This window comes from Stomoxys calcitrans, chromosome 4, assembly GCF_963082655.1.
Source record: "Stomoxys calcitrans chromosome 4, idStoCalc2.1, whole genome shotgun sequence".
Classification (NCBI taxonomy): Eukaryota; Metazoa; Arthropoda; class Insecta; order Diptera; family Muscidae; genus Stomoxys; species Stomoxys calcitrans.
The window spans coordinates 28,153,723-28,279,945 of NC_081555.1; the positions used below are offsets into that span (position 1 = coordinate 28,153,723).

The 126,223-nt window shown below is 37.6% G+C and overlaps 1 protein-coding gene across 4 annotated transcripts; it reads right to left on the minus strand.

The window, feature by feature from the left end:
• Window positions 1-6,510: 6,510 nt before the first annotated feature.
• LOC106082109 (zinc finger protein 154) lies at window positions 6,511-121,550 on the minus strand. Of its 4 annotated transcripts, none has more exons than XM_013244443.2 (9): window positions 120,986-121,550; window positions 58,823-59,188; window positions 57,902-58,024; window positions 48,409-48,510; window positions 33,462-33,594; window positions 33,262-33,356; window positions 32,724-33,193; window positions 24,733-24,929; window positions 6,511-7,409 (listed from the first exon to the last, which is right to left on the minus strand). In XM_013244443.2, the coding sequence occupies exons 1-9, from the start codon at window positions 121,022-121,024 to the stop codon at window positions 7,054-7,056; spliced, it is 1,881 nt and encodes a 626-aa protein (XP_013099897.1). In that variant the 5' UTR covers window positions 121,025-121,550; the 3' UTR covers window positions 6,511-7,053. The 4 variants fall into 4 exon arrangements, with proteins under 4 accessions (XP_013099897.1, XP_013099896.1, XP_059222598.1 ...); XM_013244442.2 differs by having other exon boundaries at window positions 57,902-58,027; XM_059366615.1 differs by lacking the exon at window positions 48,409-48,510 and having other exon boundaries at window positions 6,512-7,409; window positions 57,902-58,027.
• Window positions 121,551-126,223: the final 4,673 nt, after the last annotated feature.

Genomic DNA, 126,223 nt, shown 5'->3' on the forward strand with positions numbered 1-126,223 from the left:
CAAATCGGATAAAAATTGCGCCCTCTAGAGGCCTAAGAAGTCAAGATCCCAGATCGGATCGGTTTATATGGCAGTTATATCAGGTTATAGACCGATTTAAACCATACTTAACACACTTATAAGAAGTCATAATAGAATACTATATGAAAAAATTCAGCCAAATAGGATAAGTATTACGCCCTCTAGTGGCTCAAGAAGTCAAGATCCCAGATCGGTTTATATGGCAACTATATCAGATTATTTACCGATTCGAACCATATTTAGCATAGTTGGAAGTCATAACAAAACACCTCATGCAAAATTTCAGCCAAATCGGATGAAAATTGGGAACTTTTGTGGCTCAAGAAGTCAAGATCCCAGATCGGTTTATGTGGCAACTATATCAGGTTATAGACCGAATTAAACCATACTTAGCGCACTTTTAAGAAATCATAATAGAACACTATATGAAAAAATTCAGCCAAATAGGATAAGTATTACGCCCTCTAGTGGCTCAAGAAGTCAAGATCGGTTTATATGGCAACTACTTCAGGTTATTTACTATTTAAACCATATTTAGGCATAGTAGTTGGAAGTCATAACAAAACACCTCATGCAAAATTTCAGTCACATCGGATGGGTATTGGGAACTTTTGTGGCTCAAGAAGTCAAGAGCCAAGACCGGTATATATGGCAAAACGTGAACCGATATGGCCAATTTACAATTCCAACCGACCTACACCAATAATACTCCTTAGAAAGTTACTTGGCCAGCAACTGTACCAAGTACCGACGAAATCGGTCAAGAACCAGACATAGCTCCTATATAACCCGATTTCCCGATTTGACTTCTTGAGCCCCTGGAAGCCGCACTTGTTATCCGATTTGGCTGAGATTATGCGCATAGTGTTCTGATATGATTTTCAACAACTGTGCTAAGTACGGTCCAAATCGGTCTATAATCTGATATAGCTCCCATATAAACCGAATTTCTGATTTGACTTATTGATCCACTGGAAGCCTCAATTTTCATCCAATTAGGCTGAAATTCGCATGTGGTGTTCTTTTATGATTTTCAGCAACTGTGCGAAGTACCGTCGAAAAAGGTCAAGAACCTGATATAGCTCCCATATAAACCGATCTCCCGATTTGACTTCTTGAGCCCTAGAAGTCTCAATTTTCATCCGATTTAGCTGAAATTTTGCACATCGTGTTCTGTTATGGCTTCCTACAACTGTGCTAAGTACGGTCCATATCGGTCAAGAACCTGATATAGCTCCCATATAAACCGATCTCCCGATTTGACATCTTGAGCCCCTAGAAGTCTCAATTTTCATTTGATTCGGCTAAAAATTTGCACATAATGTTCTGTTTTGACTTCAGACAACTGAGTTAAGTACGGTTTGAATCGGTCTATAACCTGATATAGCTCCCATGTAAACCGATCTCCCGATTTAACTTCCTGAGCTTCGGGAGCCGCAATTTTTATCCGATTTGGCTGAAATTGAGCATGTAGTGTTGTGTTATGGTTCCTTACAACTGTGCTAAGTACGGTCCAAATCCGTCAAGACATGATATAGCTCCCATATAAACCGGTCGCCCGATTTGATGTCTTGAGCCCTTACAAGCCGCGACTTTTATCCGATTTGGCTGAAATTTTATGTTATGACTCTCTACAACTGTGCCAAGTTCGGTCCAAATCGGTCTGACGGACATTCTTTCTGTGGCAAATTACACTTTTTGCCACATAGAGAATGTCTGTCATTACACAAAAATACATGCATTGGGAAAAAGTATAGCTAATAGACAGGGTTGTCGAGCGTGGTTAATGTGGTAATTGTATCATAGATGCGTTTTCGCTATACGATTCAAATACAAGCCATCACACTTAATATGGTTGAAGAGTCTTCTAACCAAAGACGAAACGCGCCCCATAGTGGTTGGTGTGTGTTGCTATCTTTGGCTTTCCTTTTCCATTTGCATCTCCGTTCGTTGAGCTCCTCTCGAAAGAGAAACAAACAAAAATTAAAAATTTCCAACATTAAATTCTAAATTTCTTATTTGCCTTAATGGAATCTTAAAACATAATCGCATTATTAACCCTTTAACAGCGTGACAACAAATTAATCCCTCCCTTGTAACAACAAAAACTACATTACAGTGGAAAAGAAGCACACTTTATTAAGCCTTTCCTTTATTCCGGTTCTACTCATGGGGATTTAATATACAATTGAAGAACAGAACAAATTTCCCCTCCTACATTAACACAAAGACATTTTACAACTTCCGTCAGGAGATGACAAAAGAAAACGGACAAAATTTCGAAACACACACACATAAAACCTGAAAGAGAATGCAAGAGGTGGAAAGAAGATGTCTTTAAAAAAACTGAAGAAGAACAAATCATTTCCTATGCCGACAAACGACAATGTCCGGAAAGGCTAGCTGCCAGAAAGAAGAAAACCACTTTTTTATATGCTCAGAAAAACTTCACAGAGAATTGGAACACAAAAGATTGATTTTCCGACAAAATACATATAAAAATCAATAAGGGAAGCTAAAAAAAACTGACATGAAGACGAAGAAGACAGACAACCTCCCAACCAGCTACAATTGATTTTAAGACATAATGCTGACTTGCAGATCATTTTAAGATTTATGAGTAAAGAGTCGAACACTATGAAGGACATATTAGGTATTTGGGTGTAGAGTATGAATCTAATATGAAAAATATGTGGGGCCTACCACCCGTAAAAGCCATCGAGCAAACAGGTCTTCCTATCAGAGATTATAGTACGTTGCAGTAGAGTAGGAATTTCATAACATCAAGTTGGTCCAACTGTCCGAGGTCATATCCCAACCCATTAAATATCTTCAAACGAAAATGTAGATGGCTCAAGACACTATGGGATCCAAATAAAAGTTGTGTGGAAGTGAAATATGAATATAACATCCAAAATTGAGCGGAAGTGTCTAGAGAGCTATTCACCTTAAAAAAAAACCCTTGAGCTGTCTGAAAGCCAAATACCGAACTTTAGTAAAAGAAAAGTTAGGAAGCAAAGTATGTCAGAGCAGGATCACCTTAAAAATCATCCGAGATAAATATTGTACAATTTTGATTGATTTTTCGAAAGATTTTGATTGAAGAGGTTGCGAACGATGCTGTAATAGGGAACAAGGGGCCTAATCACTCCAGGACATTAAAAATGTTTTTTAATGTTATTAAAAACAAGTGTTTTCTGGTAAGCTGCCCCGCGCAGGCAGCAGAGATACATTTCAGACTAAAACAAGTAAAAAGACGTTAAGTTCGGCCGGCCCGAACTTTGGTTACCCACCACCTCGAGAATATATGTAAACCACCTTTCATTATAATCCGATGAAAAATGCAGAATTTATCGAAATATGGTTCGATTTGGACCCAATTCGACACAGATATTGAGAGATCTAATTAGTAAAAGTCGTTGTTAAATTTTGGACAATATAGGTTTTTTGGTAGCCCTATCGAAATATAGACCGATCTGAACCATATACGACACGAATGTCGAAAAGCGAAATCGGATTATGAATGTGCTTTTTATGGGGCCAAGACTTCAAATCGTGAGATCGGTCTATATGGCAGCTATTTCCAAATCTGGACTGATCTAAGCCAAATGGAAGGGGGATGTCAAAGAGCCTAACACAACTCACTGTCCCAAATTTCGGCGACAACGGACAATAAATGCGCATTTTACGGGCCTAAGACCTTAAATCGAGAGTTCGGTCTATATGACAGCTACATCCAAATCTGGACCGATCTGTGCCATATTGCAGAAGTGTGTCGAGGGACTTATCTTAACATCGGACAATAAATGCGCCTTATGGGGGGCCAAGACCATAAATCGAGAGATCGGTCTATATGGCAGCTATATCTGGACCGATCTGTGCCATATTGCAGAAAGATGTTGAGGGGCCCAACACAACTCACTGTCCCAAATTTCGGCGACATCGTATAATAAATGCGCCTTTTATGGGCCTAAGACCTTAAATCGAGGGATCGGTCTATATGGAAGCTATATCCAAAGCTGGACAGATCTGTGCCATATTGCAGAAAGATGTTGAGGGGCCCAACACAACTCACTGTCCTAAATTTTCTGCAAAATCGGATAATAAATGTGGCTTTTATGGACCCAAAACCTTAAATCGAGGGATCGGTCTATATGGCAGCTATATCCAAATCTGGACCGAACTGATCCACATTGAAGAGATGTCGACTGGCCTAACACAACTCTCTGTCCCGAATTTCAGTAAAATCATATAATAAATGTGGCTTTTATAGGTCTAAGACCCTAAATCTTCGGATCGGTCTATATGGGGGCTATTTGTTGTGGACACCATGATTAACAGTAGCACATCCAGCCAACTCCTCAAATACAAACAGCATACCTATGTCAAGGGAAGGTCGGTGGAGACTGCCCTGCACGAGGTTGTGCATTAAATAGAAGAATCCTTCGATGCCAAAACGTACACACTGACGGCATGTATTGACATCGAGGGGCCTTTTAACAATGTGCGGACCGACACATTGATCCAATCCTTAGACGAGTACCGGGTGGACTCGGTCCTTAGAGACTGGATAACCCATATGCTAAGGAGCAGGTGGATAAATTTATGGGACACACAAACATAAATATAGGGGAGAAAGTGGCACAAGGCACGACATTTTATCGCCTCTCCTATGGGGACCACCATAAAAGACCTAAAAGTGTCCTATAGGGTGGTGTTTTTTGGGGTGGGGACACTCCAAAAAATGTAATACCCTATTTTCACCAAACTCTACCATCTATGAAAATTGCATGAAAATCGTTTTAGCGGTTTTTATACCCACCACCATAGGATGGAGGTATACTAACCTAGTCATTCCGTTCGGAACACCTCGAAATATTTGTCTAAGACCCCATAAAGTATTTAATTTTCTTGATCGTCTCACCGTTTGAGTCGATCTAGCCATGTCCGTCTGTCGAAACTACTATAGCGGGCGAACGCGTAAAGCTAGCCGCTTAAAATTTTGCACAGATACTTAATATTAGTGGAGATCGTTGGGGAGGCCACCGTAGCGCAGAGAGACCATCAGAAAAAGCAACATTTGTTAGGTACTATGCCATGAAAACTTCTCTCCAAAGAGGTGTCGCACTGCGGCACGCCGTTCGGACTCGGCTATAAAAAGGTGGCCCCTTATCATTGAGCTTAAACTTAAATCGGACTGCACTCATTGATATGTGAGAAGTTTGCCCCTGTTCCTTAGTGGAATGTTCATGGGCAAATTTTGATTTGATTTGATCGTTGGGAATTGCAAATAGGTCATATCGGTTCAGATTTAGATATAGCTCCCATATAAACCGATCTCCGGATTAGATTTCTTGAGCCCTTACAAGCCGCAATTCCTGTCCGATTTGGCTGAAATTTCCCATGTAGTGTTCTGTTATGATATCCAACAACTGTGCCAAGTACGATCCAAATCGGTCAAGACCATGATATAGCTCCCATATAATCAAAGACCATGATATAGCTCCCATATAAACCGATCTCCCGATTTTACTTCTTGAGTCCTTACAAGCCGCAATTTTTTCCGATTTGGCTGAAATTTTGCATGTAGTGTTTTGTTATGACTTCCAACAACAGTGCCAAGGACGGTCCAAATCGGTCTATAACCTGATTTTTAAGCAATTTTAAGCAGAATCCATGGCGGTGGGTTCCCAAGATTCGGCCCGACCGAACTTGGCACGCTTTTACTTGTTTTATATAAAATTCGTACTCTGCTCCTGAATGCCTTTCATTTCAGTTCAATATTGCAACGATAGGTCCACACTAGGTCGTATTTTTGGGGTAAGGGGGAGGGTCCGCTCCCCCTTCCGATATCATCAAATTGTATAGGCTATACCTCCTTCCTGACCATATTCGTAATCTACTTCAGAATACCTTTTATTCGAGTCCCATATGGTCATTATCGTCCAATAAACCTATTTTGGGAGGCTTTTTGGGGTCGGGCTGCCCTCCAGTTTCTTAGATACAACCTTTGATATCAAATTGGTCAAACTTTTTTTTTGGTGGCACTTTTGGGGTAAGTGCCAGCGAGTGTAATCCTCTGCGTCTCATAGGGACGCCGAAAGTCGCATTTGTCCCCTTGCTATTTCCTCTCCGAATTCGCCTTGTTTTTTCTCATTCGGCATCTTAATATAGGATCTTTTAATGAAGGATGAAACCAAAATCAAAAAATATTTTTTTTATATTATTTCTTTAATTATAAATTTATTTAAAAAAATTTCGAAGATATGTTATACATCTAAAAAATTTTTGTTTATATTATAAACTATTTAAACTTACATTTTTAATTTAATTATACTTTTGTCACTAATTTTTTCAGATTTTTCTTATAGTTTTTCACTATTGTTTTTTTTTTTTTGTGTTGTTTCGCTTTTGCTTTTGCTTAAGAACAACAAAATAATTAAAACAATAAAAAATTCTTTTTTTGTTTTACAAAGACAAAGAAATTAAAAATTGTTAAAAAAAAAACGTTAGTACAATACATTATACAATCTTACAAATTTAAATTAATTATTACATTGCATATATTCAATCATTCATTCATATATATATATTCAAGGAAGAACAGAATTCCATAAAAATGTAAAGTTTTACATCTAAAAACCTATGCAGGGTTTTCTTTTTGTAAAGGGAGCACTCACATTCGTCGTTCTGGGGTGAGGGATTTAAAAGAAAACAAAAAAAAATAAAAAAAAAAACATTCTATGCTAATCTTTTTTTAAAATTCTTCTTCTTCTTGTTTTTCAGCTGCTTCTTGCTTTTCTTATTCTTCTTCTTCTTTTTTTCAGCTGATTTTCTTCTTCTTCTTCTTAATAATAATAATTAGAGAATAGTTAAAAACGTTTGCTTTAACTGAGAAGACGACAACAACGACGACGACGTTGCTCATTATGATGTTGGTGATGACTACGACGACGCCACTCCGTATCACCGTTCCAAGTGGGGAAAGGGCAATGCTGTTAATGCTGGCACAGGAAACGGCAGAAAGGGATTTTATTTGATCTGCGTATTGGGTATGTAGCGCACCTTCACCTGATTGCCCTGCAACAACTGCTGCTGGGCACTCAGTTGCTGTTGTTCCTGCTGCTGGGCCTGTTGTTGCTGCTGTAGGGCGTGTTGCTGCGCCTGCTGTTGGACGTGTTGCAACAACTGTTGCTGGGCCTGCTGTTGGGCCTGCTGTTGTTGCTGCTGCTGTTGCAGATGCTGATTGATTTGCTGGGGTATCGATAGGCCGCTGACATTGCTCAAAACGCTCTGATTATAAGGCAGAACATCGTTGATGTCGACTTTGATCAATGAGGGTATGTTCAAAGCGTTAACCTTGGATTTATTTTTGGGAGGACGACCACCTATGAAAAAGGATGCATTTGAACAAGGGGAGAGAGAGAGAGAGCGTGAATCAAGTGAGAAGTGGGGGGCCAAGGGTACAGAAAAAAAAAAACAATTTTTTGTTTTAAGATTTCGAAGGGATATGTTTTGCAGTTTGTTTGACGGGGTAAGGTTTCAAAAGCATTGATGTTAAGGAGGAGGGGGTAATTAAAAAAGACACACAGCACAAAAAAGGGTTACAAAAACATTTAAATCGAAGGGGTCACGGAGGAAACTTAAAGAGGAACAAAGGGGGTTTATTCAGAAAATCATGAAGAAAGGAAAATAGTAAAAAAAAATAAAAACATAAATTAAAATTTTGAAAAAAAAACTAAATAAAAAATTCGGCGCTTTAAAATTCTTAAATAACTTTAAGGCATTAAAATTAATTTTAAAAAATAAAAAAAATTAAATAATAGAAAAAAATTAATAGAAACAAAAATTGAATAATTAAAATAAAATTATACAAAAATTAAAAAACAAAAAAAAACAACAAAAATAAATTTGAAATAAAATAAAAAATAATATAAAATAAATTATAAAAATAAATTATAAAAAAAATTATAAAAAAATATAACAACAAAAACAAAAATAAATTATACAAAAACAAAAAATAAAATATAAGTTAAAAATTAACCTCGTCTCGAAGGAGAAACAAACGAAAAAAATGTGAAATTAAATGATCTTTGTCCTAACAGACAAAAAAAGACTTGAAAATAAAAATTCGGCAGAGCCCGGCCCAAATTCGAACCTAGACACAGGGAGCAACAGCGAAAGCCGTTGCCGTTGTCTAGCGTTCGAAGCCATCCATACAACTTCCGAAAGATACACAAATGACAAATGTTTGCCATGGAAGCTATGTAGTCGTGTAGAAAATAAGTCCATAACTACAAAGAAAAAACAAGTAAAAAGGCGTTAATTTCGGCCGGGCCGAACTTTGGATACCCATCACCTCGGTTATATATGTAAACCACCTTTCGTCAAAATCCGGTTAAAATGCATACCTTATGCCCCATTGCAACTATATCGAATTTTGTTCCGATTTGGACCAAATACTAATACGAAGAGCCTAACACAACTCACTGTCCCAAATTTTGGCGACATCGGACAATAAATGCCTCTTTTATGGGCCCAAAACCTTAAATCGAGAGATCGGTCTATATGGCAGCTATATGCAAATCTTGATCGATCTATGCCAAAATGCAGAAATATGTTGAGGGGCTTAACTTAACTCACTGTCCCAAATTTCAGCAAAATCGGATAATAAATGTGGCTTTAATGGGCCCAAGACCCTTAATCGGAGGGTCAGTCTATATGGCTGCTATATCCAAATCTGGACCGACCAGGGCCAAATTGAAGAAAAATGTCGAGTGGCCTAACACAACTCACTGTCCAAATTTCAGCAAAATCGCATAATAAATGTGGCTTTTATAGGCAAAAGACCCTTAATCGCCGGATCGGTCTATATGGCAGCTATATCCAAATCTAGACCGACTTGGGCAAAGCTCCAGAAAAATGTCGAAGAGCCTAACACAACTCACTGTCCCAAATTTCGTCGAAATCGGACTATAAATGGGCCTTTTATGGGCCCAAAACCTTAAATCGAAAAATCGGTCTATATGGCAGCTGTATCCAAATCTTGATCGATCTAGGCCAAATTGCAAATATATGTCGAGGGGCTTAACTTAACTCACTATCCCAAATTTCTGCAAAATCGGATAATAAATGTGGCTTTTATGGGCCCAAGGCCCTTAATCGGAGGATCGGTCTATATGGCAGCTATATCCAAATCTGGACCGATCTGGCCCAAATTGAAGAAAGACGTCGAGGGGTCTAACACAACTCACTGTCCCAAATGTCAGCAAAATCGGATAATAAATATGGCTTTTATTGGCCTAAGACCCCAAATCGAGAAATCGGTCTGTGGTATGTGGCAGCTATATCCAAATCTCAACCGACCAGGGCCAAACTGAAGAAGAGTGTCGAAGGGCCTAACACAACTCACTGTATCAAATTTCAGCAAAAGCGGACAATAGATGTGGCTTTTATGGACCTAAGACCCTAAATCGGGGGATCAGTCTATATGGGGGCTATATCAAGATATAGTCCAATATAGCCCAATTTCGAACTTAACCTGCTTATGGACAAAAAAGAATCTGTGCAAAGTTTCAGCTCAATATTTCTATTTTTAAAGACTGATTTCAACAGACAGACGGACGGACATGGCTACATCGACTTAGAATGTCATGACGATCAAGAATATATATACTTTATGGAGTCTTGGACGAATATTTCGAGGAGTTACCAACAGAATGACAAAATTAGTATACCCCCATACTATGGTGGCGTATACTGAAAGCGTTAAATACCTGAGTTTTTTGCTGATTAAAAAATTTAACTTCAATTCCAACATTTTGTCAAGAGCAAGAAAGGCAACTCTTGCCCTGTAAAGGTGCAAGTTGGGTGCTTAAACCACGTCTCATGCACTGGGTGTATACAGCAGTTGTCAGACCTATAATGCTATATGGTGTTGTGGTCTGGTGGACTGCGGTCAAAAATGCAACTTCTGCTCAATACTCAGCCGCATACAAAGGATGACTAGTTTGTGCATTAGAGATGTGCGCGTGAGTGATTTTTTGCAAAATTTTACTCACGCGCGACTTGAGTATCTCCTGAGTCATGAGTGTCTCGTTAGCGTCGTTAGCATGATTTCGCTCACTCACGCTCGCGCACGAAGAATTTTAATTCAATGACGGTCACGCACGATCACGTGAGCCTCTACGAGGGCGCAATTCTTATCCGATCGGGTTGAAATTTGGAATGACGTGTTCCGATAAAGGGTATTGAGGGTATAAAGGAGCATTTTTCATCCGATTTCGATGAAATTTGACACAGTGAGCTTCGGTGAGCTTCTTATTCCTGATGTAAGGATGTATATCAGGGATACTAGACATTCCAGGAATTCACACCCGTTTGTAATTTATTGGCCAGCGGACCACACAATGCATTTTACAGAGAATTCTTATTTCGCCCGAACCGTTCATATGTGGAATCGACCTTCGGCTAGTGTTTTTCCCACCCACTTTGACATACAGAGATTTAAGACAAATTTTAACAAACACTACAGCCTCTTCCCTCCCTCCAATTCCTAATTTCCTTACGCCAACGCAATGCGCTGCATTCATAGGGGACATCCCCTGCGTGTTGGTTGATAGAAAAAAAAATTTGGAGATCGGTCTAAATAGCAGCTATATATAGAATTATATTCCGATTTTATGAGATCAGAAAGTCAGTTTTAGATACAAAGAATAAGAAATTATGAAAACAATTTTGCAAAATGATTTCGATTACCAAAATATCTGAAAATGTATGAATACCAAATGATCACCCAATCATTTGATATTTACCCAGTAGAAACCCATCTCTAGCAATGCTGAATATATTGCCGCCCATATTCCAAAAAGTCATGGTGGAGATATTCGGCCCCGCCGAAATGAACGCGCTTTCATTTGTTACATCTTAAATCCGCCTAAAAACTCATACAATAACTGTATCTAAAATGTCAAAGAATCATCCTATAAGTATGCTACACTCTTCACATGAATAACAGGCTTCTTAAAGGTATGCAGTTATTTTACAATTAGACTTCCATGACTCCCGACTACTGTGCTAACTATGATTGAAATCGATCCATAACCTGATATAGCTATCATATAAACCGATCTTGAATCTTGACTTCTTGAGCCACTAGAGGGCAGAATTCTTATCCGATTTAGCTGACATTCTGCAGCTGACACGTGTTAAGTTATGATTTCCAACAAATGAGCTGCAAATGGTTGAAATGGGTCCATAACCTGATATAGCTATCATATGAATCGATCTGGGGTCTTGATTTCTTCAGCCTCTGAAGGGCGCAATTCCTATCCGATTTGGCTGAAATTTTGACGTGTTCCGTTATGACTTTCAACTACTGTGCTATCTATGGTTGAAATCGATCCATAACCTGATATAGCTATCATATAAACCGATCGTGGATCTTGACTTTCTTGAGGCACTAGAGGGCGCAATTCTTATCCGATTTAGCTGACATTTTGCATGACGTGTTTGGTTATGTCTTCCAACAACTTTCCCAAACATGGTTCAAATCGTACCATAACCTGATATATATCATATGAATCGATCTGGGGTCTTGATTTTTTAGCCTCTAGAGGCTGCAATTCCTATCCGATTTGGCTGAAATTTTAAATGACGTGTTCTGTTATGAACTCCAACTACTATGTTAACTATGGTTGAAATCGGTCCATGTTTTGATATAGCTATCATACAAGCCGATCAGGGGTTTTGACTTCTTGAGTCACTAGAGGGCGCAATTCTTATCCGATTTAGCTGACATTTTGCATGCCGTGTTCGGTTATGTCTTCCAACAACTTTGCCAAATATGGTTCAAATCGATCCATAACCTGATATAGCTATCATATGAACCTATCTGGGGTCTTGACTTTTTTAGCCTCTAGAGGGCGCAATTCCTATCCGATTTGGCTGGAATTTTAAATGACGTGTTCCGTTATGACCTCCACCTACTGTGCTAACTATGGTTGAAATTGGTCCATCTTTTGATATAGCTATCATATAAACCGATCTGGGGTCTTGACTTCTTGAGCCTCTAGAGGGCGCAATTCCTATCCGATTTAGCTGAAATTTTGCATGAAGTGTTTCGTTATGACTTTCAACTACTGTGCTAACTATGGTTGCAATCGGTCCTTGTTTTGATATAGCTATCATATAAACCGATCAGGGGTCTTGACTTCTTGAGCCGCTAGAGGGCGCAATTCCTATCCGATTTGGCTGAAATTTTAAATGACGTGTTCCTTTATGACCTCCAACTACTATGTTAACTATGATTGTAATCGGTCCATGTTTTGATATAGCTATCATGTAAACCGATTTGGGATCTTGACTTCTTGAGCCACTAGAAGGCGCAATTCTTATCCGATTTTGCTGAAATTTTGCATGAGGTGTTTTGTTATGATTTCCAACAAATGTGATGAGTATGATTGAAATCGATCCATAACCTGATATAGCTATCATATTAACCAATCTGTGGTCTTGACTTCTTGAGCCTCTAGAGGGCGCAATTCCTATCCTCTAGAGGGCGCAATTCCTATTAGCTAATAGGAATAGTCACTCTATACTCCTAGAGTCTAAACCATGTACTCGCTGGGGTTTTATGCAATACTATACCCTTTACTCATGGTCCTTAGTTAGGGCATTGGAACGATTTTTCTTTCTTTCCACACACAGTGTAATAATAAAAATAAAAATTTTAGGCATTAAATAGAAATAAAATAAAAAGACCTTAACATATTAATTTTTAATATTTTTTACAACTATTTTTTTTTTAAATTTGTATCATATTTAAAAACAAATTATGAATAAAACTGTGATACCAATAAAATGTTTCAATACCGCCCTATTGAATATTAATTTGTTATCAAAGGTTAAGGTTAAGAAAGAATTAAAAAAAAATACTAAAATTAATCAAAAATAAAATATTTTGTTTTTATTGATTTTTAAAAAAATATTTTTAAAATTAAATATAAATAGAGTTTTTTCGTATACACTCGAAACTTTGTATAAATGTACAACACTCAAATGTCCATTTGTAGTCTTGCACTTAATGTTGTGGGACTAATGTAAGCATTTCGTTAGTAAATAATGAAGAGAGAAAAATAATTCACATTCTTCAATTTAAGAGATTATGTTTCAAACTAAAGGCCACATAACTTAATATATAATTTAAATAATCAAAAAAAATTGAAAGGATGTATTGCATAGAAAAGTCCTTAAAGCTTATGAAATTCGAATAGAGATTTTTGAAATGACATTTCAATCGAAATCTTCTTTGTTTTCTTTTGGAGAATATCGAGTATCACTTATACTAATACTGAGGAAAATTTAAAAAATAAAACTAAGAAATCTATTAAAGTTGGAGGAAACAAGTTTAAGTCCAATAGTATATGAGTACGCAATGAAATATGGATCAAACTATCACCCATGGATACGCCAACAAGCAGCAAGAGTTGCCCCAGATCAAAGATGATATGCACAAAAAATTTTAGTTCGGTTTGCTTTATGAACGGATCCTATTTTTTGTAAATGAAAAAGGGTCAACGGGGGGTGCTTTTATGGGGAGTGTAATTGTATGAGAAAACAAAGAATACAGACAAATTCCACCTACACCTGTACTCAGCTCAACGTCATAATCCTTGAATTGCAATGACCAGTCAGAACTTATCATCATTCCAAGACCATGCTTTCTTAACCCCATGTTAGGTAAAACCAGTAGGGAAGAGCAAAAGTCGGGCGGTGCCAACTGTATAATACCCTACACCTACCCTATAAGTTCAATGTGGGAGCTATATCCAATTCTGAACCATTTTTGATGGACCTCGACGAAATTACCCAAAATCTGATGAACATATATGTGGGAGCTATAACTAATAATGAACCGATTTCCACGAAATTCACTAGTAATGTCGAGTCATAAGAAAATCCTTTCTGCCAAATTTCGAGAAAATCAGTTAACAAATGACCATTTTATTGCAGTATTACTGCAAATCGGACGAATATATATATGGGAGCTATATCCAAATCTGAACCGATTTCTATGAAAATCACCAATAATGTCGAGAATCATTAGAAAATCCCTCCTGCCAAATTTAGAGAGAATCGGATAACAAGTGACCATTTTATTGCGTTATTACTGCGAATCAGACGAACATATAAATGGAAGCTATATCCAAATCTGAACCGATTTCTATGAAATTCACCTGTAATGTCAAGAGTCATTAGAAAATCCTTCCTGCCAAATTTCGAGAAAATCGGTTAACAAATGACCGTTTTATTTCGTTATTACTGCAAATCGGACGAACATATATACGGAAGCTATATCCAAATCTGAACCGATTTCTATGAAATTCACCTGTAATGTCGGGAGTCATAAGTAAATCCTTCCTGCTAAATTTCGAGAAGATCGGATAACAAATGACAATTTTATTGCATTATTACTGCAAATCAGACGAATATATATGGGAGCTATATGCAAATCTGAACCGATTTCTATGAAATTCACCTGTAATGTCGGGAGTCATAAGAAAATCCTCCCTGCCAAATTTCGAGAAAATTGGTTAACAAATTACCATTTTATTGCGTTATTACTGCAAATCAGACGAACATATATATGGGAGCTATATCCAAATCTGAACCGATTTCTATGAAATTAACCTGTAATATCGGGAGTCATAAGAAAATCTTTCCTGCCAAATTTCGAGAAAATTGGTTAACAAATGACCATTTTATTGCAATATTACTGCAAATCGGGCAAACATATATATGGGAGCTATATCCAAATCTGAACCGATTTCTATGAAATTCACCTGTAATGTCGGGAGTCATTAGAAAATCTTTCCTGCCAAATTTCAAGAAAATCGGTTAACAAATGACCATTTTATTGCCTTATTACTGCAAATCAGACGAACATATATATGGAAGCTATATCCAAATCTGAACCGATTTCTATGAAATTCACCTGTAATGTCGGGAGTCATAAGAAAATCCTCCCTGCCAAATTTCGAGAAAATTAGTTAACAAATGACCATTTTATTGCGTTATTACTGCAAATCAGACGAACATATATATGGAAGCTATATCCAAATCTGAACCGATTTCTATGAAATTCACCTGTAATGTCGGGAGTCATAAGAAAATCCTCCCTGCCAAATTTCGAGAGAATCAGATAACAAATGACCATTTTATTGCGTTATTACTGCAAATCAGACGAACATATATATGGAAGCTATATTCAAATCTGTACCGATTTCTATGAAATTCACCTATAGTGTCGGGAGTCATAAGAAAATCTTTCCTGCCAAATTTCGAGAAAATCGGTTAACAAATGACCATTTTATTGCAGTATTACTGCAAATCGGGCGAATATATATATGGGAGCTATATCCAAATCTGAACCGATTTCTATAAAATTCACCTGTAATGTCAGGAGTCATAAGAAAATCCTTCCTGCCAAATTTCGAGAAAATCGGTAAACAAATGACCATTTTATTGCGTTATTACTGCAAATCGGGCGAATATATATATGGGAGCTATATCCAAATCTGAACCGATTTCTATGAAATTCACCTGTAATGTCAGGAGTCATAAGAAAATCCTTCCTGCCAAATTTCGAGAAAATCGGTAAACAAATGACCATTTTATTGCAGTATTACTGCAAATCGGGCGAATATATATATGGGAGCTATATCCAAATCTGAACCGATTCCATGAAATTCACAGTATTACGGTAAATCGGAAGAACATATATATGGGAGCTATATCCAAATCTGAACCGATTTTTTTCAATTTCAACAGGCCTCGTCTCTAGGCCGAAAAACACGCCCATACCAAATTTGAAGACGATCGGATGAAAATTACGACCTGTAGTTTGTACACAAATTAACTTACACAGACGGACAGACGGACGGACAGACAGACAGATGGACATGGCTAAATCGAATCAGAAAGTTATTCTTAGTCGATCGGTATAGTTATCAATAGGTCTATCTCTTTTCCTTTTGGGTGTTACAAACTAATTCATTAAGTTATAATACCCTGTACCACAGTAGTGGTGGAGGGTATACAAACTGAATATCGGACCTCCAATGAAGATTTGGCAGCCCGAACAATTTTTCGAAATACCGAGGGGACCAACTTTAGGGCCTCCCAAAAGGGGCCCTGACAACCAAGGGCCTTGAAATTTTGCACACTCGCTAACATCTCAGCTCTAACCATTCCAAATTTCAATTTTACATTTCTCACACAGCATATTTTTTACTAATTTTTTTTTATTTTCTCCCACTGTGTGACTCATGTACAAGACTTTGGGTGGCCAACCTGCAACCTACTTCCCATCACGCGGTCAATGTAGAAAGCGTCTGTTTTTGTTGTAGTTGTTGCTGGAACAGTGTGTTGTACATTGAGGCGGCAGCCGCCACTCCTAGTAGCAGTCTAAGGTCATGCTTTCTCAACCCCAGGATAGGTGAAGTCATGTTTCGTGAACAGGACTTTGGCCATCCCCCAACCAACTCCCCCCATCATGTGGTTAATGTAGAAAGGGTTTGTCCTAACAAGTAGCTCGCACAGTCGAGGATTCACTGATTCAATAACATGATCAGCGATCCATTACCAGCTCGTCAGATGCCATATTCGCTGTCACTTCTTGATAGCCAGGGACCTATCTAAGCCTTAAACCAAACAAGCTCTTAGCATCTCTTACCAGTCTCGACCTCACATGGCCCGACCCCAGAGCCTTCAGCAATGACTATTCAAAATTTCTATCAGCAATCCAAGACCAAGCTTTCTCAACCCAAGGGTAGGTGACGTTATGTTTCATGAAATACTCAACTATCACGTGGTTAATGTCGAAAGAGTCTGTTCTAACAACGATCGTCGATTCCTGACTAGCTCGTCATAAGCCCCATTCGTCGCCACTTCTTGATAGCCCGAGACCCAACTGAACCTGAAAGCCTTTCTTTTAGTTCAGGGAAGTACTTTGCATCTCCTAACCAAATGTTGTTGCAGCTACATTTTCATGTGGAGGTGGCGTTCCTTGTCAAGCTCCTATAGGTGAGCAAGCTCGTTTCGATCCAAAGGACTGATCGCCGCGGGAACAAGGTGGCCATTGGTTTTTTAAAGGCGAGCATCATATGCACTCAGTATTTGTGCAAGAGCCGGTGCCGCCCGGCCTCTCACTGAGACTCTCCGAGTCGATACCGCTGGTTGTCCGCGACTGCCGTTACAGCTACTCTGTATGAAGCATTCCACTATCCGCAATCTGTGGACGCGCCCGGTAGCTCGCAGCTAAGCCTCTCGTGACAGCAATGAACACCACACAAATTGGACCTCCATGTTCTAGCCTGTGTGGTGCTCACAGCTATCCCGTGGAGTCGGAGTGCGGTACGGGGTCGATGCAAGCTGGATTATCTCCGAACCGTACTCCGGCTCAATATTTAGACTCCGACTTCCAATCCGGCCTCAAAACCTCGACCTCGGTCGATTCCGCATCCCTGACTCCTTTGACCAGTATCGAGTGGATCGGGTCCTTGGAGCTGGATCAACCATATACTGAATAATTGTGGCTTCCATAACTTTAAGTTAAGCAGACGTTAATACAAGGCACGACACAAGGGGAACTCGTCACTCCTATGGGTGATCATTATCCCCCCGGCACGGTGTATCTAAGAATCCAAGAAATGATTCCCACACGTTGCGGATAAAGGAATGCTCCATACGCAGCACTGAGGCTCTCCACTCGATGCCGCTGATTGTCCGCGCCTGCAAATGCAGCTACTCCGTACGGAGCATTCCAATATCTCACGGAGACTCTTCACTCAATAACGCGAGTGAAGAGTCTCCGTGAGATATTGGAATGCTCCGTACGGAGTAGCTGCATTTGCAGGCGCGGACAATCAGCGGCATCGAGTGGAGAGCCTCAGTGAGCAGCCGGGCGGACCGGCTCTTGCACAAATACTGAGTGCCTATGATGCTCGATATGACAAGACGGGCTATTGGCGCCGTTAAATAACCAATGGCCACCGTGTTCCTGTGGCGATCGGCCAGAACGAGCTTACTGACCTACTGGAGATTAACGAGGATCGCCACCTCCACATGAAAATGTGGCTACAACAACAACAACTATATAGCAACCAGGACGGTAAGGCCACAAACAGTCTTAGATTGCACGATCCACATCGTTTGGGTGTCAGGCCATAACGGAGTAAGGCCAGAGAACTATCATCAGTAAACTTGGTGAATCCGAAACCTTTCGGGGTGACGCAGTCCGAGTTAAAGACGTGTGCAACGGAAGCGCTGGGAGCACTGTGAACTTGTAAAACAGTCTATTGGACGACAAAGCCCCTACAATCCCATGGTAGCCGGTTGTACGCATCCGATTGACCCTATAAAGTCGTTCATCGGCAAAAGCTGCCGTCTCAGTGAACAGCTCACTGTTACAACAACAACAAACCCCTATGGAGGAATTCGGATTCGAAGAAGAGGCCATTTTTGAGAGGAAATAGGAATAAGGTCAGTATGGCTTTCGCTCTCAATACGGGCCACATTGGGTTATGGGAGCATTAATGCAGAATAGGTGCGACAAGTGAGGAGATAATGAGCAGATGGTCTGGCTTTCGCGGCTTACAGACCCCGGCACTTGAGTGCAGATACGTTACCGAACTTGCATCAGCTTAGGGACATGGAATGGAAAGCGATTAAGGATTTTTTGAGAAGCACACATTGCCTGAGGCCACCGTAGTGCAGAAGTTAGCATGTCCGCCTATGACGCTGAGCACCCGGGTGCGAATCCTGGCGAGAACATCAGAAAAAATTTTCAGCGGTGGTTATTCCCTCCGATGCTGGCGACATTTATGAGGTACTATGCCATGTTTAACTTCTCAGAGAGGTGTCGCACTGCGGCACGCCTTTCGCACTCGTCTTATAAAAGGAGACCACTTATCATTGTGCTTAAAATTGGAATCAGAAAGCTCTCAGTGATATAAGAGAAGTTTGCCCCTGTTCATTAATGGAATATTGATCGGCAAATTTGCATATGACGCCGAATGCCTGGGTTCAAATCCCGGCGTGAACATCAGACAAATTTTCAACGGTGATTATCCCCTTACTAATGCTGGCTACATTTGTGAGGCATCCTGCCATATTAAAACTTTTCAACTAAGTGGTGTCGCTATGCGGCACGCCGTTTGGACCAGGGCTGTGGAGTCTAGCCCACGGGTGGGAGTCGAGGGAGTACTAAGCTGGAGTCGGAGATCGTTCGGAGTCGGGGCAAGCGTGCTCAACTCCGAACCAAAGTCCGACTCCAGCTAAATAATCCGACTCCGACTTCGACTCCGGCCTCAAAAACTCGACTCCGGTCGACTCCGCAGCCCTGGATCGAACACGGCATAAAAAGAGAGGCCCCTTGTCGTTGGGCTTAAACTTTAATCGGACTGCATTCATTGATATGAGAGAGTTGCCTCCTGTTCCTTAAAAGAACGTTCATGGGAAATGTAATAGTTTAGTATATTACCAAATTCTATGGAGTGATGGCATCCCAAACGGAAAGTATTACTGCTTTTGATTGAAGCTTTAATATAAAAGACACGAACATAGATGAACTAAAGACATACTCATTGAAAGTCTTATAGAAAATAATTCAAATGAAAATTTGCCCTTAAACTGAGGCAAACTTCTCACAAATCAATGAGATTCAAGATTTAATTCCAAATTTCAAGAAACTCGAATAGGTTAGGTTTAGGTAAGAATGGCTGTCCTTTACAAACTCACTTAGACAATTTTAAGTCCAATGTGATACCACAGTAGCGACAGACCAATGTATGCTGGTGGGAATCGAACCCACTAGTAATCCAAGCACGCTACCAACTCGGCTACCTGGGCGCCCTTAGAAACTCCGGTAACAAATACGCCATTTAATGGCGAAAGACCTTCAATCGGGATATCAGTCTATATGAGAGCTTAATCTAAATATGATTAAATCTGTTGGGGCTGTCTCCTCAGTTCTCATGTGGACCACCTCCATCAGGAGACAAAGATCCTACCAGTGCGAAGACATAACTACATGCTGTCTAAGCAATACCTTTTGGGCTGTTATCGCAGAAATCATCCAAATCATCATCTTGTGGATAGATACCCACCGCCCAGAAGCCTTAAGGTAGATCTACACAATCTAGAGCGTGAGGTCCAGCGCTACAAGAGAGAACCTCTAGATCAAACGGCATATCAAGCGGGTCTGAACAACATTCATGCAGACACGGTAGCAGACGCGTTAATTGGCTACCGGGTGAATGTAGTCCTTGGAGAACGACCGCCACCCATTGCACCCGAAGAAATCGACTTCCCTCGGAAAAAAAAGTGATTCTTGTTCAATTAAGTTCCGACAGATGTAGCCGCCTCAATTCCCACAGAGCTAGGATTGATGCCGACGTGCAAGATGTATGTCCCGATTGTAACCAGGGACCGCACGATACACGTCACCTGTTTAAATGCCCGGCCAGACCCACTCGACTCAGACCCAGATCCCTGTGGACGCACCCCATCTTAGTCGCGGAGTTCCTGGGTCTTGACACTCAACAGAATCAAGCAGACGAAAGTTAGTACACAATAAACTGCTACAACAACAACAACAACATGGTTATATCTGAACCTACTCGATATAGATGTCGAAGGTAGTAACACTGCTCAAAAAATGCAAATTTGACCATTAACATTCCATTAAGGCACAGGGACTATCTTCTCAAATATCAATGAGTGCTGACCGATTCAAATTTTAAGTTCAATGATAAGGGGCCTCCTTTTTATACCCGAGTCTGAACGGTATGCGGCAATGCGACACCTCTTTGGGAAAAAGTTTTTCGTGGCATAATACCTCACAAATGTAGCCAAGAGGGGATAACCAAGGTTGAAAATTTTTTCTAATGTTCTCTACGAGATTCGAACTCAAGCGTTCTGCGTCATAGGCGAATTTGCTCACCTCTGCATTACGGTTGTTGTTGTTGTAGCAGTGTGTTGTACACTGAGGCAGCTGCCCTTGCCGATGAAAGAATCCATCGGGTCAATCCGGTTCGTACAACCGGCTGCCATGCGATACGATGGCCTCAAACATTGCTAATGCTGTTCACTGTGCCGAATTTCTGCAAAATCGGGCAATAAATGCACCAAAGTGCCCAAGAACTTAAATCGGGGGATCGGTCTATACGAAAGCTATATCCAAGTATAAATCAATCTGTATCATATGCTGGAAGGATCAAAGGGCCTAACATAACTCACTGTGTCGAATTTCAGCTAAATCGTGCAGAATTACGCCTTTTATGGACCCAGGAACGGGAGATCGGTCTATATGAAAGCTATATCCAAATATAAACCCATCTGGACCATGTACTGGAAGGATTTGGAGTGGCATAACATAAATCACTGTGTGGAATTTCTGCGAAATCGTGCAAAAATACGCTTTTTATGGGCCCAAGAACCGGAGATCATCGGTCTATATGGTAGTTATATCCAAATATACACCTATCTGGACCATATACAGGAAGAATGTCGAGAGCCCTGACATAACTCAATGTGCCATACCTTCAGGAAATCGGACAATAAATAAGGCTTTTATGAGCCCAAGAACTTAAATCGCGAGATCGCTCTATATGAAAGCTATATCCAAGTATTGTATAAACCAATCTGGACCATATGCTCAAAAGATTTCGAAGGGCCTAACATAACTCACTGTGTCGAATTTCTGCGAAATCGTACAAAAATACTCCTTTATGGGCCCAAGAACGGGAGATCGGTCTATATGGCAGCTATATCCGATTATGCACCCATGCGGACCATATACAGGAAGAATGTCGAGGGCCCTAACATAACTCACTGTGCCAAACTTCCACACAATCGGACAATAAAAAGGCTTTTACAAGCCCAAAAACTTAAATCGCGCGATCAGACTATATGAGGGCTATGTCAAGCTATAGTCTTATCGAACTTAAACAGCCTATGGTAAAAGTTTTTTTTTTCTTTGCCAAGTTTCAGCTCAATGGCTTCATTTTTTAAAGACAGCGAAGCAATTATCACAGATGGACGGACAGACGGCCGAACATGACAAGATCGTCTTAAAATTTTACGACGATTGAGACTATATAGGCACACTTTGTAGGGTCAGAGATGGATGTTTGGATATGTTACAAACGGAATGACAAAGTGAATATAGCTCATCCTTCGTTGGTGGACATAAAAATCCTTCTGGGGCTATATATAATTGATTTAAAAGTTCCCTGAAACCACTCTTACCCCTGCAGCACCTTTTTATACCGTCCACCATAGGATGGGGGGGGGGGGGTATACTAATTTCGTCATTCTGTTTGTAACTACTCGAAATATTCATGTGAGACCCCATAAAGTATATATATTCTTGATCGTCGCGACATTTTATGTCGATCTAGCCATGTCAGTCCGTCTGTCCGTCCGTCCGTCCGTCTGTCAGTCCGTCTGTCTGTCGAAAGCACGCTAACTTCCGAAGGAGTAAAGCTAGCCGCTTGAAATTTTGCACAAATACTTCTTATTAGTGTAGGTCAGTTGGTATTGTAAATGGGCCATATCGGTCCATGTTTTGATATAGCTGCCATATAAACCGATCTTGGGGTCTTGACTTTATGAGTCTCTAAAGGGCGCAATTCTTATCCGATGTGAAAGAATTTTTGCAAGATGTGTTTTGTTATGATATTCAACAACTGTGCCAAGAATGGTTCAAATCGGTCCATAATCTGATATAGCTGTCATATAAACAGATCTGGGGACTTGATTTCTTGAGCCTCTAGAGTGCGCAATTCTTATCCGATTGGAATGAAATTTCGCACGATGTGTTTTGTTATGATATTCAACAACTGTGTCAAGTATGTTTCAAATCGGTCCATTATCTGATATAGCTGTCATATACATCGATCTTGGGTCTTGACTTCTTGAGTCTCTAAAGGGCGCAATTCTTATCCGATTGGAATGAAATTTCGCACGATGTGTTTTGTTATGATATTCAATAACTGTGCCAAGTATGGTTCAAATCGGTTCATAACCTGATATAGCTGTCATATAAACCGATCTGGGATCTTGACTTTTTGAGCCTCTAGAAGGCGCAATTATTATCCGATTGGAATGAAATTTTGTACGACGAGTTTTGCTATGATATCCAACAACTGTGCCAGGTATGGTTCAAATCGGTTCATAACCTGATATAGCTGCCATATAAACCGATCTTGGGTCTTGACTTCTTGAGCCACTAGAGTGTGCAATTCTTATCCGATTGGAATGAAATTTCGCAGGACGTATTTTGTTATGATATTCAACAATTGTGCTCAGTATGGTTCAAATCGGTCTATGTTTTGATATAGCTGCCATATAAACCGATCTTGGGTCTTGACTTCTTGAGCCTCTAAAGGCCGCAATTCTTATCTGATTAGAATGAATTTTTGCATGAAGTATTTCGTTATGATATCCAACTACATTGCCAAGTATGGTTCAAATCGGTTCATAACCTGATATAGCTGTCATATAAACCGATCTGGGATCTTGACTTTTTGAGCCTCTAGAGGGCGCAATTATTATCCGATTTGCCTGAGATTTTGTACGACGGATCCTCTCTTGACCATCAACATACGTGTTTATTATGGTCTGAATTGGTCTATATCGCGATACAGCTCCCATATAAATCAATCTCTCTATTTTACTTCTTGAGCCCCCAAAGGGCGCAATTCTTTTCGAATTGGCTGACACAGGTCTCCAACATATAATTTAATTGTGGCCCAAACTGGACCATATTTTGATATCACTCTAATAGCAGAGCAAATCTTTTCTTATATCCTTGTTTTGCCTAAGAAGAGATGCCGGGAAAAGAACTCGACAAATGCGATCCATGGTGGAGGGTATATAAGATTCGGCCCGGCCGAACTTAGCACGCGTTTAATACTTGTTCACTGTTAAAGTCTACACATTTCACACATAGTCACATCATCAGACTTGGAAAATGTTCAATTTATTCTATAACTTTATACATGACATTTTGTATAAATTTTGTATATTTATACACTTAGTAATAATTAAATCCATTTAAAACTTTTCGCTCCACACTCCACGGCTGCGTGCTCTTCTTGCTGCATTCAAAATTTAAAAATTTTGTACAATACAAAAACAAAACCAAAGACAATTTAATGCATGAAGAAGCAGGGGTGGTTTTGGAGGCATGGGTTGGTTGGTTTACAATGCTCACACAAGTTTTTTTTTCATTTCGTTTCGTTTCGTTTCTTTTTCCTTTATCAAAATAACAACGTGTGAAGAATTTCAAAAATCTCTATTGCAAGTGGTTGATTGTGTGGGTGTTAATTATACCGTAAGTAGATTATTAATTAGAGAATAACTATCAATTAGTTTTAATGTTTAAATTAAAATGTTAAAGAAATAGTGGGGAGATAGAGTTGGTGTTTTGTGGGATATTTGTTGGGGGTTGGCGGGCGGGCGGGCGGGCCGGCAGGCGAAGGGATGGCTGTTTCTTTCTGGGGGATTTTTGTTTTGGGATGTTTTATGTGTGTGTGTGTGTGTGTGAGTGTTGAAGAGGGGGGGGGGGGATGTTTTAGTTTTTATTCTTTCGTTTTTTTTTTTTGTTTTTTTCTTAATCATCATCTTCGTTTTTGATAAACATACGTTGGGGAGCATGTTGCAGCGACAATGGCTGGCCCACCATAGCCAATGGTTGTTGAGGCGGTTGTAGTGTTATGCATTTCTTGGAGCGTTTCGGAGGCGGTAATTCCGTATGTGAGTGACTATTTAACAAATGTTTCGAGAGATGTTGGCGAACAGCAAAGGCCTCATTACAACTGGCCACAGGGCAAGTGAGGTATCTGTATGTGTAGAAAGATAGAAAACAATTTAGATTAGATTATTCTGGATTGATACGAGGGAGGATATAAAAAAGGGATAACAAGATTCAAAAAAAAAATTATTACTAGATTACTTGATTTTGCCATTGATAAGTACAACGGAGTCTTCACTGAAAAGTGGAAATGAACAAGTAAAAAGGCGTTAAGTTTGGCCGGGCCGAACTTTGGATACCCACCACCTCGGGTATATATGTGAACAACCTTTCGTCAAAATCCAGTGAAAAATGCATACCTAATGCCCCATAGCAGCTATATAGACATATCAAACGATTTAGACCAAATGCTTATAAGTACAAGTCATTGATCAACCGCTATATCGAAATCTGTTTCGATCTGAGCCAAATTGAAGACCAACATCGAAGAGCCCAACACACCTCACTATGCCAAATTTCGGCGACATAGGACAATAAATGCGCTTTTTATGGGCCCCAAACCTTAAATCGAGAGATCGGTCTATATGGCAGCTATATCCAAATCTGAACCAATCAGTGCCAAATTGAAGAAAGATGTCGAAGAGCCTAAGGCAACTCACTGACCCAAATTTCAGCAAAATCGGATAATAAATGCGGCTTTAATGGGCCTAAGACCCTAAATCTGGGGATCGGTCTATATGGCAGCAATATCCAAATCTGAACCGATCTGGGCCAAAATGACGAAAGATGTAGAAGGGCTCAACACAACTCACTGTCCCAAATTTCAGCAAAATCGGATAATAAATATGGCTTTTATGGGCCTAAGACCCTAAATCGGAGGATCGGTCTATATGGCAGCTATATCCACATCTGGACCGATCTGGGCCAAATTGACGAAGGATGTCGAAGGGCCTAACGCAACTCACTGTCCCAAATTTCAGCAAAATCGGATAATAAATGTGGCCTTTATTGGCCTAAGACCCTAAATCGGCGGATCGGTCTATATGGGGGCTATATCAAGATATAGTCCGATATAAACTATCTTCGAATTTAACCTGCTTATGGACAAAAAAAAAGAATCTGTGCAAAATTTCAGCTCAATATCTCTATTTTTAAAGACTGTAGCGTGATTTCAACAGACAGACGGACAGACGGACACGTCTAGATCGTCTTAGATTTTTACGCTGATCAAGAATATATATACTTTATAGGGACGGAAATGGATATTTCGATGTGTTGCAAACGGAATGACAAAATGAATATACCCCCATTCTTGGGTGGTGGGTATAAAAAAAGCAACGACAAAAGAAATCGCAAATGGAGATACAAAACTGTGGAACTTTTTTAAGTATTAGGCGAACGTATTTTCATTTTGTTCCTTAAAGAAAAATATGTGTCTCCTATTACGAAAAATGTTAAAGCCTTCTAGGAGTAGACTAAAAATAGATTCCAAAGACCCAATAGCTGCATCAGACCGTAGCATGTTGTTCACTCCTCCTATAGGCGTGGGTGCATTGGCAACCGTAGTCGAGGGTAATGCCTCAAGCGCACAACCAGTCGTCAGACTAGGTTAGGTTGAAAAGAGGGTACAGATATTAATCCGCCCCATACCACTATGGGCATACACCTAAGCCAGTAATCGGCTTTTTATGCGCTAAAAAAAATTCTAAAGTAACCTCTAAAAAGAACAGTTTTAAGTTAGAAATTCCGTTGGGGTCCCTCCACACCACCCCCCTAAGTTAATCTGTTAGACGCAAAAGCCGGACAATGACAAAGGCAATGTCTCATCATCTTCCCCGCATGTGCTACACATGCTATCACTTGCCGCACCGATTTTACATAAATGAGCTCGCAGTCCTATGTGTCCCGTTGTGATACCAATAGCTATACTGATCTACTTCTTGCTTCCTTTCAGTAATGGACTCGTCTTTTCACGACCTAAATCCCCCCATAGGATTTTCGCCGTCCTACCGAGCGTTTCGCTGTTCCACAATGTTGAATGCGCATTCGTCGTCTACTGCCTTAACTCGGACTGCGTCGACCCGAAAGGCTTCGGGTTAACCAAGTTTATTGACGGCAGTCCTCTGGCCTTCACCGCCAAATCCCTTACTCCGTTTTGGCCCCGCACCCAAACGATTTGTCGCTCTGGTAATCTTCCTTGAGCCGGGTGTAATGCACATCCCATTAAGCTTCCGCTTTTTTACGACGTGCTCTGTCAAAAAGTCTGCGAACCTCTTTCCCAATATTGCGAATCTCCCTGGTCATTCAGGAGTTTTCTTGGGCTGATTTCCTTTACCGAAGAGGACAACTATCTTCGAAGGACCCCACCAGTGCAGTCGTAATCCTGATGACATATTCGTCAATGTCTTCTATGCTTGGACAATCTAAATGACGTCAGACTAACTAATGAGGAAGAGACGGGTAAACCAGAGGGATGCGAAATTCGTCTCCAGCTTTTTAGTAAAGGTGATGTTTCCGATTCAGATGGCAATGAAACAGCCACCGCAGCTGAATCGAAAGATGAAGACAGCAGGTTGACGACAGAAGTGAGGGAGGGTTTTGCTAACTTCACAAGATGACCAAGAAGGCAATCCGAGGCATGACGAAGGAGACAGAGGAGTATGCACCGATAGCGCAATCGGGCGAAAGTCTAGGATGCTGGAAGGGAAAGAACTGCTGGCATTCCAGCCACTTCTACGAAAGCTGGAAAGAGAATCAAATCGAGAGATGAAGACAGCGGGATAACAGCAGAAGTGAGCGAGGGCTTTGCTAACCTCACAAGATGACCAAGAAAGCAATCCGGGGCATGACGAAGGGGACAGAGGAGTATGCACCGATAGTGCAATCGGGCGAAAGTCTAGGATGCTGGAAGGGAAAGAACTGCTGGCATTCCAGGCGCTTCTACGAAAGCTGAAAAGAGAATCAGATCTTCCGATTCTACAACGCTGAAAAAGAGCTCCCCGCTTTCAAGTACTCTGGAAAGACCAATCCAGTCCTCCCGCAACGGAGACTCCAGTTAGTTTCTTGTGGAGGGAGACAAAGTCGGAGCAGGAACGAAGGAAGCATGCACAACCCCCGAATATTCATGGAGGTCTGCGATTTCCAAAAGGACTCCAAAGCCATCACGAAAGGAGAAAATGATCACCAAAAAAGTAAGAAGCCGCCCTCTTACGCTAGATTGACGGAAGCACACCAGAGATGAGCTGACGTATGCAGCCATCGATAACGGCAGTGTATCAGGAAGGATTTCACCACAACACCGATATCAAGTGGAGGATCTGGTTAATGAGCGGATTTTTGAACATGTGTGGAACTCTGAAGAGGGATCCCCATACAAATTATGCTCGTCACGGGAAAGCTGTGAGCACCACACAGGCTGGAAAATTGAGGTCTGATCTGTGGTGTTCATTGCTGTCACGTGAAGATAAGCTGCGAGCTATCGGGCGCGTTCACAGGTTGCGGGTAGTGGAATGCTTCACACGGATTAGCTGCAACGACAGTGACGAACAATCAGCGGTATCTAGTGGAGAGTCTCAGTGAGAGGCCGGGCGGCAGTGGCTCATATACAAATACTGAGTGGCTATGATGCTCGATATGACAAGACGGGTTAATGGGGCCTTTAAATAACCAATGACCAGCCTGTTCCCGTGACGATCGGTCCTTTGGCCGGAGAGAGCTTGCCTCACCTCATGTGGAGGTGGCGATCCTCGTGGCTACAACAACAACATGACTGCGTGTATAGAGAGGACATCTTTACGCTGCATTTTGCGTCAAAAGAATGTATTGATGCCGTCAAAAACCTCGTCGGAAGTATCCACACTCCCTGGGGCGCAAAGCTCGACCTGGCAAGAAAGGTGGACAACCCCCAGCTTACAAAGGCAAGGGTCTTCATCAAGGGATGGGGCAGCAAATTCGCGACGGAACTCATGTTCGGATTCTTGGCCAAGCAAAACCAAGTTTAAGTGAAAAGCCTCACCAGAGAAATGGGAGGTCTTTCACAGGAGGGAACTCTCCTTATCCAGCAAAGATCCTCATATTGGGACATCATACCGTGCAGTGGCAGATGACTTAATACCGCCCAACAGACAGGGAGCCGACAACGAGAATATCACTGACTCTCTCAATATTGGGAATTCAAGGATAAGTAAAGATCCTAATACTAAAATATCAGACAGTCGAGGTGCGAGAGACTCAACACATGCTAACGAACAGGGACCCAACGATGGAACCATCAACGACTTTCTCAAGACTCGAAAGACTAGGATAGGCAAAGATCCTTATATTGGAATATCAGGCAATGCAGGGACAGGAATCTCAATGAAGCCTAACGACCAGGGAGTCGAAGATGAGACAGACCAACTGCTCAAATGCAAACAGCATGCCTATGTCAGGGGAAGGTCGGTGGAGAATGCCCTGCACAAGGTTGTGCATAAAATAGATGGCATCCTTCGATGCCAAAATGTACACACTGGCGGTATGCATTGACATCGATGGGGCTTAGTCCAGTACCGGGTTGACCCGGTCCTTAGAGACTGGATAAACCATATGCTAAGGGACAGGAAGATAAATTGTGTGTCCCATGGCATAAATATCAGGGAGAAAGTGGCGCAAGGCACACCACAGGGTGGCATTCTATTGCCACTGCTATGGGCGACCACCGTAAATAACCCATTACGGATACTGATTGAGAAATGATTTAAACAGACGATGTTCTTACACTTCTACTGTTGGTTAATATCCGAATCAGCTATTCGGAAATGCCGAAAGAGTCTTGCAGATGGCATACTGGGCTGGGCTCAATGCCTCAATGTTAACCCAGAAAAGACTGAAATCTGATTTCTAAGGGGTAAGGAAGAGCCGAAAGGGTCTTGCAGATGGCATACGACTCGGCTAGAGCCAGAGGTCTCAATGTGAAGCCGGAGAAAACTGAAATATGCATGTTCACGAGGAAGACGAAGGTGGGACAATTTAATGCACCACATTTCCTCAATGAAAAACGATTTCCATGTCTGACAAGGTCAAATACTTAGGAGTGATCTTGGACAGGAAACTGAACTGAAAGTATCACATTCAGGAGCGTACTGAGAAAACTTACAGACTTTGGGCACTATGTAGACTGACTCTAAATGGGGTCTGAATCCGAGGATAGTCCACTGGCTCTACAGAAGCGTGATTAGACCTATTCTTACTTACGCCTCAGTAATTTGGTGTACTGCTATGGAGAAAAAGTGCAACATTAGGACCATACAACAAGTTCAGAGAACATGGTATCTTGACATAGGCGGAGCGATGAGCATCACGCCCACTAGGGCACTGGATACTATTCTAGATATCCGACAAATAAAATGTGAGGCAAACACTGCGGCTATGAGACTTAAGGCGATGGGAGAATGGATTGGGGATGGGAGCAGCTCATACCATCGCGGTATAATCGAGGCGACGATAGAGATCCTGGAAGAAGGGGAAACGGTTTCCGATCGGATGCCTGAGACAACACTTGAGGTCGAGTGCGCAGCACAGTCTTGGAATGACGGAATCCTAGTATTGCCATCTGGAAGATCATGTTACACGGATGGATCAAAGCTAGAGGAAAGAGTGGGCCTGGGGATTTACATTGAGAACCCAAGAACTGAGATCTGTTTTGACCATATCTGACCTGTTTTGACCATATCTGATCTGTCTGACCATAATAGGGTCCTGCAGGCCAAAAACCCGGGCGATCACGGAATGTATGAGGTAGTGTGGTGTTATCGCGAGGACGTCGAGTGTGGACATCTTTAGGTACAGTAAACTGGCCATCAGGACGGTAAGGTCTCGAACAGTCTTGGAGTATAAAGAGAACACCCTTTGTTTGGATACTCAGTTCAACCATCGGCCAGCAGTCGCTCTGCAATTCTAATAAGCCAGTGTGCAACGGAAACTCACCATTCGGTATTTGCACTGCTCTCATACTTTGACACGCAGAGCATGGTCAGACCAAATACAGAGTGGGAGAAATTATATCGCGGTGGTGGTTAACTTATACTGTGCTGGTATGGCAAATTAAAGTTATATGACGCCACAAACAGGTTGACAGCTCTTAGAAATTCTCAAGAAATTCCACTGGAATTTCATTTTTGATATGGCCAGCACCGGCCGATATCTCAAACTCTGTCTTATATGACTTTGTCGTTTACTTCTAACATAGAGTTGGGCTTAGGTTAGAAAACATTCTCATAGAGAACGTTCGGACGATGAAATTGGCCTCGCTTTTGTTTGGATACTCAGTTCAACCATCGGCCAGCAGTCGCTCTGCAATTCTAATAAGCCAGTGTGCAACGGAAACTCACCATTCGGTATTTGCACTGCTCTCATACTTTGAAACGCAGAGCATGGGCGGATCAAATACAGAGTGGGAGAAATAATATCACGGTGATGGTTAACTTATACTGTGCTGGTATGGCAAATTAAAGTTATATGACGTAACAAACAGGATGACAGCTCTTAGAAATTCTCAAGAAATTCCACTGGAATTTCAGTTTTGATTTGGCCAGCACCGGCCGATATCTCAAACTCTGTCTTATATGACTTTGTCGTTTACTTCTAACATAGAGTTGGGCTTAGGTTAGGAAACATTCTCATAGAGAACGTTCGGACGACGAAATTGTGCTCGCTTTTGTTGGGATGCTCAGTTCAACCATCGGCCTGCAGTCGCTTTGCAATTCTAATAAGCCAGTGTGAAACTGAAACTAGCCATTCGGTATATGCACTGCTCTCATACTTTGACACGCAGAGCATGGACGGATCAAATACAGAGTGGGAGAAATTATATCGCGGTGGTGGTTGTTGTTGTTGTAGCAGTTTATTGTGTACTATCTTTCGTCTGCTTGATTCTGTTGAGTGTCAAGACCCAGGAACTCCGCGACTAAGATGGGGTGCGTCCACAGGGATCTGGGTCTGAGTCGAGTGAGTCTGGCCGGGCAGTTAAACAGGTGACGTGTATCGTGCGGTCCCTGGTTACAATCGGGTCATACATCTTGCACGTCGGCACCAATCCTAGCTCTGTGGGAATTGAGGCGGCTGCATCTGCCAGAACGTAATTGAGCCAGAACCACTCTGGTTTGCCGGGGGAGGTCGATTTCTTCGGGTGCAATGGGTGGCGGTCGTTCTCCAAGGACTACATTCACCCGGTAGCCAATTAACGCGTCTGCTACCGTGTCTGCATGAATGTTGTTCACACCCGCTTGATATGCCGCTTGATCTAGAGGTTCTCTCTTGTAGCGCTGGACCTCACGCTCTAGATCGTGTAGATCTACCTTAAGGCTTCTGGGCGGTGGGTATCTATCCACAAGCAATACCCAAAAGGTATTGCTTAGACAGCATGTAGTTATGTCTTCGCTCTGGTAGGATCTTTGTCTCCTGATGGAGGTGGTCCACATGAGAACTGGGGAGACAGCCCGTCGCAGTTCGGAGGGCGGCATCGCGGTGTTGGTTTACTTATATTGTGCTGGCAACCTCGAAAAAGAAAATCTAAGTTAGGAGTTCCATGTTACTTACAAAATCCTTAATTGTTTGCCATGCCACCACATAGATGGACTTAGTTGGCAGTAATCTAAGGACATGATAGGAGCTGAAGCTGATTCTAAAGTTACTTAACCAAGTCTTAGATTATGAATAAAAACGGTTCTGTTCCTTAAATCCTGGATATAGGCATTTAAAGCTATGCCTGAAAACACCTTGAAACCATCAACAACAAAATCAAGCAATAAAAAAACCCGATAATAGCTTCCTTTAGCTAGAAGCCACATGGTGTCTACATGAAAATCTAAGCATTTTGAACTTTAAAGGTTCTTTTAGCCAGCACCTGCCCTCTAAATGACGTTGCTCGTGCTTTTTCAGCAGTGACTCCTGATTGAACGAACTCGGACAGATATTGCATTTGTATTTGAATTCTTCGTGCATCTTCAAGTGCGTCTCCAGATGCGTTTGCTGCAAGAATTTCTCATCACATTTCGTACATTCGAAGGGATATTGCAGGCCGTGCGTTTTCATGTGCGTATGCAGTTGCGATTGCTGTTTGAACGTTTTCTCCGGACAACGGGGACAATAGTAGCCGGTGATGCCCGCATGTGCCTGCAGATGCTGATTGAGCGAGGTGACCTGGGTGAATTTCTTCGGACATTGATTGCAACAGTATTGCTGGACTTTGTGGTGGGTTTTCATGTGATTATTGAGATTAGTGACCTGGGCAAAGGAGCGTCCACACTCCGGTTCGATGCACACAAAAGGCCGTTCGCCCGTATGCAGTCGTCGATGATTGTTGAGGTTGGTAATCTGCGAAAAAAAAACAACAGAGGATGTTAGCTATAGCAAACAATTCCAAGCGACTAGGCAACACTCACCTGAGTAAACGTTTTGCCACAATCCACACACACATACGGACGATCGTTGGTATGTATACGTTCATGATTCCGCAAATTGGCTGCTTGAGTAAAACCTAGACAAGGGATTTGTATAAAGCCGGGAAGAGTTTAAAATTTAATATTTTTTTTTTTTTTTTTGCCAGGGTTACCCCTTTTTGTTTGTGTTTCTTGGGATTTACCTTTATTACAATAATTACAAACAAATTTTCTTTCGGCCGCATGATTACGTATGTGTGTTATCAAGGAGGACTTCCTTGAGAATGTCTTATTACACAAAGGACATGAGCCTTCTTCGTTAAATATTAAGTCCACCTAAGGAAAAAATTTTGCGTAAGATTTTCGGAAAAGGAAAAGCGAAATGTAGGATAGATGTGATAGTCAGAGTAGCAGTTGTAGAGAGTTGAAGGGAAAATGTGTTTTCATGTTCTTCTAACTAGTAAGGGGGAGTGTGAATGGGTGTGTGTGTGTGTTGGTGTTGGTGTTGGTGATGATGTCTTTGTTTGCTAAAAGATCACAGCAAGAGATTGAAAGAGAGTATGTGGTTTGATTTTGGTGTAGTATGTTGAGGGAGACTGGGAAGATTTCACCGAGTGGTAGTAGTAGTAGTAGTGGTGTGCGATTGCGAATCTCTCAAAACTTAAGGACACCGAAATATACACGCTCTTTCTTTAAGAGTTATAAAAGGCCAATTGCAAAATTTTGATTTTTCGTTTTTCTTTTTTACAACAAAGTTTTTTTTTTTTTACAAAACTATTATAGAAACATATATTGCCAAACAATTCATATGGTAAGCTTGCGTTTTAAGCTTTTTTGGAGTCTTAATAATAATATTAAAGTTTTTTCGATTTAAATTTAGTATAATAATAAAAATATATGTTTTTTGTTTTATAACATTTAGTAATATTTAAAAAATAGGGATTATTCCCTCACATAGTTTTGATCAAATATTTGGTACACCAATTTTCCATCACCTATCATAAGAAAAACCTGAATCTCTTAACATAAGATAATCCTCTTGGACTCTTTGCCCCTTCTACATTATCTGCATCAGACCAAAATGTGTAACGCATAAAAGGAGGCCTTTCCAAAGTCTTGGAGCATGTACGTACGAGGGTTGCCTTATATATTTTGGGATTATACAACTCTTGTGTTGTAATCTGCCAACTGACAGCTCAATCGTAAAGCTTGAAATTTTTGAGGTTATACGTACTCAGAACGTTTTGACATACGAGCGATATTTGTATTGTTTACAGTAACTTAAAAGATTCGTCTCGCCTAAAAAATAGAATCAAATCGTGAACATTTTCGTGCGATTATTATTTAGTCCTTGAGCATGTATGTACGAGGGTTGCCTTATATATTTTGGGATTATACAACTCTTGTGTTGCAATCTGCCAACTGACAGCTCTATCGTAAAGCTTGAAATTTTTAAGGTTATACGTACTCAGAACGTTTTGACATACGAGCGATATTTATACGTACTCAGAACGTTTTGACATACGAGCGATATTTGTATTGTTTACAGTAACTTAAAAGATTCGTCTCGCCTAAAAAATAGAATCAAATCGTGAACATTTTCGTGCGATTATTATTTAGTCCTGGAGCATGTATGTACGAGGGTTGCCTTATATATTTTGGGATTATACAACTCTTGTGTTGCAATCTGCCAACTGACAGCTCTATCGTAAAGCTTGAAATTTTTAAGGTTATACGTACTCAGAACGTTTTGACATACGAGCGATATTTATACGTACTCAGAACGTTTTGACATACGAGCGATATTTGTATTGTTTACAGTAACTTAAAAGATTCGTCTCGCCTAAAAAATAGAATCAAATCGTGAACATTTTCGTGCGATTATTATTTAGTCCTGGAGCATGTATGTACGAGGGTTGCCTTATATATTTTGGGATTATACAACTCTTGTGTTGCAATCTGCCAACTGACAGCACTATCGTAAAGCTTGAAATTTTTAAGGTTATACGTACTCAGAACGTTTTGACATACGAGCGATATTTGTATTGTTTACAGTAACTTAAAAGATTCGTCTCGCCTAAAAAATAGAATCAAATCGTGAACATTTTCGTGCGATTATTATTTACAACTTTCGACGTGGATTCGACTCGACAACAGTGTATTGATGAACTTAAATTAAATTTTTCGCGATGAAGATCCATCAAGGACCAGTGTTTATCTATGATTTTGTGAATTCAACCAAGGCCGTAGTTCACTTCAAGACCAATTTGGTTCAGCTCGTCTGATATTGCAAGATTGTCATGTGACCTATCGCGAGACTAAGACCACCTTAGGCATTAGTGGGACCAGCATACATTCAATATTGCATGAACTTGACCGTCAAAAAAATTTGTCCGCTTTGGATCCCGCACAATATGTCACTCGCTCAAAAAAAAGGCTCGTGCCGATTGGTCGAAAGGAATGCTCCAAAAATATGATCACGGTGCTTCGAAACGCATCGTGACAGGTGTTAAATCGTGGATTTAAGCGTATGAGCCCGAAAGTAAACAACAGTCGACTGTATGGGTATTTCAAGCTGAGCCAAATCCAACCTCGCGCACGAAACACTTCCTAGCAAATGATCGGCTGTTGTTTGGAAAAACTGAACATCTTGCAATCGTACCACTAGAACAAGGCAGAACAACCAATTCTGAGTGGTACACAACCAATTGTTTGCCAGTTGTCTCTTCTAAGAAATCTGGAAAACCAACTGCCGGAGACGGATAACTCTTCACCACGACAATACGAGCTCTCACACATCGGCTCAAGCAACTGTAGTTTTGAGCACTGAAAACCTCAATTTGATAAATCATATGCCGTATAGTCCTGACTAGGCACCGAATGACTTCTTTTTATTTCCGTATGTAAAAAATAAAATGAGAGGTCAAAGTTTTTCGAAACCAGAAGAAGCGGTTGATGCGTTCAGAATGCATGTTTTGGACATACCTCAATCAGAGTGGCAAAAATGCTTCGACAATTGGTTCAAACGCATGCAAAAGTGTTAACATCTGAATGGGAAATATTTTGAAAAACAATAAAGCGATCATCGATGAGTAAAATTTGTTTTTATTCTCTGATCCCGAAATATAAAAGGCAACCCTCGTATAAATGGGCTACATCAAATTATTGACCGATATGGACCGTAGTTGTCACGCCGTACAAGTCATAGAAAAATATCACCTCGAAAATTTCAGGCAAAAATTTCAAAAGGCTCAGAAAGTCAAATTGGAAGATTCGCTTTATATGGCAGCTATATCAGGTCATGAACCGATTTATATACGATTGGAAGTCATACCAAAATGACATACGCAAAATGTCAGCCAAAGTGAATAAGAATTACTCCGTCAAGGACTCAAGAAGTCAAATCAGGAGAACGGTTTATATGACAGCTATATTAGCATAGGTTAGGTTAGGTTGAATGGGTCGCCCACCAAAGGTGAGTTCACTCGGAGGCCAGCTTGGCCCATTGTGGTACCCTAGAGAGAGAAAGGGAAGAAAATGTGAAACCTCGTACTAGAGGTTATACACGAATAAAAGAAAAAGACAGGAGGAGTGGAGAAACCCAAGCAGGAGGCGAAGAACCGCCCGTCCCTATAGTAGGATATTATATGCGCAAATTTTCAGCCAAATCGGATAAGAATTGCTCCCTCCAGAAGCTCAAGAAGTCTATTCTGGAGATCGGTTTATATGGCAGCTATATCAGGTTATCAACCGATTTAGACCGTATTTGGCACAGTTGTTGGAAGCCAAAACAAACCACTTCATACAAAATTTCAGCCAAATTGGATAATAATTGCGCCCTCTAGCGGCTCAAGAAGTCAAGATCCGAGATCGGTTTATATGGCAGGTGTAACAAGTTTTGAACCGATTTGAACCATACTAAGCTTAGTTTTTGGAAGTCATAACAAAACACCTCATACAAAATTTCAGACCAATTGAATAATAATTGCGCCCTCTAGCGGCTCAAGAAGTCAAGATCCGAGATCGGTTCATATGGCAGCTAAAATTAAAGCTTCTAGGAGTCGAACAACAACGATTATCGAGAGACTGGAATAAACTGGATAAAAATTGCGGATCAATTTGTAAGGGATCAAGAATTCAAATCGGGGTATCGATTTATATGGGAGCTAAATTAGGTTGTAGACCGATTTAGACCGTTCTATGCACAGTTGTTGGAAGTCATAGCAGAACATTACATGAAAAATTTCAGCAAAATCGGACAAAAATTGCGGCTTGTAAGGGCTTAAGAAGTGAAATCGGTTTATATGGGAGGTATATCAGGGTTTCGACCGATTTAGACCGTACTAAGCAGAGTTATTGAAAGTCATAACAAAATACTTTGTGCAAAATTTCAACAAAATCGGACAAATATTGCGGCTTGTAGGGGATCAAGAATTCAAATCGGGGCATCGGTTTATATGGGAGCTATATCAGATTATAGGCCCATGTGGACCGTACTTGGCACAGCTGTTGAAATCATAACAGAATCCTACATGGAAAATTTCAGATAAATCGGACAAAAATTGCGACTTCTAGGGGCTCAAGAAGTCAAATCGGGAGATCAGTTTATATAGGAGCTATATCTAAATCTGAACCGATATGGCCCATTTGCAATCCCCAACGACCTACATCAATATTAAGTATATGCAGCATATTTCATATTTCGTGATTTTGACAGACGGACATGGCTAGATCGACTCAGAACGTCAATAAGATCAAGAATATATATACTCTATGGGGTCTTGGACGAATATTTCGAGGTGTTACAAACGGATTGACTAGATTAGTATACCCCCAACCTATGGTGGTGGGTATAAAAATATCCGCCACCAAATCATTATTCAACCCTTATTCTTCACTACTTGAACCGCGGAGGATATTTCTAGTTAAGGGGGATTTTAAAAGGATCAAGATCCAATTTTGAGTCCCAATGCTCCTGAATGTGGCATTTCCAGTTAATTTTCCTATCCAAGATCTCTCCCGAATTCTTTTCGGTTCTCAAGAAAAGGTATGTCCCAAAGGACAACGAATGATAGATGGTCACAAAGAGGGGGCTGTGAGCATTCCAAAACTATGTGGCCTTATCTAGAATTGAAGAGGTCTACCGCTCTGCTGTCATTGGCTAGAACAAACGTCTCAGTCATTGTGTCCGTCATGATAGGGCACTGTCGAATCGGAATACATGCTGACAGACTGAAGATTGTCAGCAACGACTTTTGCAGAAGGACATTTTGTAAGGACATCGGAGAAGAAGAACACCTTCTGTGTGTGTGTGTGTTCCGCACTAGCAGTAAGAAGGAGTTCCACTTTAGGTTCTCATTTCTTTGAGAACCTGTCTGATTTAGCGGATGTGAACATTCGCAAGTTATTGGGCTTTTTAAAGCGATCTGGATGGTTCCTCCTTCTTCTATTCCTGAGGTATCACAATGGACGAAAACGTCTAAGTGAGTCTGATTGCAGACTGCCACTTAAATCTAACCTAACCTTACATAAGACTTCAACTTTATACTTAGTGAGAACCCTAAGTAGACTGTTGTGAATTGTTGAAGTGTTGTTGAATGATGATAATATGCTAAGTTCCGCCCTTACTCTTATTTCAATGTCTTAAGACCAGCAGTTTATTTATACAATTCTCAGCCTATTCAACCTCTGAGATCCCGGTTCACTTAATATAGGGTTGTGAATAAGATTGTGGTACTTTAAAAATGTTTAAATCAAAAGTTCATCCCAAGTAAGTTGTGAATATTTGACCAAAACTATGGACTTGGATTCCCTCCATTTCAATATATACACATCTTCAAATACATGTGTATATCGGGGACATAATAATATAAGGTTTATAAAAAGTCTATAAGCAAATTATATAACGTTGTTCATATCAGTTGTAATAACGAACTATTATCAGATATTAAGTTACTGTAACTGTTATACAGTTAAAAATTTCTTTTAGTTCAATATGTACGTGAAGTTTTAAATTTGTTCTTATTGTTCATCACGAATATACATAATTTCTATAAGTGTGTTGAATACAATAAAATAAGCTTATATTGAATGCTTCGAAGTCTTTATAAATAATTGATAATATAATATTTTAAAGATCTTTTCTTTTTCCATTATTTCGATTTGTTTTTTAATATGCCAAAAAATTTTTAACAAGAAAAACTATTCCTTGTAGATATTTAGAAAAATTTTACAGCCAATTATTTTGGGTTTCTACGTAATCATGTTTTTTTTAACTTAATCTGTAACTTAGAACTAAAATATGCGATATAATATTAAATAATATATGCAAAAAATTTTGATATTCTTTTTAGATATATTAGTTGTAGATAGATATATTAGTTGAAGTGTTAAGTGTTGTTGTTATACCAGTATACTGTTAAGTGTTATTTTGTGGTCTACAGGTGTTATATGATGTTTTTTCTTTTTCAAGTTTAGTATAATTTTGTTTAGTTGGTTTATAGAAAGTATTTTAAAATCAAAATCATAAAGTTCGATCGATCAAACGTTTAATTCTTCCCTAATATTATTGAAGCCAACACTTCAATAATGTTTATACAATACCATAGTTAGGAAACAACCCTTGAATTTAAATAAGGGAAACCAAAAAAAATTGTATACAGTACTTTTTGATAAGAGAGCTCTAAAAAAGTAGAGAGTTTTTTTTTGGAAAAAATAGTTTTATGAGTTATTTTTTCCCAATCAAGCTTGAATTCATGAAAATGTATGAAGAGCTGGGAACCACATGTCCTGGCCAACTGCTTCAGCGCGCGCCCTTTTACTTCAATGGTCTTTCCGTTGCCTTTAAACTAAAAGAATTTTATAATCAACATTTTAAGTGAGGGGAAACAGAGAAAGAGAGAGAAAAAAAGAGATAATAATACACAATCATTGTATGTAAATTATTACAAAAAAAAATATATTTTTCATATAAAAAAAAACTAAATTGGTGACATTTTCTTTAATTACATTCTGTATCCCCTTATTTAGCAAACTGTTATACACAAACGCTTGAGTTTTGCTTGGTTATAACTCTTGTTAATTGCTTCTCCATTTAAAAAGTGCAACATTTCCATTTGTTTGAGTTAAGTTTATAGTCTGAAATGAGGCAAAAATTTTTGTGGCATCTCTGAAAAGATAGAGCAAAAAAATGGTAATTACTGGATACAAATTCCCCCAACAATGGCAATTACAACGCTACGCACCTGTGACAGCAAACTGACCTCCATCCGATAAGCATTAGGACGATTCAATTGAGGAGAGCAATGTTGTTTTCATAATTTTTTTTTAAGGGGATACATGATCCTGGGCATATGATTCGGGCACTGCTACGATATATGGGAACTCCAATTGACCTTTTTGTCCACATCAAATCAGTGCGTTGTGGGGGCAGGGGTGGTGGGGACGTCCCTAACTCTTTTTTTTTTGTAACTCAACCTTCTTTTATCTCAATAACATTTAATATTCTCTTATATACATATATACTAAGTCTATAGACGAATTCAAAAATTTCGATTTTTGAATTCGTTTCTAGGTTTGACCGGGAGTTTTCTATTTGACATTCTCTTTTTAGGAAAAAAAAAGCATCTCCCTGCATCAAACACTAGAGGTTGTACTATTATCAAGGATTAATAATGAATAGTAAGCATTTAACTTATTACAGAAATATTGCAAAATGAAATGTGTTATATACTACTATACAATTATAAGCTGTTATACGGTTATACTGCTATAAGCTGTTATACTCATAAAAACTGTAACAAAATTAATAACAGTTATAAAGTCAAAAACTGTTATACAATCAAAAACTGTTTTACAGTCAAAAACTGTTATAAAGTAAAAAACTGTTATACAGTTGAAAACTGTTATACAGTTGAAAACTGTTATACAGTTGAAAACTGTTATACAGTTGAAAACTGTTATACAGTTAACAACTTTTATGCAATTAAAACTATTAGGAAGTTAAAAACTGATACGCAATTAAAAACTGTAATGCAGTTAAAACTGTTATACAATTCAAAACTGCTTTACAGCCAAAATTATACAGTTAAAAACTATTACATAGCTAAAAATGTCATACAGTAAAACATTTTAATACAATTCAAAACTGCAATAAAGTTAAAAATTTTTTATACAGCTAAAAACTGTTAAACAGATTAAAAGTGTTATAAAGCTAAAAAATTGTTACACAGTTAAAAATTATTATACGGTTCAAAACCGTTTTATAGTTGAGAACTGTTATACCGTTAAAAAATGCAATAAACTTAAAAAAAACTGTTACACAATTCAACTGTTACACATAAACAGTTAAAAACTGTTATACAGTTAAAACTGTTTTAAAATTCTTAACTGTTATACAGTCAAAAACAGTTATACAGTTTAAAAATATTATACAGTCAGAAACTATTATACAGTTAAAAACTGTTTTACATTTCAAAACAGTTTTACCGTTGAAAACTGTTATACAATTCAAAACTGATTTACAGTTAAAAACAGTTATACAGTTAAAAACTGTTTAAAAGTTAAAAACTGTTATACAGTTATACTATTATACAGATCAAAACTGTTTTATAGTTGAAAATTGTTATACAGTTAAAAACTGCAATAAACTTCAAAAAACTGTAACACAATTCAAAACTGTTAAACAGTTACAAACTTTTATACAGTTAAAACTGCTATACAATTCAGAACTGCTGCACAATCAGAAACAGTTATACACTTAAAAACTATTATACAGTCAGAAAGCAGTTAAAAAATTTTAAACAGCTTAAAACTGTTATACAATTCAAAACTGATATACACGTTAAACCAGTTATACAGTGTAAAACTATTATACAGCTCAAAACTGTTTTACAATTGAAAACTGTTATACAATTTAAAACTGATATACAGTTAAAAACAGTTATACAGTTAAAAACTGTTATACAGTTAAAAACTCCTACTCAGTTAAAAACTGCAATAAATTTAACAACAAAAAGCGTGCTAAGTTCGACCGGGCCAAATCTTATATACCCTCCATCCAGGATAGCATTTGTCGAAGTCTTTGTGCTGTATCTCTTTTTAGGCAAACAAAGAATAATGAATAAAAACTGTTATAGTATTGGAGCTGTAACAAGTCCGATTCGGACCATAAATGAATGCTGAACATTGTAGAAGTCATTGTGTAATACTTCAGTTCAGTCAGATAAAAATTGCGCTTGTAGGATCTCAAGAAGCAAAATCGGGAGATCGGTTTATATGGGAGCTGTATCAAGATATAGATCGATTCAGACCATATTGGACACGTATGTTGAGGGTCGTGGAAGAAGTCGTTGTACAAATTTCTGCCAAATCTGATGAGAATTGCGCCCTCTAGAGGCTCAAAAAGTTAAGATCCAAGATCCGTTTATATGGCAGCTATATTAGGATATGTACCGATTTGCGCCATACTAAGCACAGTTGTTGGAAGTCATAACAACCCACGTCATGTAAAATTTCAACCAAATCGGATGAGAATTGTGCCTTCTAGCGGCTCAGTAAGTCACGATCCCAGATCGGTTTATATGGCAGCTATATCAGGTTATGAACTGATTTGAACAATACTTAGCACAGTTGCTGGAAGTGATCCCAAAACACCAGATACAAAAATTTCAGTCAAATCGGATGAGAATTGCGCGCTCTAAACGCTGAAGAAGTCAAGACCTATGATCGGTTTATATGGCAGCTTTATTAGGTAATGATCCGATTTGAGCCATACTCATCACTGTTACCGGAAGTGATACAAAAACACCACGTGCAGTCAATTCGGACGAGAATTGCGCCCTCTAGAGGATCAAGAAGTCAAGATTCAAGATCGGTTTATATGGCAGCTATATCAAAACATGGACCGATTTGGCCCATTTACAATCCGCACCTGTCTACACTAATAAAAAGTAATTGTGCAAAATTTCAAGCGCCTATCTTTACTCCTTCGATAGTTAGCGTGCTTTCGAAAGACGGACAGACGGACATGGCTAGATCGACTTAAAATTTCATGACGATCAAGAATATATATACTTTATGGGATCTTAGATGCATATTTCGAGGTGTATACCCCCCATCCTATAGTGGAGGGTATAAGAACTGTCTTACAGTTAAAAATTAGTATACAGTTAAAAACTGTTACACAATTCAAAACTGCAATAAAGTTTAAAACTGTTATACAGTTCAAAGCTGTTAAACAGTTAAAAACTGTTATACAGTTAACAACTGTTATACAGTTAACAACTGATATACAGTTAACAACTGTTATACAGTTTAAAACTGTTATACATTTTAAAACTGTTATACACTTTAAAACTGTTATACACTTTAAAACTGTTATACACTTTAAAATTGTTATACAGTTAAAAACGATTATAAATTTAAGTGTTTTACAATATAACAGTTATACTTAAATTAAAATTACAAAAGAAGTTATATTGTACATTTCTTTTGATGAAAATACTTTCTTTGATTATATTCATACGCTTGCCAGTACCAACATACCGGACAACGCAGTTTTATATTCATATTAAAAATTTCTTCAAAACAAATTTTTATTTCGATAAAATTTTTAAATTCTCAAAGAAAATTATTAAAGGAAATTGAAATTTTTAAAAATCAATGTAGTACAGGCAAATTTTCTTTTTAACTTTTTGATTGTATTCATTATTGTCTATACTTTACTTGTATAACAGCTTATGTCTTATCCATAGTTTAATAACTATCAAAGAACCAATGTCCTTCTTTTATAAACTGAACTACAATGTTCTATTGGAGTTTAAATATTTATATTCATTTTATACAAGTTTGTTATTCATTTAACTTTTTTTATAATTCAATTTGAGGTTATTATACCATGCATAATGCTTATATTATGTGTTGAGGTGTTATACTCGTATATGAACTGTATTAATTTTAATGTGAACTTTAGCTATTTAGTGAGGGAATATTTGTCCTATTGATATTCTCACCATGATTCGATACCAGGCGCTCTTAAGTAAAAAATAAAGTTATATAACGAACATAACATTCGTAAAAAATAAATAAATAAAACGAAAAAGAAAAATAAATGAATAATGAACCTTAAATCGGCAGATCGGTCTACATGGGGGCTATATCAAGATATAGTCAAGTATAGCCCATCTTCGAACTTAACCTACCGATATGCAAAAAAGAAGAATCTGTGCAAAGTTTCAGCTCAATATCTGTATTGTTAAAGACTATAGCGTGATTTCAACAGACCGACCGACGGACGGACGGACGGACATGGCTAAATTGTCTTAGATTTTCAAGATGATCGAAATAATAAAAAAATAACAAACAAAAAAAAAATAACAAAAAAAATAAAAAAAAAAACAAAAAAAAATATAAAAAAAAAATTATAAAAAAATTTATAAAGAAAAAAATATAAAAAAACAAAAATATAATAATTAAAAAAATAATAATAAAAAACAATAAAAAGGTAACAATAAAATTATAATAAACAATTAACAAACAAAAATAAAAAATAAAAAAAATAAAAAAAAAATAAAAAAAAAATAAAAGAATATAAAAAAATAAAAAAAAATATAAAAAAAATAAAAAAAAAATATAAAAAAATAAAAAAAAAATATAAAAAAATAAAAAAAAAGAATATAAAAAAATAAAAAAAAGAATATAAAAAATGAAAAAAAAAATAAAAAAAAAATAAAAAAAAATAAAAAAAAAATAAAAAACAAAAAAAAAAGAATAAAATAATAAAAAAAGACAAAAAATTAAAAAAAAAAAAACTTAATTTAAAAATAAATAAACCAATAAAATTTAAATAAAAAACATAAAAAAAGTAAAAGGATTAAAGGAACATAAAAAATAAAAGCAACAAAAAATAAAAAAAAATTGAAAAAATAAAAAAAAGATAAAAAATTATAAATAAAATAAGATAAAAAAATAAAAAACAAATTAAATAAAAAATAATAACTTTAGAAAAAAAAAATAAAAATTATAAAAAAAAATAAAAATTATAAAAAAAAATAAAAATTATAAAAAAAAAATAAAAATTATAAAAAAAAACAAAATATAAAACAGCAAAAAAAAATGAAAAATAAAAATTATAGAAGAACCAAAAAAAAAATAAAATTATGAACAAAAAAAAACAACAAAATTAAAATAGAAAAAAAAAAATAAAATAAACAATAATCAATAAAAAAAAACAAAAAAACAAAAAAAAATATATATAAAAAATTAAAAATTACAATAATAAACAAATTAAAACAATAAAAAAATTAAAACAATAAAAAAAAGAATTAAAATAAAAAAACTAAAATCCATCCACCACCCCGTTTAGTTTGACCCTCCAACATGAATCGCATCTGATACCTTTTTTGAACAACTTTTTCAAATTGCGCCCTCTAGAGGTAGCATTATAAAAACATGCCCTATTTACCATCCGAACCGACCTACACTTGAAAGAAGTATTTTAGCAAAATTTCAAGCACCTAGCTGTACTCTTTCGCATGCCTTCAACAGATATACAGACGAACGGACATGACTAAATCGACTTCGAATGTCAAAACGGTCAAGAATATAAAGGGTGTTTTTTTAAGAGCTATAGGAAAGTTAAAAAAGCACATAAAATTCAGAAAAATGCATGAAATCTTTATTCGAATCTATAGTACGTTCATGCAAATGTTGGCCGTGACTGCGCCTCAAATGGTCCATCCGCTTAGTACAATTTTGACATAGTCTTTCCAACATTTCAGCCGGTATCTCACGAATAAATATTGTCTTCCAATGCGTCAATTGAAGCGAGCTTGTCTGTATAGCGATGAGCTTTAACATAACTCCACAAAAAATAGTCTAAAAACGTTAAATCGCACGATCTAGGCGGCCAATTGACCTGACCGTTTCCGAACAAGAACGTGCTGTATGGCATGTGGCACCGTCTAGTTGAAACTACATGTCATGCGATTTAAGCTCATTTTGGACAAAAAAATGTGGGATATCATCCCACGATAGCGCTCACCATTCACTGTTACATTACGATTCGCATCATCTTTGAAGAAGTACGGTCCAATGATGCCACCAGCCCATAGGCCGCACCAAACTGTGGCTTTTTGAGGATGCATTGTGTGCTCTTGCAATGCTGCTGGCTGATCTTCACTCCAAAATCGACAATTCCGCTTATTTACGTACCCATTGAGCCAATAATGAGCTTTGTCAACGAACGATGAACTTTCTTAACATAGCACGCATTTTGATAATACAATTCAATAATTTGCAAGCGTTGTTCGTTTATAAGACGATTCATGGTTAAATTTTAGACCAAATAGAAGATGTTTGAATGTGAAAAAACACGTGCGTAAGCTGTTTAAACCAGTATTGCCAAATCACCCTTTATATATGTACTTCGTTGGATCGCAGTTCAATACTTCTACGACGAAATTAGTACTTGGCCGGGCCGAACTTTGAATACCCAACACCTCAAAATACGGTGAATATACCGAATATGGTTCGATGTGGACTAAACTCGTTGGGACGGCCAACACAAATCATTCAGTTCAAAATTTCAGCAATATCAGGCCATATATGGATTCAAGACCGTTAGTCTGATCTCCACCATATTAGGAAAGAATGTAGTAGGACCCCATTACAACTCACTGTACAAAATTTCGGCAAAATCGGGGAAAAAAAATCGCCAAGATCGGTATATGTAGGTTAGGTTAGGATAGGTTGAAAAGAGGATGTGGATATTAATCCGCCCCATATCACTATAGATATACACGTCGGCTTGTTGAGCGATATAAATACTAAAAAGGAACCTCGAAAACAGTATATTTCTGGTATTCTGTGCTGCTAACAAAATCCAGTATTGTTTTGCAAACCAAGCTCTTCCCTTGGTTCATGTCTGGTTTTGGGTCCCCACCTTGGTTCATGTCTGATATTGGTTTCCCACTTAGGTGCCGGTGTCTGTTAGCGGTGAAAGCTGGATAATGACATAAGAAATACTCCAACTTCTCATCTTCTTCACATGCCCTATATATGCTATAACTTGCCGCATAAGTGCGCTCATTGTTCTATGTGTCGAAAGCCATACTAAACGGTATATATAACAGCTATATCCCAATAAAGACTTATCTAGACAATACTCGGTACGGATGTCGAGAGGCCTAGCACAATTCACTGTGCCAAATATCACCAAAATCTAGCAACAAATTCGGCTTGTATGGATTCTAGAAATTAAATCGGGAGATCAGTATATATAGTATGGCAGCCATATTCAAATATAATTCCATCGGAATCCTACTCAGTATGAGTCCAACAAACGCACTGTTCCATTATTCTGCGAAATCGAGTAATTTCGAACGGCTGGATTAGCTCGTTCTTAAATTAGCATGTTATCATGGCGGTCATGGATACATATCTAATTTTCAAGATCTTGAAACAATTTTTCAAAGTTTTGTAAGCGTAATGACTAAATTGTTATACACATCCTATGGTGGAAAACCAAACCAAATGAAATAAGGATTCCCTGGCTAAAAACTCCATTATATAGCATCTAAAATTAATACAGTTCAGTTTGAGTGTAAGATTTACAAAACCTTTCTTTACAATACTATATAGAGAATATATTCATAGTGTTTATCATATGGTGACAAGGAAATGTTTTGAGAAAATTCTAAGTAAAATTTGTGTAACTTATCTTCTGATTTATTTCTTTATCAATGTTTTAATTGAAACATGACCTTATACAAGTTCACTAGTATATGTTTAATATCAATTTATTAATTAGAGTTCTTTCCAACAAAAGAACTCTCCACTCATTCTTTCCAACAAAAGAAATGGTGGCTTATATATTGCCAAAAGCAATAATTCAATTAAAGGCTAAACTTTTAAACACACTCCTTACATCTCTGCTGATATGGCTTCTTCTTTGCTAAATGCAAAGCACAAAAAGTGATATTTTCTCAAAGACTACATAGTGTTTGATTTGTGGATTTTGTTTTTGATTTTGTCCTACTAATTAGGGGTAAACTGTTATATGCTTTCTCTCTCTCTTAATATAGTTAGTAGGTGATATGTTTGTTAATTTAGTTAGTATAAGTATAAGTAGGTAAGTTTAGCACATATTACTGTAAATATTAGCACTTCAGCTGCATGATTACGTATATGTGAGATCAAGGATGAGTTCCCTGAAAATGTTTTATTACATAAAGGACAAGATACTAAGTCCACCTAAGGGAAAAATTTTGTGCAAAAAATGTTCGAAATTAAAGAAAAAGAAAAGAAAAGGAATATATATTTTGTTTTACTTAATTCAAATGGATTTTGTAATAGTGTTCTCGAGACTTTTTTTTACAAACATTGTTTCTTTTTTTTTGTTCTCTTTTATTTTATTTAAAAAAATGTTATCTGAATGATTACACTATTTAAAATCAACATTTGATCAAGGTTTGAGATATATATATATATTTATGAAGATGTTGTTGATATATATATAGGTATACAATACAATAATACATATAGAAAATGCAAGCTTAAGTCTTAGATTTGAAAAAATCTCCAATGAGATTTATGTGATCATTGAAACACCAACAGTTTCAATCCCTATACAAAGATAAATAATGAATAAAACAAAATAATAAAAAGAAAACAATCCATCATAAACGAAAAAATAACAATGAAAACAATATACAAAATTATAAAATCAGTATATATAATAGGAAGTTAACGAATAAACAAGTAAAACTTAAAATAAAATAAGAAACAATAGCAAAAACCAAAATTAAAAATGATGTAATAAAAAAATATAAACTTAAGTGCGTATAATGGGAAATTCACAAATAAAAAAATATAATAAGATAATTAAAAAAAAAACAAATTAGAAAGAAATAAAGAAAATAGGAAATAATATAAAATAAGTATGAAGCTAAGTTCGGCCGGGCCGAATCGTATATACCCGCCACCATGAATCGCACTTTTCGAGTTCTTTTCCCGGCATCTCTTATTAGGCAAAACAAAGGATAAAAGAAAAGATTTGCTCTGCTATTAGACTATTAGAGCGATACCAAGATATGGTCCGGTTTGGACCACAATTAAATTATATGTTGGAGACCTGTGTCAGCCAATTCGAATAAGAATTGCGCCCTTTGGGGGCTCAAGAAGTAAAATAGAGAGATCAATTTATATGGAAGCTGTATCAGGCTATAGACCGATTCAGACCATAATAAACACCTATGTTGAAGGTGATGAGAGGATCCGTCGAACAAAATTTCAGACAAATCGGATAATAATTGCGACCTCTAGAGGCTCAAGATGTCAAGATACCAGATCGGTTTATATGGCAGTTATATTAGGTTATGAACCGATTTGAACCTTATTTGGCACAGTTGTTGAAAGTCAAAATGCAAAATTTCAGTCAAATCGGATTGCATCCTCTAGAGGCTCAAGAAGTCAAGACCCAAGATCGGTTTATATGGCAGATATATATCAGATTATGGGCCGATTTGAATCATACTTGGCACAGTTGTTGTATATGATATCAAAACACGTTGGGCAAAATTTCATTCCAATCAGATAAGAATTGCGCCCTCTAGAGGCTCAAGAAGTCAAGATCCCAGATCGGTTTATATGGCAGCTATATCAGGTTATGGACCGATTTGAACCATACTTGGCACAGTTGTTGGATATAATAACGAAACATGTCGTGCAAAATTTCATTCCAATCGAATAAGAATTGCGCCCTCTAGAGACTCAAGAAGTCAAGACCCAAGATCGGTTTATATGGCAGCTATATCAGGTTATGGACCGATTTGAATCATACTTGGCACAGTTGTTGGATATCATAACAAAACATGTGGTGCAAAATTTCATTCCAATCAGATAAGAATTGCGCCCTCTAGAGGCTCAAGAAGTCAAGATTCAAGATCGGTTTATATGGCAGCTATATCAGGTTATTCACTGATTTGAGCCATACTTGGCACAGTTGTTGGATATCATAACAAAACACGTCATGCTAAATTTCATTCCAATCGGATAAGAATTGCGCACTCTAGAGGCTCAAGAAGTCAAGACCCAAGATCGGTTTATATGGCAGCTATATCAAAACATGGACCGATATGGCCCATTTATAATACCAACCGACCTACACTAATAAGAAGCATTTGTGCAAAATTTCAAGCGGCTAGCTTTACTCCTTCGGAAGTTAGCGTGATTTCGACAGACAGATAGACGGACGGGTGGACGGACAGACGGACGGACATGGCTAGATCGACATAAAATGTCACGACGATCAAGACTATATATATACTTTATGGGGTCTCAGACGAATATTTCGAGTAGTTACAAACAGAATGACGTAATTAGTATACCCCCCATCCTATGGTAGAAGGTATAATAAATAAAAAAAAAATAAAAAAAAATAAAAAAAAATAATAAAAAAAAAATATATATACATGTAAATAAAAAAATAAATTAAAAAATAAACAATAAAATTAATAAAAGAAAATGAAAACAAAAACACATAAAAAAAAATAATGAAAAAATCGAAAAAATAACGAAAAAATAACGAAAAAATAACGAAAAAATAATGAAAAAATCGAAAAAATTATGAAAATCAAAAAAATAATGCAAAAAAATCGAAAAAATAATAAAAAAATAAAAAAAGAATAAATAATAAAAAAAGCAAAAATAATGCAAAAAAGAAAATAAAATAAAAAAAAAAGAAAAGAAAAAAATAAAAAAAATAAACATAAAAATAAATAAATATAAAAATAAAAATATAAAAAATAATAAAAAAAAAAAAAATAAAAAAAAATAAAAAAAAATAATAAAAAAATAATAAAAAAATAATAAAAAAATAACAGAAAAAAAACAAAAAATTAATAAAATAGATAAAAAAAAAATTAAGGAAATAACTTTAAAACAATATTTTTAAGAACATATTTTAAAAAAATTAATTTAAAAACATATTTTTAAATGATATATAAAAAATTTAGATATTTAAAAAAAAATGTTTTTTATAAAGGGTGATTTTTTTGAGGTTAGGATTTTCATGCATTAGTATTTGACAGATCACGTGGGATTTCAGACATGGTGTCAAAGAGAAAGATGCTCAGTATGCTTTGACATTTCATCATGAATAGACTTACTAACGAGCATCGCTTACAAATCATTGAATTTTATTACCAAAATCAGTGTTCGGTTCGAAATGTGTTCATTCACCGTTCAGCGATGAGGCTCATTTCTGGTTGAATGGCTACGTAAATAAGCAAAATTGCCGCATTTGGAGTGAAGAGCAACCAGAAGCCGTTCAAGAACTGCCCATGCATCCCGAAAAATGCACTGTTTGGTGTGGTTTGTACGCTGGTGGAATCATTGGACCGTATTTTTTCAAAGATGCTGTTGGACGCAACGTTACGGTGAATGAACACATTTCGAACCGAACACTGATTTTGGTAATAAAATTCAATGATTTGCAAGCGTTGCTCGTTAGTAAGTCTATTCATGATGAAATGTCAAAGCATACTGAGCATCTTTCTCTTTGACACCATGCCTGAAATCCCACGTGATCTGTCAAATACTAATGCATGAAAATCCTAACCTCAAAAAAATCACCCTTTATATTTAAAAAAGCATGTTTTTAAAATATATATTTAAAAAAATATTTTTTAAACTATGTAAAAAAAAATAAAAAACATGTACAAAGAAATAAAAAATAATAAAAAAAAAATAAAAAACAAAAAACAGTAAAAAAAAATAATATCAAAAACAGTAAGTAATAAAAAATATGTAAAAACATATAATTAATAATAGATATATACATATAAATAATAAAAGTATTTAAAAAATATATACACATAAATAAAAAAATAAATAATAAAATTAATTAAAGAAAATGAAAACAAAAACACAATAAAAAAATAAAGAAAAAATTAAAAAAAAATATATAAATAATAAAAACAAGAAAAATAATAATAAAAAAAAGAAAAAATAAACAATGAAAATAGAAAAAAAATAATAAAAAAAATAAAAATAATGAAAAAAATAAAAATAATAGAAAAAATTAAAAAAATAATAAAATATAATAAAAAAAATAATAAGAAATAATAAAAAAAAATAATAAAAAAAATAATCAAAAAACTATACAAAATAATATTAAAAATTTCTTAAAAAAAATCTTTAAAATATTATTAAGGACATCTTTTTAAAAAATAAATTCAAAAATATATTTTTAAAAAATATATATTTAAAAAAAAATATTTTTAAAAATATATTTGAAAACAAAGATATTTTAAAAAAGATATAAAAAAAATCAACAATATTTGTAAAACAGTATTTAATTAAAAAATTTTAAAAAAAATATTTTTAAAAAAATTTCAAGAAAGTATTCTTAAATTGAAATTTTTGATTTTCAATTTTTTCAGGTCTCTTCGCCCGTGTGTTTCAAAATAATATATTTTTTAAATATTTTTAAATAAAATATATTTAATATTAAAAAAAATATAAAATTTTTAAAAAATATATACATAAAATATTAAAAAAAAACATACATATATAAAATTAAACAAAATATGAATTAAAAATTTAACAAAAAAAAATAAAAATATAATTATAGCAAAATAATATTTCCACAGTCCTAAAAAAATCAGATGAATATTCATAAATTTAAACAGTGGGAGAAAATTTACAAACTAATATCGACCAATGTATAGCCAAAGTTCAAAATTGTAAAACTAGAAAAGATATTGATTATTGAAATTAATAAATAAATCACAAAACCAAATAAATATCACAAAAAAACTTGACTTACTTAAGGCAAAATACACACAGCAAATTCCAAATATGGTTAAAATAAAATAGCTGAATCACTTGAACGTATAAAAATTCATTGTAACACTTCAATTTTTTCAATTTTGATGATAATTCATCAAAACGTAAACTTTTGTAATAATCTATTTTGTAGACATCAAAAACCATAATTTGGTCGCAATTGTATTACCACCTTAAAATTTCATGTACACGCAGCACAATGATTGGATTGTTAACAACAACAAAATAAAAACTGGACAGATACAACAAGATCGTATCTATTTAATACTAGAATATCGGTGATTTGCCAATCATGATGGTTAAAATTCTTCAACTCTGCATTTACATACATATTTGAAAAATTTCTCAAATATGAAGAAGAATAAAAGTCAAATTACCCTATTTATTTATAAAAAAATGCACAAATGTAAGGTAATTCGTGAAACAACAACTTTGTTCCGATATTAACTTACTCCTTATATTCAAAGGATTTTAAATCACATATTTAGGATTTTTGTATGTTTACCAAAAAACCAAAAAGCATATTTCAACCAAATGAAATTAAAGGTAATAAACATAAATTTCTGGGTACAACAAAATATTTAAAAACTCAACATTTAATGAAAGAAAACTCTCCTAACAGTTATATTCTTTTACAATAATTAGTTCTCAAAGAATAAAAACCAATGTTCTTATTCATTTACTGTGCGTTTAAAACTCTCTAAAAAATAAACACTGGATTATTAATGAATGTTTTCCTAAAGTGTTATACGGTAATAGTTTTCAATCTTACCAGCCAACACTGATAAGTTTGAAATAAATGCTTGTAGAAACAACAAAATAGTTGCTTGTTTCTTACAGCCAAACTTGCCCAATAGCAAGCCTTTTTGCTTTTATTCCGGACAGCCAGCCAACACTGACTAAGGAATTTTTAAGTTGTTCACTTTCGAACAGAAACCAGCCAACACTGAAATCTTGATGTTTAAAGTTTGATTAGGAAGCCAATAATTGAAAACTTACACATTCATGACGATGTATTTCAGGATTTCCAATATTCAATTTTTGTAAGAACTCTTTAAGGATTGTTTAAATGTGTAAGGGAGGTTTTGTATAGTTAACCTGTTTAATGAAATGTTTGGTTTAGGATATAAGGGAATTAATATCTATTAAAGGTTTCTTACGCCTCTTAAAGGCTCTTCTGTTTTTTGTAGTAGAGTATATATTGTCAACAAAACTGTTATATTGAACTAGAAAATAAACTCTGCACTCCAAAAACTACTTCTAATTTAAGATCATTTCTAGTTTAAAGAAGAATAATTGAGAAAACTTGCGAGATACAAGTTGTGATTATAACAGTTTGCATATATTTACTTCATATTAAGTAAATATATGTAATTATAACAGTTTGCATTTATTGACTTCATATTAATTTAAAAGGTGTTTCTTTGTCCTAATGTTATAACTTCATAAGAAGAACAGCACTATAAAGCTATCCGCAGTTTGCTCATTAAAATGTTATACAAAACTTTTATTAGAGTTAAAATTAGCTACTTTTGAAAGGAAGCTATTATTAATCTAAACTTTTATACTAACCAAAATAGTCCACTAATGAATATGAATATATTTAACTCCAACTTTTTAGCCGCAATAGTTTGTAATTAATTGAAAGGCATTCACCACTGGAGAGTCATACACAATGTGATAAACATTTAAAATCTTTGTCTGTTGGCGCTTTCTTGTTTCGGTCTTAAAATTTTATTGAGATTCCATTGTAGGATATTGTACGGCTTTAGACTATTGTTGGATAAGTTGGATTTGAATAAGGGAGGTAAGATTTGATTTGTTTTCTATTGCGCTTGTGAATTAAGTCATCTTAGAGAGCCCTGTTCAAATTCAGATATGTGCTCTACAACCTACTCTAGTTGGGATGGTTGTAAAGCACCATGATCCATTTGACATCGCCCGCTGATAATATTTCTTGGTCGAAATTGAAATCACGTTACGGGTAACCAGTCAAATGCTTCCAGCAACAAAACACACTCTTGCTGACTTTTGAAAGTTTTTGCTGTACTATTCTTTGAATAAAAAGCATTAGACAATGGTCTAAAGCCGGACAATATCCTGCAATGGAATCTCAATAAAAAAATTTTTTAATGTATTGTGTAAAAATATCAAAATTAAGAACTTTCTTCATATTTGTTATCGATGGATGTAATTTATAACAATGTTAAAACTATTACAGAAACTGTTATACTCGTCAAATCAATCTGACGCTAAAAGAGTCTTCACATCAATTCAAAATATTTACGTTAAACCACTACATTTACCTCGTAAACTCCTTTACAAACTATTATTTTCGTTTAAAAAGATCTGATCTAGCACTGAAACTGTTATACTAACCAATATATGTATTGTTGACGAGTATAGTACATAAAATCGAAGAACTATTATCGATGTGTGTAATTTATAATAAATTTATAAAAGTTATATAAACTGTTATACCCAAAAATATAATCCAACTTATATATATAATCCAGCCCTATATAATGATAGGGCTGCTTAAAAATTCAAAAATGAACCTGGAGTTAGTTTTTATAAATTTGAAACTACTATGCAAACTTTTATACTCGTTTAAAACGCAATAAACAGTCCAGGTATAGTAGTATTTTACATATTTAAAGACAATGCTTTTGTCATTAAGGAACTAAATGAACTTAATATATATGGCTCTTTTACCGGAATCCATTAAACTTCTACCGGAAACTATTATACAAACTGTTATATTCGTTTGAAATTTTGAAAAAGGTCCTGAAGAACCATTGAAACTGTTATACTAACCAAACTTTGAGTTTTTGAACCGTATAATACATAAAATCGAAGAACTGTTATCGATGTGTGTGATTTATAACTGTTATACAAACTGTTATACTCAAAAATATAATCGGACTTTGATGATAGGGCTGCTTAAAAGTCAAAATATGAACCAGGAGTTGGTATTTATAAATTTGAAGCTGTTATGCAAACTGTTATACTCGTTTAAAATTCTTTAAAAAATCCAGGAAGAGTATTACACATATTTAAAGATAATGCTTTTGTCATTAAGGAACTTTATGAAATTAATACACATAAAATTTCTACCGGAACCCTTCCTAGATTATGTAATACAAACTGTTATACTGGTTGTTATAACAACCATTGTTCTATTAAACTGTTTAACTCATCAAAATGTTTGAATTTTAAGTAAGAATTAATATATTATAACTACAGTCGTTATTTAGTACTCGTATGGAAACTGTTATACATGTCTAAATTATTTGAAACCCCGGAGAAGAGTTATAGAAATATTCAAGGATGATCCTTCTTTACATAAAAAAGGACTTTGAAGCGAATGTAAAAACGAAAATTCACTGGAGTCTTAATTTTATCACTGTTATACCAACTGTTATACTCGTCAAATGATCTGCCTTTGGACAGAACTTCGCAAATAGACAAAAAAGTTACAACATTTTAGCTTTAAACAACATTTTTAGCTTTTATACTAATTAAAGTTGTGCAAAGTTGTTCGTTGAAGATTATAGGAGATATGTATATTAAGACTATAGGTTTTAACTTTAAGGAACTTAACGAGTTTAAGTAAATAAAATATACCATTTGACTGAAATCTTCTTTTTAGGGTTTCAAAAATATTTTAAGGTAATTAGAAGAGTGTATAAAGCGAATGTATATAAATCTTTCAATAGAAATCTATTTTTGACTTCAAAAAAAGACAAATATGAACTTTAAAAAAACTATTTTAACCTTTGAAGCTTTTATGCAAACTGTTATACACGTTTAAATTATTTAAAATGTCGTTATAATGTTTCAAAAATATTTTGAAGTAATTAGAGGATTTTATAAAGCGAATGTACATAAAACCTTCTCTAGAAGTATATTTTTGGTTTTGTTATATAAACTGTTACACAAGCTGTTATACTCGCCAAAATTATCCTACATTGCATGGGACTTCAAAAAAAAGACAAAATATGAACCTTGAAAACACTATTTTAAACTTCGAAGCTTTTATGCAAACTGTTATACTCTTTAAGACTACTTGAAAAGTGTTTACTAGTTTTAGATACATTTAAAATGATGATTTTACACATTAAGAGTCTTTATAAAGTTTATAGACATGTGAACTTTAACTGGAAACCAATTTTTATAACTGTTATACAAACTGTTATACTCGCTTAAATGATCTCAATTTGAATGGAACTCTATAAAAAGTCAATATATGAATGCCAAGGTTACAATTATACTATTGGAACTAGTATACAAACTGTTATACACGTTTAAATTGTCAGAAAAGTGTTGAAAGAGTTGCAGATATACTTTCTAGACGAAATCCTTCGACAATAAGAGACTTTTTTTTTAAGGAAACCTCACTTTTCATTTTTATGCTAGACATTTGCATTTGTCATATACCAAACCACTTGTTACTACTAAAAAGTTGGATTTTAATGAGTTGCTTATTTTTTCCCAAAATATGTTTGGCTGGTGTTTAAATTGTGATATGGGATATAATAATTGTTAGTACATTATACCGTTATTTGTTATTTTTAATTTTTAAATCTTTCACGCACATTTCCAAAAACATTCACAACTGTTATATTGTTTTAAATTTTGAGTAGTTACGATGCCGTTACTTTTTTTTTTTTTTTGAACGTAGTACCGTTGGAGCTCTTTTTTTTTTTTGAGAAAAAAGCTTAAGCTTACATTTTTATGATTTGAAAGCAATTAATGTTTCTACAATAGTTTTTATATAAGGAATAATAGGTACATCTAAATGTTGTATGGTCTTCTCCAATTCATAGGAGGACATGGTGATTTGTTGTAATTTATTTTTAACACCGTTTTGACGTGGACGGCGCGTTGGTTGCTGTTGCTGTTGCTGAACTGTAGTCTGCTGCAGCAGATGTTTGAAACAGGCAACAAGCATGAAGAAAACCATGGGAGAGAGAGAGAGTGAATTTTATAAATGGCAAGAGATAATAATAAAAAAAGAGAATGAATTTAGATTTTTTTTATACCAAGATTTGAGAAGATGCAATTTTTTTGTGGAGGTAAATATGGGTGGGTTTGTGGGGTGGCGTTTTTTTTTTATCGTTTTGCAATTATTAGAAGAAAATCGAAATAGTTTGTGTAAAGTTTGTTTTTTGTGTTGTTGTGTTTGTGGGAAGTTGATATGAAGGGTCAAAGGACGAACGAGGGAACGGACGAACGCATTGCAAGTCATGAGTTCAGGAGTAAAATTCCCAAAGTAGATGAAGCAGCAGCAGCAGCAGCATGTGGTAAAGTATAAGAAAAATGAAATAAAAACAAACAAAACAAAACAGAACAGAACAGAAGACATGACCAAAGAGAAAAAGGGGAGAAAAGAGAGAGAAGATAAAAAATTCAATGGTTAAGACAAATATTACATTATAACACACAATCTTTTCAATGGGATGGGGGGCGGGGTGGGGTAGTCAAAGGCCAAGGAAGTGCCAGCAAACACTTGATGGATGCAAAACAGGATAGGGATGGGATAGGAGATGAAGGATATTGGTAAGGCAGGACTAAGTTGTAGGTGTCTGTGGTTAAGGTTTTGTGGCAAGTTCCAATTTTGGGTTTAGGGTTTTTGGTTTTTTTATCGTCTTTTTTTTTTCTTTTGGTTTGCTTGACTTAAAAAGTGGGTGAAGAACTTTGGGCTTGCACTTACATCTTCTGAATCGTCCTGCGACTGTAGACTATTTGTTGAATTTGTGGAATTTTGCAGTTGCTGGTGTTGTTGCTGTTGCTGCTGTTGTTGTTGCTGTTGATTCGTTTGTTGATTCGCCTGCTGTTGTTGTTGATTCGGTTGTTGAAGTTGTTGCTGAGACATTTGCTGTTGATTCAATGCATTCGAAGAATTCGCGGTACTGTTTACCACAGCAGCGACGGCGGCAGCAGCAGCTGTTGCCGACAATGCCGGTTGTCCCGAGGCAGCGGAGGCAGCTACTGATTGATAAAAGCCATTACCACTATTTGTCAAATGTTCTGAGCACTTAACACAGGTGGGTATATTATAGCCGGGAACTTGAAACAACTGCAATGATAAAAGAACACAAAGAAAAATTTTAGTTTTTTTTTATAAAAACAAAAAACATTTTCTCTATAGTAAAAAAAAAAACTCTTGCTAATTTCTTATCTATGCTGGCCTTTTTTTCTCGCAGTTAACTCTCAAGAAATATATGCTTCTATAGCTGTGTGCGGCTTTAAGGCTACTAAGGGAACCCAGGAAAACAACAACTCAACCTATATACCATGGCCAGCAAGCCAAATGGAAAAAAGCGCAAAAATGAAAAAAAAGAAAAAAATCTTGAAAAAAAAAATAAATAAAAACACATATCCAGACCCCATGTAGTATAGACGGTCATCTACTGGGACTGGGGCCAGGGATAAAGGCAGCATAAAACGAAAAAGAAAACAAAACACCACCACATGAAATAAAAAAAAATGAGAAACAGAGAAAAAAACAAAACAGAAAAAATCGAAATAATGAAAAAAAAAAACAACCAACAACAACCTCATAGGGCCATAACGAACTCTGGTTGTAAGTTTGTTTGGTTATCTTTACATCTCCGTGTGTCCGTCCCTCTGTGGCCGTTTGGTCATATGAGACCCCCACTATTTAGAGCTAAGCTCCTCTACTCCCCACTACTCATTTAACACAACACATCACACCTGCCCGCCCCACTAGCCCCACTACTCCTCCTTCTGTATAAATAAGGTTCTTAGCAGCACACCAAAGATAGCCAGGGAAAAAATCCAACAGAATAACAACAACAACAACCATAGAAAGTTAAAATGAGCGGAGAGAAAAAATAATAATGACAACAACAAAAAAAACAGAAGAAGCAAAAAAAAAATAAAAAAAAAATGATTCGAAATTAAAAAATAACAATAATGAAAACAACACAGGCGCAGAAAAAAATAAGTCTTCTTCGTATAACTGAAAAGGGGTATCTTACTGCGGTGTTGAAAAGTAAAATAGAACAAGAAACCCATATAGTGTCACAAAGGTAAATAGACAAACCTCACACAAACTATAAAGGATCAAAACAGAAGTAAACTAGGGTTTGCAGCTATCAGCTGTATAGAACAAACTATGGGAGACTTAAAAGTTTTCATAACTGTTATATGCGTTGCCAAATAAATGTAATGAATAACTATTATACTATAGGTTAGGTTAGGTTAGGTTGAATAGAGGGTGCAGATATTAATCGGCCCCATGCCACCATGGACCTAAGCCAGTAACCGGCTTGTTGTGCGCTCTCAAAACTATTGGGTTGCCCAAAAAGTAATTGCGGATTTTTTAAAAGAAAGTAAATGCATTTTTAATAAAACTTGGCATGAACTTTAATCAAATATACTTTTTTTACACTTTTTTTCTAAAGCAAGCTAAAAGTAACAGCTGATAACTGACAGAAGAAAGAATGCAATTGCAGAGTCACAAGCTGTGAAAAAATTTGTCAACGCCGACTATATGAAAAATACGCAATTACTTTTTGGGCAACCCATTATAAAGTATCCTCTAAAAAGAAAATTTTAAGTTAGGAATTCCGTGCTACTTGCCAAATCCTCAATTGTTTTCAATGCCACTCCCCTAAGTTGGTTCCTGTCTGATATTGTGTCTCCACCTACGTACCGGTATCTGTTGGATGCGAAAGCCGGGCAATGACAAAGCCAAAGCTCCAACGTCTCATCATCTTCCCCGCATGCCCTACACATGCTATCACCTGACGCACCGATTTTACATAAGTGAGCTCGTAGTCCTATGTGTCCCGTTATGATACCAATAGCTATACTGACCTCCTTCTTGCTTCCTTTCAGTAATAGCCTCGTCTCGCACGATCTGGCTTCCCCCATAGGATTTTCGCTGTTCCACAATGTTGCATGCGCATTCGTCGCCCATTCCCTTAACTCGGACTGCGTCGACCCGAAAGGCTTCGGGTTAACCAAGTTTATTTACGGCAGTCCTCTGGCCTTCACCGCCAAATCGTCTGCCTTTTCATTTCCCCTTAATCCGTTATGGCCCGGCATCCAAACGATGCGGATTTTCCCATCCTCAGAGAAGGCGTTAATCTCCTTGTTACACTGCAAGACTGTTCGCGACCTTACCGTCCTGGTTGTTATTGCCCTTATGGCAATTTTACTGTCGGTAAATATGTTCATACTCGAAGTCCTCGTGTTAGCACCACACCACTTCACGCATTCCGTGATCGCCCGGTCTAAACAGATGTGACAGTCTAAAACAGATGTCAGTCCCTGGGTTCTCAATGTAAACCACCAGGCCCACTCTGTCCTCTAGCTTTGATCCATCCGTGTAACATGATCTTCCAGATGGCAATACTAGAGTTCCGTCAATCCAAGACAGTGCCGATGGCAGCAGTGCGTCGCAGTCGACTTCAAGGTTCAACTCAGTTATCCGATCGGAAACCTCTCCACTTCCTTCCAGGTTTCCTATCGTCGCCTCGATTATACCGCGATGGTATGAGCTGCTCCCATCCTCAATCCATTCTCCCATCGCCTTAAGTCTCATAGCCGTAGTGGCTGCCTTACACTTAATCTGTATGTCAATGGGTCGGATATCTAGAGTAGTCTCCAGTGCCCTAGTGGGCGTGGTCCTCATCGCTCCACCTATACCAAGACAACATGTTCTCTGAACCTGTTGTATGGTCCTTAAATTGCACTTTTTCTCCATAGCAGTCCACAAAACTATTGAGGCGTAAGTAAGTATTGGGAGAATGGATTATTACGCTCCTGTAGAGCCAGTGGACTAACCTAGAATTCAGGCCCCATTTCGAGCCTACGGCCCGTCTACATAGTGCCCAACACCTGTGAGCCTTCTCAGTACGCTCCTGAATGTGACACTTCCAATTCAGTTTCCTGTCCAAGATCACACCTGAGTATTTGACCTTGTCAGATATCGGTGGTGCGTTAAATTGGCCCACTTTCGTCTTCCTCGTAAACAGGCATATTTCAGTCTTCTCTGGGTTAACATTGAGACCTCTGGGTCTAGCCCAGTCATATGCCATATGCAAGATCCTTTCGGCCCTTCTGCATAGCTCGTTCGGATCCTTACCTCTTAGAAGTATTGTATATCCAAATCTGAACAGATATGACCCATTTGCAATCCCCAACGACCTACATCGATATTAAGTATCTGTGCAAAATTTCAACCGCCTAGCTTTACGCGTTCGACCGCTATCGTAATTTCGACAGACGGACGGACGGACATGGCTAGATCGACTCAGGATGTCGAGACTTTATATATACTTTATGGGCTCCTAGAGCAATATTTCAATGTGTTACAAACAAAATGTCTAGATAAGTATACCCCCATCCTGTGGTGGCGGGTATAAAAAGTGGTAAATATACCCGCCTTCAGCCGCATCATATATGTACCGAGCCCCAGCAGGGTTAGACGGAAGGAAAGGATATCTGGCAGTATACCGATGATAAACTTACAGAATACATAGCACTTCGTAGTAACCCGGTCAGTTTTCAGAACATCGGCGAGAACATGTTCAAGAGATGCTAAATCGACACGTTTTTGCTTCAAAACTAAAAAAATCGGTAAATCTACCAGTCTTGCACCAAAACCTTTAGGTGCCGAGCCACATGGGGGCTGGTAAGAGGTAATCTACCAAGTATGAACCTGGTAATCTACCAAGTATGAACCGGATCAGGTTTTAGAACATGGGCGAGAAGAAGGTTAAGAGAAGCGCAGCGTGACACGAATTGTGTAGACAAACGCATGCATTGGAAAAAGAACGGCTAATAGACAGGGTTTTCGAGCGTGGAGGCGTTTTCACAATAAATTTGATATAAGTAGAACACCAACGTACGCCCGATGAATTATTTTAACGAAATGCGTTCCATAGTGCTTGGTGCACGTTGCGGTCTCTGGCTTTTCTTTTCCATTGCAAAAATCTCCGATCATTGAGCTCGCCTCTTAAATAATCTTGGCCCCAACAGGCAAAAAGACTTGAAAATTAATGTGATATCACCGGGCAAATGTACGTTATTCCGTTGTTATACCCTACCCCTTATAGGTTTGTGCATTTGTTTGCAACACTAAGGAGGAGCAGAGCTAGACCCAATGATAAGCATACCGATCGGTTTGGAAACACATCCTGATTAGATTTAGCGTCAGTCCGTCTATCTGTCCCTGTTTTCGTATTCTTGCGATCATGGTAAAGGTAGAATTTGTTGTCCGATTTTCATAAAATTTTGCACGAGTTACTTTTTTTAGTCCAAGGACAAACGCCAATTATATTGAACAAACTCGGATCAGATTTAGATGTATAACTCCCATATAAAACTTTCATCTGATAAAGCCTTTTTAGACTGTGGGAGCCACAATTTTGCTCCGATCTTTACAAAATTTTGCATGAGGTGTTTTATTTAACGTTTCAATATGAATGCAAAATTTGATCAAAATCGTTTCAGATTAAGATATAGCTCCCATATATATCTTTAATCCGATATGGCCTTTCAAAGCTGTAGAAGCCACAATGCTTGTACAATCTTAGCAAAATTTTGCATCTGGTGTTTCATTTGACGTCCCAATAAGTAAGCAAAATTTCATCAAAATCGCTTCAGATTTAGATATAGCTCCCATATATATCTTTCATCCGATATGGCTATTTAAGGCTGTAGTAGCCACAATTTTGGTCTGAAAAATGTCGCATGAGACGTTTGATTTGATGCCCCAATATGTGTGCAACATTTCTTCAAAATCGGTTCAGATTTATAAATAGCTCTCATATATATCTTTCATCCGACTTGGCTCTTTAAGGCTGTGAAAGCCACAATAATGGTCCGATCTTGGCAAAATTTTGCTTGAGGTGTTTTATTTGATGTCTCCATATGTATGCCAAAATTTCATCAAAATCGGTTCATATAAGGATATAGCAGCCGTATATATCTTTAATCCGATATGACCTTTCAAGGCTGTAGAGGCCACAATGTGGGTCCGATCTTGGAAAAATCAAGCATGTGGTATTTTATTCTCTCAATATGTGTACAAAATTTCATCAAAATCGTATCAGATTTAGATATAGCTCCCGTATATATCTTTTAGCCGATATGCGGTTTTAAGACAGCAGCAAGATAACAAGATCTTGAGGTTCTATTCGATATTTCAATAGCTATTCAAAATTCTATATATAAAATGTAGTACGTAGACTCGTACTCTCATTTTCAGCTCAATGGATACGTAAATAAGCAGAATTCGGAGTGAAGATCAGCCAGAAGCATTGCAAGAGCTACCAATGCGTCAAAGAAAAAGTCATAGTTTGTGGCGGTTTATGGGCTGGTGTCATCATTGGACCGTACTTCTTCGAAGATGATGCTGCTTTAAGATCTTGAGCACCTGGAAGCCGCAATTGTTGTCCGACAACAACAACAAACGTGTCAAGTGCTGCCCAAATCGGAGTATAAACTTTTATAGCTCCCATAGAAATCGAACTGCCATAGAAACCGAACTTCTGACATCCTGAGCCCCTGGAAACTACAATTGTTGTTCGAATTGGCTGAACGAATTTTGCACGTAGTGTTTTATTAAGACTGCCAACAACCGTACAAAGTATGGTCCAAATCGGTGTATAACCTGATATAGCTCCCATATAAATCGAACTCCCGATTTGACTTCTTTCACCCCTGACAGCCATAATTGTTGTTCGATTTAGTTTAAATTTTGCACCTAGAGTTTTACTAAGACTCCCAACAATCGTACAAAGTATGGTCCAAATCGGTGTATAACCTGATATAGCTCCCATATAAACCGATCCGCTGATTTGATATCTTGAGCCCCTGGAAGCCACAATTGTTATCCGATTTGGCTGAAATTTTGCATTTAAAGTTTCATAAACACTGGCAACAACCGTGCCAATTACTGTTCGAATCGCTCTATAACCTGATATAGATCCCTTATAAATCGACCACCCGATTTGACATCTTTAACCCCTGGAAGCCGCAATTGTTATCCGATTTGGCTGAAATTTTGCACTTAGAGTTTTGTTATGACTTCTTATGACAATTTGATATAGCTTTCATATAACCGATCTCCCGATTAGACTTCTATGGCTTACAGAAGCTCAATTTTTGCCTGATTTAGCAGAAATTTGGCATATTTTTTGTACAGGTTTACTCGTCAATTCAGGTGATTTGAGAGAATTTTTCACAGAATCCATGATGGTGGGTTCCCAGGATGAGCTTCATCCGAATTTTACACATTTTTAATTGATTTGTTTGTAATTTCACTAGAAGAGATATGTTTTGGCAAAAAAAATCAACCACTTTCCAAATATCTCCGGATTTTTTGATCCTTTTTTTGGATTTTTTTAATCATTTTACCTTGAATTTCTATTTTTTTAGTTTCGCCACCAACAATTTTGCAAAATAACCACAAAAATTCAACTTTCATCTAACAAAAAAAAAAAACAAGGACTTTTTCAGATAACAGATTTTGTTTCACTTTCAAAAAAAATATGTATTGCACTTTTGGGAAAAAAAACACTTTCACTTAACAACTTCAAAAGTTAAAAAAAGAATGATAGACAGATTTTTGATTTGTACATCTAAAGGCGTTTCATACCAAAAACACACATCAGCATAGACGCGGAAAAAAAACGCATGCATAACTGCGGCGGCGGTCTTAAATTTTAAGCAGCGGGCGGGCATACATATGTGACACATGGTTCAAAGGGAAGGGGTGAGAATGGCACGCGGCTATCCCATACGTGGATAAATCCCTGCATATGAGGGAAAAAATCCAGAAAAACTTGTTTTAATTTTGATTTTTTCCAAAAGGGTTACTTGGAGGTTTTCATTAAAAGCGGAAAAAATTAAAATTACCAGAAGGCAGAAGGAGATGAAGATGCATGAAAAAATACAAAAAAAAAACGAAACTTATTCTCAAACCGGATGGCAAAAAATAACAAAAACAACAACTACAATATTTAACCCTTATTTATAGAAAATTAAAACTTGGGGAAGACAAACTAGTTATGGCTTTTGTTTAGACTAGGGATTTCTGGTAAGAAAAACTACCCAAAAAAAAAAAATTTTAATGAAAAAAAAAAATTAAAAATTTTCAACCACCTTTGGAAAACAAAAGGCTTACACTTTTGTCTAAGCAATGTATGTAGGTATAGGTGTGTGTGTATGTGTGTGTGTAAAAGGCCTTGTTTTCTTAGGAAAAAGGTTGATGGTTATCCCAACACTCAAAAAAAGAATTGCCTCAAAAACAAAAGAAGGCTACAAAAAGCCAAGGAATGGTAAGGAAACAATCAATTGTCATTGTAGCCGCTTATGTAGGAGGGGAAAGAATAGAAAAAGGACGACGTTCATGATGTCTATGATCATCCCCGTTTGGGACATTTGCATATGTAGATTTGAAAACTTTTAAGTTTTGCCGGTCTGCTACAGCAAGGCTGGCAAACGGAAAAAAAACTTCAATTACTTCTCGAAAAAGAAAGAAAGAGAAAGAAAAAAACAAGCATCCAAACAAAAATACACCCGCCATGTACGCATAATTATATCCCAAAAATAGTTTTGTATTTATATTCCTAGTACTCGGGGAGGTGGTAAGTAGTAGCAAAAAAGGATTCTAATGCTGATGGGCAAAGGCAGGGGGGAATTAGAACTCAAAACTACTCAAAAACTAAACAACAAGGACCAAGGCAGCACACTTTTTCAACCACTTTTGCGGACTTGATGGAGTTTTCTAAGGATGTGTGTGTGTGCAAGAACTCCTTGCTACCTCCCACTCTCTCCCCAAGTTCTTAAGAACTATTAGAAGAAAAAAAGAGCTGTACAGCAAATGAATCAAAAAAGGCTTTAGAGCAAAACAATAAAAACCCTGTTACTATAGAGAAAAAATTTCTTAAAAAGGGGGGGGAAGCGAGTTTTAGAATAGTTTTTTGTATGCCTTTTAGCCTGGTAGGAAGTTTAAGACAGAACTACAACTCCCTACACTTGCCTACAAAAATTTAACATACACACACTTGGCATTCCATATTGAAAACGTTTTGCAATCATCATCATCAAACATACAGTCAGCCAACCATCCATCCATCTATACATCCATCCATTGAGCCATTCATCCGACCCTAGCCACAGTGTTTAGTGTCTTTGAAAAGTTTTTCACAAGGCCTTTATAGTCTCAAAAGTAAAAGGGGCTGAGAAGCTACACACCGCCATAGCCAACGCCACGCCGCGGCAAGTTTTTGCGCTCAATCAAAAATCTAAGCAATTGCTCCTCTCAACTTAGAAGGCAAAGCTTCTTTGCCCCCCACCCCCTGCCACTGCTGCCTTCGCCACCGCCAACGTCACCGCCATTGCCATTGCCATCGCCGTTGCCTTTGTAGATTTCTTTCTAATTTAGAAATGAACTACCTTAGGACACGCCTTAATTTCAATGCGAATGTGTTATGGGGGAGCCTGAAAGTGGAGAGGTGGGGGACAACTCTCTTCGAATTGCTTGAATATGGAAATGTAGCCTTTCTCTAACGTTGTTGTAGTTGTAATGCCGCAAACAACATTATTTTTCAAACTATATATACGTGGGCTGCGAGGAAAGTTCGGAAGACGCTAAAACGGTTAATAAATAAGAGAAGCATCGTCTATCACATACACACGCACACACACTCAGACAAAGGCAGCAGCAGAGCAACCCTTTGGCAAACCAAGCACCCATAACAGACCCCTCAAAGCCAGTAGGCACCAATTTAGGGGCCTCTCTCACACCACAAACCAACAACGTCTTAAAGAAAAATCAACATCATCATCATCATCGTTGTCATCATCAACGTTAGTAGTGTTGTTGTGCAAATCCTCTCTACCTACCTACCTACCGCCCTCCCTCTTTCACCCACAAGCAGCTACAACCACCCACAAACTCTTTGGCCGACCAAAGAGCGAGCCATCCAGCCAGCCAGCCACACTTTAAAAGTGACCAACTATTGATTTTTATCACTCACTCACTCAGTGAGTGAGTGCGTGCATGTGATTCTTAAGATTTGTAGGTGTATGTGTGTGTGTGTAAGCTCGCTACTCTCGAAAAGAATAACAGCACATCGCAACGACGACAACGTTGGTTATAGCGATGGCGATGACGAGGCCGACAATGTGGCGAAAGATGACGAGAACCACGAAGACGATGAGACGACGTTGGCGATGGTCTTGTATGGCAAGCGGCGAAACGTGGGGGAATTCTTAAGACTCGTAGTCGTTTTGACATCCTCGTAGCCAGCATCGTGTAACTCCTTTTCTCGCACCACCCCACAAAAAGCTAAGATTGGCAAAAAGGCGGAGTGTAAGATGCAGTTCGTGGCTTTTGGCTGGTGCACCTCGGCGGTTCGTTGTTGTCGGCGATTTTTTTGTTTTGCTCCCCGCAACTCTTTTTTTTCTGTGTTTCATTGGGCGAAACTCGTATGCGAATGTGGTTGGCAGCCAAATAATAAACAACAATAACAACTACAACATGTATAATAAATGTTACTAGAACCGCCAACACCTAACGACCCAGCAGCAGCATTAACTAACATCAACAGCAATATCGGCAACTGACATCTAAACATTAAATCAACAACAACAACAACTATTCATTTATTGGCAGAGGTTTATCAAAGGGACAGTGGTATTAAAATTTTAAAATAAAACAAAACAAATAACAAAAAAAATATATAAAAAAAATAAAAAAAAAACTAAAAATTAAAAAAAAAATAAAAACAAAAATTAAAATTAAAATTATATCAAAATCCAAATAAAAAAGTTAATGCAAAAATGGCAACAAATACAGAATAAAAAAGCGGAAAACAAAAAACGAAGAAAAGGTTAAACCAAAAATTTAAACTAACATTAATTAAATAAAAAACAAATTAATAATAAAAAAATACTACGAAAAAATTAATACAAAAAAAAAACACAAAAAATAGTACAAAAAATATAACAACAAATTTATCGCAAGAAAACTTTTACAAAAATAAATAAACAAAAAAGCATTAAAAGTTTAAAGTCGAAAAATTAATGAACACAAAAAAAAATATTTAACAAAAAACAAATAAAAAATACAAAAAAAATAACCAACAAAATTTTAAAAATTAAAACAAAAATATATAAAAAAAAAAAAAACAAACGAAAACAATTACAAAAAAATATAAAAATGTTATAAAAAATAAAAAAAAAATTGAAAAAAATATAAAAAGTAATTTAAAAAATATAATAAAAAAAAATATAAAAAAATATTAAAAATATACTAAAAAAAATTATAAAAAAGTATAAAAAAATAATAAAAAAAATAAAAACCTTATTTTTAAAATTAAAATTAAAATTATAAAGAAATTTATAAAAAAAATTAAAAACCTTTTAAAAAAAATTATAAAGAAAATTAAAAATTAAATTAAAAAATTATAAAAAAATTATAAAAAATTTTAAAAGAAATTATAAAAAATATAAAAAACTTATAAAAATATCTTAAAAAAAATATAAAAAAATTATAAAAAAACAAAAAAATATATATAAAAAAAAAATTATAAAAAAAAGTATAAAAAAATAAAAAAAAAATTATAAAAAAAATTATAAAAAAATATAAAAAAAAAATTGTGAAAAAAATTAAAAAAAAAAATTTAGAAAGTAATTTAAAAAATTATTAAAAAAAGAATGAACAAAATTAAAAAATATGTTTTTTGAATGACATTTTCAACTAGAAAAACACCAGTCATAGAAAAACACCACCTCCAAAATTTCAAGCAATAATAATTGCGAGTAATAGTTGCGCTCTCCAGAGGCCCAAAAAAGTCAAACTGGGAGATCGGTTTATATGGCAGCTATATCAGGTTATATACCGATTTAAACCATGCTTAGCACAGTTGTTGACAGTCATAACGAAACACGTCATGCTAATTATTAGTCAAATCGGATAGGAAGAGCGCCTTCTATAGGGTCAAGAAGTCTAATCGGGAGATGGGTTTATATGTCGGCTATATCAGGTTATGGACTGATTTGGACCGCATTTGCCACAGTTGTTGAAAGTCGTAACAGAACACCGCATGGAAAATTTCAGCCAAATCGGACAAAAATTCCGGCTTGTAAGCGCTCAAGAAATCAAAGCAGGAGATCAGAGATATGGGAGCTATATCATGTTATAGACCGATTCGGACCGTACTTGGCACAGTTGTTTGAAGTCATAACACAACACTACGTGCAAAATTTCATTCAAATCAGACAAAAAATGCGGCTTCCAGGGGCTCAAGAAGTCAAATCGGGAGATTGGTTTATATGGGATCTATATCCAAATCTGAACCGATATGGCCCATTTGCAATCCCCAACGACCTACATCAATATTAAGTATATGTGCAAAATTAAGCGGCAAGCTTTACGCGTTTGACCGCTATCGTGATTTCGACAGACGGACGAACATGGCTAGATAGACTCAGGACGTCGAGACCATCAAGAATATATATACTCTATGGGGTCTTAGACGAATATTTCGAGATATTACAAACGAAATGACTAGATTAGTATACCCCCATCCTATGGAGGGTATAAAAATAAAATAATACTGATTGTCTATGATGCTCGATATATTGGGTTGCCCAAAAAGTAATTGCTGATTTTTTTAAAAGAAAGTAAATTCACTTTTTTTCTAAAGCAAGCTAAAAGTAACAGCTGATAATTGACAGAAGAAAGAATGCAATTACAGAGTCACAAGCCGTTGAAAAAATTTATCAACGCCGACTATATGAAAAATCCGCAATTACTTTTTGGGCAACCCAATAACAAGGCGAGTTATTGGCGCCTTTAAATAACAAATGGGCATAACGTTGCCGCAGCGGTCAGTCCTATGGATCGGAAAAAAGATCGAAAAAGAAAATTCAAATCAGTCCGTCCGTCCCCTTATTGTTAGTTTATGTCTGGTATTGTGACCTAAGTGCCGGTGTTTGTGTTAACCAACGCTGCACATATAATCTAACAAAGCAAGGCCAACGGCAAGCACCACTCGACAGACGCAATGGCAAATTCCATAGAAAATGTGGCGTACTCCGCACTTGGATACCAACGAATGGCCCTAAGTAACCCATGAACCACCAGGAGTATCGAAGAAGAGGTATCAGGAGAAAAGGAGGAAGAAGAGAGCAAAAAAATGTGGTGAGCAGTCACAATGAGGTCCGAAAATTCTACCAAAGAATAACACATAAAACAGTAGAGACAAATCGAAGAATCCAATGGAAAAACAACAAGGCAGCAGAGGCAGATGGTTTACCGGCTAACCTATTGAAGGGAACACACTGTATGCATTGGCATAAGCAGTGACATCATCTATCGGTGGTGCCAGGACATCAAAGCCTCAGATGAAATATGTTTTTGATCAAAGCTCTGCTTCATGTCAAATCAGTTATAGGATAGGTTAGGTTAGATAAGAATGGCAGTCCTTTACAGACCCACAGAGACAATTTTAATTCCATTGTGATACCACTGTTGCTACAACAGTCCGAGGCCTTTGGTGGGAATCGAAACCACGACCTCCGCCCTAGCAATCCGAGCACGTTAGCCACTCGGCCAATCCGAGCACGCTACCAACTCGGCTATTGGGGAGCCTTCACACATAGCAATCCGCTCTAGCAATCGGAGCACACTACCAACTCGGCTACCGGAGTGCCTTCAGACCTAGGATACTGGATTATTTTTTTTTCGCGCACTAGAAGAACGAGAAGCTTAAATCAGTGCAGAATCAAGGCGTTTGTCTTCTCATCCATTATAAACATGAAGCTCTTAATCAATAATTGTGAATTTAAGAGAAGAGACTTTCAACCTTCCTTTACCCCTAAGCTTGTGTTCGTCTAAAAAAAATAAATAGAAACTTACAGAAATCTAGGGGACAGGGGAAGACACCGTGCAGGGGTTGGAGATTTTCAGGGGTGGTTATCTCCTCACTATGTCGGTGTAAGAGTTCTAAACTAAGTATAGGGTTGCCCAAAAAGTAATTGCGGATTTTTCATATAGTCGGCGTTGACAAATTTTTTCACAGCTTGTGACTCTGTAATTGCATTCTTTTTTTCTGTCAGTTATCAGCTGTTACTTTTAGCTTGCTTTAGAAAAAAAGTGTAAAAAAAGTATATTTGATTAAAGTTCATTCTAAATTTTATTAAAAATGCATTTACTTTCTTTTAAAAAATCCGCAATTACTTTTTGGGCAACCCAATAGTATTGCAATGCAAGCCTTTCAGACTCGACTATAAAAAGAAGGTTCCTTATCGCTAAGCTTAAACTAGAATGGGGGAGCACTCATTGGTATGATAGAAGTCTCCTCTCTCTCTCTCTCTCTCTCTCTCTCTCTCTCTCTTTAATGGAATATTCATGGGTAAATTTGCATTTGCAGATAAGTCTACGATGTCATAACCCTAAGTTGATTTAAGTCCCGTAAAGATTCCGTTGTTTGTGGAAATTTTATTCCTTATCTCCTCTACCTCAGAATGTCACGTTCTGAAACTCTCATAGTTGATATTAACCTTCCTCCCGACTACTACTTCGTTTCACCAAGCCACATGCACGAATCTTGTCCGAATCCTTATCTCGAATCGCGTTGCCATGAAAAACTTTACGTTTTCCAATTGTATTGTCAGCAAACCTCTGTAGGCTACCGAAGCGCATAGGTTAGCATGTCCGCCTATGACGGTGAACGCCTGGGTTCGAATCCTGGCAAGACCATCAGAAAAAATTTCAACGGTGGTTTTCCCCTCCTAATGCTGGCAACATTTGTGGGGTACTATGCCATGTAAAACTTCTCTCCAAAGAGGTGTCGCACTGCGGCACGCCGTTCGGACTCGGCTATAAAAAGGGGCCCCTTATCATTGAGCATAAAACTTAAACGGCCTGAGAAGTTTGCCCCTGTTCCGTGGTGAAATGTTCATGGGCAAAATTTGCAATTCGCAAACCTCTGGTTTTTGCCGCCAGACTGTCCGCCATTTCATTCCCTCTTAGCTCACTTTGGTCCGACAACCAAATTTAGCGAATTCTAACAAGTCCATAATGGCTTGCGACTTTATTGTCCTGGTTTTTATTGCCTTAATAGTTGTTGTATGTGAAGAAAGCAATCCTCATTCAGGTCCATAGTTGAGCCATATAGTTCCGGTCCTTAGGATCCAATGCCGGGGGACACGTCATGGCCATTGGTTATTTAAAGGCGCCAATAAGTCGCCTTGTCACATCGAGCATCATAGGCAATCAGTGTTTAAGCACAAGCCGGTGCCTGCCCCAATATGAGAATCTCCAATCGATATCACTGATTGTTCGCGAGTTGCAGCTACTCCGTATGGAGCATTCAACTTTCCGCATTCTGTGGACCCGCCCTGTCCGCTGATTGTAGGCGACTACAGTTGCAGCATATGGACTATTCCACTATCCGCAATCTGTGGACCCGCCCTGTAGCTCTCAACTGAGCTTCTGGTGACCACGATAAACACCATACACATCGAAGCTCTAGGTTCAAGCCTGTGTGACAGGACTCTTGGTAGCCCTAGTTTACTTCTTTCGATGGGATTTAGATGTCCCCCAGTAGGGCCATGTGGTGATTCAGTGGGCAATATGGCTCTAAAATGTATCTCCCCTATCTTGAAGCAATTTTGGTAACAATAGCTACCAGGTGATATTTGTGCAAGGGTCACTCACTTCGATTTCTGCATCCCTGGTGTTTCACAATCGACAACAATAACCGTCTCAGCTATCTGGGATGGGAACTACTGCCAGTCCATCCGGTTCTCCTATCACCATCTCGGTAGTGTGGAAATGATATGATAAACTCCCAACATTGACCTTAAAGTCAAACCCTTTATCTTTGTGGACGTTGAATAACTGCTGCCTGTCTCTCCTTTCGATTTGTGAACCTTTGGTGTTTCATACTCGAGATCAATCTTCGTCTCAGTCGGTCGGTTTTTGCCATACCACACCGTTTTATCGTCATGTCGGTAATTCGACCAAGAAACGGCCTATTTCAATATTTAATCGAGAAATGTCTTAAACGTCTCAAGTTTCATTACAACGAGTGATTACCAGTCATTATCTGTGTGCCTATGAATCTGACCAGCAGAATAGTTTATAGCACCCTAGTCGGCAAGTTTCTCATAGCCCCACATATGGGATGTTAACATGCCCATTGGACTTCTTACATAAAACTTGAGTTGGTCTTTCTCTGCATCACAGTCCTCTATACTACCGATGCCTATGTCAGAATCGATCCAAATATTGGGTTGCCCAAAAAGTAATTGCGGATTTTTTAAAAGACTTTTTTTACACTTTTTTTCTAAAGCAAGCTAAAAGTAACAGCTGATAACTGACAGAAGAAAGAATGCAATTACAGAGTCACAAGCTGTGAAAAAATTTGTCAACGCCGACTATATGAAAAATCCGCAATTACTTTTTGGGCAACCCAATACAACTTCGTATAGCCAGTGGACCATCTTTGGGTTCAGTCACCATTTTTATACACTCCACCATGGCATGGGTGTATACTAATTTCGTCATTCCGTTTGTAACACAACGAAATATTTGTCTGAGACCCTATAAAGTCATGACATTTTAACTCGATCTAGCCAAGTCCGTCTGCCCGTCGAAAGGACGCTAACTTTCGAAGGAGTAAAGCTAGGCGCTTGAAATTTTGCACAAATACTTATTATTAGTATAGGTCGGTTGGGATAGTAAACAACCCAAATCGGTCCATGTTTTGATATAGCTACCATATAAACCGATCTTACCATATAAACCGATATAAACCGACCGAGCTTCTAGAGGGCGCAGTTCTCTGATTTGCGGAAATTTTGCAAGTGGTTTTTTGGTATAACTTCCAACAACTGTGCCAAGTATGGTCTAAATCAGTCTATAACCTGATATAGCCGCCATAGAAGTAGATCTCCCGATTAGACAACTTTAGCCTCTAGAGGGCGCAATTCTTATCCAATTTGGTTGAAATTTTGCGCATGTCATTTTGGCAGGACTTTCAACTGTGCCAAGCAAGTTCTAAATCAGTACTTAACCTAATATAGCTGCCATATAGACCGATCTCCCGATTAGACTACTTGAGGCTCTAGAGGGCGCAATTCTTATCCCATTTGTTTAGAGATTTTGCGCATGTCATTTTGGTATGTCTTCCAACAACTGTGCCTAGTATGGTCTAAATCAGTCTATAACCTGATATAGCCACCAATTAAGCCCATCTTTCGAGTTGACTTCCTGAGCCTCTAGAGAGCCCATCCAATTTCGCTAAAATTTGGCATACGTCGTTTTGGTATGATATTCAAGAATTTTGTCAAGTATAGCTGCCTTATTTAGCTGCCATATAAGCAGATCTCATGATTTGACTTCTTGAGCCTCTAGAGGGCCCAATTCCTATTCAATTTGACTGAAATTTGCCATATGTCATTTTGATATGACTTCCAACAATTGTGCCGATTATAGTCTAAATCAGTTCATAACATGATATAGCTTCCATATAATCCGATCGCCCAATTTGACTCTCAGACCCTCTGCAGGGGGCAATTATTACTCGATTTGCCTGAAATTTTTGAGATGTTAGATTTCTATGACCTCTAACAAGTCAATAACATGATGAAGCTCATATATCATGCGATCCATGATGGAGGGTATAAAAGATTCGGCCCGGCTGAACTTGGCACGCTTACGGCTCTTTAGCATATTGACCAACATCTACGAGCCTTCTCCAACTGCTGCTGTATGTGGAACTTCCAGTTCCGTATCATGTCAAAGACAAGTCCCATGGTTAAACGGCAGTTGATAGTCTTCTAAGTATTAACGTAATGATCCCTAGGTCTGGCCCAATCATATGATGTTCCTTAGAACTCCTTGCATTTTCTGGGAGCTGGATATAGAAAACTGAATTCAATCATGCGAGAAAGTTTAGAAGTTACTCCGAAACTAAAAGTAGTTAAATATCGGGGGGCTTAAACACTGACATATGAAACTGGTTGCGATTAAGTCATGGTAAACCGCAGTATACTGAACTAATGGTACTTGGAATTGCGGTTTGGTGGCACATGCAATCGAATGGTTGGCCTGTATCATCGGAGTCACTAAATGGAATCCCTAAAGTATGCAACATTTTTTGAAACATTAAAAAAAACCTAAAGTATTATACGTAAATCTTCTTATGCTCTTTACCATTACTGTATGAGAGGCCACAGTAGCGCAGAGGTAAGCATGTCCGCCTATGATGCTAAACGCTTGGGTTCGAATCCTGGCAAGAACATAAGAAACAATTTTCAGCAATCCCCTTCTAATGCTGGCTTCATTTGTTAGTTACTTCGGCATGTTAAAACTTCTTCCCAAAGAGCAGTCACACTGGGCATGCCGTTGCGACTCAGCTATTAAAAGGAGATCCCTCATCATTGAGCTTAAACTTGAATCGAAGTTTGCCCCTGTTCCTTTATGAATTTTCATGAGCAAATTTGCTTTTCCATTACTGTGGTAAATTGCTTAGCGACCTTGAATCATATTTCACAAGCTGCTGTCAAAATGTACCTTCAAAATCGTTCTTTAACAATTGGCCTATAAAATTTTATCCAACCCCTAAGATATGCAACATTGTTTAAACTAAAATTCTTTAATTTGCAGACAATTCAAAACTAACTTCAATTTCATCGGACACCAATAAATAATCAACAACTTTCAAAAGCAACAGAAACTCAATCATTGTCTCCACTCCACTTCTTCATAAGAAATCAACTCAAATGCTGGAAATGAGCCAGTAACCAATATTAACCAGAATGTAAACCATATGACTTTAAGTCATCATTCGCATGTTAGACTGTCTGCCTGTCTTTCTGTCCGTCTGTCCGTCAGTCTGGCTGACTGTCTTTGGGAAAGTCTAAAAGGTAAACAAGCATGCCACAGACCAACTCTCTTGCTCTCCCTCTGCCCCCAAGAGACTGGCTTCACTTTTTACAGCCACTGTGCTTTCATTTTTTAGGCAGACAAACTTTTAAGGAAACCCCTCTCATTGAGATATGATGAGGGCCCAACAACAACAACAATAACACAACGCATCGCATCGTCATCATCATACCCAAGCCATACCGGAACATATTCCAAAGATGTTCTTTACCAACAGTTTTACCGTCCTAGTCTAGTCATTGCACGCACGAGGTATTCTATGCGTGCCTTTAAGTGTGTCGGTGTGTGTGTGTGTGTGAGTGTTAAGAGTTGGCTACGGCTGGCATAGTTGTGCGTATGGCAGCAGTAGACAGTAGAAAAGAGATCACAAGGATGAAAGAACTGCACATTTCCAAATCCTGATGCAAAAGGACCAAAAGGCAATAGCACCAACCAACATCAATATTCTTGCAGGAGCTAGCACTAGAGCTGGAACAGCACTGCAGCATACTGTGAAGGTGTCTCTATGTGTGTGTGTGTGTGCAAGTGTATGTGTTACTGTGTTTGTACATCACCACATTGGCAACACAATAAAGTGGTCAAAATGAAGTTAACACTCTTGAAAAGTTCTAACAAGGCGAAGTGTTTAACCTTGTCAAAGGTCATTTGTGATCGAAAACAAAAAACCAAAACCCAGAAGATGAACATAAAAGGCAGCCAAAGAAGAAGAAGAAGAAGAAGAAAAGGCAAAAGAAAATATGTCAATGCAGCAATAGTAGCCGCAGCAGCAGTGCCACACTGAATGTCCTACAAAACAGGAATATTGTGTCCTGCGAACTTTTCGCTTGATTGCACTTCCGTTCGCCTTGCCATATACCAATTGGGGATGGGCATGGAAGTCATAGCCATAAGGAAAGGAAGGAAATAGAAATAATGCAAAGATTTGTTACTTTAAAGCAGCGTTGGCAATTCCACGAGGTCAACAAGGCCTAAAGTTGAAAAGTTTTAGAGCAACTTAGCAAAGAAAGTCCATGATGGTGATGGTGATGGCAATGGCAGTTAAAGGATAATAGAAATTAATTAAGCACAAATATATCATAACACACAGCAAATGGAGACTTGAGTAATTGGAGGAATGAAAACATTAATATTAATAATTAAATAATGATTGCGAAAAATTATAGCAAAAAATAAGTGTGAATAGAAAAAAACTAAATTTTTTAAATTTTCTTCTAAGGAAAAGAAGCACGAAAAAAATTAATGTCAACAAATTGTGTTTTTAGGTTAATTTGGTTAAATTATAATGACGCTGCATACTTTTAGGCTTAATTTACCATAAAGTTATTACATTTTGAAATCAACCAGCTATATTTTTAGGTCACTTTGGTTATCTTTTAATGGCACTACGTACTTTTAGAGTTGATTAAGTTAAGTTATAATGGCACTGCATAATTTTAGGGTTTAATTTGTAAGTTTTAAACTTATTTACCAATTTAATCTACATATCGAGAGAATAAATGTTTACATACTTCAAAGGAACAGCAAACAGCAGGTAATAATATTACAGAACACTTACAACTATGTTGCATATTTGTAGGGTCTTGGAAAAAGTTTTTCTACATTGATTTGATTTGCAATATTGCTTAGATTTGAACATTATATAGAGGAGGATTTATCTCTCTTAAACAAAACAGACCTTAAACAGAGATTAAACAAACGACAAATATTACTTTGAGAGTGTATTTAAAAAAAAAATTGAAAAATTTTATCCACCTAAGAGTATACCCCACAATCAAGGTAATAATTTTACAAATCACTTGTAACTATATTGCCTATTTTAAGGGGACTTGTGAAAAGATTTTTCTACATATCTACAAATCTTTGCAAATATTGGTTAGATTTGAACGCTATGAGGAAGGGTTTATCATTCTTTAAAAAACAGAGTTTAAACAAACAGCGAATATTTTCTTGGGAGTGTATTTCAAAATTTGTTTAACTCTCGCCTAAAAGTATACCCCATAATCCAGGTAATAAGTTTACAGATCACTTGTAAATTTTTAGGAACTCGGAAAACGTTTTTTACATTTTTAAAAATCTTTGCAAATATTGGTTTGATTTGAATATCATGAAGGAGGGTTTATCTCTCTTAAAAATAAAACAGTTCGTAAACAAACAGTAAACATTTCTTTGAGAGTATATTTCAAAAATCTTTTAACTTTTATTCGCCTAAAAGTATACCCTAAAATGATTTTTTAAAATTTTATACCTAAAAACCAAATTAACTTCAATTAACCCATTAAAGACAAAGGGGAAAAAATACCAAAAAATAGAACAAACTAAAATTTATGAGCGGGATAAAGTGGTTGCTTTTATCCGCCTAAAAGTATACCCTAAAATGAAGTTTTATAATTTTATACCTAAAAAACAGATTTACTTTAAAGGGGTAAAAAATACCAAAAAAATAGAGCAAACTAAGTTTTATGAGCGGCATAAAGTGGACGAATGAAACTAGTTAAATAAAATGTTTCTGCAATCAAAAATTAAAAAAAAAATTTTCTGAATATTTTTGGAAATAAAATTTTTGGGAACCGTTTTAGTGACTTGTTGCAATTAATGGTTTCAATTTTAAAATATGCATTTATGGCGATAGGCCTAGTACTTTAGACTACAGCTTTGAATTAGTACCAAAAACATGAAAATCCACTTTTCCTTGCTAAATAATGCTAAAATATTAAGAAAATATTTTTTGATGTAAAAACATAGTTGGTCAGAAAATCCCAAGCAATTTTGTCTTTGTAAAAAAATAATTCCTTCAATATAAATGCAAATTTGTCCATGAACATTCTGTCCGATTCAAGTTTAAGCTCATTGATAAGGGGACTCATTTTTATAGCCGAGTCCGAACGGCGTGCCGCGACACCTCTTTGGGAAGAAATTTTTATACTAGACATGGATGTTGAAATTCATGACTCAAGTCTTTGTTCCAAATTTTAGCCAAATAGGATGTAAATTGAGGCTTCTGAGGGCTCGAGAAGTCAAATCCGGGGAACGGTTTTTATGGGGTCTATATCTGTTTATAGACCGATTCGAATTATACTTGATATGGATGTTGGAAGTCATAACTCAAGTCTTTATTCCAAATTTCAGCCAAATCGGATGAAAATTGACGCTTCTAAGGGCTCAAGAAGTCAAATCCCTGGATCGGTTTATATGAAGTCTATATCTATTTATAGACCGATTCGAATTATACTTGATATGGATGTTGGAAGTCATAACTCAAGTCTTTATTCCAAATTTCAGCCAAATCGGATGAAAATTGAGGCTTCTAAGGGCTCAAGAAGTCAAATCCCTGGATAGGTTTATATGAGAGCTATATCCAAATCTAAACCGATATGGCCAATTTGCAATCCCCAAAGACCTCCATCAATATGAAGTATCTGTGCAAAATTTCAAGCTGCTGGCTTCACTGATTTGACTGCTATGTACATGGCTAGATTCAGTCTGTCGAGACGATCCAGAATATATACTCTATGGGATCGCAGATCAATATTTCGAGGTGTTATAAACGGAATAACTAGATTAGTATATCTCCATACTATGGTGGTGGGTAAAGAAATGTATATCAGATTAAACTGGTTAAAAAACATTCCACATTTACTCCAAAAAACCCTTCTACAATAATTTAACCCTACTAGAGCGGCCCTAAAAAGACACATATTATATTTTAACTACATCCGCCTAAAAGTATGCACTCTAAAACGTTGATAGTCTGAATCTAGCGCTTCTGATTTTTAGTCTCTTTGAAAAGCTTTACATACATTTAGGGGCTTTGAAAAAATACTTCATTTTTGTTTTTAATTTTCTTCGCTTTTTTGCTGTTGCATAGAAAACCATTTTTTAAAAAAATTTTCAAAATTTTTGTTCTAAATTTTTGGAAAAACTTTTTGTGAAAAGGTAAAAAAATAAAAATTCCTTCAATATAAATACTCTAAACAATACTCAATTTTATCAAAATCAAGCAAAAGAATCTAGGGTCAAAGAATATAAACCCATATTGCAAACTTTAAGGGGATGCTGACCTGAATATGAGGATTCTGAACATAAGCTTACTTACAAGATAACGAAGAAATGTGTAGCAAGAGAAGCAGATTAAAAAAATTGCAAAAGCAAACAAAATTTAACCCTACTACAGTGGCCAAAAAATGACGCAAATTATATTTCAGCTACATCCGCCTAATATTGTCTGCAGACAAGATTTGTGGTCTGATTGAAAAGCTGTACATACATTTAGGGGCCTTGTAAAAATATTTTCTTTTATATTTGTTTTTGCTTTTCTCTTCTTTTTTTTGCTGCAAAAACATAGTTGCATAGAAAATCACAAGTTAATTTGTTTATAATTTTTTTTTAGAAACATTTTTTCAAAAATTTTTCTGCAAAATTTTGAAAAACAAAATTTTTTTTAAAAAAGATGTAGAAAAATAATTTTGGTTTTATAAATGCTCTAAACAATGGAAATATGCAAATTCATCAAAATAAAGCAAGGGAATCTGGGGTCATGAAGTACAAATTCATATTGCATACTTTTAGGTGATGCTGGCCTGAAAATGAGAATTCTGAATATAAATTTACTTACAAACTATTAACTAAATGTATAGCAGGTGAAGTAGATTAAAAAAATTTAACTCAAAAAAGATCCAACCTTACTACACCGGCCATGAAAAGACATAAATTATATTTCAGCTGCATCAGCCTAAAAGTATGCACACCATATTGCATACTTGAAAGTGATGACGGTCGAAATCCATCGCTTGTATATAAAAATAATAACCAATGAAAAATGTCTAAAAGCTCATATAACCAAATAAAATTTTTTATCTCCTTGAAAAGCATTGCCTACATTTAGGCGAGGGCCTTGGACAAATATTTTTATATGCTTATTGTCCCAAAAAAAAGGCTTAAAACCCGCTCTGTAAGATAAATTCAGCTTATGCTTAAAAAATATAGGACAATTCTAGTTTAGCTCCGACTTTCTTGTCTACCTTAATGTATGCACTACAATAAATTTATAATGATCTTATAAAAAAGTTTTGATTTTAAAATAGTTATAAAATTGGATGGAAGCATTTTTGTTGCAATATAAATGCTTGATCGTTCCGATAAGTGTTGGCACGTCACTTAATGTATAGGGGTGCAACCTTTACTTTCAACCCAATTTTTCAACACATTTTTAATTGTGGGGCCATTATGACTATAAAGGTGGTTTGATATTGAATTTCAAGTGCAGCATGGTTGGCGTAGTACATATCCTTAACCCATTAATGCCGAATGGGTAGAAAAATTCACAAGAAAAGAGCTGTATTAGAAAAATACTAGCTCGAGTAAGGGAAAAGGTTTCTTTGTGGACAGATGAAACTAATTAAAAAAAGTTTAACCTTAATGTTAGGCCATGTTTTGGGAGAAAATTGGCTTGTCGAAAGTCGGCATTTTTTATTAAAGCTCAAAAAATCAAATAAAAAATGTTCTCAAAATTCTTAGGAGTAAGGTTTCTGGAAACCGTTTTAGAGTCTTTTGCATTTGATGCTTCCTATATTAAAAAAATATTAATTTATTAATAGTCTCAGATGTTTTGCTCCTTATTGTATGGTGCTGAGTTAAAAAATATAAAAAATTGCATATTTCCAGGTACTCTACTCCATTGACAAAATATTGCATACTTTTGGGGGAGTTTTTTTAACAATACTATCTAAAAATTTTAAATCAACGGTGGTTTTTAGGAGCTATAGAAAAGTTTTCAAAACAAAACACATAAAATTCAGAAAAAATGCATGAAATGAATCGATAGTACGGTCCATATCATTTAATGTTTGAAGATTATTCCATACAAATGTTGACCGTGACAGCGCCTGGTCCATCCGCTTAGACCAATTTTGGCATACTTTTTCCAACATTTTGGCCGGTATCTTACATATAAATGCTTCAATGTTATCTTCCAATGCGTCAATTGGGGCTGGCTTGTCTATATAGACATGAGCTTTAACATAGCACCACAAAAAATAGTCTAATGGCGTTAAATCGCACGATCTAATCGGGCAATTGGCCGGTCCCGAAGGCGAAATAAAATGTTCACCGAACTTGCCTCTCAATAAGTCCATTGTTACGCATGCTGTGTGGCACAGTCTTGTTAAAACCACATGTCATGCAAATCAAGCTCTTGCTTTTTGGGCAAAAAAAAAAAGTTGGATATCATCTCACGATAGCGGTCGCCATTCACAGTTACGTTAAGATTCGCGTCATTTTTGAAGAAGTACGGTCCAATGATGCCACCAGCCCATAAACCGCACAATACTGTGACTTTTTCTGGATGCATTGGTAGCTCTTGCAATGCTTCTGGATGATCTTTACTCCAAAATCGAAAATTCTGCTCATTTACTTACTCATTTGAGGCAAAAAAGAGCTTCGTCGCGGAACACACAGGAGCGCGCGATGAACTTTCTTAACAGAGCCTGCATTTTGATAATAAAATTCAATAATTTGCAAGCGTTGTTCGTTTGTAAGAGGATTCATGATTAAATTATAAACCAAACTGAAGATGTTTGACAATGAAACAAAACACGAAACGCGCGTGAGCTATTTAAACCACCCTTTATAATTTCCGATCCCAATTTAAATGACCTTTTTTCGCTAACGCCGGGCATTGGCATAGGAAGTACTTAAAGATATCATCTTTCGTCCCTCATGATTTGCACACAGCTTCTCTAGTCACAACTATCCTGTGCAATGGCGCCTGTAAACCTATAAGTCTCGCCTTAATGCCGAAAGTCGTACTGATTTCCTTCCTATTCTCCCTCGCCTCGTCTTGCTATAATCCAAATCTCCCCATAAGACCTCTACAGTTTTCCGATAGCTTGCAGTTCCACCGTGTCTCTAAGTTTACCGTCGGCAAAATGTTCACCTTTTTATTGCCTCATACCCCCACTGCAAAATTTGCCCATGAACATTCCACTAAGGAACAGGGGCAAACTTCTCACTAATCAATGAGTGCTGTCCGTTTCAAGTGTTAACTCAATAATAAGGGGCCTTCTTTTTATAACCGAGTCAGAGTAACGCGGCGTAATGCGACACTTTTTTGTGGAGAAGGTTTTACATGGCTGCCATACCAAACGGTACAGCACCGACCAAATGTCGCCTGCATTAGGGGGATAGTACTATCTGGGTCCAAGCTTTAATCGTTCTCTTGCAATCCAACAAGGGGTTGAATTTATCGCTCTTGCAATTCCCCTAATAGCCATGAACATCTCTGAAAAAATATCTCCGAAAATTTAGATTTTCTTACAAATTTAGCATACTGACTGAGACTGGGACTCTTATCATATGTTTTAAGATATCCCATAATATCGACTATACAGTACAACGTTGCTCTGGAACTTTATACAGTACATCTAAGTGGCAGTGGACAGATAAAAAGTAAAACATAGCCATTAAAGTGCGTCATTGTTATTTTCCTCTTTGAATCATGGAAACAATGGTAATCCCTATTATGACCTACCAATAAGAGAATGCGGGATTGTGGCATTTCATTCTATCTATTAAGGGAATCCCTATTTTAACCAAACAATCCGCAAATAACGGTAAATGGCAACATTGAAAAAGTTTATCAATATAAGCTTTCAAAAACTATTCTTGACTATAATAAAACCTTGAGGACAACATTGAATGGACATTTAACCGTATACTAAGTTTTCGAACCAGCCTATGCCTACCTAGAAAAATCCCCTCGCAAAACATAGATTTTCAATAGTGAATTACCCCATTTCTTAGTACAAAGTTGCCATATGACAGTGTGTCAATAGAGAGAGATGATAGTGATGATGGCAACCCAAGAAGTTAGAATTAGAAAATTCATTTTTTTCTACTTTCTTTGGTATAATAAAACTAAAAGAAAGTGGGTGTTTAGATTCTAAGATAGGAGTCGATGGCAGAGTGGTGTGGGGATGGGTGGGGGTAGAAAGAAATAAAGCGCTATAGTTGGAGGGGTGGTATGGGCGATATGGCATTAGTTGGGCTGGGCCATTGTAAGACAATCGAGATGCTGGGGCATTCTGCTGCCGCTTCTAATGCTGGTTGGTTGGTTGTTAGGTGTATTAGAATACAATTCTCTTCTCTAAAAGCAGCAACAACAATAATGCACACATAAACACTCCAACATAGACCTCAAACCCTCTGCCCACTGCAACGCCAACACCAGTACCGCGTAAATTTAGCTTTTCTTGGCCCATCCACAGTGCTGCCAAGGAGCGAGCGCAAATCTATAATTTCTTAGAATAACATCTTAAAACTATAAAGTAATTTCCATTTATCTCAAAAACGGGGACATGCGTACCAAAAATTAATAGTTTTGTTGTTGTTGTTGTGGCTCTGGCGATGGATGGTGGCGCTCGCTCCTCTTCTAAGCTTGGCGAGAGTAGTGTGTCGGTGTATTGCAATATAGACAGAGGAGGTAATAGTGTGCTTGTGTTTGTATGATGAGTTTTGAGCTAAGAGCAACGTTGAGTGTAAAGGAGAATTGTTGTTATTGTTCTTGCTATTGCCATTACAATTGCTCTTGTCATTGCTGTTGCTGTTGTTGTTGCTTTGTGTTAGAAAACACTAAAAACGTGAAACAATTATTTCGCAACCCTAATTTATAATTAGAAAAAAATATGGAAATGAGGCAGCTTTGTTCAGCTGAGATAGGCTGCTGCTGCTGCTGCGACTCTTTAAAGCTGCTGCAGCCAAGGAGAAGAAGTGTAAGAAGAAGAAGAAGCATCAACATCATTGGCAGCAGCATTCACAGAAAGAAAACGATAATGAGCAACCCAAAGTGTTGTTTGTGTAGGTAAGTTTTTCTTGTAGGTGAGTTGTGGGAGTGGGGGAGGGGGTTAGAATAGAAAGACATTAAGCAGCAGCGGCATTATTGGCAATAGCCATAATACAACTACAACTACTGCGTACACAACATTATTATTAACAAATACAACTACAAATAACAGCAGCAGCAACAACAACAGCACCATATTTGTTATGGCGGCAGCAGCCGCACAACATTAGCAGCAGCTACTGCACTCCTTAGCCTAGCGCCAGCCTCAATATCATTGTCTTGCCACTTGCTGCTCACTGCTTTGGTCTCATAGTCCTCCTTAACTTCTTGTTTACACTCAAAGTCCATACAAGTCCAGTCAACAAACCATCCATCTATCCATGGACGTCGTCTATTTCCTTTGATTGCTTTACTCAGTGTCGCATGCTTCAGCTGCGTCGGCTAGCTGACTATTTTGATTGCGGCTGTTTGGCAATGATGCTGATTTTGTCTTATGCTTCTTCTATTTCTCCGTTTGCTTCTTCTCCTTCATCTTCTTCTAATTCTGTTTCTTGTTGGTCTTCTTATGCTGCTTCTTCTTCATCATCTTCGGACACACTCAGTGTAGTTTTTAAGAGAGTAATTAACAACCCTTTTAACACCTCGACTGCAAGGGAGCGGAAGGACGACAAATGAATGCCATAAATGCCGCCGCCGCCGCCACCATCGCAATCGCCATCGCCGCCGTCAACATTGCCGTAGTTGCCATACACTTGTATATAATATAAATGTTGCTGCCATTCTGACTCAATAACGTTGACGTCAACGTTGCCGGCCACCACCAAAGCCGCTAGCTGCCCCCCCAACTCTCTACAGCCTGCTTGTCTTTACACTGTCTTTGACTTGAAGTTGTGTGTCTTTGTCTGTGTCTTTGGTTGTTGTCTTTGCGCCTTTGCTTTTGGTTTTTGGGGGGATTTTAAAATGAGCATGGCTAGGTTTGTGCTGTGTCGTACGAGTGGCTGGCTGACTGGCTGGCTGTGTGTGTGTACGAATGAGTGTGCAAATTTGAGAGGTGGACTGTGAGCATTAAAATGTTGTTGGTTGCTGTACATCGTGGTAAATCTCCCCCTTGCTGTGTGTGCGTTTGCTAGGTGGCCAGTGTCTGGCATGAGCCTGTGTTGGTTGTTGCTGGGTTTTCTTGTTTCTTTTGTATTCCTTTTGCTACGTTTTCTTGTTCTTTGGCCACTATGGCTGGCTGGCTAACGACACAGCTTCATTTTATAACCCCCATCTACTAATTCCACCCCCACCCCCAAACACTTGCCCAAACTCTTCAACAATTTTCGAACCCCTTCATTTGTGGCGCTTCTTCTTCTTCATCATCATCTACTTATAGAAAATAATGCCGTTTTGTGTTTTTTTTTTATAACTGCTGGCAAAATGATGATGAAGATTTTTTTTTCTCGTTCGTTGTTGGTACTTTTTTCTTATTTGATTTGTAATTTTTTTCTCGTTGCCTTTTTCCCGTTATGTCTGTAAGCTGGGCAAGTGTCTGTGACTGAGTCCTTGTGCGTGTGTATGTGTGTGTTTGCGTCTTGTTGTTTTAGTAGTTTTTTATTGTATTGTGGCTCAATGGTTGTTTTGTTGCTGTTGCTGTTATTGTTGCTACAGTTAAAAAAGAAATATTGAAGCAAATGGACTTTTATATGTGCGTCTGTATGTATAGGGGTGGACTTGGACATGGCCGTTGTCGGTCTGCTGGCCTGTGCAAGTTGTTCGTTGTTTGGTCGCTCTATGTACTTTTTATAATTCCAGCTCCTCGCTTGCCATGCCACCGCCGCTATCAACTTGAAACAACATTACAGCGACCATGAAGAAAAAAATTAAAATTAAACGGCCAAGAGGAAAAAGGAAGGAAGCCCAGAGTAAGAAGAAATAAAAAGAAAAAAAAAAATAATAGGAATTAAAGCTTGATTTTGAAAAAGGGGTTGAGTAGAAATGAGGGTTGGCGGTTTGGGGGGCCACCAGCAATTTAAAAGAATTTTCGTGGAAATTTATGTAGAAGCAACTATATACATATATACTGGTGCCTTTATATTTGGCCTGAAACCTTAAGAAATCTTTGGAAATACTATCCTTCAAACGGAAATAATATTTACATTTTATATAGAAAGTAAACAGATCTGAAAATAAGTTCACTTACAAATTACTTTCAAAACTTTTTTTTTTGCTTTCAAGTATAAGAAAAAAAGAGTTGAAAAATAGTAGGTATACAAAAATTAGAAACGAAGGAAGGAAATTCACAATGTTTGATGATTGTGGGAAAAAAAGACTAAAAACTAGAAATTTGTACAACAGCAACATCCTTCTTGGATTTAAACACTACCCCAAGAGCATTCTCAGCACTGATAGGTGGGCCACCAAGTCTTAATGGTTTGGTTGAAAAGACATCAAGATTATTGACCAATGGCTACAATCAATGAATTCAGAATGTAGACACGAGAAGTGTCCATTCATGTATCTATAGCAGTGGTGGGCATATCACTACATGTGCACAGTATTTTCAAGCCCACGGGCTTATAGACATTTATGTACTTGCGTACACTCAACGAAATTTGTTACTCAAAATAGCAAAAATGTTTGCTTAAACTACAATGTTTGTCTGCTGAAAAGGGGAAAGCAGACATCACTGCTGTTTCAGCAAACAAAGCGTTGCTGTTTTAGCCAACATTTCCGTTTGCTATTTCAACTAACAACATCTGCTAATTTAGCTACAAAAGCTGCTAGAATATTGGACACGTATTAGTGTTGAACAGGCAAAAAATTGCTAATACGAAGGAAATAAATTTGTATTTGTCCACAACTGAACTATACAGTCCCGAACAATGGGAAGTATGCAAAAGTACGTGGGAGTTTTCGAGAGAACATTCCTTCCTTAAGTTTCTTAAACATATATGTTCATGAACAACAGCCAGCAGGATGGCAAACAATGCGTGATTTTGCCCATCGTTGGTATAAACCAATCTGTGGATTGTAGCGTCGTTTATACCAAAAGCTATATAGACCACTATCTGGACCAGGACCGCCCCGCTGCGCCTTTCTTCACTCTCTTATAACTTTAAGTTGAAACCTATGTTGACATGGAGGAGGGACAGCCCTCGATACATTTCGCCCCGAATGTGGATATCAAATTTGTGCACTACTTCCAAATACATTCCACATGCCATGGTCGGTAAATTCGCCCGGTTTTGAGGTTTTTCTGGGGGTACAGCGATCTCCCCAATATTTGAATCTGAAAATATATATCAAATGTGCTCTACCCTCAAATACCTTTTAGTTGAGGTGCATATTGCCCTGGTCGGTAAATAAATCCTATTTGGGGATGTTATGGTGGCGGGGCGGCCCACCAGCCACTCGGTTTCGGAAGTGGGTTCTTTAAGCACTCCCTAATACCTTTCATTTGACCCCCATCGGTAATCATGTCCTATTGGGGTGTTGTTTTAAGGGTGGGGCGACTCCCAAACACTTGGGCCCACAACTCGATATTCGGTTACTACTATCAAATATCTTTCATTTGAGCCCCATACTGCCATGGTTGTCCCATGTATTCTTATGGATGTTTTTTATGGATGGGGCGCATGGACTGATATGACCCATTTACAATTCCAACCGATCTACACTTATAAGAAGTATTCGTGCAAAATTTCAAGCGCTAAGCTTTATTCCTTCGAAAGTTGACGTGCTTTCAACAGACGCACAGACGGACGGACATGGCTAAATCCACTTAGAATGTCAAGACCAACAAGAATTTTTATACTTTGTTGGGTCTCACATCAATATATCGATGTGTTATAAACGGAATGATGAAATTAGTATATCCCCATCCTATGGTGGAGGGTGAAACTTTCACCGGTGGGAGTCAGTCCCTACAGAATAAGAAGAGGGAACTGAAGGGAATTGAGACACGGAAAAAGGGTTTCACCCATCATTTTGTGTCTTCTCCTCGCAACTGTGGTCGCAGTGACCAGTCAGAACTCCTGTCAGCATTCTAAAGTCATGCTTTCTCAGCCCTCAGGTAAGGCGATGTCCTGTTTCGCAAAATAATTGATCATAGGGCCTTTAGCACCCTACGATCCCCAGCTGCAGCCCACTCCCCATTCGGTCAAGCATCGTAGAAAGCGTCCACCGTACGAAGAAGCTGGCACAGGGGAGGACTTACAGATACCGTAAACAGCCCCGTCATCCCTTAATTGTCCGGGACACAGCGGGAAATCATAGGAGAACACTATGTGCAAAATGTCATCTGAATCGGACAAAAATTGTGGCTTCCAGGGGCTCAAGAAGTCAAATCGGGAGATCGGTATGGGTGCTGTATCAGGTCATGTCCCGATTTGGATCGTGCTTGCCACAGTTATTCGAAATGACAGCAGAACACTACGTGCAAAATTTCAAAATCGAATAACACCTGCGGCTTCCAGGGGCTCAAAAAGTCAAATTGACAGATCGGTTTATTTGGGAGCTATATCCAAATCGGAACCGATATGGCCCATTTGCAATCCCCAACGACCTACATCAATATTTAGTATCTGTGCAAAATTTCAAGCGGTTAGCTTCACGCGTTCGACTGCCGGACGGACGGACATGGCTAGATCGATATCTATATATATACTTTATGGGGTCGCAGATCAATATTTCGAGGTGTTACAAACGGAATAACTAGATAAGTATACCCCCATCCTTCTCCCCAAATATGTGAGTGAAAAGTTTGCCCCTGTTCCTTAATGTAATGTTCATGGGCAAATTTGCATTTTTGTGTATACAGAAGATCCCGGCAAGAGCGGGTACCCCCAGCACAAAGATCTCTTTATGGGTAATCTTACCGTCAACAATGAGGCCGCCAAGCTACATCTTCACCCGTCGCTAAACGAGGAGCTATATCTAAATCTGAACCGATTTTAATGCAATCTTACAGATATGTTAAGATCAGTAACAAAACAATCCGTGCAAAATTTTGTGCAGATCGGTTGAAAATTGCAGTTACTACGGCCATTTAGGTGCAAATCGGGCGATACATATATATGGGAGCTATATCTAAATCTGGACCGATTTTGATGCAATCTTGCAGATATGTTAAGATCAGTAACAAAGCAATCCGTGCCAAATTTTGTGCACATCGGTTGAAAAATGTAGTTCCTACGGCCGTTAAAGTGCAAATCGGGCGATATATATGGAAGCCATATCTAAATCTGAACCGATTTTGATGCAATCTTGCAAATATGTTAAGATCAGTAACAAAACAATCCGTGCCAAATTTTGTGCAGATCGGTTGAAAATTGCAGTTACTACGGCCATTTAAGTGGAAATCAGGCGATACATATATATGGGAGCTATATCTAAATCTGAACCGATTTTGATGCAATCTTGCATATATGTTAAGATCAGTAACAAAACAATCCGTGCCAAATTTTGTGGACATCGGTTGACAAATGTAGCTGATACGGCCATTTAAGTGAAAATCGGGTGATACATATATATGAGAGCTATATCTAAATCTGAACCGATTTTGATGCAATCTTGCAGATATGTTAAGATCAGTAACAAAACAATCCGTGCCAAATTTTGTGCAGATCGGTTGAAAATTGTTGTTACTACGGCCATTTAAGTGGCAATCGGGTGATATATATATATGGGAGCTATATCTAAATCTGAACCGATTTTGATGCAATCTTGCAGATATGTTAAGATCAGTAACAGAACAATCCGTGCCAAATTTTGTGCAAGTCGGTTGAAAATTGCAGTTACTACGGCCATTTAAGTGGAAATCGGGTGATACATATATATGAGAGCTATATCTAAATCTGAACCGATTTTTACCAAAATCAATAGCGTTCGTCCTTGAGCCAAAAAAGTGACGTGCAAAAATTTCGTGACGATTGGACAGCAAATACGACCTGTACCTTGATTACAAAAATACATGGACTCACAGACGGACATGGCTAAATTGAATCGGGTAATAAATACGTATTTTATGGGCCCAACACCCTAAATCGGGAGATCAGTCTATATGGCATATATATTTTTATACCCTCCAGCATAGGATGGGGGGTATACTAGTTTCGTCATTCTGTTTGTAACTACTCGAAATATTCGTCTGAGACCCCATAAAGTATATATATTCTTGATCGTCGCGAAATTTTATGTCGATCTAGCCATGTCCGTCCGTCTGTCTGTCCGTCCGTCTGTCTGTCTGTCCGTCCGTCTGTCTGTCCGTCCGTCCATCTGTCTGTCGAAAGCACGCTAACTTCCGAAGGAGTAAAGCTAGCCGCTTGAAATTTTGCACAAATACTTCTTATTAGTGTAGGTCGGTTGGTATTGTAAATGGGCCATATCGGTCCATGTTTTGATATAGCTGCCATATAAACCGATCTTGGGTCTTGATTTCTTGAGCCTCTAGAGTGCGCAATTCTTATCCGATTGGAATGAAATTTTACACGACGTATTTTGTTATGATATCCAATAACTGTGCCAAGTATGGTTCAAATCGGTTGATAACCTGGTATAGCTGCCATATAAACCGATCTCGGGTCTTGACTTCTTGAGCCTCTAGAGTGCGCAATTCTTATCCGATTGGAATGAAATTTTGCACGACGTATTTTGTTATGATATCCAACAACTGTGCCAAGTATGGTTCAAATCGGTTGATAACCTGGTATAGCTGCCATATAAACCGATCTTGGGTCTTGACTTCTTGAGCCTCTAGAGTGCGCAATTCTTATCCGATTGGAATGAAATTTTGCACGACGTATTTTGTTATGATATCCAACAACTGTGCTAAGTATGATTCAAATCGGTTCATAATCTGGTATAGCTGTCATATAAACCGATCTTGGATCTTGACTTCTTGAGCCAATTGAGGGCGCAATTCTCATCCGATTTGGCTGAAATTTTGCATGAGGTGTTTTGTTATGACTTCCAATAACTGTGCTAGGTATGGCGCAAATCGATATAGAACCTGATATAGCTGCCATATAAACCGATCTGGGATCTAGAATTTTGAACCTCTAGAGGGCGCAATTCTCATTCGATTTGGCTGGAATTTTGTACAAGGGCTTCTCTCATGACCTTCAACATACGTGTCTTGTATGGTCTGAATCGATCAATAGTTTGATACAGCTTCCATATAAACCTATCCCCTGATTTTGCTTCTTGAGCCCCTACAAGGCGCAATTCTTATCCGAATGAACTGAAATATTACACAATTACTTCTACAATCTCAATCAGCTTTCAATTATGGTCCGAATCGGACTATAACTTGTTTTTTTTTATATTTTCGATAATGAACCATATTTAGTTCGAATATAGGTGGGTCCTGTGCAACTCACTGTTCCAAATTTCAACTAATTCAAGCAATAAATACGGCTGTTATGAACTTCGAAACCCTTAGTTGACAGATCGTTATATATAGTAACTATATCTAAATATAGTCCGATATTGACCACATTTGCTTGAAAATTTGAGGTCAAGTGCAACCACTGTTCCAGCAAAATCGGACAAAAAATGCGGCTAAGGATAGGTTAGCGAGGCAGTCTATTTTCTAAACAGACTCACTTAGGCCGGGTTTCTCATTCTCCTGTTATAATTTGTCGTATTGACATTCTTACGGTAAAAGGAATTTGGTTTACTGAATATATGCTTATTGGTTAGTGACTTATCGTCCCGATGAATACTGTTTTTTGTTTGTTCACCAATTGCTGCGTAATATTAGGTGTGTTCACGTACTTATCCACTAACAATTTGCCAGTAAAAATTGTTTGCAGGGGAAAAGCCCTACAGCAGAAATATGCGACCTCCCATTTCCAAAACTCTCCAAATGTTTTTTTGTACCCACCACCTTGGATACTAATCTAGTCATTCCGTTTGTAACACCTCGAAATATTGATCTAGGACCCCATAAAGTAAAAATATTCTTGATCGCCTCGACATTCTAAGTCGATTTAGCCATGTCCGTCCGTCCGCCTGTCGAAATCACCATAACGGTCGAACGCGTAAAGTTAGCCGCTTGAAATTTTGCACAGATACTTAATATTGATGTAGGTCGTTGGCGATTGCGAATGGGTCATATCGGTTCAGATTTGGATATAGCTCTCATATAAATCGATCTCCCGATTTGACTTCTTGAGCACCTGCGGGCATTTTTTGTGCGATTTGGCTGAAATTTTGCACATAGTATTCTGTTATGACTATCAACATCGGTACCAAGTATGGACCAAATCGGTCAAAAAGCTGATATGGCTCCCATATAAACCGATCTCCCAATTTCACTTCTTGAGATCTCGAAGCTTAAATTTTCATCCGATTTGGCTGAAATCTTGCACATAGTGTTATGTTATGACTTTCAACAACTGCGGCAAGTACAACTTTAATCGGTCTATAACCGGATATAGCTTCCATATAAACCCATCACCTGATTTGACTTCTTGGGCCCCTGGAAGGTGCAATTCTCGTCCGATTTGGCTGAAATTTTGCACAAAGTGTCCTGTTATGACTTTCAACAACTATGACAAGTACGCTTCAAATCGGTCTTTAACCGGATATAGCTCCCATATAAACCCATCTCCTGATTTGACTTCTTGAGCCCCTGGAAGCCGCAATTTTTGTCTGATTTGGCTGAAATTTTGCATATGGTGTTCTGTTATGACTCTCAACAACTGTGCTATGTACGATCAACAACCCGATATAACTGCCATATAAACCGATCTCCCGATTTTACATCTTTAGCCCTTAAAAGCAGCCATTTTTATCCGATTTCATGATTTTCAACAACTTTGCCAAGTACGATCCAAATCGGTCTATAACCAGATATAGCTCCCATATTTTAGCAGAATTCATGATGGTGGGTTCCCAAGATCCGGCCCGGCCGAACTTGCACCATTTTACTTGTTCACTCTCACACTCTCTCCTATTGGAAAAAGGAACGACTTTACATAAAAGTTTGTTTAAAATTTTTGGGTACGCGAACACTCTAATTTTTGATTTCTGCTTAATGTTGCCATATTTTCTAAATTACCTTAAAAGTGTACGAGAAACCCGAATTTGTTAGCAGGAGGTTTATACCCAAGATAAATTAATGTTCCGATTAGCTAACATAAACTTTATTTTTTATATGAGTAACCCGCCCCGGTAGCCGAGTTGGTAGCGTGCTTGGATTACCAGTGCAGGGGTCGTGGGTTCGATTCCCGCCAAAAACCTTGGCCTGTCGCTACAGTGTGATAGCACACTGAACTTAAAATTGTCTAAGTGAGTCTGTAAAGGACTGCCACTCTTACCTAACCTAACCCGACCTTAGACTTTTGTTGTATCCACTGAGTAACCACCGTAGCGATAGACCAGGCCTCTGGTGGAAAACGAACCCACAACCACTGCACTGGTAATGCTAGCAGGTTCCCAACAATAGACGAACCAAAAATGGTGGGATTTGCGTTGCTTCTAAATACGACAATGAAACCTTCACATCTAAAAGTGTCTGAAGATGACCCTCCTTAACAAAGAGGTAGAAACACATCACACTATGGTTAGCGTTGTTGCACTTCTGGCTTAACTTTTCCATTCCAAAGAAAAAAATCTTCGAGCTCGACTCGAAAGAGAAATAGAAATGACCATGATTTTTTTTTTTATGTTAAAGACTCGAAAGAGAAATAGAAATGACCATGATTTTTTTTTATTTTTAAGATGTATTGGGTTGCCCAAAAAGTAATTGCGGATTTTTTAAAAGAAAGTAAATGCATTTTTAATAAAACTTAGAATGAACTTTAATCAAATATACTTTTTTACACTTTTTTTCTAAAGCAAGCTAAAAGTAACAGCTGATAACTGACAGAAGAAAGAATGCAATTACAGAGTCACAAGCTGTGAAAAAATTTGTCAACGCCGACTATATGAAAAATCCGCAATTACTTTTTGGGCAACCCCATTTCTTCATTATGAATGTCTGATATGTTTGCTATGTCTAAGTTTACTGTCCAGTGGCCAAAAAAATTACATTGAAGTTCCTAACACCTATGATTGGCGATTTTATTTGCAACAATTTGATTTGATATGTAAAATAAATGACCAAGGTGGCGTATGATTGTGCACATAATTATCGAAGAGTAAGTATACGCACCCAAGATCAGTAAGTTTAATAAAGGAAGAATGCAAACAACTTTCTAACTATAAAACTGCAACGATCCTTCCATATTTTTAATAGCTGAATGTTTTTGATATAGAGAAGTGCATATTTCTCACAAAATGAGTAGAAGGCATGTGTCCAGTTTGGCAGATCCTAACGATTAGGTTTGGTCTGGTGCCAAACGAAATCGCGATCTAGGAAAACAGTAAAAGTCAACAAAGTTTCACAGAATACGATTTTAATAACCGTTCGGACTCGGTCACAAAAAAGGAGGTCCTTATCATTGAGCTTAAACTTCGAAACGAACAGCACTCATTGATATGTGAGAAGTTTGCCCCTGTACCTAAATGGAATGTTCATGGGCAAATTTGCATTTGCATGATTTTTTCATTGTCCAAGAAAACAAAAATCCAAGTAAAATTCATAAAATATGAACTGAAATCAGAACCCAAACGACATACTGACGAATATTTGCATAAAGCTGTCATATAAACCAATCACACAAGCAATTTTTTAAACTCATTAATGAGGTACTTAAAACCCAACTCAGTCTAAATCAGCCCATATGGGGTTGCCCAAAAAGTAATTGGGGATTTTTCATATAGTCGGCGTTTACAAATTTTTTCACAGCTTGTGACTCTGTAATTGCATTCTTTCTTCTGTCAGTTATCAGCTGTTACTTTTGCTTTAGAAAAAAAGTGTAAAAAAAAGTATATTTGATTAAAGTTCATTCTAAGGTTTATCAAAAATGCATTACTTTCTTTTAAAAAATCCGCAATTACTTTTTGGGCAACCCAATAGCTGTCATATATACCAATCATACAAGAAATTTTTTTTAACTCATTAATGAGGTAGTTAAACCCCAACTTAGTCTAAATCAGCCCATATTATTATATGAATGTTGTAGTTGTTGTTTTGCAAGTTTTGCCCATGAAAATTGCTTTGAGTAACAGGGGCAAACATTTCATAAATCAATGAGTGCTCTACGATTTAAGTTCAAAGATAGGGGGTCCTCCTTTTTGTAGCCAAGTCCGAATAACGTGCCGCTGAGAGACACTTCTTTGGGGAGAAATTTTTACCTGGCTTCTATGCATGACATGGTATCTTACAAATGTAGCCAGCATTAGAAGGGTATAACCACCGCTGAATTTTTTTTTTCTGATGTTCTCACCAGGATTCGAACCTAGGTCCAGCAAGCCAAATGTTGTAATACCAAAGGGCTAAAGACCTATAAGCCTTACGTCCTTTCTACCCAAAACCATGGAACGTATTGTGAATACCATTATAAAGAGTAGGACATCCAGCGCGTTTCGCAACGTTTGGGTGCCGGGTCATAGCGGAGTAAGGGAGAATGAGAACCCAGGGACTGAGATCTTTTTTCGAATGCTGGACGATAATACGGTCCTGCAGGCTTAGATCCGGGCCAAAATGCGTTAGGTGGTTTGGTGTTATCGCGAGGACGATGAGTGTGAACATCTTTACGGAGAGTAAACTGGTCATAAGGGAAAATAACAATCAGGACGGTAAGGTCACGAACAGTCTTGGAGTGTAAGGATATAAACACCTTCTCTGAGGATGGCACGATCCGTACCGTTTGGATGCCGGGTCATACCGAAGTAAGGGGGAATGAGAACCCGGGGACCTCACGGAATACGTGAGGTGGTGTGGTATTAAAGCTAGAACGTCGAGTGTGAAAATCATTACGGACAGTAAACTGGCCATCAGGGCAATAACAACCAGGAAGGTAAAGTCACGAACAGACTTGGAGTGTAAAAAGGAAATTAACGCCTTCTATGAGGATGGCACGATCCGTTACATTTGTTAGCCGGGTCATAACGGAGCAAGGGGGAATGAGAACTCAGGGACTGAGATCTATTTCCGACTGCCTTACCATAATACGGTCCTGCAGGCTTAGATCCGGGCCAAAATGCGTTAGGTGGTTTGGTGTTTTCGCAAGGACGTTGAGTGTGAACATCTTTACGGAGAGTAAACTGGTCATAAGGGAAAATAACAATCAGGAGGGTAAGGTTACGAACAGTCTTGGAGTGTAAGAAGGATATAAACACCTTTTCTGAGGATGGCACGATCCGTATTATTTTGGTGCCCGGCCATAGCGGAGAGGGGGAGTGAAAGAGCAGACGATTTGGCAGTGAAGGCCAGAGGACTGCCTTCAATAAACTTGGTTAACCCGAAGCCTTTTGGGTCTACGCAGTCCATGTTAAGGGCGAGGGCTACGAACGCCTATTTAACACTGTGGAACAGCGAAACGGTCGGTAGAACGGCGAAAATTTTATGGGGAGATTCAGATTGTGAGAAGACGAAGCTATTACTGTAAGGAAGTAAGCAAGAGGTCAGTATAGCTTTTGGTATCATAGCAGGACACATAAAACCACGAGCTCACTTTTGCAAAATCGGTGCGGCAAGTAATAGCATGTGTAGGGCATGTAGGGCAGATGATGAGACGTTGGAGCATTGCCCGGCTTTCGTGGCTAACGGACCCCAGCTGTCCGATTCAAGTTTAAGCTCAATGAAAAGGGGCCTCCTTTTTATAGCCGAGTCCGAACGGTGTGCCAAAGTGCGACACCTCTTTGGAGAGAAGTTTCACATGACATAGTGCCTCACAAATGTTGCCAGCATTAGGAGGGGAAAACCACCGCTGAAATTTTTTTCTGATGGTCTCGCCAGAATTCGAACCCAGGCGTTCAGCGTCATAGGCGGACATGTTAACCTCTGCGCTACGGTGGCCTCCACTTTTTAGTATTTAGGGCGCACAACAAGCCGATTACTGACATCGGTATAGGTCCATAGTTGCATGGGGTGGATTAATATCTGCACCCTCTTTCCAAATTTTTTTTTTATATTTCTAATATTTTGTATAATTTTGTATATTTTTCCATATTTTTTTAATATTTTTTTATATATTTTTTTATATTTTTTATATATTTTTATTTTATTACTTTTATATTCCTTACATTATTTAATTTTATGAAGTTTTATTGCGCATATATTTTTATGACCTCCACCATAGGATGGGAGTGTACCAATTTCGTCATACCGTTTGTAACTCATGGAAATATTGATCTGAGACCTAAGAAAGTTTAAATTTATATTCTTGATCATCTTGACGTTCTAATTCGATTTAGCCTTTCCGTCCATCTGTATGTCCGTCCGTCTGTCGAAAGCACGCTAACTTTCGAAGGAGTAAAAGCCAGGCGCTTGAAATTTTACACAAATACTTGTTATTAGTGCAAGTCGGTTGAGATTGCAAATAGGCCAAATCGGTCCATGTTTTGGTATAGCTGCCACATAAACCAATATCGGATCTTCACCCCTTGAGCCTCTAGAGGGCGCAATTCTGAACCGCTTTGACAGAAATTTAGCATGAGATGTTTTGTTGTGACTTCCAACAACTGTGCCTAGAATAGTTCTAATCGGTCTATAACCTGATATAGCTGTCATATAAACCGAACTGGGGTATTGGCTTCTTGAGCCTCTAGAGGGCGCAATTATTATCCGATTTGGCTGAAATTTCGTAAGGCGTGTTTTGTTATGACTTTCAACTACTATGCTATGTATAGATCAAATCGGTCCATAAACTGATATAGCTGCCATATAAATCGATCTTGAATCTTGACTAATTGAGCCTCTAGAGGGCGCACTTCTTATCCAATTTGGATGATGGGATTTGCTAGACGATGAAATTGTATGAAAATATGTACACCCATACAACAAAATCAAACACGGCGTTGTCTGACTTCCATAAACTTTGCAAAATATGGCTTAAATCGGTCCATAACCTGATATAGCTAGCATATAAATCGATCTTGAATCTTGACTTCTTGAGCCTCTAGAGGGCGCACTTCTTATTTAGGGTCTTAGGCCCATAAAAGCCACATTTATTACCCGATTTTGCTGAAATTTGGGACAGTGAGTTGTGTTAGGCCACTCGACATTCTTCTTCAATTTGGCCCAGATCGGAACAGATTTGGATATAGCTGTCATATAGATCGATCCACCGATTTAAGGTCTTTGGCTCATAAAAGCCACATTTATTATCCGATTTTGCTTAAATTTTGGACAGTGAGTTCTGTTAGGCCCTTCGACATCCTTCTTCAATTTGGCCCAGATCGGTACAGATTTGGATATAGCTGTCACATAGACCGAACCGCCGATTTAGGGTCTTAGGCCCATACAAGCCACATTTATTATCCGATTTTGCTGAAATTTGGGACAGTGAGTTATGTTAAGCCCTTCGACATCCTTCTTCAATTTGGCCCAGATCGGTACAGATTTGGATATAGCTGTCACATAGATCGATCCACCGATTTAAGGTCTTAGGCCCATAAAAGCCACATTTATTATCCGTTTTTGCTGAAATTTGGGACAGTGAGTTGTGTTAGGCCCTTCGACATCTTTCTTTAGTTTGGCCTAGATTGATCCAGATTGGGATATAGTTGCCATATAGACCGATCTCTCGATTTAAGGCTTTGGACCCATAAAAGGCGTATTTATTGTCCATTGTCGCTGAAATTTGGTACAGTGAGTTAAGCTTAGCCCCTCGACATACTTCTGCAATATGGCACAGATCGATCCATATCTGGATATAGCTGCCATATAGACCGATCTCTCGGTTTAAGGCTTTGGGCCCATAAAAGGCGCATTTATTGTCAAATGTCGCCGGAATTTGGGACAGTGAGTTGCGTTAGGCTCTTTGACATTTTTCTGCAACTTGGCCCAAATCAGTCCAGAATTAAATATAGCTGCCATATAGACCGATATCTCGATTTAAAGTCTTGGCACCATAAAAGGCGCATTTATAATCCAATCTCGCCTTTCTGAGTCGATCTAGCCTTGTCCGTCCGTCCGTCTGTCGAAATCACGATAGCGGTCGAACGCGTAGAGCTAGCGCCTTGAAATTTTGCACAAATACTTACTATTGATTTAGGTCTTTGTGGATTGCAAATGGGACATATCGGTTCAAATTTAGATATGGCTCCCATATAAACCAATCTCCCGATTTGATTTCCTGAGCCCCTAAAAGCCGCAATTTTTGTCCGATTTGGCTGAAATTTTGCATGAAGTGCTCTGTTATGACTTCCAATAACTGTGCCAAGTACGGTTCAAAACGGTCTATAACCTGATATAGCTACCATACAAACCGATCTACCGATTTGACTTCTTGAGCCCCTGGAAGCCGCGATTTTAGTCCGATTTGGCTGAAATTTTGCATGAAGTGTTCTGTTACGACTTCCAGCAACTGTGTCTAATACTGTCTAAATCGGTCTATAACCTGATATAGCTCCCATATAAACCGATCTCCCGATTTGACTTCTCGAGCCCTTGGAAGCCGCAATTTTTGTCCGATTTGGCTGAAATTTTGTTTGCGGTGTTCTGCCACGACTCTCAAAAACTGTGTTAAGTATGGTCCAAATCAGTCTACAACTCGATATAGCTCCCATATAAACCGGTCTCTCGATTTTACTTTTGGTAAAAGTTTGGTATGTAAAATAAAGGTTTGTCTTTTAACTAAATTTATTTTGTATAAATTTTTAGCAGAATTCATGGAGATGTGTTCCCAAGATTCAGCCCGGCCGAACTTAGCAAGATTCTACTTTTTTATATTTTTTTGTAATTTTTATATTCTTTTTTATTTTATTATAAATTCGTTTATTTTTTTATTATTGGATTTTTTTCCAGCTGAGACCAAAAATTTTTTTAATATATTTTTATATTTTTTATCTTCTTTATATTATTTGTATCTTTTATATATTTTTTATGATTTTTTACATTTATATATATTTTTTTTATTTATCATATATTTTTTTTTATTTTTTATTTTTTAATATTTTCTAATATTTTTGATCTTTTTTAGATTTATTAATGTTTTTTATATTTTTTAATAGCCTGTTTTTGCGCTACTTAAATATTTTTATAATTTTTTTTTTTATATTTTTCAATTTATTTTTTAACTGTTTATATTTTAAAATATTTTTATATTTTATTTGTTATATTATTTTCATCTTTTATCCTTTTTTAAATTCTATTTGTTTAATTTTTTATTTACAATATTTTTTTTTTATTAATATTTTAAATCTTTATATTTGTTATGTTTTAAACTTTTTATGTTTTTCATATTTTTTTTTAACTTTATATATTATTGGTATAATTTTATATAATAGTTTTATTATTTTATATTTTTTATAATTAATAATTTTTTTTGTTTTGCTTTATATTTTTTATTTTATTTTAATTATTATATTTTCTTTAATGTTTTTATATTTTTTATACTAAATTTTATATTTTTTAACTAAATTTTATACTTTTTATGCTAAATTTTATACTTTTTATATTCAATTTCATACTTTTTTTACTAAATTTTTTACGTTTAATTTTTTTATATTTTTTCAACATTTTTATTTTTGTTTTTTTATTTTTTATAGGTTCCTATATATTTTTTTTTATTATTTTATATAAATTCTCGGTTATCTTTCTAATAATCCTTAGAATTAGTGAAAACATTTTCGTTAAAAAGAGATCAGAAAAGCGTATTGGTTTGTTACGTTACCTAGTTCTTGAGCATATGGTACGGTACTCCTGTGTTTTTTACTCCTCTTTTTGACAACAGCACACAACACGCTCTTTTGTGTTCTCCTACGTTTTTTAGCAACACTCACTTGATTCTCTCAGCACTTGTCTATTCGTTTTTTGCTTTTGTTTTCACTCACTAGTTTTCCCGGTCTTTTTTACTATGTTTTCGGTGTTTTTTACTCTTCTTGGTGGTTCTTTGTTTTGGAATAATATTCGTCAAAATTTTTAAGTAAATATAGGTTTTGTTGTTGTTTTTACTAACTGAAGAAGGGGGAAAAACGTTTGGGTTTTATATTTTTTACTTTTTTTTTTGATATTTTGATGCAAAAAACGAGCAGAGAATTTTTTAAGTTCACTTTTTAAGAGCGTTGTTGTTGTTGTTGTTGTCGACGTCGTTCGTCTCGTTGTAGTTGTTGTTATTTTGCAGGGTCTCCCTCAAAACAGTTGTTACATGCACCTCATTGCAAACATGCCACTACGCTGGAGCAGCAGGCAAAAAACAGCAAGCAACACAACAACAGCACACACCACATATTAAGCACAAGCAACTTTGGTATCCACAAGTCATCCACAAGGTCCTATTCTTCTAAGGGCATTGTCATCTCCAAATTGTCTGGTCTAGCAAACATCCTTCATCCTGGTATTTTGACTTGGCCTCTAACGATTCAGTATAGTCCTTGAATTGGGTTTTTGTTTTTCCCAAAGCGTAGCGAAGATTCAGAAGATTTAAACAGATGGACAGACAGTAAGATTAAGTCCAGCAAACAGCTAAGCTAGCCAACGGTGGACGTACGTAGAAAACGGGTTTTACTTTGGCGTTTGATCGCGGCGTTATTTCGGTGTTGATTAATTTTAAAACAAAACTTTTACAAGTTACAAGTTATTCGCATTCGCACACAATACAATAGTCGCCGAGGAAGAAAATTCTCGCCGAGCACAACGCACCACACACGCGGAATACAGCACAAGGAATACAACAAACAACACACAAATCGCACAAATCGTCCTCCTAGTCGCCGCGCTAGCTGATGCTGCTAGTGCTGCCGCAGCTATGGCTGATGCTGCTGGCGACGACCGAACGACCGACCAGGCGACCGACCGAAAACCTCTATAACTCAAAAATATGAATCTTTTTTGAAATTTTGTCATGAGCAGACACAAATTTTTAAATCTATCTAATTCTCCCAATACACTCATTAGAAACTATACAGCTATGCTATGCTACAGTCACAACAGCAGCAACAACAACAACAACGACGACGATAACGACACAACCAGCCAGCCATCCAAGCACAAGCAGCTGCTCATATACACGATGAACGATGAGCGACCAAACGACCGACCAACACACAAAGGCAGCAGGCAAAGCAGCAGCAACATATTCTGCCTTGCCTTCCCCCCCACCCCCCAAACAAACTCCTTCTTCTGTTGTATGTGTGTGTGTGTGTGCAGCATGTCCTGCCCCGCCGCCAACAATAACCCTTTGCCCAGCCATAAACCTCCTTGTGTGTTTCCTTCCTTACTTTGCCCCATCATCATCGTCTTCTTCGTTGCCAATGCGTTCTCCCCCCACGAACAAAATGACGATGATGATGATGATGATGATGACGACTACGAGGACGACAAAAACAACAACGACACCAACGGTGTCGTTCTTCTCCTTTTGCGCGCCCTCGCCATGGTCACACAATAACCATACTCCAACAACGGCCACCTACCTACCACCTTGATGATGTTGATGGCTTAACTTCCTCGCTGCCACGTTGCGAAAATACATTCCCCCTCCTCACACCACACCACTACACCCCCCTCACACTCAAACCACTCGATTTCACCCCACCCCCGCCAATTTCCACCAAGCTGCATCAAACATTACTAATACAACTTTAAAATATATTTGAATACAAATATTTGAATTCTGGAAAAAAGAAAGCGCGCACAAACACACTTACACACACACACATTCATAGCCATTGAATACTCTCTACACACTAATACCAATGCCAAACAGCGAACACTTTTCTTTCGCGTTATATTATGAAAAGACGGACAAAAGACGACGACGAAGAGAGAGCATAGCGCAAAAAAAAAAAGAAAACTGCACGTATTTTTCAATTAATCACAAAAGAAAATTTTAGGAAAAACTTTTCAAAAATTTGCAAACAAACTTTTAATTTAGTGTTCGGAGGGGGGTTTTTTCCGAAAAACAACAAAACTAGAGGGGGAAAATTTGTGTTTAATTAAAAACCAACATGACATTTCTAAATATTTCGCGGAATAAGTTAACAATTAAGAGAAAATTAAAAAAAACAATGCATCTTAGAAAAAACAAAAAATTGGAAAAAGTTAAAAAAAAATAGTATGATCGATAACATATCGATTAACCGATAACATTATAAACAATGTTTTTAAAATATATCTTATGACATATAATAAGGGCTTTTGGTTCAATTATTTGAAAATAGAATCTTATAAACAGGGTTAGTTGACAATATAAAAGATAATTGCAAAACCATTACTGTCGATAAACTGAACATCGATAACTTTATAATCGATTTAACGAAAAATTCTTAAGAAAAATAAAATTTAAACAGTTTTTTAGAAGAATTGGATCTAGCCCCTTTAAAAATCAAAATCATGAGAGTGGCTTTTAAAATGAGCCTACCCAAACCATGTTTGTCGATAAACTGACCATCGATAACTTTATAATCGATTTAACAAAAAATTCTTTAGAAAAATAATATTTGAGCGGTTCTTTACAAGAATGATCCCTACTAGAGCTGGCAAAATATCGAAAAATACTGATTGATATTTTTCCAATGAATACTATCGCAAAAGTTCAATATTTTACAAAATTAAACAAAAGTAAGCAATCCGACACTGACTGCATCCTTTAAGATACATTGCGCCTGTAGAGGGCGCAATTTTCATCCGATTAGGCTAACATTTTGTACAATGATTTCTCTTATGACTTCCAACTGACTTTATAAATCTTTATTTTATTTGGTCTGTGCATTGATTATGCTTCTATATAAAACGATCTCCTGATTTTTACTTCTCATTTTCATTTAAAATATAGGTGATGGGAAATTAACGATAGTATCGATATTTATTATTAAAACTATCGAAAATATCGAATGTTGCGATTATCGATAGTATGCAAGCTATAACCCCTACCCCCATTTAAAATCAAAATCACAACAATGGCTCTTAAATGAGCCTACCCCTGTTTATGTAAAAATCACAAGAATGTATTTGTGATTTTTGTATGATATCGATAACTATTCAGTAACACTTAGCACCGAAAATCGATCTAGTACATGTGTTCTTTGAATGACTTTTTCAAATCAATAGGAGATACATTAAGTTATGGAAGGTATTCTTCATGATTACTAGAAGTCTTAAACAATACCAGGTTGAAAAATTTTAGCCAAATCGGATAATAATTGCGCCCTCTAGATGCTTAAGTATTCAAATCGGGCTATCGGTTTATACGTGAGATACAACAAGCTATTAATCGATTAGAATCATGCTTGCCAAGACAGTAAGAAGTCAGAATTTAATATCTCTGGCAAAATTTCAGGCAAATCGGGTGGTAATCGCTCCTTTCAGAGATATAAGAAGTTAAATCTGAAGATCGGCCATATGGCAGCTATTCAGGTTGTAGACCGACAGGTCTGTTGGAAGTCAAAATTAAACACCTCTTGCGAAATGTTAGCCAAATCGGGTATAAACTGCGCCCTCTAGAGGCTCAAGAAGTCAAGATTCGAGATCGGTTTTATGGCAGCTATATCAAAACATGGACCGATAGTGCACAGTTTACAATCCCAAACGACCTACACTAATAGAAAGTAATCGTGCAAAATTTCACGTTCCCAGCTTTACTATTTCGAAAGTTATCTAGCTTTCGACAGGCGGACGGACAGAAGAACGAGCAAACATACATAGCTAAATCGATTTAGAATGTCAAGACGATCAAGAATATATAAATACTTTGTGGGGTCTGAAGTGACGAAATTTTTGTTGTCCCCATCCTATGGGTGGGGGGTATAACAAGTAAAAACGTGCTGCGTAAGCCCGTGCCGAATATTGGCTACCCACCACCATGTCCTCAAGTAGTCATATCGGGAAATCGATAATTACATGCCCTATATCAGTATGTGGACCGATGCGGATCATATTGGAATGGATATTGGAATCATATCAGAAATTTTTGTGACAAGTTTCAGGCAAATTAGATGGCTCAAGAAGTCTAATCCGGGTATCGGTTTATATAGGAGGTATACCAGTTATTGGGGCTTAAGATGTCAAATCCAGGGATCCATTTGTATGGGGGCTATATCAGTTTATAGACCGATTCGGATTATACTCGGCACATACATTGGGAATGGAAGTCCTTGTGCCAAATTTCAACCAAATCGGATGAAAATTGAGGCTTCTAAGGGGTTAAAGAAGCCAAATCCGGGGACACTTGATAGCTGAAGTACTTTTATATCCTACAACGCACAATTCAAATGCAAATAGGTCCATTAAAAGATACAGGCCCATATCAACCGCTCCCCCAATTTGACTCTTGAGCAGGGCTGCGGAATCGACTGGAGTTGAGTTATTTAGGTCGAAGTCGGAGTTGGAGTTGAGCACGCTTGCCCCGACTCCGTACCGCCCTCCGACTCCGGCTTAATACTCCGACTTAGAATCCGACCTGGTTTAGGGTTATAACTCGGAGTCAAGTTCTAGGCTCCGCAGCCCTGCTCTTGAGCCCCTAGAAGCCTGAATGTTTGTCCGATTTGGTTGAAATTTGGTTTGCCTGCCATTTCAGACGGACGTCTGTCCGTCTATCAATCTGGCCGTCTATCAGTCTGTCCGTCCATCAATCTGTCCGTCTATCAATTTGTCCGTCTATCAATCTGTTCGTCTATCAATCTGTTCGTCTATCAATCTGTTCGTTTATCAATCTCCCCTTCTATCTATCTCCCCCTCCATCAATCTGTCCGTCTATCAATCTATCCTTCTATCAATTTTTCGGTCTATCAGTCTGTCAATTTATCCATCTACCAAGCTGTCTGTCTATCAATCTGTCCGTCTATTAATCTGTCTGTCTATTAATCTGTCCGTCTATTAATCTGTCCATCTATCAATCTGTCCGTCTATCAATCTGCCCGTCTATCAATCTATCCGTCTATCAATCTGACCGTCTATCTATCCGGCCGTCTATCAATCTTTCCGTCTATCAGTTTGTCCGTCTATCAATCTGTCCGCCTATCAATCTGTCCGTCTATCAATCGGTCCGTCTACCAATCTGTCCATCTATCCTTCTATCAATCTGCCCCTCTATCAATCTGTCCATCTATCAATCTGTCCATCTATCAGTCTGTTCGTCTACCAATCTGTCCATCAATCAGTCTGTTCGTCTATCTGTCTGTCCATTGAAAATTTGTCTGAAAATTTGTTGTTGAAATTTTGTCTGTCCGTCCGTCTATATGTTCGTCTGTCTATCTGTCTGTATGTCGGACTGTTCGTCTATCCTTCAGGCGATCTGTCTGTACGTCTACCCATCTGTATGTGAATCTGCCTGTCTAACTGTCCGTCTGTCTGCCAATCTATCTGTCGATTTGGTTCAGACTTGGGGTACCTGTCCGTCCGTCTGCATGTTCATCTGTTTGTATCTCTCTTTTTTTTTACATCGCTGGAAGATTGGAATATTCGAAAGATGTACTCAGCTCATATGATTTATACAAGCTAAACTATACCACCATCTCCTATACCCAATCCTGCCAAGCTGCCAGATGGTATTACTTCGCTATCTCCGCCACTTCCCCAGAAACTATCTGCATTTTGGTAGCTCTGTGTGACCTCTTCTTCATTCAGCCTTTTGTGAACGATTCTTGCACGACGGTTACTATATTGTCTGCCATTAGCTGTTTGTTTATGAAAGGCTCCAACATGTTACGACTTATTGCGAATCTGGGACATGTTAATACGACATGTTCTGTGTCTACCTCCATGGTAGGACAATTTAGGCAGTGTGGAGAGGTGCCATGTCCGTGAAGAGGATGGTTTGTTTGTCTGTCCCTTTGTTTGTACATCTGTCTGTCATACATTCTTGTAAGTTAGGTTAGGTTAAAGTGGCAGTCTGCCATCAGACTCACTTAGACGTTTTCGTCCATTGTGATACCAAAGCAACAGGAGAAGGAAGAAGTTCCTACCGTTGAACCACCCAGATCGCTTTAAAAAGCCCAACAACTTGCGAATGTTTAGACATGCGCTTAATCAGGCAAGTTCTTAAAGAAATGAGAAGCTAAAGTGGAACTTCTTCTGACTACCAGTGCGGGACACACACACAGCAGATGTTCTACAGTCACTTCTACCTCGACGTTCTCACAGCTTCTGCAAAAGTCGTTACTAGCAAGCTTCATTCTGTCAGCATGCTTTCCGATCAGGCAGTGACCTGTCATGACTGAGACGTATGTTCTAGCCAGTGACAACAAAGCGGCAGACCTCTTCAAGTCTAGATTAGGCCTTTGTGACTGACCATCTATCATTCGTTGGCGTTCGGGCCTGATCCTTAAGACTTAGCTTACATGTCGCTAGAGGCATACCACAGATTCCAGTTCCCCTAGAATGTGTAAGGCAGTTCTGGGCTGGGATATCTCTGTGGCCCCGCACCCAGAACAGGTGTATGTTGAACTGTTCAGCCATCTCGTTGAGAGATCTGCGACAGTTGAAGGCGGTTTTTGAATTCAGAAATACTTTTTCCATGGATTCAATGGCTGCCTGGCTGTCTGAGAAGATGTTTACTTCAGTTGCCGTTATGACTTTATATCATAGCCATTCCACCACTTCATTAATTGCAAGGATCTCCGCTTGATACCCACTGCAGTGGTCGGGTAACCTTCTCGATACGACCAGTTCTAGTTTTTCAGAGTACACCCCAAAGCCCATCTGGTCGTCTAGTTTGGAACCATCCGTATAGAAGTCTATATATTGCAGTTCCAATTTGTTCTTGATCGTCTCGTCGTTCTGAATCGATCCATGTCCGTCGGTCTGACGAAATCACGGTAGAGGTCGAACGCGTAAAGCTAGCCGCTTGAAATTTTGCACAGATAATATCGATGTAGGTCATTGGAGATTGCAAATGGGCCATATCGGTTTAGATTTAGATATAGATATAGCTACCATATATACCGATCTCCCGATTTGACTTCTTGAGCCCCTGGATGCCGCAATTTTTGTCCGATTTGGCAGAAATTTTGCATGTAGCGTTCCGTTATGACATTCAACAACTGTCCTTAGTACGGTCCAAATCAGTCTACAACCTGATATAGCTCCCATATATACCGATCTCACGATTTGACTTCTTGAGACCCTGGAAGCCGCAATTTTTGCCCGATTTGGCTGAAATTTTGCACATAGTGTTCTGTTATGACTTCCAACAACTGCGCCAGTACGGTCCAAATTTGTCTATAACCTGATATAGCTCCCATGTAAACCGGTCTCTCGATCTCCATTGTTCGGTTGCTAGAAGCTGCAATTTTTTTTCCGATTTTACTGAAATTTTTCACAAAGATTTTTCCAATAATCTTGAATTTATGTGTCAAGTAAGGTTCAAATCGGCCCAAAACCTGGTACAGCTCCCATATAAACCGTCCTCCCGATTTGATTTTTTGAGCCTTTAAAGTGCTTAATTCTTGTCCGATTTAGCTGAAATTTTTCACAAAGACTTTTCCAATGACCTTGAATTTATATGTCAGGTAAGGTTCAAATCGGCTCAAAACCTGATATAGCTCCCATATAAACCGTCCTCCCGATTTGACTTCTTGAGCCTCTAGGGGGCATAATTCTTGTCCGATTTAGTTGAAATTTTGCACAGTGAGTTCTTCTATGCTCTCTATTATACTTGCGGAATATGGTCTGATTTGGCCAAAAACCTGATATAGCTCCCATATAAACCGACCTCCCGATTTGACTTTTTTAGCCTCTAGAGGGCGCAATTCTTATTCGATCTGGCTCAAATTTTGTACTATGACGTCTATTATGACATTTAATGAATGTTCAAAGTATAGTTAGAATCGGTCTTAAACCTGATATAGTTCCCATATAAACCCATATCCCGATTTTACTTCTTGAGCCACTAGAGGGCATAATTCTTACGCGATTTAACTGAAATTTTGCACAATGGGATCTACTATTGTCTTTAACATCGAAGCCAAGTATGGCCCAAATCGGTTTATAACCTGACATATCTCCCATAGAAAAGCAATTCTTATCCATTATTCTTTGTTTGCCTATAAAGGGAGTCAGTTTGACTTCTTCTATGCCCCCTAATATCCGAGCCGAATATGGTCTGAGTCAGTCCATAACCTGATATAGCTCCCATGCAAACCCATCTCCCAATTTTTCTTCTTAAGTCTCTCTAGGGCGCAAGTCTTATCCGAGTTGTTTGAATTTTTTCACAATGGGATCTACTATTGTCTTCGACATCCAAGCCAAACCTATAACTGACCTAAAATTACCACTTTTGTGAGATAAATTGGTTCTCACAAAGGGAAAACTTCTCAAGAGACATGTGATTATCACCCCCAATCATTTCCTCAAACTGCACGGTTACCTGGTTAAACTTCAAACTGGTCTCGGATTTGTTTTCTGGAGACTCTATAAATTTTTCGAGTTCATAATTTCCCCAAAGCGTTTAATTTAGTTTAAGTTCCTCGGATGAATAACAACACAAGTAGTTTATTTTTTGTCTAGTTTCGACTAATTAAACTATAATTTCATTTTAAAGTACAAACACCCTAGAAGGATTTTTTATAATTGAATTTATTACACAATACTTGCTGCTATATCTGCCTACAATTTATTATCTCTGCTGCAACATTATTTCCTAGGATTTTTTTTCTCCAAGATATTTTTCTTTAATCATTAATTTTTTTCGTAGACGATTTTTGTGTCTACAACCAACCATAGCCAATCCAATCTCCAGCAACCACCACTGCCAATACCCTACAGCGCCACTTCCCCCCATCATCCATTCTCTAAGAAAATTCGTTTGTAATTGTATTTCATTTTTTTATACTGTTCTTTCTTAATTACAAACATTTTGTTTCCATTTTTTTGTCGTTTTCATATTTCAAATTGTAACTGCGAAATCATTATGTGCCCATTTTCTTTTCAATTTGTCATTTTTTTCAACTTCTACTTGGGCTTTTCTTTTTTTGAAGAGTTAGAGTGTGTGCGTGGGTGTGTGTCTGTGTGTGTGTGTGCGTTTGGCAAATCCCCTACCCAAACCAAAAACTTTTGACAAATATCCCCCATTTTAATGTTTTCAATTCCTTCTCCATTTCTCTTAATTAATCACGTTCTTGGCTATGACTTCTTGTGCTTCGTCTTCTCCTGCTGCTGCTGCTTGTGCTTGGGCTTTTTGTTCTGTTTTTAATGTTTCTTTCGTGCAAAATTTCCATAAATACACTTTCGTTTTTTATACCATCTGACCGGACCAAAAAATCTTACCAACCATCCATCGAGTCAAACAGGCACGCAGCCAGCCAGCCAGCCAAAGGCAAACCAACAAGCATTTCATCTCTGTATCCTTACAATTCATAGCCATAGTCATAGTCATGGCCAGAAACAGAGCCAGAGAACTGGAAGCCGAACCATAGTGATAGTCATCATCATCCATATCCATCCATTCATTCTTCATTCATTCATTCATGCGTTTTTGCTATCCAGCATTTGTTTGACTTACTTTTCGATAACGTCCAAACTAAGTTTTCCTTACTTTGCCTTACACATTCTGCTACTCTCTGGTTGGGAATGTTTTCTCTGGTTGTTGTTGTTGCAGCTGCCGGTAGAGTTGTTGTGTTTGTGGTTGTTGTTATTTGAATTCATTTTTTAGCAAAATTCCTTTTAATCCTGTTCTATTGCTTAGTTGCTTGCTTGCTTTATTTTACTACGCTGCTTTACTACGCTACAACTACAACTATTGAATACCTACTCAGAGTAACTACCTTTGAAACACATGCATGCATGCAGCAGCAGCCGGGCTTTTGATAAACACACCAACGCATATGCATGCATGTGTTTTCGTTTTTGTTTTTTTTTTTCTTTCCAGTTGTTTTTTGCTCAGTGCTCTGGGGACTCCCATACGTACATAGAACCTTTTGTCAGCCTCCAGCTTCCGTTTTTTAGTGTTGTCCTCATCGTCCTTGTTGTTGTCGTTTTTTCTTTCGGTTTTTGTTTTGATTATGAACTTTTACTCACACACATTGTTTTGCCAGATTTTTTACCCAAAAATTAAGTTGATTTATTTGCAAAGACAAAACACTTGTTCGCTATTGCATTGCAATGAAATTCACAGAGGCACAAAGAGGCTCTCACCCATGCTAAAAAACAGCAGCTCTATATGAGTGAGTAGCAATAGCAGTAGTAGCAGCTGCTGGTGCTCTTTGGTTGTCTATACATGTGCTGTGTTCTGTGATGTCATGGTATGTGTGAGAAATCACATAAAAATACAAACAATAAGCACATGCGACACTCAACTTTCTTTTAATAGAAGGTAAGGCTGTAACATCATCATTATCAGCATTCAAGCAACTCTCTTTGTCATCATCTTGTTCAGTGAATTTCATTATGTTTTTGGTTTCAAGGGGGGTCATATGCAACACAGCATAAACTAACCCCTAAAAAACAGACCTAAAAAAGAGCGTTTCATGCTAAACACAAAGAGCACAAAATACCAAAACACTCACTGCAAAAACATGGAAAGGACTCTGCCAGCTGCCTACCTACCGGTCTGTCAAATGCTGCTTCTCAATGGGGTTTCTTTTGCAATGCATGTGTTTTTTAGCGCGAGAGAGCCAAAGTCAGAGAGCAAGAGATTTGTCCATTGCAAATGGTCAAGTTTTACACTGTGTGTGTGACCCATAAAAAGTACTCAGAAATCGCCAAATGCTAGAGAATAAAAATGTTTTCTCTAAAAACTACATGTACCCACATATTTTGAAAATGCAGTCGAAAGGGATAACCCTTACAGTGGCTAAAAGGCAAAAAACCTTGACAAGCAATAGGTATAGAACTTTAATGTAAAAAGGTTCTTACTAACGACCAATGAATAGAAAAACAAGCAAAAGGGTGCTAGGTTCGGCCGGGCCGAATCTTATATACCCTCCAACATGGAACGCATTTGTCGAATTCTTTTCCCGGTGTCTCTCTTTAGGCAAACAAAGGAAAGAAAAGAATAATAGAAAAGAATTGCTTTGCTAATGAAATGAATGTTGGAGACCATATTAGAAGTCATTGTGTAAAATTTCAGCCAAATCGAATAAGAATTACGCCCTTTAGGGTTTCATAAAGTAAAATAGGAAGATCGTTTTATAGGGGAGCTGTATTAGGCTGTGGACCGATTCAGACCATATTTGACACGCATGTTCAATGTCAGGGGAGAAGCCGTTGTACGAACCAGTTCACTCAAATCAGATAATAATTGCGCCCTATAGAGGCTCAAGAAGTCAAGATCCCAGATCGGTTTATAAGGCAGCTATATCAGGTTATGGACCGATTTGAACCATACTTTGCACAGTTGTTGAAATTCACAACGAAACACGTCATGCTAAATTTCAGCGAAATCAAATACGATTTGCGCCCTCTAAAGGCTCAAGTAGTCAAGACCCTAGATCGATTTATATGACACAGCTATATCAGGTTATGCACCGATTTCACTCATACTTTGCACAGTTGTTGGAAATCATAACAAAAAACCTCATGCACAATGTCAGCTAAATCGGATAAGAATTGCGTCCTCTAGTAACTCAAAAGTCAAGATTCAAGATCGGTTTATATGGCAGCTATATCAGGTTATGAACCGATTTGAACCATCCTTGGCACAGTTGTTGAAAGTCATGACGAGACACGTCGTGCAAAATTTCAGCCAAATCGGATAAAAATTGCGCGGTGTAGTGACTCAAGAAGTCAAGACCCCAGACCAGTTTATATGACAGCTATATCAGGTTATGGACCGATTTCAGCTATACTTAGCACAGTTGTTGAAAGTCATAACGAGACACGTCGTCCAAAATTTCACCCAAATCGGATAAAAATTGCGCCCTGTAGTGACTCAAGAAGTCAAGATCTAAGATCGGTTTATATGGCAGCTATATCAAAATATGGACCGATATGGTCCATTTAAAATCCCAACCGACCTACATCTATACGAAGTATTTGTGCAAAATTTCAAACGGCTAGCTTTACTTCTTCGAAAGTTAGCGGGCATTCGACCGACAGATGGACGGACGGACGGACAGACGAACGGACGGGCAGACAGACAGACAGACGGCCGAAGGGACATGGCTAGATCGACATAAAATGTCATGACGATCTATATATACTTTATGGCGTCTGAGATGAATGTTTCGAGAAAATACAAACAGAATGACGAAATTAGTATACCCCCATCCTATGGTGGAGGATATAATAACCAAATCTAGCTCAGTTTAAGTGAGAAGCATGTTTCGTGGGCATATGATGGGTTAAGGGAAATGGTTGAAAGAACTTTTTCTTTATATTTAGTCATTTTATTAGAAGGGAAGGCTTAATTCTTCAAACTTTATTATTAAAGATTTTCTTGCAAGCAAAAATGAAAGTCATTGGCTTGGTAATTATCCCTGTGGATAATTACGCCAGCCAAAAATAACTGATCTTGAACGCATAGACTACAAAAAGAACTATGAGAAAAAACAGACAAAACAAAAAAAAAAACGAAGACAAACGTGGCGTAAGACGTTATGTTGGCTTTGCTGAATTGACTGATGAACAGATCCTTAGACATAGCGTTCTAAAATTACAATAAATCATAATTATATTGGGTTGCCCAAAAAGTAATTGCGGATTTTTCATATAGTCGGCGTTGACAAAATTTTTCACAGCTTGTGACTCTGTAATTGCATTCTTTCTTCTTTCAGTTATCAGCTGTTACTTTTAGCTTGCTTTAGAAAAAAGTGTAAAAAAAGTAAAATTTAATTAAAGTTCATTCTAAGTTTTATTAAAAATGCATTTACTTTCTTTTAAAAAATCCGCAATTACTTTTTGGGCAACCCAATAATATACTAGCTGGACAGGGTCCGCTCCGCTGCGCCTTCTTTCATTCACTTATTTTATTTGAGCCCTATACTGGCACGGTCTGGAAATAAGTTCTGTTTGGGGGTGCTGGTATCGCCTTTTAGATATTTCGCTTCAATGTTGATGACATATTCGTGCTCTACTCCCGAATACCTTTCATTTGAGCCTTATATTGCTACTATGGTCGGTAAATATGTCCGGTATTGGGGTATTTTTGGGAGTGAGGTGGACCCCATATAGCAGTTTCGTGCTTTAGTCTCAAATTGTTTTCATTTAAGCCTCATATTTTCATGTTAGTTTAAAGGGTGTTTATGAGGTGAGGCGTCCCTGAAACACTTGGCCATAAAACAGATATAAGATTCGAGCCCCTTTATGCCATTATCAACAAATATGTCCAGTTTGAGGGGTGGAGCGTCTAAAATTTCTTTTATTTTAAGGGGAGTTTATGGGGTGGGACGACCCCCGAACACATGACCTCAAAATCGGATATCAAATTCGTTTTCTACTATCAAATACCAATTATTTGTAGCCATAGTATGCAAATATGGCCGGTTGGAAGGAAAAAACTAAGGAAACAATTTCTATGTCACCTTTTTACTCTACATTTAAGAACCTATTATTTGATCTACATATGTCCCAATCGGTAAATATGTTCTATTGAGGGCTTTTGGGGGATGGGGCGCGCCTCAGACACCAAGGAATAAATTTTTATAACAGCTTTTAACTCTACTTTTAAATACCTATCATTTGATATCCATATTGTCCCAATCGATAAATATGTCCTACTGTGGCGATTTGGCCCGTCAAACCCCAGGAATAAATTTTTATGTCAGATTTGTACTCTACTTTTAAATAACTTTCATTGCATACCTATATTACCAAAAGCGGTAAAAGTGTGCTGTTGGTTTGTGTTTTTGGGGCTGAGGGACCGCTAAAATTGCGGCTTTCGCGGGCTGAAATAGTCAAATCGGGAGATCGGACTATAAATCTGAACCGATATGACCGATTAGCAATTCCCAACGACCTACATCAATATTAGGTATCTATGTAAAGTTTCAAGCGGCTAGCTTTACGCGTTCGACCGCTACCGTGATTAGTATGCCCCCATCCCATGATGAACACTAAACAAATACGCAATACGGGATGTGGACGGCTCTAAAGATGCTAAACTTTCATATTGTCCCGATCAATCAGTCCAGAATGACGCATGGACTGTATGCCTGAAGAATGTAATGCACTTACTGACTGAGTGCCCGAACTATTCGGACCTCACGGACTTAGGCGCTATGGGTATATCCTATGGAGAGGGGGTGTGGGATTTGAGCAGGGCCTTGTTGGACTCTGGGATGTTTGCGTGGTTGACCATCTTGGCGAGGGCGGACTTTGATAGAAGAAAGATGTTAGGTAAGCGGTGATGGTTTGGCTCTTGATGTTTGTCCGTCCCACTGTCCGTAGTGGGAAGTGTCTGCTCTTTACCATCTGTTTTTGCCCGTTATATCCGTAAGGGGAGTTGTCCATACCGCGCTGGGTATTTTGTCCGTTTTGGATTTGTATTGGGTTTTAGTTCGCTTTTTTGGCGACCATATTTGATCTTGGGGGTGATGGGGGTTTTGGGGGTCGGGGAAATGGCTTTGGCTGTTTTCTCTTCAGGCGCGGAACCTTTTGGGGTTTAACTGGTAGTAGCTTCGACTACGAAGTCTGACCGGAGTCCTTAAGCTGGTACCACGGGAGTCGGGTGCCCCTACGATTTCGATCCCAGCCCGACTGTGATAAGGCCCAAATGGGGCCTGGCTGTGGTTTGGACCCAAATCGCGGGAAGAGCGCAAGCTTGATTTGGAGTTGCAACCGGTGGCCCAGTCCACTCTTAACCAAGGGGGAGAACACGTCGTGAACTCGAATTGGTTGTTGTTGTTCTAGCAGTGTTGTACACTGAGACGGCAGCCCTTGTCGATGAAGAAATCCATCGGGTCAATCCGGTACGAACAACCGGCTGCCATGGGATTGACTCTAATTGGTACTCATGCATAGCCTAGGCTATGTATGGCAGCGTTGGTAGACGTATTGTATTTATACAGAGTTACAGGTTTCTTACCCTGCAGGATTGAGCCAACACGGCAGTTGCCTGCATTAAACGCCATCAGGACTTGTATGCCTGAAGAGAATCCTTGGGCTAGGCTTTAGGTTGAAAAGAGGCTGCAGATATTAATCCGCCCAATGCCACTATGGACATACACCTAAGCCAGTAATCGGCTTATTGTGCGCTCTAAAAACTCAAAAGTAACCCCGAAAAAGAAAGAGAATCCTTATACAGAGAAAAGCGTTCACCCATAATACTGTGCCGTCTTCCGGCAACCTCCTCTATATCCCTACAAACCCAGTCACTGTGTTCAAATGAGCCAAAGACTTCACATTGCAAATACCAGTTAAGTGACCTATCCGTAGTCCAAGATAAGCTTTCTCACCGCAAGATAAGTGGGACCCTGCTGCGTAAAAAGCTAGGCCGCAGTGCCCTGTCCACTCCACAGCTCATAGCATCACCTAACGCTTTGGTTGTTGCTGTTATTGTAGCAGTGTGTTGTACACTGGTGCGGCAGCCCTTGCCGACGGAGAACTCCATAGGGTCAATCCGGCCGCCATGGGATTGTAACGCTTTTATCATCATAGAAAGCGTCTATCCTACCAAGTCGTTCGCACAGGCTGGATGCGCTGCTTCAGTAGCATAGTCAAATATTTTCAATGGTCCCATCTTGGCGGCTCGAAGATACTCTTCGCATTTCGTACCTACTCTGGACTTTACAAGGTCCTACGCCGGAGACTTCATATCCGCATTACTGTCCGAGTATATCAAGATAGTCCGACCACAGCGGAAAATGGGGACGATTCTGAATGGGTGGAACTACAAAAAAGGAATGCTCCCAAAGGCAATATTAAGAAAATCACTTTTACATCGCTGTGATACTGTACTGGAAAGCCGAGTACGCTACCGATTACGCTATACACATAAACTTGATCGAAATTACTTTTGAAGGGGAAGCAACACTCCAAAGCCTCTGATAAGGTTCGAATCCACGATTACGCTACAAATTTTGTTTTATGCAGAATAGACGATGCCCTCTGTCTACAGAAGCATTAGATTGTGTAATAAATGTCCCTTGTCACTTTTCATAGCCCTCACCATAGGGCTTCTTTATTCCGTTTACAACATATTAAGGAATATTGACCTAAGACACCTTAAAGGGCACATAAACTAGATCGCCATGGCGGTATGAAATAAGACACCAACGCAACAAAGTCCCAAACGGAAAATGAAAAAAGGTCCCAACATTTTATATATGGCACCAAAAACAAGGATATGGAGGCTTTATTTCATTTATGGGCTTCATTTAAATTTTAAAATTAGGGCCTAATTTAATTTAAGTTAAAACCCCTAATTTTGAATATGAAATAAAGGCTTAAATTTTGGGGCCTTATGGTGTGGGGTGTTTTTTCATTTATTTGCGGCAGTTTTATCACCTAACCTGAGGCCCCACTACACACACTAATCTAAAAGTCATCTCATATGGTTAAGATTTCTCTGGCATCACCAACAGAGCAAATGTCCCAAAGACGATGAACGATATAAACAGCTATTTGGCCGAACTAAGGACATGTTTAGCTTTCGTAACCTGCCCCCAAACACTTCACAGACCATAAAATAAGAATAGGTAAGGCTAGGGCAACATATAAATCCGATTGCAACATATACGATAATGCTTAGTATGACCTTCATCAATTTCTTTTTTCTCATCAGACATGCAGGCAATCAAAAAGCTTCTCAACAAATACAAGAAAATTATTATTATTACAAGCTTCAAGATAACTGGGCCTTCACTTCTAGTCTATACCTTCCCAGACCAGTATTCCTGAGATTTATAAAAAAGGCCTCCAAATTACTTTTCCTTCCGCTTTATGGAAAAAAAAACGCAACACTTTGACAACAAAAACGCTTATTTACCCGAAAAACCCCAAAGATGGGCATTACTATTTGATGTGGCCAACCCTTTTGTAAATTTGCACATACTCCCTTCATAGAGCACCCCCAACCACCCATACAATAAGAAATAAATTATTTGACATTCGCCAAGTTAGTTGAATTAGGAAGCAACAGCAGTAGAGCAGCGGCAGCAACAGCAATAATAAAAATGCATAACAACAACAGCAATATGGGCATTCAAATAGCAGCAGAACTAAAATACAACTTTGTTGTAACAAACGCATTACCAAACACATACACAGCCACATCCAATTGTACATAAAAATGATTACTCCTGCCTTTGCTTTGCTCTCACGAAAATCGAAAACTCTCTGAAATTATTTTATTTGTTATGTTTCCCATGTATTTGGCAGTAAATTAAAGGCAACGACGTCGATGTTGACGACGTCGCAGTCAGCGTTAGCTGCCAAATGCATTTCTCCACCAAAAAGTCAGAGAGCCCAAAAACACAAAGAGCAGCAAGAAATTTTCAAATATTCAGAGAGACACTGTGTGCTGGAATTGTAGGTAGTGTGGGTTTATTTTAGAAAACTAAATACGCGCCCAAAAGTAAAATAATGTATGTGGAGTTTGGACAATTGTTGTTGTGTAAAATTTTAAGCCTTTTTCTAAGCATCGCAGCTAAGCAGCGAAGGCGACAGCAACAGCATTGACGTCGTCTCCATCAACTGAGGCAGAATATTTTATTGTTGTATGGATGCTAGTTTGTAGTAGAGTTTTAGTTAGTTTTGAGTTTTGTAACATCCCCGCCCCTTTTTTGGGGGTGTTTGTATTGTTGCTATTCGGTTGATGGGGCGCCTCCGGATGTGAGTCGAGGCGTCGTCTCCATATATATGTATATAAATATGATACAACAAAAACTATACTTAGAAAAGTTTTCTAAGTTTCAAAGCCACACCACCCAAATCCCATCGATGTACCTACCACCAAGACGAGAGACAATCTTTCTTGGTGGCATTTTAAAACTACCAGAAGAAGGTGGAGAACCGACGAACAACACATAAGAAGGCGCTAAGAAAGAAAATCAATAAAAACAACAAAATACACACATTTTTGCAAAGGCAATAAAAGACGCGCGCAAATTGTTATTTTAACCTAACCCAAACGGTTGAACGAACCATCAAGACGGGGGAGCTCGCTTCAACAACGCCAGCAAGGGGAAGCCGCGAGCGCTCAAATATCTTATAGATAAAAGAAAACATTAGAAAAACTTACCGCTGCCGGTTGGAAACATAATCTGCAGATGCTTTCCATGGCACCGCCGCGATGCTTAGTACAGACCACGTCCAATGGCGATAAACTGGAAGTTCACCAACAATGGGGACTCCTTTTTTTCTCAATGAACTGGTTTAATTTACGAAGTCCTCTATTGGATGGCTGGGAACACGGAAAAAAGTCTTCAATTGTCACTTAGCACACCGGCCAACCGGGGAGGTCTATGCCATCTTCAATGTACAATTTCTTCAATAATTACACTTTTGTTCCCGCTAAGAAAACTAAGCGCGACGTCACAACACATATGTATATATTTTTTTTCTGTTATATTTTCTTATTCACTTCAACTAGCACCAGCTCAAGTGTGCACAAACGCCTTTGTGTGTTGGTGTTAACCACAAATCTTTCAACTCGTTCAGTTATTTCATAATTTTCTTGTTCGTTTTTTATTTAGTTCTTTTGCATTTGTTCTGTTTGGCGTTTGTTTATATTCTTTGTATTTGCTTGACCATTGGAACTTTTTTTATGCTAACCAAAATAAAATTTTTTTTTCTCGTCTACCAATCTGAAAGTCGAATTTCGACTAATCGATTAATCGACTTTCTGTGTAAAAAATCGAAAAGTCGCAATCGACTTTTGGGGGAATCGAATCGTCTTTTGAATAGTCGAATAGCCTTGTAAAGGTAGGAAAACCAAATGTTGAAATGTCGCTTCTGTAGAGGAAGAGATAGTTAGAATGCTCACCTATGACAATGAAGGTATGGGTTCGAATACTGTCGAGAACTATAACTAGATTTGACTGCTACATAGATCATTCTGACCCAAGTGCAGTTTAGGACCGATTCCATACATTTACATTGTTGGTAGCCAGCTGGTTACAAATAGCTCTAACTCAAAGTCACCTAACATGTGCTGCGTTTTATTTTAGTCATATCCAGTGCGAGTCAAATATTCTGGATAAAATATCAGCGCAAAGTTGTAGTGGTAAGTTATCGATAACATGCTTTAAGAGATAATAAGAAACTATTAATCGTGATTTGCACCAAATAATTAGGACAAAACAAAAGCTGAATGCTGTGAAACACTTCAACTCTGAAGGTATATACTGTTGTGAGGGTATTACCATATCTAGGTACTTATGTGCAGTTTTGCTGCGATAGTTGCAGTATTTTACTGCTAGCTGCTAGCCTGAGGGCCAAGCACAGTTAAAATATCCAATTTTAGAAAAATCTCTAAAAAAAGTTGGGTCCATTTTGAACAACGACATCTGTTGACCACTATTTGCAACTAAAATATTAGCAAAAGATTGGGTAATTTCACCAACGACATCTGGCGTCCAGAAGGCGCAATTGAAACACTGTATCTTTACATATTGGATGTCTTTGCTAGTTGAAAGATCTATGCTGTAGGCATTAGCATGTAGATTTTGTTTCTATTAAAGCCGACTATATCTCTACTTAAAAAGGACATCTAGCATTAATACTGATGCCCAAAACAAGGGGCAAACTCTTACATATCAGGAACTCCAAAATAACAAGAGGCTAAAGTCCCAGGGACGATAAAGAAGTGTTCGCCCAATACCTTGTATCTTCTTCTCGCATTTGCGCGACTGTAATACAAAAGGAGATCAACCGTCTCCGACAACTCCTGGTCATTGCCTACCGGAAAGAGTCTGCCTCTGTGAAGCAGTTACACAAAGAACACACTAGTCATAGGAAAGTCCTAAGGCCTTTGATGGGTTATAGATCATGAAGAGGTGGTTGGGATTGGGGGAGGGAGCAAAGGGGAGACAGACGATTTGCACACAAATGAATCGCTAATAAGTATTGATTGTTCTATTGGTAGAGGTTTTTCGTATGGTATAGGCTTTTTACGATGATCGCTTGAAAGGAGCTGCGACAGATGGCGTAGGTAGCAGGTTGGCCAAGCCGTGAGGCTGAGTTGTTCACTGAATAGGACTGTACTTATACTGGGCCTGAGAGTGTCCTCATTGGTCAGACTTTTGACATCGCGCTGTCCACAGAGAAAGACAATCTTCTTCAGATTTTTTTGGTGCAAGGAACACCTTTTGTGTAAGTGGGAAACATACGATTATGAGTGAACACCTAATTGAGGGCCTTGATTACTTTCAGGCCCACAAACCCTTCGCCATTCTGGAGCTTAAAATGATTGACAGGTGGTAGATCTCAACGATGAGGACCTTTCTTCAGTCCACTTGGGTTCCATATTTGTTTGTTACGCACTCAACACTCACTTCAAAACACATCAAGATTGGTCGGTATGTTGATCCAACTCTCCTATAACTCTCCTATAACTTGATTCTCGTTTACACTGCACTTTAAATCCGTATTTGATGGCTCGTTCATTTGTTTTCCCTTTAAATCCGGATTTAATGGTTCAATCATCTGTTTTACCTTTATGAAATCAGCTGACGAAAGCCTTAAATCCGGATTTAATGAGAAGTGTAAACGAGGCTTAAAACCTAAACAGAATAATTTTTGTTGTTGAGTGTCGCGTTGGGAATGCAACTCTGCAAACAAATCTCACAAAAGCAACGAACAAAACTTGAACAATATATAACTTTGACGTCTTAAAACACTACTTCATGTACGGCAACACAGAATGATGCTCGATTTCCGTCGTCAACGTTAAAAATTCTTTAACTTTGTAGAAAAATTCTAATTTATCTCAAATTTTCGATTTTTTTCTACATGTCATATTACAAAATGTTGTGGCTACTGGGTCTATATCTATCCAATTAAATTATCGATATATTTCAAACGTTGAGCTGCTGTGAGTTGCTAATCGATAAGTAAATTTCAAAATCGACCAGAAGACCATCATCGAATTGACCTCCATCATACTTCATCATAACATAACGCTACTTTCGTTATACTGCATATGCATAGCATAGTAAAACAACAGACGCGGAGCAAATCAAGGATATTTCAACCTGAATTTAAATGTTACGACGATATTAACATATTCGATATCAAACAAATATTGATATCGATAACGTTTTAAGGCAGAGAGAGAGAGTAACGGCCATTCCTTCATTCTACCATTCTTGGAGACAACGTTCATTCTTTTCCATGTCCTTCGTAAATATTGGATGCCAGCAGCGTAAAACCAAAGAGCGCTCTTTGCGTAAAATAGCCCCCAAACAACCAAACGAGCTGGTCGACAAATAAATCGTTGTCAGCAACCAAAGCAAACAGCCGCACAAGATCCGTAGTGTTCGTTGTTGTTTTTTAATTAAACATTAATTAAAAACAATTGAAACTAATTAAAGGCATGCAAGAGTTTAAAGAATAAATTGCAGAGTTATATACTAAATGCAAGAAAAAATAAAAAATTGTTAATGCAAATGTTGCAGCAGCAGCCGTAGCCAGATGCATAAAAAATACAAAACGGCGAGTGTGTGTGTGCGTGTGTATACGATTGGGAAAGAAAAACGATATTCGGACGCGTTTGCGGTGGGAAAAACAATTGGTGAAAAATCATTAGAAAAGAAAAGTTTTATTATATCAAATTGGTGTGAGTGAATGTTGTTAAAAATCAAGTAAGAGCGTTAATCTGAGTGAAAAATGCAATTATGGTAAAAAAAATATTGCAATTACTAATGGTTATGGAAAACAAATGGAAATTTGAAGAGCTGTTAATGCAATTTCCAAACTAATTTGGCATTTGCAACCACCGATGGAAGTGTACGAAAAAAGAGAAAAGAAAACAACAGTAATATGAAGACCATGATTGTAGTATGCTGCAACGGTTTCTAATGTGGGTAATTATTAGTTTTTCCTCTTTGTTTTCCCCCAAGTCGATTCGTCGCTTTTGGTTTTTTTTTTTATTGTTTTAGTTTAACATAACGTATAATTTAATTAAAACAAGAAATTAATGTGAGATAGAGAAAGAGAGAGCAGCTAAACTAACGTTATTTTCTCCGGAAATATATTTTCACGTGTTTGTGTGTGCGTGTGTGTTTTTGTGCGGCATACAAGAGGGAAAAGTCTGGCAAATCGAGATGCAAGTGTCATAAGGAGAAAAGTCAAATGTCAATTGGATTTTGCATTTCAGCTTAACGGTGTCCAATTGTGAAAGAAACCATAATTACATAAAATATCTACATATTATTAGTCAAGAAAGTTGTTAAAATTGTTTTTGTGTTTATTTCCCTAAAAAGAATTTAGTTCATAGAAAGGCCAAGCAAGAAGTATCATTAAAGCTTAGAAAAGCTTAATTAACGCTTATTATTGCGAGAGTTCGAAAATCTTTGATGACTATTATTACCCAAAAAAAGAAAAAAATAGTGAAGAAAGAAAAAATCAATCACCAATAACAACGAAAAGTAGACAGCCGACCCAGATGTTCAGCAAAATAATAGGCCAACCTATCAAATAAAACAAAACCATCAATTGGGTAAGTTTATGATTTAATTTTCTCAATGGTTGGTTGAGTTTTGGCTTCAGCTCCCTTTTGATAGAAAAAAATGAAGCAGCTAACACGCAAACACATAATTTTTTTATTTTGCAATAATCTCCCCATACTTTCATTTTCAAATTTTTGTGGTTTTCTCATTATAAAAAATATCACAAATTTTTGTATAATATTAAAACTAAACATTTGAATTAAAAGAAAAGAAATTTTTATACCAAGCAAACCCCCAGGTCCCCAGGTGGTGTCAATCGATTTTTTTTTTATTGTGTTGAACCCCACTTTAAAAGATGTAGAATAATTTTGCATTTAAATGAACGAAATGAAAAAGAGATTCATCCAAAAAAAGACGAAACCAAACAATCCCTATTGTTGTTTGCATACGGCGACGAATTAAAATAAGCTAAGCAGCAGCAGGCAGGGCTCATGCATGAGAAAAACAACAACAACAATCACTACGTACATTTAAAACATTCATCAGAAAAAAAACAAAAATAACACTATATGCTGAGAAACAGCAACTATGACGACGAGTGTTCAACCCACAAACAAAAAAAAACGTTAAACAACGACGCAGCGACTACGTTTGTTTCTCATCTACAACTGACACCCAACATAACGACGTTTGTTTTTGCAGTTCTTTTTTCTTACGGCTTTTATTGTTGTTGCTGTTGTGTATTTATTACGTTGTATGTTTTTTTTATTGTTCGACAGCAGAATTGTTTCTTGCTGCTCTCACCCCATATGTTTTGTTTCCTATTGGTTTGCTCCTTACAGGGTTGCCAAGATTAAAATATTATGAAG

Excerpts from the sequence above, each read along its gene's own strand:
- LOC106082109 (XM_013244442.2), bottom strand. The coding sequence starts at position 121,024 with ATGGAAAGCATCTGCAGATTATGTTTCCAACCGGCAGCG. Across the intron at positions 48,511-57,901 it reads AGACCATACAACATTTAGAT|GTGGACTTAGTATCTTGTCC; the intron begins GTACCTATTATT and ends TTTTTCCCTTAG. Across the intron at positions 33,595-48,408 it reads CTGAAGTGCTAATATTTACA|GTGGACTTAATATTTAACGA; the intron begins GTAATATGTGCT and ends TTTTTTCCTTAG.